Source organism: Glycine soja, chromosome 14, assembly GCF_004193775.1.
Source record: "Glycine soja cultivar W05 chromosome 14, ASM419377v2, whole genome shotgun sequence".
Lineage (NCBI taxonomy): Eukaryota > Viridiplantae > Streptophyta > Magnoliopsida > Fabales > Fabaceae > Glycine > Glycine soja.
Genome location: NC_041015.1, coordinates 49256476 through 49400654, shown reverse-complemented (window position 1 = coordinate 49400654; position 144179 = coordinate 49256476). Strand labels below are relative to the sequence as shown.

At 30.7% G+C, this 144179-nt stretch overlaps 11 protein-coding genes, 4 non-coding genes and 1 pseudogene across 23 annotated transcripts; 13 read left to right on the top strand and 3 right to left on the bottom strand.

Moving 5' to 3' along the window:
* Window positions 1–18345: 18345 nt before the first annotated feature.
* On the top strand, window positions 18346–21228 carry LOC114384694. Its single transcript, XM_028344426.1, has 3 exons — window positions 18346–18895; window positions 19232–19335; window positions 20834–21228. The coding sequence occupies exons 1-3, from the start codon at window positions 18386–18388 to the stop codon at window positions 21090–21092; spliced, it is 873 nt and encodes a 290-aa protein (XP_028200227.1). The 5' UTR covers window positions 18346–18385; the 3' UTR covers window positions 21093–21228.
* A 3535-nt stretch (window positions 21229–24763) lies between these two features.
* On the top strand, window positions 24764–27891 carry LOC114383252 (transcription factor RF2b-like). The gene is made up of 4 exons (XM_028342876.1): window positions 24764–25360; window positions 26018–26150; window positions 26688–26772; window positions 26917–27891. The coding sequence occupies exons 1-4, from the start codon at window positions 24858–24860 to the stop codon at window positions 27282–27284; spliced, it is 1089 nt and encodes a 362-aa protein (XP_028198677.1). The 5' UTR covers window positions 24764–24857; the 3' UTR covers window positions 27285–27891.
* A 27298-nt stretch (window positions 27892–55189) lies between these two features.
* LOC114384276 (expansin-A8-like) lies at window positions 55190–58177 on the top strand. The gene is made up of 3 exons (XM_028343938.1): window positions 55190–55414; window positions 56027–56339; window positions 57284–58177. The coding sequence occupies exons 1-3, from the start codon at window positions 55267–55269 to the stop codon at window positions 57585–57587; spliced, it is 765 nt and encodes a 254-aa protein (XP_028199739.1). The 5' UTR covers window positions 55190–55266; the 3' UTR covers window positions 57588–58177.
* A 3226-nt stretch (window positions 58178–61403) lies between these two features.
* LOC114384792 lies at window positions 61404–72788 on the top strand. 3 transcript variants are annotated; one of them, XM_028344585.1, is made up of 9 exons: window positions 61404–61866; window positions 65928–66113; window positions 66585–66677; window positions 66987–67169; window positions 67297–67399; window positions 67476–67658; window positions 69564–70411; window positions 70521–70954; window positions 72424–72788. In XM_028344585.1, exons 1-9 carry the CDS (start codon window positions 61618–61620, stop codon window positions 72485–72487), a joined length of 2343 nt encoding a protein of 780 aa, XP_028200386.1. In that variant the 5' UTR covers window positions 61404–61617; the 3' UTR covers window positions 72488–72788. The 3 variants fall into 3 exon arrangements, with proteins under 3 accessions (XP_028200386.1, XP_028200385.1, XP_028200387.1); XM_028344584.1 differs by having other exon boundaries at window positions 72421–72788; XM_028344586.1 differs by lacking the exon at window positions 72424–72788 and adding an exon at window positions 71119–71731 and having other exon boundaries at window positions 61405–61866.
* Window positions 72789–74200: 1412 nt separating this feature from the next.
* On the top strand, window positions 74201–74271 carry TRNAG-GCC. Its single transcript has one exon. It is a non-coding gene; the product is annotated as a tRNA-Gly (tRNA).
* Window positions 74272–74277: 6 nt separating this feature from the next.
* On the top strand, window positions 74278–74358 carry LOC114385569. Its single transcript, XR_003660938.1, has one exon. It is a non-coding gene; the product is annotated as a small nucleolar RNA snoR114 (small nucleolar RNA).
* Window positions 74359–80837: 6479 nt separating this feature from the next.
* LOC114384793 lies at window positions 80838–86398 on the top strand (annotated as a pseudogene).
* Window positions 86399–87156: 758 nt separating this feature from the next.
* LOC114384318 (transcription repressor OFP1-like) lies at window positions 87157–88513 on the bottom strand. Its single transcript, XM_028343983.1, has one exon. The coding sequence runs from the start codon at window positions 88326–88328 to the stop codon at window positions 87204–87206; it is 1125 nt and encodes a 374-aa protein (XP_028199784.1). The 5' UTR covers window positions 88329–88513; the 3' UTR covers window positions 87157–87203.
* A 4325-nt stretch (window positions 88514–92838) lies between these two features.
* On the top strand, window positions 92839–93857 carry LOC114384487 (transcription repressor OFP17-like). The gene has a single exon (XM_028344158.1). It carries the CDS (start codon window positions 93134–93136, stop codon window positions 93692–93694), a length of 561 nt encoding a protein of 186 aa, XP_028199959.1. The 5' UTR covers window positions 92839–93133; the 3' UTR covers window positions 93695–93857.
* A 543-nt stretch (window positions 93858–94400) lies between these two features.
* Window positions 94401–96845, bottom strand: LOC114383726 (protein GRAVITROPIC IN THE LIGHT 1-like). Its single transcript, XM_028343459.1, has 2 exons — window positions 96505–96845; window positions 94401–96104 (listed from the first exon to the last, which is right to left on the bottom strand). Exon 2 carries the CDS (start codon window positions 96047–96049, stop codon window positions 94715–94717), a length of 1335 nt encoding a protein of 444 aa, XP_028199260.1. The 5' UTR covers window positions 96050–96104; window positions 96505–96845; the 3' UTR covers window positions 94401–94714.
* A 4418-nt stretch (window positions 96846–101263) lies between these two features.
* On the top strand, window positions 101264–101334 carry TRNAG-GCC. The gene has a single exon. It is a non-coding gene; the product is annotated as a tRNA-Gly (tRNA).
* An 8-nt stretch (window positions 101335–101342) lies between these two features.
* Window positions 101343–101423, top strand: LOC114385568. Its single transcript, XR_003660937.1, has one exon. It is a non-coding gene; the product is annotated as a small nucleolar RNA snoR114 (small nucleolar RNA).
* Window positions 101424–110335: 8912 nt separating this feature from the next.
* LOC114384237 (EPIDERMAL PATTERNING FACTOR-like protein 6) lies at window positions 110336–113438 on the top strand. 2 transcript variants are annotated; one of them, XR_003660628.1, is made up of 4 exons: window positions 110336–111168; window positions 111304–111347; window positions 112263–112448; window positions 112952–113438. XR_003660628.1 is itself a non-coding variant. In XM_028343893.1 (3 exons), the coding sequence occupies exons 1-3, from the start codon at window positions 110898–110900 to the stop codon at window positions 113195–113197; spliced, it is 561 nt and encodes a 186-aa protein (XP_028199694.1). In that variant the 5' UTR covers window positions 110352–110897; the 3' UTR covers window positions 113198–113438. The 2 variants fall into 2 exon arrangements, 1 of the variants encoding a protein (XP_028199694.1); XM_028343893.1 differs by lacking the exon at window positions 112263–112448 and having other exon boundaries at window positions 110352–111168.
* A 13292-nt stretch (window positions 113439–126730) lies between these two features.
* LOC114384923 (CBL-interacting serine/threonine-protein kinase 11-like) lies at window positions 126731–128737 on the top strand. Its single transcript, XM_028344764.1, has one exon. It carries the CDS (start codon window positions 127166–127168, stop codon window positions 128486–128488), a length of 1323 nt encoding a protein of 440 aa, XP_028200565.1. The 5' UTR covers window positions 126731–127165; the 3' UTR covers window positions 128489–128737.
* An 8539-nt stretch (window positions 128738–137276) lies between these two features.
* Window positions 137277–138005, top strand: LOC114385067. Its single transcript, XM_028345026.1, has 2 exons — window positions 137277–137573; window positions 137674–138005. Exons 1-2 carry the CDS (start codon window positions 137385–137387, stop codon window positions 137776–137778), a joined length of 294 nt encoding a protein of 97 aa, XP_028200827.1. The 5' UTR covers window positions 137277–137384; the 3' UTR covers window positions 137779–138005.
* A 772-nt stretch (window positions 138006–138777) lies between these two features.
* Window positions 138778–143190, bottom strand: LOC114385066. 6 transcript variants are annotated; one of them, XM_028345022.1, is made up of 5 exons: window positions 142909–143190; window positions 142739–142779; window positions 141943–142006; window positions 141776–141858; window positions 138778–139367 (listed from the first exon to the last, which is right to left on the bottom strand). In XM_028345022.1, exons 1-5 carry the CDS (start codon window positions 142931–142933, stop codon window positions 139287–139289), a joined length of 294 nt encoding a protein of 97 aa, XP_028200823.1. In that variant the 5' UTR covers window positions 142934–143190; the 3' UTR covers window positions 138778–139286. The 6 variants fall into 6 exon arrangements, with proteins under 6 accessions (XP_028200823.1, XP_028200820.1, XP_028200825.1 ...); XM_028345019.1 differs by lacking the exon at window positions 138778–139367 and adding an exon at window positions 141226–141670; XM_028345024.1 differs by lacking the exon at window positions 138778–139367 and adding an exon at window positions 141226–141570.
* Window positions 143191–144179: the final 989 nt, after the last annotated feature.

Below are 144179 nucleotides of genomic sequence, written 5' to 3'. Positions count from 1 at the left end.
TTATAGTATTGGGTAATGTGAGGAGATGATCATGTGCAGCTACGTAATCAAACTATGATAAATGATATAGATAAGAAATGAATATTTGAAAGGCTTAACAGATGATAATATGACAAAAAGTGAAAAATAGATTAAAATATTAAATAATTTAAGCAGAATGCACTCAACTAACTTCAGATGTAAATCCTTAGTATCTATCAGTATATATATATATATATATATATATAAGTCTACAATGAAACTTACGGTATTGGGTAATGTGAGAAGATGATCCTCTGCAGCTACATAATCAACTTCTTAAATCTCCCCGCAATGCATAGCTACAGTACCATCAGATTTCTCAAATATAATGTTTATAAAGGGGGGGAATAACATGTTTATTCCTTCGTTGGAAGCAGACTTTCACACAGCCGATCTAACTTTGGAGTAGGGTCTAGTTGAAGTTTTGGTTGTAATGCTTTCAGTATCTTCGATTCAAAAAATGATAAATATAGGAATTGGTCATTCATGAATGATAGATCATATTCGCCATTAGATCACCATATGTCTAAGAGTTGTCAGTAATCGATGGGATGTCCTTTACAATATTTTCCAATGACATCTTGAGGCATAATTTGCTAACAGTAGGAGAACTTTCTGCAGACACACTACCCCCTTTTCGAGAAGAGCATCTTCGATAATCATGAACTACAGGATCAATATAAAGCTCAATCTTATAACAGTATGCAAAGTCGATATTAAATAGCAATAAAATTTGAAAAGTGTTAAGAAGAAGCAACTTGCAAAGAGGAAAAAAATTGAAAGAGTGCATATTGGTCCATAAGAAACTCTCTACATTGTCTACAATCAATACAAAGAAAAGTAAAAGAGGAGATATCAATATAATACCAAAGAACTCCTCTGGAACAAGGAATATCAATCACAGGTATTCCTCAATGAACAGTAAATATTTCAAACCAATTAATTAAACTAACTAAAGCACGTAAGAAAATTTGTGTACCCTTTAATAAATTTGTATAATAAATTGAAATCTAAATGTTAACCTCAAAAGTAAAGCATTCCAAAAATAAAAAAGGCTCACCTCACATATAACTGCTCTATCAACATACTTGGCAGGTATATCATTAAGAATATGCCCAGGCAAGTGATGTGATTCAATGGCCTCCAAATACATCATTACAAAAAAAAGCAAGGTAAGTACATGAAATTCTTAACATAAAGAGACAAATTGAATATGATAACAAAATTAAGAAAAAGTAATTGTTGAATAAGCCACAGGACGTGAAGCTACCCAAGGAAAGGAATCAGACAAGCAAAATTGTAGTTCTTTCTATTTCCTATCAGTTATTAATAGCATGTATTAGCAATTCTACAATGTCATCGCATTGCGGAGCAGAAGCAAGCAGCTACAAAGATGCCATCATGTGCTTTTTTTGTTGTTGGGGCTAAATGGTGGCCCAAACTGCAGGTTTCTCACACATGAATATGCATCCCTGGGTGCACGCGAAGTTAGTTGTCATGGATCTATTATATAGCGAGAAGAAATAGCTAGTAAGCGATAATTTGTATCCACCGTGGTACATCCCTAGAATCAATCCAGAATTTGAAAAAAAAAAAAAAAAACCTTCAACCAATATAAGCATACCATAGTAATGCCACATGATTTGAAACCTCTGGGACAGAAATTTAGATCCACAAACATGTTTAAACTTTAAAAACAGAAAAAAGGTGGAGAAAGGATACAGCTCTCACACTTTTGTGTCTATAAATGTTATTTTTGTACAGTATAGAGATGAGTTAATATACAAAGTTTTGTCATCCAACGAAACGAGGTTAGGAAGGAGTGAAGAGTGTAGAAAGAACAAGAGTTTCTTTTTGAGTTTCCGTTGATGGCAGGTTTCATATCACAATTTGGGTTGTGCCCTTCAGATCGTCTCGCGGCAGATCCAACACTAGTCTTGGTGGCTCAGTTTGGTCAACCTCACGTAGCGGACCACCTTATCGAATTTCGTCATAGGATCTTTTGCCTCCTCCGCCCCACAAACCTTCGTCATTGCCGCTGTCATAGTCGCACTAGCATCTCGTCACACGTGAGGCATTGGTTGAAACTGTTGTCATGGTCGCACAACCATCACCTTGCACGTAAGTTCCCTTCTTCCTCTTGGGCTTAGAGTTCACATGCGACCTCCTTGAGGCTGGGAAAGCTTTAGGGCTCGACTTTGAGAAAGAAAGGGAAGGGTAAGAGAATTGTGCCGCAAGACACTAAGAGAGCACGCGAAAAAGTAAAAGTGAGAGATCGAGCAGTTACGCTGCAAGAGACTAAGAGGGAAAGCAAAAGGGAAATGAAATTTAAAACATAAATGGGAAGGATTTTTAAAGATTGCTTTTTGAAAAATGTCCTTGAATCCTCCTTTCAAAGACAGTTTTTGAAAACTTATTTTCAAAGATGTTTTTTTTATAAAAGCATCTTAAAAAATTGAACTTAATTTTAAAAATGTCACCACTTATTTTTTTACATCGGGTTTTCGAAAACCAACTTAAATTCAATGACTTTAAAACGTTTTTTTTAGTAATGTCGTAGTTTTGCTAGTTCTTATTTAAAAATATCAACTTCGCCTAAAGTTTTATTAGTAATTATAGTGACAATATTAGTTGTCATCCTTAAGTGAAGAAGAGTTAGCCTAGCTTATTAATTTTTCAAGTTCAGGATAATACTTAATTACAATACAATTTTGAATAGTGATTGTTATTTTGCATTACCTCATTTAAAGGAATTAAATCCTTTTGTCTAATGAGTAAGTTTTATGTTTGACTTAATTCAAAAAATTTGAAATGAGCAAAATAGTTAAAATAATTATCAAAATTATGATTCATGTTATATTGAACTTGATGATAATTGTAAATGGCATCACATTACGGACACTACTAGAATAATGTTTTTCTAAGTCGATTGATTTGTTCCTTCTAAGTCAGTTTTCAACCGTCTTAGATAAGCACGTCATAAAAGATGGTGGTTTTTACAACGACGGTTGATGAACCATCTTAGAAGATGACTATACAAAGATGATTATTTTATAACCGTCTTAGAATTTGACATTTTTCAAGGCGGTTTTCGGGCTCAACCCACCGTAATATACTCTCCTTTCTAAGACAATTATGAACACAACTGACTTAGAAAGTTACAGATACTAAGACGGTTATATAATAACCATCTTAGATTACTCACATAATATTTTGTAAATCTAAGACATTTATTATATAACCGTCGTAGAATGATTGCCAAAACATTATGGTAGTTATCTAAGATTGTTATTTAAATAACCGTCTTAGATTGGTTTTTTCTGCTTTTTTATTATACTTTTTTAGATAATTTTTTTGGATGGATTTATTTTTTCCTGCTGTCTTGTATCTTTTAAGCAACAAATGGAAACTGCACATTGATGGAAACCAAAACCATATGATTAATTTAAACATTTATACAATCTATTATACATTACAACAATTTACATCGAGACAAATGTCAAGTATATGAAAAAATATTCTATGTTTCATGTTTGAAATACTAGTATTTTACTCCTATAACAGCTTCTCGATCCATTGACATATATATATAAGGAAATATATATGGTCACATGGTAGAATCTAATAATTAGCTTGTCCTCCATTTATTTGGTGACCATTAGAACCAACAAGTCCATAAGAACCAGCAAAAGTTACAATTTCTCCAATGGCTGCAAAATTTAGATCATTAATTAGTGCAACATAGCATGGCCTTAAAAACTAGAGTTTCCATATAAAATACAATTCTTAGGCCTAAATTGAATGCAACACATTATGAACTAGAATAGCAGCTTCTAGACACCTAAGATTATACAGCAACAACAATCCAATGGTTTCCAAACTGCTTTTTATCTGATTGGATCAAATTTAAGTTGTATTCTAACTGAACTAGACCAAACTGCAAATATACCTTTTTAACAACAATTTAGAAACCACCATTTAATATTACATTAGAATTACCCAAGCTCTAGAACTTATTAGAATATCATTATTTTAACAAAAAAAATTAATTTATCAATATATGTTGAAAACAGATCAAGTGATCAAATACGTTATATGTTGTTTAATAATCATTCAAGAAATCTAGAAATCTCAATTCTCTTGATTTTTTTTACTAATGTATATATTTTATAAGTATGTTTGGTTCATATAAACACTGAAGCTAATGGGAGACCCAAGAAACCTTGTTTCTCACAAATAAAGTAAAACACAAAATTCAGGCCAAGCATCTATATCGGTGTCTGTGTCAAAAACTTATAATACAAGAATGTATCATACCTCAGGTTTAATAACCGCCATGTCAATTTCTGACATCTTAAACCAATTTGAAAAGTAAAATCTATTGATATTGAAAGGTTCTTTGTGATGCAAGCAACTAGGTAATACATCCAATAATCAAAGGAATTCTGCAATCAGGATCAAGAAGCTCCAACAACATTTCTCAAATGCATGGTCCATGAAATTATTTACAGAACAGATGTAAACTTGCAAAAGAGAAGAATCAAAATAGTTCAGCACCTTTCAAGTTCAAAGCAACAACTGTAAAGAACAAAACAAGAAGTCACTATGTGCAGAAAGTGCCATTAAATAAATGAAAACTAGGCAAACATATACTGCTAAAAATTAAGGATGACAATATTGTTTGTGTGTCTTTTACACTACATATATTGGCCATGACAAAGTGCCACAAATGATAAATTCTCTAAAATAATTCACACACACAAGGAAAGATGTACTTATTGCCATTCAAGTCTATATATTACATATATTTTCCATTAATTCATATTCTTTTAGTTTAGAAAATAATTCATAAACTTCTTTATTTAAAACAAAATTTCAATTCTCTTTGATTTTCCTTTCAATTAATTCCCCTGTGAAAAGATACCTCAAAATTTTGTTTTTAAACTACTTAAAAGTAAAATTAAGTATCACACTAATTAATGAAATGCAAATATCACTACTAGAAAATGTGTATTCTACATCGGTCAGAATCGCGATTCAACAACGATGCTTGACCGTTTTTTATTATAATGATGTTGAAACTTAAAAATTTCAACAACGGTCCATAAGCAAACGTTGTAGTAAGCTGTTTATTTTCTACATCGGTGCTGACGTAGGCACCGATGTAATAAGATTAGTTTCTACATCGTTTTTTAATTAAGAAACGATGTTGATCCCCTATTTTCTACATCCGTGCTGACGTAGACACTGATGTAGTAAGATTAGTTTCTACATTGTATTTTAATTAAGAAACGATGTTGATCCCCTATTTTCTACATCGGTGCTAATGTACGCACCGATGTAGTAAGTTGCGCTTTCTAATTCGTTTTGCAGAAAGAAACGATGTTGAAATATGATATTTCTACATCGGTGGTGACGTCAGCACCGATGTAAAAACATGTTTAACCTGCAGAGTAATTTGAGGTTATTTAAAATAAATAATTTATAATATGATAAAATTATCTATAAATAAAATTATATAAGATATTAAAAAAAACTTGAGTAGAGAAATAACTAACTACAATCTTATGTCTTATCTATAGGTTTATGAATAAAGAGGGATAGATGATAGAAATTTTATGGTAAAAACACATACATCCTGTGATTGGTGGCAAAAATTTTATGAGTTTGGTGCCTAAAAAGAATAGAGTTGGCAGTGGCGTGGGAGCTATCAAAACTTCTGCTCTGCTTATAGCCACATAATAATATGAAAGCACGTATTTCTTAAGATTTTCAAGACTTATGATATCTATAGATAGGACAAGACAACCACAACTAGCCAAAATAAGATGAAAGCACGTAGCCAAATAAAAGAGAGGGATTTCATTAAAGTCATTAATTTAGTTCAAAATTTGTTAAAGCTAATTATAAATTATAATGAGGCACCATATAAGTATTTTAAATAATAATTCTATGAATAATGTTCAACAATGTTATTAATTTTTAATGTAATAGCCAATAGACTTAAACAGATCATACTTTTGGTTAATGTATCAAAGTTGAAAATATCTTCACAAAGAGTTCCTTAACCATAATTCTCTCAAAAATGATTATGAATATCTGAATATCCCTCTAACCCTCTTATAATAAAATATATATTACAAACAAGCATAATAGCCATGAACATAGCAAAAATAGAACCTCCTGGCAAACATATAAACATAAAACAACTTGTAGCCATGAAAAGAGAAAAAAGAGATGTACCCATCCCGGGAACTTGATAATCATTTACAATTTCAAAGTTCCTGTAAGTGTATCCAACAAAATTCAAATAACAATTTGAAGATTTGAAGATAGAGAATTATAAGACAGCAAGAAAAAATATTAAAAAAACTGTGACAGATCACAGATGTCAGGTAAAGAACAAAATAACTAAGAATTTGAAGTTCGAACTTAAGGAGACACCTATTGGCCACTGCTAATAGCAAGTTAAACACTGGTATGTTTTTTTTTTATCAAGGGTGGATAACCCTTGAGTATAAATTCATATATTCCAAACTCAAGCAGATATAAACAACCCTCAATCATGAAAGTTATTGCTAACCTAAAATGGACATTTTAGCAAAGCTTAACAAATACACACTTCTACCTAAGCCATAACTTGAGCTTCCTAAGAACTCAAGAAAAGTGTGAATTATTTGTTAGGTATCAAAAGCTCAATGCCAAGACATTATTCATATCAAAAGTCTGAAGAAGTTTTAGTTAAGCTTGAAATTAGCCAAGTAATTACTAAAGCCAAAATTTGTCTAAAAGTGAAATGGAGAATAAATAAAACTTTTGATAAGAGAATGCCAATTAAGTTTGATAGCTTACAAGATATTTCCTACTACCACGGTCCTGCCTATGCTTTATACCATCTCAACAACTACTCAAATCATTGGGACTAAAAGGCATACCAACAGCCTACTCACAATCACAGCTATGCAAAGTAATTAAAAGATAAGTAGCTCAAAAGTATAAACAAAACAATGATGACTAACTGATTTTCTTTGCTCTTCCCTGTACTTAAAAAAGGGATTGAACAGGAAAAACATACTTCATCATCATGTGAACCAAAAGGTGACACTAGCAGACTAGCTCTACAGATAACTAGTTAAAAATTTCCAACAAAGAATAAAACACCTAAGATTACCTTCCTCCATGGACCAGATCTTGAAGATGATTGAGTTTGGCTGTCAGACTACAAATGCAAAAGACAAAATGAGAAAATGTGAACAAGGCAAATGGCCGACAACAAGCTACACAAAACAAGAATATAAGGGACTCGAATAACTCATCAAACTTTTCAAAATTCTAAGTATCTAACTCATCATTGACCTCAGGAATAAATGAAGCTTCCATTTGATACAACTTATTCCATTCAACACCTTTGAAGAATGGATAAGCCTGAAGAGGAATGCAGCACAAAGGTAAATCCATACCCAAATATATAATATCACAAATCTAAGAATTTAGAAAATGACCACATCAAGTTTTACAATTGCATGTACTGTCAAAGTAAAAAAAAAAAACAGAACATAATAGCAATTTAGCAGGGAGATTCCTTTCGGCTTTAACATGCTCAACCTGGAAATATTAACAAACAGGAATAAGTATAAAGTATGATGACCTTATTGACCATAGGCATTTAAACTACTAATAGAGAAAAATAACTAGTTCCATGAACAAGTCATTTTATCAAGTCAGATATCTACACAGGGCATCAAATCTAAATTCATAAACCCTAAAATCAAGCATATATGAACTGTAAAGAAACCAGTAATGCCTTACCCGAGATTAAACATGTTATTGATGGGATCCAGAAGCTGTTGTTATGGAGGATGTTGATGTTGTTGCTCTTGTTGTTGCTCCACATGTACCACGAAGCAACAGACTGGTAAGGCCTCCACTTGTCACACAACTGGTCCATCTGCGAGGGTCGGGGCAAGTCCTCGAGGTTGTAGAGTGAGAAAGTCCTCATGTTGGGAACCGGCAGAGTCGCTCCTGCGCTTCCGGTTGCTAGTGGAAACCCTAACGGTGAAATCAGGGATTGCATCGTGGCCGTTGTCGGAGTCAGAATCATCTACTATAATGTTGAAGACATTGACGCATGAGTTCTCCGCTTTGGATTCTGGCGTTACCACATTACCGTCAACTGCCACTGCCATGTCCTCATTCTTTTCTACTGAGTGTTTCGATTTTGTCATTGTTCTCTTGAGAATCTTCTTTCCCGATCTTAGGTTGAGAAAGCCCTCACGCTGATAGCCGGTTGGGTTCCGATTGGCAGTGGAAACCCTAGCGGGGGCGAGGCGGAGGCTGTGGCGGCGGAGGGGGAGAGAGGCGAATAGCTTTGGGTTTCGAAAGCTTAGGGGTTGTTGTTCTGGTTTGGACCATTTTGTGGAGAACATCGGGTCTGTGGAGTGAGAAAATCATGAACATACCAAGGAAAATGAAATACACGCGATAGTGATGGAAATCCACACGACGACCTGGACTGTATAATGAACACCAGTGTTGGAAAGCCTTCACGAGGACAAGCACGACAGTGTTGGAAAGCCTTCATGACGAGAAACAAAGCTTCCAGAGACAAACGACACAAAATGAGTGAGGTAGGGTATAGTGTGACTGGGCGAGAGGCAAAAAGATTTAATCCCCTTCAAGGACGGTGTTTATAGAACCCGTCTTTGAATAATTGAACTCAACAACGGTGTGTTGAGCACCGTTTTTGTAATACGAATACAACGTCGTTTCCCTTATAAATGTTGTTGAAATACATTTGTTATTTACTAAAATGCCACAACGTCTAAAATGACATCGTTTTCAAAGCACCGTTGTTGAAGTCACGTTGTAGAATAAGCTTATCCTAGTAGTGTATATAATAGAGTATAGATGTCATTTAGATAATCTATCATGGGGATAAAACTTATCATGTCTACTTGTCAAATTTTCTTACGAATGGTCTTTTTATTAAATTCTCAAAATCACCACCAACCAACTATATTATGTTTTAGGTTTAAATATTATTTCAATTCCTTCTCTCTATATAATATTATGATATATATTATCAATAAGAAAATTAGTCGTTATCCAAGATTTTGAGATGTATGGAGGAATTAGTATTTAATGGTGTGCTTCAAACTCCCAATACCTTTATTTATTTTCCTAGTTTCATACACTTAATTGCAATATATTTTTAAATAGTGATTTATTGTATTACATTGTCTCACTTAAAGAAATTAAATCCTCTTGTCTAATTTGACTTATTTAAAACTTTCTGAAATGTTGCAAAAAATAATTTTTTTATCAAAATATTAGTCAAAATTTACATTCACGTTACATTGAACCATTGTTAATTGTATATGACATTGCAAATAAAAAAATAACATAACGTTTTAAATGCTAAGAATTACTCTAATTAATTTCATCATGGAAGATTTTAGGTTTAAATAGAGGTAGATACAAGTTGTACTTTGAGTAGTGAACGAAAGATTTTAGTTTAAAAGCATGGTCCACTTTAGGATTTTGTAGTGAAGGTATCATTTTGTTGCTTACACTACAATTGAGCAGGGAGTTAAACTAAGGATGACTAACAACCCGAGTAGTAGTGGGAATGGAAATTTCGATTAACAATCAGAGAGGTAGACTCGAGTTGTTCATTAGGAAATGGAAATTTCGTGTCTTGCATTCATCGAAAGAGTTGAGGAAACTTCAACTTCCATTATTTGAGTTGATCTAGCTTCTTGTCATGGGTATGTATGTCTTCTTCATCATTGTTTTTTTTTTCTATACATATTTTTTTCAATGATACCACAACTTGCAATCAAATCTTGGAGTTAAAAGAAGATTGAGTAATTGCAAGTTGTAATAGCACTCACAAACGGATGTATAGAAGAAAAAAAACAATGATGATGAAGATATACATACCCATGATAGTGAATCTAGATCAACCTATCTAGATAATGAAAGTTGAAGTCGTCTCTTCCAATGAACACAAGATGCGCAATTTCCACTACGTAGTGAACAACTCGAATCTACTACTCGGGTTGTTAGTCATCCTTAGTTTAACTCCCTGCTCAATTGTAGTGTAAGCAACAAAATGATACATTCACTACAAAATCCTAAAGTGGACCATGCTTTAAACTAAAATCTTTCGTCCACTACTCAAAGTACAACTTGTATCTACCTCTATTTAAACCTAAAATCTTCCATGATGAAATTAATTAGAGTAATTCTTAGCATTTAAAACGTTATGTTATTTTTTTATTTGCAATGTCATATACAATTAACAATGGTTCAATGTAACGCGAATGCAAATTTTGACTAATATTTTGATAAAAAAAATATTTTTTGCAACATTTCAGAAAGTTTTAAATAAGTAAAATTAGACAAGAGGATTTAATTTCTTTAAGTGAGACAATGTAATACAATAAATCACTATTTAAAAATATATTGCAATTAAGTGTATGAAACTAGGAAAATAAATAAAGGTATTGGGAGTTTCAAGCACACCATTAAATACTAATTCCTCCATACATCTCAAAATCTTGGATAACCACTAATTTTCTTATTGATAATATATATCATAATATTATATAGAGAGAAGGAATTGAAATAATATTTAAACCTAAAACATAAAATAGTTGGTTGGTGGTGATTTTGAGAATTTAATAAAAAGACCATTCATAAGAAAATTTGACAAGTAGACATGATAAGTTTTATCCCCATGATAGATTATCTAAAAGACATCTATACTCTATTATATATTTGCATTTCATTAATTAGTGTGATACTTAATTTTACTTTTAAGTAGTTTAAAAACAAAATTTTGAGGTATCTTTTCACGGGGGAATTAATTAAAAGGAAAATCAAAGAGAATTGAAATTTTGTTTTAAATAAAGAAGTTTATGAATTATTTTCTAAACTAAAAGAATATGAATTAATGGAAAATATATGTAATATTTTTTATTACACAAAAAAATCCAATAATATGATATTTACTTTAAATGCAAATTTTACCTTCCTCTCTTTTCCAAAATTATCATTGAGGTGGTACTTTTTTACTTTTTATTCTTGAGCTTGTATATATATATAGCAAATATTTAAATTAATGTTTTCAACCAATTAATATTAATATCAAATCAATAATTGTAAGTAGTCTAATAAGTTCATTAACTTTTGGGGAACAGAATACGAACACTTCCCAAATAGCATCTATTATCTCAATATTATTGCATATAATTTTATGTTATTCAATCTAACACCACAAAGTAAAATCAGAGTCCTACTAACAAATTTCATTGATTTATATATAATAATTAGATATGCTCTGGCACTGGATTTACTCCTTAATTAACTAACACCATAAATAAAATCTCAGTTCAATCAAACACTTGTATTTATATTTTATCACCTTCTCTACTTGATTTGTAACTATTGTTATTATGTGTTACAGGCTTCTTACTCCAACGAGGATCATTCACTTACCATCATCAGAAGATGAATTCCAAACCACTCTTCGTGCCTCCAAGAAGCATTTTGGGAAGATCAACGTCAAACACTAACGCCTCAAGGGTATTCTCCTGTATTAAATTTTGTCATCCTTAAGTGAAGAAGAGTTAGCCTTATTAATTTTTCTAGTTTAGGATAATACTTAATTACAATATAATTTTGATTAGTGATTGTTGTGTTTCATTGCCTCATCTAAAAGAATTAAATTCTTTTGTCTAATGAGTAAGTTTTATGTTGTACTTAATTCAAAAAAAAATTGATATGAGAAAAATAGTTAAACTATGTGTCAAATTTACGTTTCACACTACATTCAACTTGATGATAATCGTAAATGGCATCACAGTATAGATAAAAAAAATGACATCACATTTTAAATTTTGAGAATCACTCTAATTATTTTAATCATAGAAGATTTTAGATTTTAATAGAGGCAGATGTGAGTTGTTCTTTGAGCAGTGGGCAAAATATTTTAGCTTAAAAGGGAGGTCCACTTTAGGGTTGTGCAATAGTAAAGATGTCATTCTATTACTCACACTACTATTGAGCATGGATGGGAGTAAGGCTAAAATGATTAACAATCAGAGAGGTAGATTGGAGTTGTTCATTAGGCAATGGAAATTTCGTGTGTCTTGCATTCATCGAAAGAGGAAACTTTAACTTTCATTATTTGGGTAGGTCTAACTTCTTGTCATGGGTATGTATGTCTTCTTCATCATTGTTTTTTTTTCTATACATATTTTTTTTTCAATGATATTGCAACTTGCAATCAAATATTGTAGTTAAAAGAAGATTGAGCAATTGCAAGTTGCAATATCACTCACAAAAAGATGTGTAGAAAAAAAAACAATAATGATGAAGATATACGTACCCATGATAATAAATCTAGATCAACCTACCTAGATAATGAAAGTTGAAGTCATCTCTTTGGATGAACGTAAGACACACAAAATTTCCACTGCTTAATGAACAACTCGAATCTAATGTTCAGGTTGTTAGTCATCCTTACTCTAACTCCCTTCCACAAAATTATAGTGTAAGCAACATAATGATTCCTTCACTACAAAATCCTAAAATGAACCTCACTTTTAAACTAAAATCTTTTGTCCATTACTCAAAGTACAACACACATCTACCTCTTTTTAACCCTAAAAGCTTCCATGATGAAATTAATTTTGAGTGATTCTTAGCATTTAAAACGTGATGTCTTTTTTTTATTTGTAATGTCATATACAACTATCAACCAGTTCAATGTAACATGAAGCATAATTTTTGACTATAATATTTTAACAAATATTATTTTTCTCAACATTTCAGAAAGTTCTAAATTAAGTCAAACATAAAACTTACTAATTAGACAAGAGGATTTAATTGCTTTAAGTGAGACAATGCAATACAACAAATCATTGTTTAAAATTACATTGCAATTAAGTCCATTAAAAATATTAACAGATATCATGGTAAAGACAAAAATTATTGATGACCAATCAATGTTTATTTTATCCTCATATTAAAACACCCTCTCATTAAATATTCTCAAAGTATTTATATACACTACTACAAAACCCCATTATTATGTTTCTTATTTGGTGTTTTCTACATCCATTTTAGAATCAACTGATGTAAAATGCCAATTTTTTTAAAATCAATTTTGTTAGAACCTATGTAATAAATTTTTACATTGATTTTACACAGGTAGTATAGATCCATGTCGCCATTGAGACACCAATTGGCACCCTAAATTGTGGTTCCATCATGTACGATTGCAATGGGCACTAGATTAATGAAAGAAAAACAACACTAAAAAAACCCAATCGAATCAACACAAAAAGGATTTGCTGAAGTGGAAACACAACAAAAATAAACAATCATCTAGTAGCAACATCTTACCAATACAAAAAAGACAAAGACATGGAATAAAATTATAGGAGAAGATTTATATTACATAATTGAGTTACGAAAATGATGTTACCTCCATGGAGAATTATGCAATGAAGTTGCAGAATCAAGATGTGACAAAAGCAAACCTCAGTGAGTTCTGGGGAGAGGGAGCAAAGGAGAGACAGATCCAGATCCACACCGCCATTGAGATACCAAACATTGTCTGCAATTATTGTTCCATCTTGTGTTGCAACAGACACCAGATCAACGCAAAAACAAACATACTCTAAAAAATTTCAAATCTAATAAACATCAATGAATCCATTGAAGCCAAAACTCAACAAAAATTAAACAATCTCTCATAGATTAACCAAATGAAAAAGACAAGACATTGAATGAAATAGGGGAATTAAGATTACATGATGGACTTTTCAAAACAATGTTACCTCAATGGAGAATTGTTGTTGTTCAATCAAGATTTGATGTAAGGAAATTAAACCTTAATGAGAGCGAGGGAGAATGAGTGAAGGAGAGGCAGATCCAGATCAACACTATAACTGAGGCAACCAAGGTTATCAAACTCACAAATGAACTTGCTTACTCATCCAAGTTTGAGTCTACATAAGAGACACAAGTTAAATTGGAGTGAAACTCGTTAATGGGTAGACTCATTTGGTTCATATTTTGTACGTTTGGGGTTGAACCTCTTTCAATCTTTTCATTGTTTTTGAACTTGTGCTCCTTCTCACTGAATCATTTCTCTTCTCTTTGATTGAGGGTTACCTTCTCCTATATGGAAATTGTGATTTTAATCTACCATTTCCACTGCAGTTTATTTTTTTTTCCTCTGATTCATGAATCCATTTGTGATTTGCTTCTTCCTCTAAATTGCAAATCCATTTGATGGGGCACCATCTTTTTAAAGGAGGAGGAAGGTGACGGCTGATGGATGGAAAAAAAGAGAATATATTAGGGTTTTTTAGGTTAGTGGGTATTGGGCCTATAGTTTTAATTGGCCCATTCTCCATATAAGTAAAAATTGTATAATTAAATAGAATTAGTATAATACAAATAAAAAAAACATAGTTATGTATGAGAAGTATTATATAATAGAGATAAAATATATAACATATAATAGTATATAAACATAATAAACAATGCACATGCATAAATAAATAAATAAGTCTAGTAATTAAATAGAATTAATAAAATAATAAAATAATAAATAAAACATAATATATAATATAATTATCTAAACATATGCCGGATAAAATATTGGATTATTATGTTATTTATTGGTAAAAGTTGGGAGAAGAGAGCGATATTGTTAAAAAAGAGATCCAAGTATCTCAACATTGCTCCCTTGATTGAGAGCCCTCAAAAGCAAACCTTAGTAGTAAACAACTGTTGTGGAAAAAGTGATTTTAGAATATAAAAATTAGTGGGCATTCTCATTTAAGGTAAATATTTTCTTATTTGAATTTTTTTTCCAAAAATACATAGCTTTACCTTAATTATTTCATATTTTCTTTTTGAAAAAACTATTTTTTTATTTTTTTAAAACTTATCTTTTATTTTTCCTATTAATTTTTTTCATGAACAAATACCTCGAATACTTGTTTTTAGATTGTTAAAAAATAATTTATTTGTTCACATTAATTAGTGAAAATTAATAATTCAAAAGTTTGCCATAAAAGAATAGGAACAAAAGTTAAATAATAAGATTTTAGTAATAAGTTTGGATAAGAAAGGAAGGTATAATTTAGCTTACAAAAAATATTCTATTGTTTTTTATTTTTTCCAAAAAAATATTATATAACTTTTCCCTTTTTTTCTTTTTTGTAGAAAATAATTTATTTTATTTATAAATAAAAATTTAACATCACTTTATTTTTCTCTTAATTTCATCATGAAAAGACACCTCAACCTTTTGTTTGTAGCTTGTTAGGAAATTATTTATTTATTAACATTAATGGTTAAAAAATAGTTTTAAAAGATGCTATGTATAAAAATCATCAGAATAAAAAGTAAATATTCCACTGAAAATTTTGGATGAAAAGGAATTGTGAAATTTTAAACTAAAGTAAATATTCTATTATTTGATATTTTTAAAAAAAAAAGATATTAGATAACTTTCCTATTAGTCCTAATTCTCTTTCAGAAAAGAATTTATTTTATTTATAAATAAAAATTTAATATCTCATTCCTTTTCTCCTACTTTCTTCATCAAAATAAAGACATGTCGATTTTTTGTTTTTAGAGTGATATAAAATTATTTATTCATTCACATTAATTAGTTAATTTTTTTAAATTTTTTTGCTATGAAAGCAATATAAGAATAAAAATTAAATAATAAAATCCTAGTGATAACATATTGACATTAAATAGTTTAAAGTTTGCCATACAAAATCAGGAATAAAAAGACCCAATGATAATTTTTAGAAATAAAAGATGGTAAATTTTCATTCAAAGTAGATATTAAAATATTGAAGATTTTTTGTTAGAGATAAAAAAAATATTATATATTTTTCTCCTTAATTAACATTATTTTGTAGAAAAAAATTTATAAACTTCTTTATTTAAAAAAAAAATTAACTCTTCCTTCTTGTAGAAGATCATCATCTTTGACAAATTAGGTTGATTGTATATCCCTATCCTCATTCATCTTTTAAGATTGTCATGTTCGCTAGTCATAAGCTATGATATTAAATTGAATGAATGAGACTATTTCTGACTGTGAAACCATTTTGATTTTGAATCGTGAAAGAGCAAACAGTATTATATACAGGAGACAACTCCAATACTATCGGCAAGCTGGTTTTAGAATGTAGAAATCCATGGACATTATGATATGTTAAGTACGACTTTGGTTTCATTAGGTGGTGTTAGTTTGGATATGATCAAATTATACAATAAAATCTTAAGATAATAGATGACTTTTTTTCTTACAGCAAGATAATTAATAGATGATGTTTGGGGGTGGTATCCTATTCTATACCCAAAAGTTAATGAACTTATTAGAATTCCTCCTAAAATAATTGACTTATTTAATTAGTTGAAAAATAATTAATTTAAAATTTGTCTTACAAGCTAAGGAATAAAAAGTAAGATCCTATGATTGTTTTGGGAAAAAAGGATTTTCGTTTAAATTAAATATTAAATTATTGGAGATTTTTTGTTTGAAATAAAAATATTATATTTTTTCCCTTTAATTCACATTATTTTTTAGAAAATATCTTTAAACTTCTTTATTTATAAATAAAAATTAAAGTTCTCTATTATTTTGATCATGTGAATAAAAAAGACTTTTTGAATGATTCAAACTCCTCTTCAATGATCTTCATGCATGATTTAAAAGGTGGTAATCGTTCAGTTGGAGGAAAAATTAGGATGTGTTTGATTTGGATTTTCATTTTTTGTTTTCATTTTTTGAAAATTGTTTTTATTTTCAAAAGATTAGAATTATGAAAATATGTTTGGTTTGACTTCTTGTTTTCTGCTTTCAAGAAATAAAAATACTGCAAATGTGTTTTAAAAAAAAAATAGATTTACTTAAAATTACATTCTTAGCTAGTGCAATTTCATTTTACTCAAAATGAAATTCCTGATTTTAACAAAAAACACTGAAAATGAAATTTTATTGTTTTCAAATTTTGGTTCATTTTAGAAAATATTTTCACTAAAAATGAAAATAAAAATCTAACCAAACGTATTTTTATCACCATTTTCTATTTTTAATGAAAATAAAAAATAAAAACAATTATTCATTCTATGAACAGTACTGTTCCTATGATCACTTCAATCGGACTAAGCCTTTTGTATTGTTTAGTGATTCTCTGGTCTATCCATCACAATAAAGTTCTGATTAACCGAAACAATTAATTTTCAATACAGTGTGTAATTTTGTATATCTATGTCGGCAAAGTCTTCATATTTCAGGATAAACAGTCTACCTAAACAATCTTTGGTTTTAAGCAAATGTGTGTATGTGTTGGGCGGGGGGCTAATTAACACTTTATTTTTAGAATGGTGTATTGTATAACCCAGTGGGGAGTTTTTAATCATGATGTAACCTTTGGTTCTTATATGCTTGATTGGACTGTGTACCGGTTAATTAAGGTATCCCAGAACTCTAATTAATTGGATTTTGCTTACCAAAAAGAAATTGAAAATGTCTATTATTAAACCATAATTATTGTTAGGAACAATATTTTACTTATACTTTATTTTTATTTTTACAACTAGTACACTTGTGTCACCAACAATCTCTGGCCCCTAGAACTCAATATAAGATCTATAAAATTTAAGGATGGTGCCTGATTTACCTCCATCATTGTAATCTAACAAATCACGTTCTCTTGTTGAGAAAAAAAAATTGTTAATTGATATATTCTTTACAACACCCTCTTAAAATTATATATAAAAAAGATATTAAATAACAGAGAAATATATTTAATATTTTAAAAACCTCAAAAAATATATAGTATTCTTTTCATTTAGTAAATATGAATATATAATTATAGGAAAAATTATAATCATTATTCTAATCTTTATTTATGACTATATTCAACTATAGGGTAAGAAGAAAGAAAACAAATGGTTAATTTGGGGTGAAAATCCTCCACATCAACTCCATCTCCAAATTTGAAATATTTTATGGTGCCTAGCCCTACTTTTGAATGGTTCAAACTACCAATTGGATATATCTCTTAGAAAATTGCTACAACGACCAACAGGGAACTTCGAATCTAATGTACTCTTCCTAGACAGCTTCCTTTTCGACCGGCCTCAAAACACGTAACCTTGGCCATATATGGTCGTCTTTATTTCCAATAAGAACGAATTAACAAGATCCTGTGAACTTGTCCCTTTGTTTCACCATTTGTGTAAATATTCCTGTCATACAGGGTTCAAAGCTATATATAGCCTTATCTCATCTTATCCTTACCCTAGAACTCTAATGGATGATCACATGAATAAAGCTTTGCAAGAAAAGCCAATCTTAATAGGTCTTGAGGATTTGTACCAAGGAATCCCTGATGAATCCGTTAACCTCACCTTTCAACACCTGGCTGAAGTGAAAACATCAGATAAGAGAAAACCAACAACAACAACAACAACAACAACACCTTCACGCTCCATAGCCAAACTACCTAGTCTTGATTTCACCAAAGGCTTGCAAGCTTCTAATCACCAACACCATGAACACTATCTACAAGACTTTGGCCATGGTGAACCATCACCATTGGGTCATTCTGGTCATTTTATTAGCCATGCTAGTGGTGGTGCACAAAGACAAAGCCCTCGACTCATGGCTAGTGGAAATGATCATTTGGGGCATGGAATGAGCTTTGATGGTGTGAGTGTTGCTTCAGGAAGAGGTAGCCGACGGCGCCGACCCGGGATTCCTCACTCTAAGATTTGCACAATTTGCAATACCTATGTTTATATCTTCCGGACTAGATGCCTGGTACGTACTTAGATATATTAACAAAGTAACTTCACTGTTATACAAGGAAAATAAATGAAGATTTTGGTTTTCATAGAGAACAGTGAATTGGAAATGTTACCAAGTGTTGTAATTCATACAGTTTTAATCCTTGTACTTGTTGCACGATAAACTCTCATATTTGAGAATTTCTGAGTTTCTAAACAATAAATTAACTCTTAAGTAACATATCTATTCACCTATATGAGTTACAGATAATAAAATGTATAATAGGTGCAAGGATATATATAGTTAATTAGCTGGATATACAGTTAAACCATTCAATCCTTTAGCTCATAATGATTCTGGTGCATGCAGGTGTGCGGCAGGGTTTACTGCAGGCAATGTGTAGAAAGAGGAATGGGGGAGATGATAGAAGGAAGAAAGTGTATTGAGTGCCTTGGATTGAGATTCAGCCAAAGGTAACGATTTTATTCTGTGTTTTACTTGAAAAAAGTTTGTAGTCTTTGAACTAAGTAGCAGATTGATGAGAAGTGTCAAGTTATTCCAATTTAATTAATTAAGTTTCTTTTGATCCAATACTCGCTTTTAAATTTTAGATTGTAACTTTTATCAACTATATAATTTTGGCATAAAAATAATAGTGAAAGGAATTATGTATAAAAGATATTTACTGAAATTTATGTACTGATTAAATGAAATTGAATATTTTTTTATTTTTTAATAGGCAAAAGAATAATATACTAAATTTTGTCTACATGGGAAGAAATAATTACATGCTGATCAAGAGACTTTCAAGTGATCCTGGTCTCACTTACTTTTCAGATAGTCTATAGTCATATTTTTCAGTTTATAAGAAAGAGTTAACAAAAAATTGATTATGTGCCTGACTTAATGTTAATTTGTAAAGATGCAATATTTTCCCTAATTCAATACAAATGCAACAGCTAAATCAGATAACAGCCACAATGAAAGCACATAAGCTTCCCTCCACGTACGTAGTGTATATGCTACCCCATCCAAACATATATATAAATCCATGATGTCATTTTTTCCTTACTAAAATATGATGTTGTTGAATCCTCAGTCTGAGGAGCTATTAAATTAATTTCTATCTCATTTGTTTGCGTTGTATATTAAATTAATAAGTTATAAATATTTATAAGCTCTAGAGCGAGTTGTTTGATTCGTTGTCCCTTGTTCCAAGGTTTGATTAGCTACAAGCCAATTACTTGTTAACTATTTTATTTATATAATTAATCTCTACGTTTTGAGACGGCATTATTTAGGCTTTAGTTTGCCGTCCCGTTAATTTGTCGGTAACAGACAATAAATAAATTATACATCTGCATCAAAGTTGGTCTCAATCAAAATTACATGCATAGTCCTCACTAACCAAAGGACAAGCAAATATATCCTGAACAATATAATGCCAATTAAAAGAGTAATGATACGTACATATACAACAGATTCTTCCATAACTGTTTACAATTATTTTTTCGTTAATCTCATTCATATTCCTCTCTCGTCACTTCTTATCTCTCTTACATGGTAAGGATTATTATAAATTAATAGTTCATTATGAGTTTTATTAGTCAATACTAAACTATTTATCCATCATTTCCTTTTGTTCGCGTCTAGAGAGCCCGGCCGAGAGACTCCAATCTTGAATCCTTAGTGAAACCCTAGCACATGTTTCATTATTCAATGTTAAATCATTGAGTTTAATATTTATTGAATGTGATTGGACCAAAGGTCTAACGATCATTCAACATCCTTTCAATGATAAACCTTTAATTGCATATTATATATATTATTAATTAGTTATCCTACTTCAAATTTTTTATTTATTGCTAAACCAAAATAAAATCGCATCACTGGTGCATGCTGGAAAATATGACAGCTAGCTTCAAATTAATATTAGAACATTTTCTTCACCTATTTTGATTTGTGGCACAGGTACATAGAAAGAGCAGGGAAAGTAGGGTGCTGTAGTTGGAGGTATCCAAATACATTAAAACAGGCTGAGCTCAAGTGTGCTGAGAAAGGACCAAGGAGAAGCGTAAGGCATGGTCACAGTGGGATGGCAAACTCAACAAGATCACGAAGTCCTATTAGCCCTAGAAGGACTCATAATGCTATTGGTAGCAATGAACACTCTTTTGTCATGTCCTCATCCTTTTCTCCCTTCTCACCTCATTACAACCTCCCATTATAAAAGAGTGATGATGATTTAATTGTAAACGATATATATATCCTATAGCTTGATCAGTGCCTCGTGAGGATATCTTCTCACAATTTGTTTTGTTTGACTTTATTTTATGTTTTTAATTTAATTTGTTGATTTAGTTTAATTGAGAGCTTAATATATATATATGTCCTTTTCTGCCTGTCTTCTTTTGCTTATACCGTATAGTTTTTCAAAAATGACAAGGAAATATCTTGATGGCATTGCGTAGATACAAATTTGAAAGAATGAATAATGTACAATATTGAAATTCTAGCTACCTGCTAGCCATTAATTAGCTGCAACCTCCCACCAATCGATAAGTGCCATTAAACCGAGTGTATCAATATTTTAGATAAGTGGGGATAATCCATCTATATTTAGATAGTTACAATGAACATCACCGTTTGAATTTGACAAAACGGTAGAGATCCAAATCCATTATGTAAGGACTTTAATTATTCTATCAAATTATCTCTTGTTATATACTTGAGAACATTGCAAGTTTCTATCACCAGTTAACACGTTTATTGAGAAAACCAACTATTTATTAGTTATGTCAGATTTATAAACAACGTTGGTACGTACGTAAATGTCTTTATGACGGACATGACTTGTCTGTTGTTTTTTTTCAGTTATTTTCATGTTATTTTATGAAAATTACATAATTTTAAATTGAATTATAAAATTAAATATTAATACAAATTAAATATACAACACCTAAATAACTAAAAAAAACAAAAAAAAGCCAATTTTCTTTATCACATTTCTATTTGTGTTGATTTAACACATTCATAATTAATTCTTTCTTCCATGCTATATACAATATGTTTTAACGTAAAATTAATAATTGAGATTAATTTTAGCACACATCTAAATTATATTTAACAATTCAAAATTAATTATATCTAACATTAAAACAAACAAGAGCCTAAAATATAAAGTCTCGGAGTTTATTACAGCAATTAAAAATATAAAAATTAAATGCAAACTATACTAAAGAAAACTAGAATCACACATAAACTAAAAAAGAAAGCGAATATTAAAAAAATATAATTAAACCTTTAAAACTTATTTTCACTTTAAAAAAATACAACATTCACTTGTTTTGCAAACTGGATTTTACTTTTACATTTTAAATTAAATCGTTATTGACGTTCGAATTTTAAAACCAAAAATTAGAAAATAATTTAGTTACTTTATTATTTTTATTGTGATATATATATATATATATATATATATATATATATATATATATATATATATATATATATATATCCATTTTGTAAATACACATCATTAATCAAATTTTTGTAATGAACACAACTTCATCCTTCATGTCCTCATATCACCCAGTATATATCAATCAACTCTTTCAATGTTTTAAATCAATGCGTTAACAATAACAAGTTACAAGTCAGGTTGTGATCCCTCTATGGTGTTATATCTCATACTCTATTATAAATGTTAGTATTTCATAAATAAAAAAATTCATTTTAAAATCACAAAATGCTAATTTTTTATTAAGTCAAATGAAAACGGGTATTAGTAAAGTGAAAAATCAATAAGAAGGGCTAATAACACATCATTAGACATATTTGTTCAAACACATTCTTTCTAATTGATTAAAACGTGTTAAAAATTATAAAATCAGAAAAAATAAATATAATATAACATCACCTATTTTTCTTATTTTCAATATATTTTGATTAATAAAAGAGAGTGAATTAAAAAATATGATAAACAGTGTGTCTTTAACATTTTTCAAAATTAATTTATTAAAATACAATTATATTTCTAATTTTTCAAATATTTAATAACCTTTAAAATTATATATTAAAAAATTTTATTAAAATTTAAAACTATTGATATTTTAAAATGAAATGAAAAATAATCAAAACACGCACTTCATACTTACTTTAGTTTCTTCACCTACACACTTAAATATAGCTAAAAAAACATTTTCTATGGTCAAAACATCAATTCGAACAGTGTATAGTGACATATCACTGGACCTTTTCAACCGTGTCACATGATTGTGCATGTGGTGCTACGTGATGTTTGGAAATGATGTGCATAAATGATAAATCTATATATATAAAATACCATATGATACGAATTAAATATGACTTTTTGGGCACATCGAATTAAATAGCATTTGGGCCTCAACAAGACATACTTTAATATATATATATATATATAATTTAGTTTACATCGCTTTCATTTTCATAAGGCGGGAATCACAAGGAAATTTATAATTATATAGTAAAAAAATATGAAAAAAAGGAGTAAATCATGGTTGATATATCATTTAAGATATATTTATTTTATGAAATCGTGTGTAGTATTTAAAGGTTAATGTATTTTTTTATTCTCATCAAATGTTTTTGAATTTTATTTTTATAAAATTTTTAATATATTTTTTGTTCTCCTAAAATTAAAATATATCAAATTTTGTTTTAAAACTAAGTTTAAATATTCAATATTACATTATCTAATTTTAATTTGTGACATCTTTATAATTTGTGTCAATTGGATTTGATTAAAATCTCAATGAAATATTTATAATTTGTAACCGTTTTTTCTATAATTTGCGATGAAAAAATAAACTAAAAATTTGTTGAGACAAAATCTGAACTTTACTAGTTTAGGAGGATGAAAATTTTATTTTAACATTTTTTTTTAGTTTTAAAAAAGGTCATTTAATCTACTAAAACAATTATGCTTGACAGATGCAATTGTTTAAAATATTTCTCTAATACTATCTTTAATTTTCAAGTATAAAAAAATTTAATGTCAAACTTATCATTTAATAAAAATGCTTTAGTAAAAAAAAAGAAATACCCATTAAGATTGGACTAATGTTAGAGTTAAACCATAAAAAACTTTGTGTCATTTAATTGCATATAATACACATTTTTTTTTACCAAAAGTTTATTTAAGGGTGTTTGATTTGCTTGTTTCTTGAGTTCATTTTCAATTGAAAACAAAATTTCATTTTGAATAAAATAAAAAATCAATATATCATAAAGTTTGAGTATTTTTATTTCTTGAAAACAGAAAATAAGAAATCAAATCAAACATGTTTTTAAAATTTTAATATTTTAAAAATAAAAATAATTTTTTAAAAATAAAAAAAAATAGAAATCAAACACACCCTTCTTTGAATCAAATATATTATGAATCAAAATTTTACCTTTAAATTTAAATATTTAGGTGAAGAATTTTATCATCTATACTAATTTTATTTCACTTAAATAAAATATTTATTATATAAAAACTTGTGATATATATAAAAAAAAAAAATCAAATTTACCCAATATGACACCTTAGATGCAAAAAAATATATATAGTAATACATTCTAATCAAATTCATTAATTCAATGGATGTAAGTTAACTGATCATAAATGCGAAATTTGTGAAAAAATTTAGGTTCAATTGTTAAATTTGCAGGTAGAAATTTGACTTTCATTCTTATATAATACAATCCTTGAAGAGGAATGTGAAGGTGACCAAGGATTGGATTTATCACTAACCTAAAGACAGGAGATTGTGAGACACTTCATGTCTTCCCAAAGTTTTTGAGGTTTTAATTACAATATTTATTAAAAATGGATTAACAAATCATATATAACATTATATATTTCTTATATTCTCATTATATATATTTGTATTATCGGAGTAGTAAGAAGTAGAGAAAGAAGAAGACATTCTCAGTTGTGTTGTCTGACAAAACGAACAGCAATTGGGAGCAGATGCAAGATCCATCTTCAAACCCTAATTCCAATCCAAATCCCAATCCTCACAATGCCAATGCCGCATCCCAGCTACCGCGTCCACCGCCGGCCACCACCGCCGGCGCCGGCGCCTCCTCGTCCTCGCTGTTCGCGCGCTCCGGCGGGCCTCACCACCGGCGAGCCCATTCGGAAGTGAGTTTCCGGCTGCCGGACGACATGATGGACCTCTCGCAGTCGGATCCGTTCGCCGGCGGGTCGTCGACGGCCAGCATGGAGGAGATCGGATCGGAGGACGACCTGTTCTCGACGTACATTGACGTGGACAAGCTCGGCGGCGCAAACGGGTCGGGCGCCGCCGGAAACGGAGCGGATCCGACCGGCGAAACCGAGAAGAGTCCGGCGAGGCCGCGACACCGGCACAGTAGCTCCGTCGATTTCGGGGAAATTATGGATGCGAAGAAAGCTATGCCTCCTGATAAGTTAGCTGAGCTATGGACAATTGATCCCAAGCGTGCTAAGAGGTTCTCAATTTCGATCGCAAAAAAGCGTCTTTTACTTTGATTTTTGGTTTCTAGTGATTTGGCTTTGATGTGATGTGACGTGTGAATTTATAAACCATAGGGGTTTTATGTGTTTGAATTTTATTTTAGTTGCTTTTCGATTTCGAAATTTAGTTGGTCTATGAAATTAAGTTGAGGCTTGTTGTGTATGCTTGTTCATGGCTGAAAATGCTCGACCTCTCTCTGTTGTGGTATTTTAATGATGCTTTTTGTGTGAATTGATTAGTTTTGATTCATGAATAATTAGGGGTCAAGGTTTTTAATTGCGGTTGCAGTTTCATCTCGATCCTTGACATTGCAAGAAATTGAAGGCAAATATGGCCGTAATTGCAGCTGCAGGATGGTTGCAGTGAGTTAAAAAACCTTGATTTGTGGCCAAAATTGTGGTCGCGATGTGGTAAAAACAAATTTGACATAGTGGCCAGAATCGAGGTTTTGGATGCATTTCTAAAACCTTGTTAGGGACTGTTAAGAACCTTCTTGTTGAGTGCAAATCATTAAAATATTGGGAGGGAAGGGCTTATGCGAAAGATACTGGTCTCTTGTTTCATTCAGTATTTGCTGTGGATTTGATTTTGTTTATTGTTATTCTCATGGTGGTGGTGGTGTTACGAATAGAATACTTGCAAATCGGCAATCTGCTGCTCGATCGAAGGAGAGAAAAGCGCGCTACATACAAGAACTTGAGCGCAAGGTTCAGACTCTTCAGACGGAAGCCACAACTCTTTCTGCCCAATTGACCTTATACCAGGTTTGTCTTGACATATGTCTAAATCTGAAGTACGTTTAGAAGTTCCATTTTACAGAGTAGGCCCTGTTTTGTTTGTTGGATTTCCTGTTGCTGCCTAGTGCCTGATGCAATGAATTCAACTGTATCATTACATGTTTAGATTTACCCCAAAAGTATTGTAAATTTTGCTTCAACTTGGTTCTAAACTCTAGTATACCAATCCAGTTTTCTACTATTTGCTGCATATGATTATAGTTTTATTATCCCTGTCTTATTTACCTTCAAATATTTCCTTGAACCATAGATATCTTTTTTTATTTTAATTCAAAAATATTGTATTTTGGATCATTCTGTTTGTATTTCTCTTCCGGAATTCCTCCTTTTATACAGAAATCTAAAAGTTTCTAGAATTTTGCATAATCCAATCGGTGATCTGTGGTAAATATAATTGTGTTTTGGTTTTGAGGCTTCACTATGGTTTCCTTTAGTTTCTATCCATACACAAACTTATTGTGACTGAATAGGAATATGACTCAAATATTTCTTGATTCTCTATAGAGGGACACAACAGGACTGAGTACTGAAAATACAGAGCTAAAGCTCCGTTTGCAAGCCATGGAGCAACAAGCACAACTTCGTGACGGTAACCATCATCACTTTCTTACTATACAATAGAAATACGAAATTTATTGATTTCTTTATTATTTTTTAATGAAACTTTAAATCATGTTAATTGTGATTAAGGTGTTAGCTAATTATACTGAAATTAGTTTTTGATATGTTGTAGCTCTTAATGAAGCATTGAAGAAGGAAGTTGAGAGGCTTAAGGTTGCTACTGGTGAGATGATGAGCCACACTGATTCCTTTAATCTGGGAATGCACCTGATGCCATTTTCCGGATCAAATTTCGTTCCAATCCCGCCACAATCAGGTCCTTCTGGTCACCAAAACATGCAGATGCCACCATTTGGTCTCACCCCATCCACAATGCCAAGCCATCTACTGCATCAAACAAGTTCTCATCCATATTCAGAAATATTGCAAAATGACCAGCTTGGTCGTTTCCAGGGGCTTGACATTAGTAGCAAAGGATCAACTCTCGTGAAGTCTGAAGGCCCCTCACTCTCCGCAAGTGAGAGTAGCACTACATTTTGAATTTGACAGAAAATGCTTGACCTGCTGACTTATCCATGCCATTCATTGTTCATAGGGTTGACATTTAGTCAACTAATGAAGGTACCTTATTTCATGATTCAAATTTGAGGATTAATTTTAACTATTTATTCTAAGGGGGTGCTCACCAAAAAGGGGAAGCACCCATGGGGTTTTGTTGCAAAGTTCACGTAATCATGTTTCAGCATGGCATTTGGTGTTTCTGGGAGCTGGAATATTGGGAATGAAAGGTCATTCCCATTGTATCTTTGTATTTGTATCATCGTTTACGTGATAGCATGTAAACTGTGTGATTTATTGTTGTGTTTCACTACATTCAGAGTCCAAGACGGACTCTTTTTCTTTCTTTCTATAATTACTTAGTTTCAGGTTTATTCATAGTCGTTGTACAATGCAAGAGTTTTGGGTACTCCGTACTTGTTGTATTAAGCTTCTTCCGAGATCAAACCTTTTTGAATAACTGGCATTTCTTAGTTTCTCTGTTCTGATTTCTTTGTAACACATTACTATCTTTGTAGTACAACACTTTTGATTGTACCAACTACCAAGTATGTTTAGCCACCATAAAAGTTAAGTATTGTATCAGTAATTATCCTTGATGTATTAGTATTTAGTATTCGGACACGTTATGACCTGTTTAGTTTATTAGGCTTGAGTCATTTGACACCTATATTGCTGTATATGAGAGAGCAGATTTACACGTCGCGTGAATCACGCCAGATGTAGAGGTTACCTTTTACTTTTTTGGTTTCGTTAGAAGGGAATTGTAGAAGGTTGATCAATGACCACATACTTTTCACACGCATGTGGACTTTAGTAGAATTGAACAAAATGTCGTAATTCATTGTCTCAACCATTTGGCAAAACGAAAATTCCCGAAACGATTCGATGATTTTTCTATGCACAACTGTTGAGTTCTGCCGGCATCTCTGATTCATCTTTAATTTTCGTATGTGAAGTTCATCAGCTGCATGCGATTTTTTTTTTTTTTTTGTAGTCAAGGTATCCTAATTAAAATACACTAATTATCAATTCACTCATGTTTTCGAGTTAGATTGCAAAAAAGTGTTCCATGGTATAAATTCTCCAGCAAATGGCTCACACTTTCATTGTGTTTTGTCTAAATGTAGAGCCATTCTCCCTTTGTTACAAAACTCAGTGATTAGTTTTACTTAGGGATGATAAAGTATATATGGATCCCTAGGATACCTACAAAAATATTCACAAATGAATAAGGTAATTATCTATATATTGGGATTGGATACTAGGGGATATTTATCCGTAAATATTTTACACGGATATGAATGTAAGTAGGAGTACTATAATTTTTTTTGAAAAAATAATTATACATTTCTTTAATTTTATGACTAATACTCTAACAGTAATAGAGACATGGAGTGGTAGAGTGCAATCCTAAATTTAATCCCTTCATTTGTGACTATTTTTTTTATTAATCTTTTATTGGTAGTTATTGTTTTTGATAGCTTAATCCTTAGTCTTATTATTATGTTCTAGTTTCTATTGGTATTAGTGAACAAAACAATATATAGACTTAGGAGATATGCTTTTACAAAAATATGGGAAAATTGGTTCTAGTGGACCAAAGCAATGTATTGACTTTTGTCAATGAACTTGGCCCCTACAATTTTCCTTTTATTTCCTATTATCAAATAATACGGTTAACGGATGACATAATGACGATGTCCGTCCAATGACTCATCATATTATCAAATCCTCAAGACAAAATAAGTGCGTGCAACTTTTTCTAGTAGGTTGTGTTTTCAATTCCTTTTGAATAAAAATGAGATTAAAAGCAAAAATTACAGAAAAAAAGATACCAAAAAGATATTAAACATTTTAATCAATTTACTTATTTTTAAAATTTATTAATCCATTGATAGTATTATTTTTTTATTAATTATGAATATTTTAAATTATACCTATTCTTTACCTATTAATAATACATTAAATGTATTCATGTAACAATTAACTACTTATCATTATATAAATATTTATAAAATTTTACTTATAATATTATGAATATTTTAAATTATACCTATTCTTTACTTATTTTGAAAATTTTTAATCATTTAATAGTATTAACTTTTTACTAAAAATAAAAATTATTAAATTATACCCATTCATTCTTTTACTTATTATTAATACATTAAATGTATTAATATATTAATTTATTACTTATTATTATATTAATAATTATTAAATTTTACTTATATTATTATTACTAATTATTGATTGTACTAATTTATTATTAATTTTTACATGTGTTAATTATTTTTCTCCATAAACATTTTGCAAATTTCACTATTTGTCAATAAACATATTTTTTTAACATTTTTAGTCGCCATGATTTTCCTTCACTAATAGTTTTACTCCCTATATATTATCAAGTATTATTATTAACTAATGATATAATAATGATGTTGGTAGTCCAATAACTTATTATATTATAAAAAGTGTGACAAAATAATCAATATTTAACTTTTTTGATAGGTTGTATTTTTAATTCGTTTCAACTCAAACGTCAGTTAGTCTAAACGAAATTGAGATTAAAAGCAAAAATTCAAAAAATAGAAGGGGGCAAAACATATATTAAACATATTAATCATTTTACTTAAATTTTAAAAATTAATTAATCATTTAATAGTATTAATTTTTTACCAATTATAAAAAGTATTAAATTATATCTATTCATTCTTTTACTTGTTATTAATACATTAAATGTATTCATGCATTTACTAATAATTATTAAATGCACTAATTTTAAAAGTATTAAATTATGCACTAATTTTAAAAATTAATTAATCATTTAATGGTATTAATTTTTTACCAATTATAAAAAGTATTAAATTATATCTATTCATTCTTTTACTTGTTATTAATACATTAAATGTATTCATGCATTTACTAATAATTATTAATGCTAATTATTATATGGGTTAATTATGTTTTTATCTCTATACCATTTGCAAATTTCAATATTCATCAATAAACAATTTTTTAGCATGTTAAGTTTGTTCCTACAATTTTCTTTTGTTAATAATTTTATTTCTTAGTATCAAGTTGTACCAATAGCATTGATAACTCAATGACTTTTCATACCATCAAGAAATCTAATATAATAGTCACGTTCGTAACTCAATTTTTTTGATAAATTGTGTTTTAATTTCTTAGCAACTCAAATGTCATCAATTAGTATGAGCACAAATTAAATGAGATAAAAACACGTTTTACCATAAACAAATCACTGTAGGCTACCAAATGCACTGTAACATTATTAGTTGATAACAAGTATTCAAACGGTTAACAAACAAAAAATGTATAGACAACCAACGTTAAAAAAAATTAGGACTAAAATCATAATTAATCTTATTGTATTTAACATAGTAACTAATGACTATTTATCAAATTTATTAAAAATTATTAATTATTATATTTAATTATTAATTTATCACTACTTATAAAATATATTAATAATTATTGAATTATACTTATTTTATCATTTCTAATTATTAAATATATCAATCTATTATTAATTACTAACTTTCTTAATATTTATTATACTTAACATATGAATTTATTACTAAAATCAAATTCATAAATAATTATTAAAACTCACTTAATTATTTCATTAAATTTATCAATTAAATTTATTAATTTTCTCTAATTTATTAAATAAGTAATTGATAAAATTGTTGTCACCACAAGAGAAAAGGATAGATACAAAAAAGGAGTGTCAAGTAGATGTGGATACTAACTGAGGTGTCAAAGAATCAGCACCCACCCAGGTCTATAAATAAGACCTTCTTTGTATGCAAAAACCACACACAACAAACAAGTACTTTCCCAATCTCTTCATTAGCTCTCTCTTTTCTCACTACAAAAAGCCATGTTTATCAAGAGGAGAGTGAAGCTTGTACTGATCTTGACCAACAAGTCAGTGAGGCAAGAATCATTCTGCAGGAAGAAGAAAAGCATCATGGGGAAGCTGAAAGAGGTCAGAACCGTTAAGTCAGACCAAGAGCAACAGAGAAGAAGGACAAAGAGCAAAGAAGAGATGCACATGGAGAAAATGATCAAGGAGGCCAAGCAGGAGCTGAGGAAGCTGGAGGAAGAGAATAGGACGAAGGAGTTGCTCATTCACATGTTTAATGTACGTGCTGAGACAGGAAGTTTTCCTGTTCTGAAGGGTTTAACCGAGAAGGAGCTTAAAGGGTTGCAGGATCTGATTAACATGAATGTGAACAAAATTAACCAAGAATTGGAGGAACTAAAGAAGGATGAAGCCACTGCGGTCTAAACCCTTCTTATGCGAAAACAATGTTATATTTTCTTACAATAGGTTATGTGGTCAAAAGTCCTTTCAATTAGTTTTCTGAGTTGTTTTTAAGTGTTTTTAACATTTTTAAAATGCTACTTTTCAAGTAGTATTTTTAAAAATGGTAGCTTTAATTTTCAGTTTTTTATATTTTATTTTCTTGTCATCCTTAAAACATTTTCCTTATTATCCTATCTATTAAATTTCCTTATTTCCTTGTTTATTATGATGATTGCACTATTTATTTTAGTTTTAAATATTTTTTTTTCGTTCAAGCAATTAATTTAGCATTTTTTTTTCGTTTTTTAATAGTAGGTTTTTTTTATTGTTTTAGTTATTACAAAATGTGTTATTTTTTTGTTTTTAAAACATTTTAGATGATATTTTTTTACTATTCAAAATATCTTTTTGCTCTTCTAAATTTTATCTAGAATGTTTTAACGACAAAAAAAACATAAACATATTTTTTTTGTAAGGATTAAAATGAAAACAAAATGTGCAAGGACAAAAAATAAATAAAAATCCTAAATTGTGTGAAAAAAATATATTTAATTAAGCAATTATACATCAACATATTGATAATCACAAATGATAGGTGTATTTTATTTTATTTCTGTTATTATATTTTTATTTTACATTATTTATTTTAAGCATCATACTATTTATGATATTTAATTTATTATTTTAACATTATACTTCACAAGATTCACAATGATAGATGTTAGATTTATGTTTATTTTTAATTAATTTTTGAATAATTTTATATTAAATGATTTTATTTAAACTATTGTGCTAATTAGAATAATAAAAATTATAATGCAATAATTTAAACAAATTATCAAGAAATAGTTTATCTATAAATAAAAAATTGTAAGAGTTTAAAATTAATTTCAAAACTAAAATTATAACACCTCAAAATATATTTTTATTCGTAAAAATGAAAGTCATATATAATTTTACCAATAAATATGTTTATTTTTGTTATTTTATATGTTTCATCTATTGCAACATATAATTTTACCAAATACTTATCAGAATAAATAGTCATTTTCATCCCTAAATGAGTAAACCACCGACAAATTCATCCACAAAAGATGAAAATTCAAATTTTAGTCTTCAAAATAATAAAAAATGCGACAAATCCATCAATTTGTTAACTTTCGTCTATTACTGTTAATGAAAGAGCATACGCGACACAAAGGAAACGAAAATGTTACAAAAATGAATGTCAATATGACTGTTGAATGGATTGAATCAAAATGTCAGTAAGCTTTCATTGAACCAAAATATCAATAAGTTTTCAATATTAGACTAATTTTTCAAATCCCAAATTTCGTTTATCATGATGGCACTGTTGATGGATTGACAAGAGCACCAATTCCTCCCAAGTAATAAAGTTAGAATGGAAATTCGAGTGTCAATCTCACAAGAACTTTATTTGTATTTAGGTAAATAAATATTTAATTAAGAAAAAAGATTTGAAAAAGGTTGTACAAAAACTGTAATTTAAATTGGCATACAATTAAATTAAAATAAGGAAAAGACTTAAATATGAATTTAGATTAATTAATTAAAAACACAAAAAGAGAATAAAAGCCAATATATAAAAGTTAAATTCAGAATATGAGAATATTAAAAACTTAACCTATCAGAGTTACTCTTTGATGTAATATAAATGATTTTGTTTATTTATTTATAATTATTCCAATTTATACATGCATATGCTAGTATACTCTAATTAAGATCCCTCGAGTGAAATGACCTAATTTATCTACCTTTTTTTTCCCAAATCACTTTGTAGAGAACAAATAGTTAAATTGCATTATAAATATATAAGTATAACGGGTTAAACAAATATCAATTTATCCCTAATGATGACTTTATTTAGATACACTTTCTCAATTCTATTAAAAATAACGTTTCTCAATGTTACTCCTAAAACTTACCATGCAAATGTGTTATCAAGCCACAAATAATAATATTAAGCACAAAAAAGGATAATCCAAAAGTAAAGTTAAATTACTCATTTGATCCCTATAGTTTCACGATTCTTACCCTTTTAGTCCCTATAGTTTGAAAGTGAGTTTTTAGTCCTTATGATTTACATTTTAATTCTTTTTTAGTCCCTATATTTTGAAAATGGTTTTTTAGTCTTTATAATTTGTATTTTAATTCACTTTTAGTCTTTATAATTTGAAAGATCTTTTTAGTCCTTATACTTTATATTTTAATTCCCTTTGAGTCCTTACCATCAAAATATGAGTAATATTATCAATTAAAATTAAGTACAAAAATATTAGCAAGTAATCCGTAACTAATTTATCACAAGATAATTTGTAATAAAAAATAGTTAATAATTTATAACTAATTTGTAGCTATATATATATATATATATATATATATATATATATATATATATATATATATATATATATTGTAGTAAGGACTAAAAGGTAATTAAAATATAAATTATAAGGACTAAAAAAATCACTTTCAAATTATAGGGATTAAAAAAAATTAAAATACAAACTATAAGGACTAAAAAAAGAATATTTTTAAACTATAGGGATTAAAAAAATACTTTCAAACTATAGGGGTTAAAAAGGTAAGAATCGTGAAACTATAGGAACCAAATGAGTAATTTAACCCCAAAAATAATATTACTTGTTAGAACAAAAGGATGAAAGTTTGAAAAAAAAAAGGCTTCAAGTCCCACATCGCTCAAGATAAACACTTGAATAGTGTTTCACTCCGTATATATAGAGAGCTCATTTCTTCATTTTTCCTTGCCCCAGTTGAGAAGCATTTCCTCAACTTTTCTTTCTCCCTCCCATATTTCAGCCGATGCATTTCCGGCAAACTTCTCTCTCTTTCTTTCTGTCGCTCTAAAATTTTGGTTGGCTATAAGAGTGACTTTTTAAGTCATATTTTTCGGTTGGCTATAATAGTGACTTTTCAAGTCATATTTTTCGGTTGGCTATAAGAGTGACTTTTTAAGGCATATTTTCGGTTGGTTGTTAGAGTGACTTTTCAAGTCATATTTTCGGGTGGCTTTAGAGTGACTTTTCAAGTCATACAAGAGGGTGTAATTCTAGAAAAGGTTCCCTCAGTGCAGTGGGAATCTTATACAGTGATCTGGGCTGTTTTATCCTGGGGACGTCGTGGTTGATAGTCTGCTTGCATAATTTTTTGCAGTGCCACGAAACGTCTTAAAGAAAGCGACATTGTCCGTGACTCAGCCAGTAATTTTTTCGGTTTGCCATAAACTATTGTTACAACAATACTAAATAGATATATAGGAAGAAAAATTATAACAAGAGTAGTTGGCTATCAAGTCCCCATAAGATTTAGTCTCTCATTGTCATAGAAGATTTTACAATTGCAAGAAGAAAATATTTAGTAAAAGGGGATTTTGAGAAAGGGAATGTAGAAAATGAATGACTTTTAATGTTTGTTTCTCCTTCTTTTAACATTTATTTTCCATGAGGAATTGTATTCTCTTAAAATTTGTATGTGTTTTTTTCCTTCTTCTCTCTCCTTATTTTATAGTTGCATATCATCTTAGTTTTCACGCAACAACTTTTACGCTGAGCGCGCTTTCTCCTTCTTTTATAGGTGTAGATTAACTTAGTTTTCATGCAACTTTCGTGTTGAGCACGCTTGTCGCGCTTAGCAAGTATGTCGGTAATTCTCCTGCTTAGCGCGTGACTTGCGCTAAATACGACTCTTTCCTGAATTAGCCTTCTTTCCTCGATTAGTTCTACTTCCCTAAATTATCCTGTTAGCACTAACCATGTTGTTCCTGCTCTAACCCTGTGTCTTGCGCTGAGTGGTTAAGATGTGCTAAGCATCATAAATTCATCAACTTTTTATATTTCTGCACAAAAACTTAAAGAATATTAAAATAATAATTATTTACACAAAAAGAAAGAAATAAGAAATTTTTTAAATAAATTCCTATATAACTTAATTACAAAATATATTTATAATTAGTCAATATTAGGCACAAAAAGCAAAACATACATTCAAGGGTTTTTGGACATTGCAGCGTTGTCGCTGTCAAAATTTATTACCACTTTGAAACGACACGACCATTAAAGCTACAAATTCAATGAAACGTAAACAATTAATATTCAGGACGATGGTCCTAAGTATGGATTTGACTTTTCTATTGTCTTTTTTTATGTTGTCCTTAGTCTCATTAAAATAATAATACAATGGTAATATTTAATTTTAAAAATCATAAAAATTATATAATTTTAAAGGGCAGCACAAACACAACATAGGAAATGATAATAGAGAAGCCAAATTCCCTTGGAGTTACTAAACTATTAATGTTAAAAGTAGTTTTTATAAGATATTACTTAAAAGTCAAATAGGTTATTAAATTAATCAATCGTATTTTCATTATTAAAATTGAAAATAATGTGTGCTATTAGATATAAAATTAGTTAGGTAAAATTATTTGGAAAAAAAAAACTTTAACCACATGCAGACATATAATTTTAAATATTACCAATAACTAAATATAGGAAAAGAAAAAAAAATTGTTTCTTTAGATGTTTGAACAAAATCTAATAATATGTATATTTTGTTGATGCGTTAAAAGACATGAAATTCACATTCTCAAATACTGTTTTTTATTTAAAAAATCAATACTAAATAATTTTGAATTATTTTGAATATAATTAATACTACCCTTTTCTATAATTTTTTAATGTTGTCTACAAATTCGACTTATTTCATCTCATGCATAGCGCGCTTTTCCCCAATAACTTTTGTTGACATTTAGTGACATATTAGAGTTAATTATACATTTAATCCCTTAATTATATTTTAAGATTCAATTTATTTTTTTAATTATTAAAATATTTAATTTAATTATTTAATTGTTCAAAACACAAACGATCATGTCATTTTCGTCCCATTGATAATGTTGACAATTATGGGTTTTCTTTCTCTTCGTGTCTCCTCCTTGGCATAAAATTAAAAAGATGGCATTACTCACTGGCAAATATTACAACATTTCCCAACATACAAAACGCTAGCCTGCTGACACAAGGGTCAATTGCAATAGTCGATATGCTGTTATGTTACAGCCTAGCTATAAAAGTCTTGTTTATAATGTTAATTACACATTATATATAGAGATTAATATATATAATGCAAACTTTATTTTTGAAAAGATAAAATTATATTTCTTAGAAGCCACAAATACATGCCAATCGGTCGAATATCAATTAAAAATTATTGAAAAAAACTTAAGTCTTGTATTAGTTAAAGATAAAGTCAACATAAAAATATATGAATGAGAAATAATCCTTACCATATAAGTTAATTTTTAACATATTTTAAGATGATATCAAAGTTTATTCAAGATTCATTAATAAGATCACCAACCATAATATACAAATAAGGGATAATCCTCACTTTATTAGTTAATTTTTAAAATTAAATTAAATCTAACCTCACATTCTAAAGATGTGAGAAAAACATAACAAAACCAAAACCACTTGTAACCAGCTACTCTAATATTTTTAATGTATTGAATGAAAGTTTACAAGTTGAAGAGAACCTTGTGCACATTAAGTTTTTTATTATCATGCGAATCTTTTCCCAATCTTCTGTCCCAGTGCAAAAGCTGATTGTCATATCATGTAACAGTCTTGCATTATGCATGATATATTTTACAAATTCCTACTCCGTTTCAGTGCCACCATGCATACATCTTAATATGACATGTTTAATTTTAAGGTGCAATGAGACGCAACAAGGAACACATGGTGGATTTTTCCAATCTCTTCTCCTTCCATCGTAAGAGCAGAATTCAGCAGCATATCTCTATTAACAATATGTCCATGAAATATAATTAGTAAACATAAAAATAAAAAATAAAAAATCTTGAACGCTTTAAAGTCAGCAAACCTGATGATCAATGACAAGACTTTAGAGTCTAGGACAATGCTCGAGCAAATTCAACACCTCTAGTGTATCCTTATCAGTAAATTCCTCCACATAGCCCAGTTCAATATGGGATCAATTTTGAAATTCACGACGAAATGTGTTTTCAACGTCTTCCTCGTCACAATCCCAACAACAAATTAAATATCATAAATCGCCATTTTCCTTAAAAATGAAAAGAAACAACAACCAAATGAAGTGTTCAATACCGAATTTATGCGCAGGAACTAGATATTGTAGACAAGTTCCAATGGAAGTTTATCTTTATCTACAACGGCTATGACCAACTTGGGCGTGCAATTGTTTAAACTCTGGTTTGATTTTATGGCTTAAAAAGTAAAAACCGTGGCTCTAGCTGTGACTGTCAAGTCCTCAACGTTAGGACAGACAGAAAGAAGCTCCGCAAAAATTCTATGCTCTGAGAAACAAACACTTTCTAAACTCGAGGATTTTAAGTGAGGGTAGATCAACAGAGGAAAAGGGTTTCACAAGTAAGCCCCTCAATTTCAACTCCACAAGAGTTAGGGTATGCTAAAGCGTAACTCAGCAGTCATGTGACAGATATCAATGTGTTCAAGTTGTGCGTCTTGCCCTTGCCGTGCAACAGTGTTGAGAAATATCAAGTTCTACATCGACTTTCTCACTTCTTAGAGTATAGTTTATATATGTGCTGAACAATTTCATTTAATATAACAAAAACAATAGCAACATCTGATGTGAAATCTTTGGAGAGTCATCATTTTTTTTATTCATAAAAATCGAGATATTATTAAATTTACCATTACAACCAAACCAATGGACATACAGTTGTTTTAGCTTCTTACAACCTATAATAGCAGCTCACCGGCCATCCAACCAAAAACTCATCTTCACCACCAATTAACTGGATATTTGATAAACAAAATCTCTGTTATGTTTAATTTTGTTGTTTTAGATTAAAATCAAACTAAGGGGGAGAAAATATTTTGAACTTTTTTTTGTTTTCATGATGAAAGAGTAACAATTTATTCTAACTAATTAGGAAGAATCAAATTCAAGATACAGTAAAAGGAAAAATGTTTTAGACTTTTTTATATCTAATATTGAAGAAATCGGATTTAAATTAAAAAGAAATTTTTTTGACCGAATTTTGCCTAATTTTCAGAAATAAAATTCAAAATAAAGGAAACATTTTTAAAATTTCATTATTTGAGATGACAATTATAGCTATACTCTATGAGGATCCAAAAGAAATATAAAAACACTCCAACAGATAGGATAGGATAAATACTCGGAATAAGTCCGGAAGCGGGTATTTTTTTCTCACAAAATTTAATGGGTATATTGAAAAGATCATTCTAGTGATTATTACAATATTAAAAAATTTAATTTATTTTAAAATAAAGATATTGCGAGAAGTAAAAATAAAAAGTAAAATTTTATTTTATATACAATGTTAGTGTAATTTTTATTATTATTATTATTATATATATATAAAAGACATTTTTATAAAAATAGTTTTGCATTTATAAATCAAATTTCAGAAATAATTCATACTCTACAAAAAATATTAATTTAAATAAAAAAAATTATATTCTTTTTCAGATACATGAATTGCTTCTAAAATATTATTGACAATTCTTTAAATTATTATTATTGTTGTGGAATGTAGTTCTTTTAGAATTAAAATTATTCAAATTTTATTTGATATAAACTATGTTAAAGAATAGATCGGATATATTTGTCTTTCTATATATTGATATTGAAACGTAAAAAATACATAATTCGAATTTCTGATAAATAATTTTCCGTTGATTAAAAAATAAAATGCATGATTCGATAAGTTATACTAACTTAAATATTGAGTATAAGTTTTACCTAAAATCTTATAATTTTTTTGTGATGGCTATGGTCTTAAGAACGGTGTGTTTAGGTAGATGTACATAGGTACCTAACGACTAACGAATATGGGATGAGGATTATAATTATTACTCTCGCAACAGATATTAGAACAAACACGATCATTTTTTTTAACGTGAATATGAAGACTTAGACGAGTACCCTACCCATTCCATCCTTATTTGTAATCTAATCTTAATAAATCAAATTCAAAACAATAGAAATATTTTTTTATATTCTTAATTTTATCTGTTACCAAATCAAATTAATTTTTACTCAAACTTATCAAATTCAAATTCAAATTTATCTGAGGGATTTGTCTATTTAGTTTATACTCAAACTTAGCCAGGGGAACAAAAAATTTGAGCAAACGAATCATGATCAGTATTATTATGGAATGTAGTTTTTTTAAAATTTAAACTATTCAAATTTTATTTGATATAAACCGTTAAATAATAATTTGGATAAATTTGTCTTTCTATTTATTTGATAGTGAAACGTAATAAATACGCAATTCTAATTTTTTATAAATAATTTCATAGTTGATAAAATAAAATAAAATATGATTTGATAAATTATATTAAAATAAATATTTAATTTATTATCAGTTAGAATTATGAAAGATTAAAAAAGAACTACAACCGAATAAAAGAAATTCCTAAAGCATCCACCAATAGGACAGACATCTCAATATTTAAAATACTCATGAGATGAATAAAGATCAAAATAAAGTTATTAATCATACAGATATGAGACTGAGTATTTTTTTCAAATGTGGATATAAAAATATGTACTTATACCCTACCCATTTCATCCCCATTTGTATTCTAATTCTAATCTTAATAAATCAAATTCAAAACAATAAAAATCTTTTTCATATTTTGAATTTTATTTTTGACCAATTCAAATTATCTTCTCCGTTTGAATTTAAATTTTGTTCTAATCCTAAAGCAATTCAAACAATCAAACACACAATAATAATCTCATAATAAATAAAAAAATAAACACATCAAATATAACTAGAAGTCATCAAATTTCAAAATTATAATATATATATATATATATATATTAATAATATAACGTGTATATGTATAAGAGATGTTTCAAATGAGAAAATTTTAAAATGAAAAATGACAACAATTAATTTCAATCATTGGTCTTAATTAAAAAAATCTAACGGACGAAATTAAAAGCTAATTATTAAAAAGTCACTTTGAAATCATGAAATTTTTTATATGATCACTCTTAAACATAGTTAAATTTAAAACATTAGAAAATTTTTAAAATTAATATTCAAATTTTAGAAATCAAAGTACGCATTATGAATAAAACAAATATAGAAATAAATATAAGCTATTCTGATTTGGGAAGATATCTTTAAAAGTAAAAGTAGTAAAATATAAATGTAATATTAAAAATTTAGAAATAATCAACAAAATCAACAAAAAAGTTTTAAAATATTCAAAAGTTGATAGTTTTTAACATAAATATAAGTAATTCTGATTTGAGAAGATATATTTAAAAGTAAACATAGTAAAATTTAAATGTAATAATAATAAAAATTATAAATAATCAACAAGTTGATAGTTTTTAACAATAAAGATATTTGTTAAATAATTAATATAAAATCATTTTTTAACAGTACTTTAGGAAGATAATTATGTTTCTTCATATAAACATATCGAGGTATGAATTGGAAGGAATCTAATTATTATTTTTCAAAAAAAGAAGGATTGTACAGGAAGAAAATTAATGAATATATCACAAAACTTAAATTAATACCTTATGGTAACAATGTTAAATTAGAATTTATCAATAGATACATCTAATAATAAATTAAAACTTTGTATACAGCTACCAACCAACTAATATTCATCAAATTCCTTACCCAGAAAGCAAAATCCTCAACTTGACTAGATTGTGTTTATCTTTTTATTCCTCCTGCATGGAAAAACATTTAAAAAGACAAAAGATAAATAATATTGATTAGCAAATATTGAACCAAAACATTGTAATGCAACCATATTATTACCATGGAGCATCAATTATACCATTACAATAAGTTGGGTCTATATAAACAAGAAGTCCTTTGTAGTTGAAAACAACACATAACAAATAAGTACTTCTTCCAATCTCCTAGTTATTTCTCTTTTTTTTTAGTTCTCTTTTATACTCAATAAAACAGCCTGTGCTCAAGGAGAGTGAAGTTTCATTCAATAAGAAGAGAAGCATCATGGAGAAGCTCAATGAGTTCAAAAACATTCATAGGAATGAAGGATGTGTCGTCCTAGGGCACAAGCATGATGCATGCCATGAACCAAAAATTTGGGCATCTAGTGATGATGTTAGAATGGTGCTGAGGAAGTTGCTGCTGGCTGCGAAGCTCGGAAGGAAGACGAGGAACCAAGAGAGACACTTGAAGAAAATGATCGAGGAGACGAAGGAGGTGCTGAAGAACACAAGGGAAGAGTATATGAAGAAGGAGATAGCTAATTTTCCGGAGGATATGGAAAAAATGTTGGAAATGGTAGACATGTATACCAAGGAAATTGAGCGAGAGATGATGGAAGCAGACAAGGATGATGAAGACATTCATGACCAAGCCACAGTGGTTGATCATCATGGAGCAGCCAAGTACAAAGGAAAGAAACGTGTTGTTGTCGAAGGTGGAGAGGGATTGAAATTGCTTATGGAAGCCGTTAATGCAATAGAGATCAAAGATATGTTTAATTAATGATTTAATCAATGTATGGATTAGTCATTGCAATTTGGTGATGCCAATCTCCAAAGTGTCTTTGGCTAAATTGTCCATTAGAAAAGTCATGTATGTGCTTTTAGTGTTTGGTTTTTGCGTAGTTACCTTCAATTTCTCGGTGTTTGGTATGATTCCATGTATTTGTAGTGTTTTTGAATCATTAAGTATCTTATAATACCTAGGGCTTTTATTTTGGTTTTATGTATGTACTAGTACTAGACCTTTTCGCTTTGATCATTGGACACTTTCATATGCTTATTGCTAGGTGTTTAAAACTATAAATTTTTGTATGCTTGAAATTTGAAACAATATTTTTCGAATATAATTGCATCTCAGTTTGAGGAAAAGAAAATAATTGTTTCACATTTAAGAAGCACGAACGGCATTCAAGTGTCTATATTGAAAATTGGAGTATTAATTATGTATTTTTGTTCCCTTAATGTGCCTGCAATATTTACTCAAGTTATCGCCTTGTTGGTTAGAACGTACACTAATAATATAAAAATGCCACTTGGCATATGGAATCAGATCGGTCAATACTGAGTTACTGACAACCCTTTATACGCAAATAATGTTATATATTGTCTTATGAATTCTGCTACATTTTATTAATATTTGATGAGGAATAAGTATAAACAAAGTTCTATTTGGAGGAAAAAATAAGGGTAGAAAGGGTGAGTCGCAATTGAAGGTGGGTGTTTCTGATTCAGATGATTTGGGCGGTGCACTTTCTCACGCACACAAAAAAAAAAAGAGGCTGTGCTATTGCAATTATATTTCAGAAAAACTATTATGCTAAAAAGCGCAGTGTTAAAATTTAATTGAGGATAAGTGTGTTTTCTCTCTAATCAGGAAGCATGCATATTATCAGGAAACGTTGAATCTCAAAAATATTTCTGTGTCGGACTCTGATATACAAAGGTGCAATTCAAAAAAAAAAAAAAAATATATATATATATATATATATATATATATATATATATATATATATATATTGTTGGCTCAAAGTTAAGGTAAGGTGGCTGAAAATTATTGGCAACTAGAGATCAAGAGGTCGAGACTGTGAGAGGGATACTCAGAAGAGAGTACTCCACAAAGATATATAACATCTATGAATATAAGAGGAGGGGAAAAGAACAATTCAACTCGTTCAAAAATACTAAAAAGTCAGATTTATGTTTGATTCAAGAAACAAATTAAGATGGTTACTGATTAGAGATTCGATGAAAATATTTGGTGAGGCGTGGAACTCGTCCGTTCCCACGATCATCACAGTCAGTCATATATAAATTAACAATGCAAGGATAAACTTAATTACATGTTTTAGCTTACATAAAATTAAAATATATTTTTCATGCATACATGTCTACAGATATATGTATACATTCACTATATTAGCATAACCAAAGAAATAAACAACAGCAAGGTATATAACATCTCATACCAATCACATGCCCAACAATATTTACATATTTCCAATTGATATGAATACAGACATCCAATGAATGCAATTAAACTCAACTCCATAGAGATTTCTTAACAATCAACGATTAGTATGAACTTGTTCGTTAACATGGTACAATAACAACAAGAACCTCACAAATCCAAAGGTAGCTTGTGTTATAATCATTGTGGAACGCCCTTAACTTTGATCTACGGAAATGATGTAGTGGTTTTCAAAATACATGATTTTCTTGGTTTTTCTTTAACAATCTTAGCTTTTAGAAACGATTTCAAGCTCACTTTTGCACTTCCCATTGTCGGCAACGATGACCTCCACAAGGGAATAGTTCTCCAAAGAATTGCTCACCATTGACACTTTTCTCTTCTTTTCGATGCATTTCTCCAAAAACGGCTAATGAAAAGGGGGTCACGGTCTGAAACCAGGCTTCGAGGTACTTCGTGAATTTTGACCACCACTTCAATCAATAAGGATGCTACCATGCGTGCCGTGTGGGATGTTTGGAGCATGCCCAGATGAATCCTCTTCGAAAAGCGGTCCACCATGACGAGAATGGTGGTGTTTCCCTAGTAAGATGGCAATCCAACGATAAAATCGAGGGAAAGATCCTTCCATGGCCGGTCAGGTACCAGAAGAGGGCATAGTAACCCCGCCACCTTCTGTGTCTCGTACTTGGTCACCTGGCAATCCAAGCACTTAGTCACAAATTGTTTGACATCCTCTCGGAGGCTTGACCAACTAAAATTTTTTGAGATCCTGGCCAGAGTTTTCACGATCCCTGCATGACCACCTGTGGGTGTAGTGTGGTATTCCATGAGCAGAGTGGAAGTGATGGGTAATCCCCGAGGCAACCAAATACGACCATTATTCATCACTAAATCCTGCGAGACCGTGAAGGTGGGAAAATTGGCTGGGTTCTGAGTGATCTCTTGTCGGCGTTGAGTGTAGTCCGGATGAGCATTCAATTGGTGACGAAGCTCTTCCAGGAAGGTTAAGGATGGAATAGAGAGGATCATGAAGAGGGAAGGGTCCTGTTCTGGAAGTCGCGATAATGCGTCCGCGGCTTGGTTATGATTCTCGGTCCGATATTGAATGATGTAGTCATAGCCCATGAGGCGGGCTAAGTACATGTGCTGCTCTGACATTTGGATGACCTGGGTGAGGAGTTCCTTGAGACTGCGATGGTCAGTAAGGATGGTGAAGCATTGACCAAGAAGGTATTGGCGCCATTTCTTGATTACAGCGGTAATGGCGAACAGCTCGCGGATATACGTCGAGGCGCGGAGGAGCTTAGGGTTGAAGGGTTTGCTGAAAAAAGCAATGGGATGGTTGTTCTGTGAGAGGACTGCACCCATGTCGATGCCAGATGCATCGGTCTCCACAGTGAAAGGAAGCTGAAAATTTGGTAAGAGCAAGGGCTGTTGACAGAGCTGTTTTAAGGTGGTCAAATGCTAATTGCGCCTGAGGTGTCCACTTAAAAGGATCCTTCGTGATGAGCTTGACTAAGGGGCCAGCAATGGTGGCGTACCCCTTGATGAAACGCCGATAGAACCCCGCGAGTCCCAAGAAGCTACGCACGACCCATGTAGACTGAGGCACTGGCCATTGAAGTATGGCTTCCACCTTCGAAGCCATAGGCTCCACTCCTTTTTGAGATACCATATGTCCAAGATATTTGACCTGCATTTGCGCAAAGAAGCATTTGGATAATTTTAAAACAAATTGATTATCGAGGAGGACCTGAAATGTTGTTTCCAAGTGTTGAAGATGAGCCTCAAGGGAATTGCTATATATAAGAATGTCGTCAAAGAAGACGATGATGAAATGACGAAGGTATTGTCGAAAGATGTTGTTCGTAGTTGCCTAGAACAAGGATGGTGCATTATAGAGACCAAACGACATTACCTTGAACTCGTAATGACCGTGATGAGTTCTGAAAACTGTTTTGGGAATATCGGGGCCATGCATTCTTATCTGATGGTAACCTTGTAACAGGTCAAGTTTCGAGAAATATTAAGCACCGCCCAGCTCATCCAAGAGCTCGTCTATCGTCGAAATTGGAAACCTGTCTCTGACGATGACTGTGTTGAGGGCTCAATAGTCAATGCAGAACCGCCAGCTGCCATCTTGCTTGCGCATAAGAAGGACTGGCGATGAGAAGGGGCTCGTGCTTGGCTGGATCAATCCCTTTTGAAGCATGGTGTTGACCTAAATTTCAATTTCGTTTTTCTGGTAGTGGGGATAGCGGTAGGGACGCATGTTCACCGGTGTGGATTGAGGGATTAGGTGAATGTGATGATTTGTGTCCCTGACCGGCAGCAGACCCTGAGGCTCCTGAAACAAGGCTGAGAATTTCTGAAGCAAGTCCTGAATAGGCTGAGGGAAAGGTGGAGGAGTTGAGGGAGAAGTATGAGGTTCAGTGAGGACTGTGATATGGAAGTATGAAACAGGTTCCTGTGTGTGGTAAAGACGGCAGAGCTGATGATGATTTAGAAGGCCCAATTTTTCTTCGCTTTCCCCTTTTAACTTCACCAAGCTATTTTGATAAAAGAATTGCATGTACAAGGAGTTGTAATCAGTGAGGATGGGGCCTAATGTTTTAAGCCATTGGACACCTAACACAACATTTGCGCCGACAATGGGTAAAACATAAAGTTCCACAGTGAACTCGATGTCCTGAATGGAAATGGGAACTGCTTCACAAATGGTGGTGCATTCCAGGTGGTGGTCGTTACCCACCATGACTCGTAATGGTAGCGTGGACCGGCAAGGAAGTCCCAGTTTGGTGACAAGCTACTGTTGGACAAAATTATGGGTGCTGCCTCCATCAACGAGGAGCACCAAGTGGAGATCAGTGATGACACCTTCAAAATGCAACGTTTCGGAGGCCAGATGGCCTGCTAACGAGCGAAGGCGTATTTGGGTTGGGTACGGGTTAGGTGCATCAGGTGGGTTGGGTTGTGGGTCATTAGGGTCAATATTAGCTGTTGAGGGTTCCTCTTCTTCAGTGATGAGAAGGAATACGCGAGAGGCGCAGCGGTGGCCTCTGTGATATCGCTCGTCACAGTTGAAGCATAACCCACGCTCACGGCGTAAAGTTATCTCCTCCGATGTCAAGCGCTTCATCACAGGTGGTTGGCGCGGTGGTGCGAGCAACAAAGGTGGAAGAGGGGGTGAGCGAGGGTTGTCACTGGTGTGGCTAGGGTTCGTGCGGATAAGGGATGGTGGTGGGGGCGAAGGACGCGGACGTGGCGGCGGACGGACGTCCGCGAGTTTCTCTTCTTGCAAGCGCGCCAAGCCTGCTGCCTGCACCAAGGTCAAGGGTTGAAGGGCTTGTACCTCACGACGTATCTCCGGGCTAGGAGGTGAATTGAGCGTTGCTGGTCATCCATTAGAACCACGCAAGAGCTCATCCCTCCATATAAAATGAGGCAATGGAGAGCCGATCACGTTCTGGAGTACCATGGTACTCAAAGTATTGATTAATCTTGAAGATCCAGCTGAGAGGTTCGGTTCCATCGAACCGTGGAACCTCTAATTTCATTTTGTGCAGTGTTGCAGGTGCAGGGGTTGGTTGATGTGGGTTTGGGGAAGGCTGAGGGGTGGGGGAGGGGGAGATCAAAGAGACGCAGTGAAGAATCTCATCCAATTTCAAGGTGACGGTGTGCATGGTGTCACCCAGGCGGAGGAGGATATCCTCAAGGTTATGGGATGAGTTGTCATGGGAGTGAGGGTCTGTCATGGTAGCACGGACAATGAGAGCACCAAAAATGTTAGCAACAAAGTATCAGGAGCTAGATTTTGAGGTCTAGCACCTCCAGAGAAAAAGAAAGGAGTAGAACAGGACAGAGGGAGGGAAGCTTTTGTAAAATTCTTATTGCCTTTTGCTTGTTATTACAAGGTTCTTATAGAATTCCTAGTACAGAATGATCCTAGGAATATTACAATAACCAATTCTTGATAAAAGTTGCTCTGCAGGACCAACAATTCCAAGCAAGGCGATCTGGAGAAGATTTGGCAGAAGCTTATGTTTTGGCAGTTTCTCAGGCAAAATCGTGAAGGTAAGTGGGCCTCTTCACCTTTCTCTTGGGCTTCACTTCAGTGTGCACCCCCTCTTTTGTGGTTTCCACCTCCTTAACTGTTGTGTCTTCTTCATCCTCTGTTGGTGTGATGGTGTTTGTATCACTGTGCCAATTGGTTTTTGAAAAGGAATGAAAATTGGTTGGATATGAATCTGAGTTTGATTCTGAAATTGGTTGGATGTTAATCTGGGTTTGATTCTGAAAAGTAATGTTGATAAGTTGTTTATAATTTTTAAAAATTCAATACATACAAAAAATTGTAACCGTTAAAATTAAAATAATTAGTTTTAACATAGTGAAAAATCATTTTTTTGGGTGATATTTTGTGCGAGCTTTTGTGTCACTTTGCATGTATTTTCTTAAAACTTACATTTGAACATTAGTTTTGTACGTATTACAAAAGTACAACATCTCAATTGAGTAAAGGAATTAAAAATTGCACAAATTTATGAATATTTGAAGACTCTGCACTTAATAATAGTCATGGTCCATTCATCAGGATCGTGGTAGTTAGCACGACCATATTCAAATGATAATACTTCTCCTAGAACAACATCAAGGATTTGATAACAACTATGGTAAACTCATGACAGTCGTGGTGATCAATTCATGAGGGTAGTGGTTAACCAAGAGGGTTGTAATCAATCCATAACAGTCAAAGGTTTCAACGCCACTTCCAACAACGACCACGGTGGATTCACCATGGTCGTAATGCACCCTTTCATATAGTTATCTTTAGGAAGCTATATACGTAGGTCTCTATCTTGTAAAATCATTATTCAACTTTATTCTTATCTTTCTACGAATTTGAGAGAACTTTGAAGACTTTTAAGAGTTGAAGAGTGTGGACAATACTACTAAGACTCATTGTGATCATCATTTCTACCTATTGGCATGTCTATATTTACTTTTTATATGATTGCTAGTTATGTTTTGCTCATAAGTGGCTAATTCCTCTAGTCTGAGGTTATTATATGATGTAACTGTCCATTTGTACTCATCTCCTTATCCTTAATGAAATTTCTCATTGTTTTATGTTAATTATTTATCTCCCGGCATTAATGTTTATTTGGAACAAACCATTTTAGTACTCTTGTATAGCGGTGATCATTTGCATGTAATTGGTGGATCTAGGTAGAAAATATTTTTTTTACCAAATTACATGATCAAATTGTTTGAGTAATTTTCGATAAATTAGTTAATATTTAATCAATCATCTCTAGAATTGATTTTATCCTTTAACTTAAATTGATAGATCCATGATCATTAGGGTATTGATTTAAGGCAAAGAACATCTTTTGACCTTGATCATAGGCTTTAGTTAATTTTTGGAATCGGTAATTAACTCGGACAATGAATTTCATTAGGACTAGGATTGAGAAAATTGGTACCAGTGAGTCATAACCCCTGATCATTTTTATCATCGATTTCTTTTATAAAATCGATGTTAACATCACCATGTTAACATCAATTTTTGAAAAATCGATGTTAACATCACCGCGTTAACATCGATTTTTCAAAAACCGATTGTAACAAAATCAATTTATTTACAAAAATATCACCACTCTTTTGTTAAGATCAGTTTTTATCAAAAACCGATGTTAAAGTAACGATGTTGAAAACATTCTTTCTAGTAGTGTATCTTGTTATATAACCACACTTCTAATACAAGAAAAGCTTTATACAAAGTCAAAAGCATAATGTTGGTTTAAACACTAATGCTACTTGTTGGTATATGCACTAGATATTAAATATTGAAGTTCATTATTAAGAGAACTTATAGGGTGACACTTAAAACAAGGCCACTAGAAATAATAAAATTAGGTCTAACCATAATTGCTACTAATGGGTCAATTCATTAGAATGAATTGTGCCCACTAGGGATGTTACTCTTTTAACCCTAATTTCCTCCTATTAGTATGTATGTGCTACATGAGATATGGTTATACATAACACCCTAATAAGGATTAGGGTTAGTTGTATGATAACTGATGTGCATAAGCATATTCTGTAATTAAGACATATAGGAATTATCAATTTTTTCCTCTTTTATTGCTTCTTTTTGTGTGAATCATTGGAATTTTGGCATCCTTTGAGTTTTTGTGTAGTAGATGCCTAAACTATTAGATTTATATTGTTTTGGTGGTTTTTGTTTTATAGAAACACAGATGAGGGATTATAAGAGAAGTTGAAGCCTAATGATTCTCGCTTAACACACCAGGTTCGCTTAGAGAGTTGTAGCCTAATGATTCTCGGTTAGCACGGGAAAATCCTACTTAGCGTGAGGAAGCTGCTTGGCGAGCCTGAAGTCACGTGAAGATGCACTTAGCACCTAGTGACTTACTCGTGAAAATCACGAAAACTCATATCAGGAGGGTGTTTAAGGGAGAAACGAGGAAAAAAAGGAGGGAACTTCTGTTGGGAATAGCATATAAAACCTAGAGCTTGAAGGAGAATAAGAAGACAATCATTGGGAGCCATTAACTTCCTCCACGCTCATCTTTTTTCCATTCCTCCACATAGTATTATCCTTTTGTATAGTTAAGCCTCTCATTGTCATGAGAGGCTAAACCACCCATTGTTGGGGAGCTTTCCACCAAACTCTCTTGATGTAATAACTCTCATTATCTATTTAATGTTATTATAATTTTCATTGTATCTTTCTGTGCTTAATCACAAAAATGCCTCAAATTGCTCTTCATAAATCTATTCATTAATTATACAAAAATTGAATATGCATCATCTTGAGTACAGACAAAATCCCTATAGAAGCGATACTTGGACTTACCGTTTTAAATTACCAGTTGGACGAATTAGTGTACTTGCCAATGAGTTAATGTTGTCACATGCCTCATATTGCAGCTAAAATAACAAATACGAGAAACCCTTGTGCAAGCATGGAGAGACATGCTTGTCTAAGTGCAAGCTCTAAAGATGTTGTTCCTTTGCATTGTTCAATGAGAAAGGGTAATTTGTTTAATGTATTCCCTTATTGTTTTGATTTGTGTCATTCACTTGAATATTAATAAGGGGACAAAAATTATTAGTTTTGTTGTGTTGTCCTATGTGTCAAACCTACCACTACTAGTGTCAGCCTAGCCAATGCACGATGGAAGCAAACCCTTCAAAAAACTATTTAGATATTAAAATAATTTGCGTAAGTTTAAACACAACGTCATCTTATCTCGAACTAAATAACATCAAAACCCTTGTAGGTACCCCAACTCAGTCTCTGTTCATGGATCTTCACCGTATAATCAAGTGAGAAAGAACTATATATTTATGAAAACTCATTTCTAAACTGAGAAAATTTTTTGTGGACTTGACTGATGAAAAGATAGTTATTTATTTTCCAATATATGTTGCAAATGTCCATTGTATTGCATGTTGGAGATCCCACATCGACTAGTGATGGTTCAAAATAGTGTATATAAGTGAAAACAAAATTCACCTTATTAGCTGATTTTGTAAGTTTGAGTTAAATCCATAAGTCATTTTCTAAAATGGTATTGGAGTCTATCATGATAATATATTGTTGGATTTTTCGTGTCACCTACTATTTGAGATGTCCAATCATCAGAATGAAAGGGTGTGTTGGAAATCCCACATCAAAAATTAATGATCAAGTCAAAAAAATATATAAGTGGAGGCAACCTTTATCTTACAAGTCAATTTTGTAAGGTTAAGTTAAACCCTTAACTCATGTTCTAAAATTATGTGAAATATATTTTACATTTTAATTAAGAAAATCCATTCTAAAGTGAGCAATCTGATTCACTTTGAGGTAGTTGAACTTTTCATTATATTGCATGATCTATATTTTACCACTGCAATTTTAGAAGCTCACTAGCTCTACAAACTCCAAAGGTTGAAAATGGCGGAGAATTTTTTCTTTATTTTAAAAAAAATAAATAAAAATCTGCTCATCAACCAGGGGATGAACCTTACTAGGAGATGCATGTAGTAGCGTGTGGGGGAGGCGGGGTGGGGGCGAATTGCTCCCACAATATTTTTTTATTTTATTGGTAAATTTGCAAGTAAAAAAAAGTTTTCCCAATAAAATAATTAGTATTGCTACCATAAAATATTTTAAAAAAATGAATGTAAAAAATATAAGAAATTAAAAAAGGAAAATAAAGTATTCTAATTTTACTATTTTATCCTCTTATTTTTGGAATGTATTAATCATAAAAAAATCAGAGAAATATTTTTAAAATATGAAATTGGATAGAGGATAATTATAATTTGTAAAAAACTTTTAGTATTTTAGAATTTTTTTTGTCATATAACATTATGTATTTTATAAAAACTTATAATATTTTTTGAAAAAATATTATATATTATTTTTTACTCCCACTAAAAATTTATGAGCCATCACTTATGAGCCCTACCCTTCACACTCACACCCGTCCTAGAGAAAAAAAACGTGACAACAAAATGTCTCCCACAACCACAAGATCTCCTTATTTGCTATGACAATGTGACCATATTTGGGACAATCCCTTGTGAAGGGGCACTGACATTGATCCCTAAACCCACAGCAAAAGTCGAACAAAACTGCTTGTACGTCTGTTTTATTATAAGAGGGTGTATGTCTCTGTATGTATATATATATATAGTTGAGATTTATTATTCTCAATCTCTCATCTTTCATATTGATTAACTAGGTACATATACGAGATATATAAGTGTAGTTGTGAAATTCGGATGAATTGTTGATGTCAAGGATATAGTGAGTCAGACATGTTAATAATTCGTTCGATTTGATATGATATTTATTAAAAATTTAAAATTATATATGTAATTATTATTATATCTAGGTTGGCATAATTTCAAATACTATGTTAATATTTATAATTTTCTTATATTTTTTTATTACAACATTATTTATGATACTAATTATTGAACGTGGATTAACTTGAAAAAGATTATTTTATCTTAAAAAGTAATTTTGAGTATAAATTTTGAATATGTAATCATACTAAATATTCAAAATAAGAAATTTATCATCTATTATAATTCTATCTAACTCGGCATAATTATCTTCTTAAAAAATACATATAATTTCTAGGAGAAAAGATATTATTTATTATATTTAAATTTCTTTATCTCTCTTATATTTGTAAAGTAGATCGAGTAGAGATGTCCACCTATTTTTATTCGTGTTATAAGGGACTTTGTCACAGGTTCATCTACAATATTTATTTTAACCGAACAACATTCAAAAAATGAAAGTGTCGTATACGCTCGATTTTGTGATAACAACAGAAAACAATTTTTATCGTGGTTTAGATGATGGATTCATTTCTAAAATCATTTTTAAAAAGAAAATGCCATAGATCCATTGCCAACAAGCCTAAATTTGCATGTGCCTACTAAAATGGTAGGTTGCCAAGTGCCAAGTCCAAACTTGCATGTGCCTCTCAATATTCTAAAATGATATGATGAGTTGAGTTGAGTCGGGTCATACTCTCTCTTCCTTTGGAGTGGGACATTAATATGATTTACCGAAAATGATAAATGCAAATTGAATTGATTAAAAAAATAAAAATCTCTGAGAATTTTTTGAAGTCCTAACTAGGAGGCAATTCAATAAAACAAATCTCTAATTAAGTGGTTTTTTTTGTCTATGTTATCTTAAATGAAAAAAAAAATAGAGATGCGTGAGAGTATTATTAATTATAAATGCCAAATTATGATAGATTCCTTGTTTTTCTCTTTATCACAAAACGAACCGTATATGCCTTCATTTAGGTCGGTTTTAGGCAGTGGCAATGTGGCTTTCAAGCTTCAACCCTAGTGAATTCTTCTTGTTCATTGCATTTGCATGTGACCTATATGCAAGACATGTATGTGACGAAATTATATATCCACAATATCTGCTGCCACATCCCATTGCAAGGCACATATCTGACTTAAAATTTTCGTGAAATGTCTTTGAAAATCAATGAAAACATAGATAAGAAAACAATAGGGATATAAGGTTGGTCAATGACTCGGAAGGATAAAGGAAGAAGAAAGGAAAAGAAGGTCTAGGGAATAGAAAAAAGTCACATGTTTGAATCTCTTAACTAACATTTCTAACAAAAATTAACAAATTAATATTTTTGCATGTACCTACACTTCTACCTCCTTGCCTTTGGATCAAGAAACCTTAGCTAGATCGGATTTTATTAATGATGTAATAAAGAAAAATATCAACAGTAAGAATTAAGGAGTGAAAGAAAAAAAAATCATAGTCACTACAAGTCTTTGCGCATTAGATATTCAAGAGAAAAAAATTGTACGACTCTATGCTAGTATGGTTTATCCGCATGCATTTTTGGTGTCAAATGCATAATCAATGATCGAGTATGATGAGTGCAACAACTAATTTTCATCTCATCTAATAAAAAAATTCTGAGCATGCACATCAACTCAATCATTCTTCGTTGCTTTTTGAACACACACGAGGATACATTAGGCCATGTATCACTGCTACCAGGATTTGCCAATGGCTCTAATCTTAATTGCAACAGATTGGGGGCAAGGCTGTTTCTATTAAATTATCAACCAAGCACTTTAATTGTATTCAAGAAACCGAATAGTTAATGACACATACCCTATGTAATCATGTCTATGTGCCAAACTGTGAAGCACATAGAGGATACTATCCTCTTTTGCGCGTGGAAAAGGGGAGGCATATATCTTGCAAATGGAAAATGCCCTCAGATGCTCCTGCTTTTGGTTGCCCAGATAGACAGATACCCTTTCATGTGCTAAGATAATGTTGAGTTTATGATTTCCTTAATTAAAACCCTACCCTACCCAATTTAATAGGGAATGCAATTATAGCACCTGTCACTCGTACTCTTAAACACCAAGCACCACCTAATGCCACCTATCAATGATACAAATTGATACAAGTGATTAAAGATTCAAAGTTACTCTTTTTTTGTATGGATACCAATTCGATTCTTTCTAGAGTCATTAAATTCTTGCCTTAGGCAAATCTCATGGGGAGATCTCTGATACTCAGATTAGTTGAGTAACTATGACCAAATAAAACTATTTATAATTAGTTTTTGAAGATATCTCTCTCTCCCCATTCTAGGACTCTTGCCAATCAACCTAATGATACATAAGCTCTTAACAATTTCTAAGAAGCAAAAAGAGAGATAAAGAAAATTAGAAGAAAAAAAAGAAGAAGCCTAAAGTAGTAGCTAAAAGAAATATGATAATAGGCCTATAAAGTTTGTTGGGCCGTTGGGGATGCATGTGCTGGGGACTGGCCTACTAGATTAGCGGTTGGGAATCCCAACTAGAACCAAAGCATGTGCACTTGATTTAGCACTTGTTCTGTGCCTTTAAGGAAACAACCCTACCATTGTGCTTGTAAACCAAATGATGCTTATAAATAGAGCCCCCCGTATTGCTTTCAACATCACAGCAGAGCAAATTAACTACACATTCCTCTGTTTTGGCTCCCCTGTTAAACCAAGAAACTTCCAATGGCACCCCATGCATCTTCTTTTGCTCTTGTTCTTGTCATTTTTCTCTTTGTTGAAATGCACTTCCACGGTGCCACTGCTGACTATGGCGGCTGGCAGGGTGGTCATGCTACCTTCTATGGTGGTGGTGATGCTTCTGGCACAATGGGTGAGTTTAGCTTCTTTCTTTGCTGACAATTTTTATTTTTTTGGTTTGTATAGAGGATGGAGCCATATTATGGAATGATGTGGTTATTTCAAAAGTTCTTAAATTTTTGTGTAGCCAAATAATTATGAATAACTATCTCCAAACAAAATTATTGGGTATTCAAGACTATTACAAATATGAAACATTGACAAATTAAGACTTTTATTTAATATTATTTTGTCTTCAATTTCTTAGACATCTATTGATCTTGACTATCTTAGTAAATATCTTTTAGGGAAAAATTTCAGTGATTTTACTATTGCTTTCTGATTTGAATTGGAGTTTTACTACTATAACTTATATAATGAAGGTTTGCATTACAAGTTAGCATAAGCTACCAACATCAAACTCTAATTCTAGTTAGAGAACCAAGGGATTTAACTCATTAGTTGAGCAATATACACGAGTTATTATAAATTTGTTAGTACCTGAGTTTGATTCCTACGAATAAAATAAAATCTAATTAGAAAATAACACAATAAAACATTTAAAGAACGTTATCTAAGTTTTGTTCTATTTTCTTAGTTCACAGATGGTAAGGTTTACTTAACCCTTTCTGTTTGGTACATGCAGGAGGTGCATGTGGCTATGGGAATTTGTACAGTCAGGGATATGGAACCAACACTGCAGCTCTGAGCACTGCTTTGTTCAACAATGGCTTGAGTTGTGGGGCATGTTATGAAATGAGGTGTGATGATGACCCAAGATGGTGCAAACCTGGCACCATTGTTGTCACTGCTACAAACTTCTGTCCTCCAAACTTTGCTTTGGCCAACAATAATGGTGGTTGGTGCAACCCTCCTCTGCAACACTTTGATATGGCAGAACCAGCCTTCCTTCAAATTGCTCAGTATAGAGCTGGAATTGTGCCTGTGGCATTTAGAAGGTACGTGAAGCCATAAACATGATAATGTTCTCAAAGCTTAGAGGTTCTATTGATTCCCTTACAGCTATACAATTATGAATTATACTAACTATAGTAATTCAAGAGTAAATTTTGAAAAACAATTCTACCCTCATTCGAGACCTAATAAAGATCAAGCACTTGATTCTTTGTAAATTGTAACTCCCGGCCTATTCATCACCATTGAAAATTGTAGTTGCTTTTACCTAACCTCAATTTCCAGCTTATATGTCCATGAATTTGAGCTTGCGTGAAGGACTTAATCTTCCCACATTATGTTTGTACCCTTGTTTTTTAAGGGTGTTGATAATTAATCAAAACTTTATATAAATATTAGTTATATTTATTCTTTAAAAAGAATAAAGTGCTGATAAAAAATAATCTTAACAATGTGTTTGGATTATGTTGGCAAACTATGGTTTGATTCAACAGAACTGCAACTCTCTTTTTTTCAACTTATACTCAAATCACAGTATGAAACCCAAAATTATGTTAAGAAAACAACTCAATTATATAATGATATTTTCAAGAGATTAATTTAGTGAGCAAAATTTTAAAAGAATAACAGAATGACACACTTATGAATCTATGATTCATGCTTATCTTTCAAAATCATATTTCTTCATCATGCTCAAGTTTTCAACTCCCTTTCTCTACTCAAATTACCAACTACATAACACAATTAATCTCTTTCCTTTTAATGAATAAAATGTCTCATCCATTATGATTAGTTTTCTATAGACTATCAAATTGGAGCACAGACACTAATTCCTTAAATCATCTATTTTAAACTTTTTTTTTCCTTGTACTTGAAATCCTTAATTATTTGATGATGATAGAATAGGAGATTGCATTTACCTTGTTCTAGTTTCCCACCAACCTACTTACAAAGCTTTTTTTTATCTCTTATTTGGTGATGATGACAGAGTGCCCTGTGTGAAAAAGGGGGGAATAAGGTTCACAATTAATGGCCACTCTTACTTCAACCTGGTTTTGATCACCAACGTCGCGGGTGCAGGGGATGTCCATGCAGTGTCCATCAAAGGGTCCAGAACTAGCTGGCAACCCATGTCAAGAAACTGGGGGCAAAATTGGCAGAGCAACTCCTACCTCAATGGACAAAGCCTCTCTTTTCAAGTCACCGCCAGTGACGGTAGAACTGTCACAAGCTTCAACGTGGCACCATCTGATTGGCAGTTCGGTCAGACCTTCCAAGGGGGTCAGTTTTAGGAGGAAAAGGAAATAGGAATGTTAGCTACACACATTTTATTTTGAAAAAAAAAACTGTGATGGATTAAAATTTGTTAAAGATTATGAATTTGGGAAGTCTCATATTTAAATAAAAAAATTATTAAATAAGATGTAAAATTTATTAAAATTGGTAATTTTTAATCAATTTTAATAAATCATATAAAATGTATAAAAAAAAAGAAAGTGTCAGAGAGTATTATTATTACCATTTTTAAAAATAATTGTTGATTATTAACTTGTTTTAGTAAATTGAAAATGTAATTCATAAATTATAAACTGTGTTTATATATATTAATGTGGAGATTAGTCGGAAATATATAGTTCCAGACTATATAATAATGTCTCCAAATTTAGACTTTGCAATGTGGGGTAGGTTAATTAAAAAGCTTGTAGGTATTGTTGATGGAAGACTAGCCGAAGAATCTTAAGAGAGGCATTGATTCTTGCAGCTGTGTGATTCTGTAAAGTAGCTGAGGTGATTTATAGCATATGTATTATGGCACCCGCTGGGGACTTCACAAATGTACTGTTATATTGAATATTGAATTCCAATTAAAATTAACTTCCAATCCTCTTTCTTTTTCTCTAAAGATAATGTTATCTCTATTATTTTTTTTAGTTTAATTTTTATATAAAAAATAGAATATTTTTACACAGCTATATATATAATAAAACTTAGCTATTTTATCAGTGCATCATAATTTTATCATGTTGTCTATTCATTAATATGATGCACTGATAAAGTAAACTTTTATTTTATATCTATATAAAAATATTTTACATTAATAGTGTATAAAGTTTAAAAAATATTTTTTTATAAGACCCAAGACATAATTAATTCTATGATATGATTATTTTTATATAAAAGTTTATAGCAAAAGGAAAGGAAAAAAAAAACTAACGTCTAGCATGGAAATCAAATGGGAAAAAATTATTCTAACTTAACTAATAACCTCATATTTAAATTTTAATATGTAGTTACATTAAATACTTTAGATAAAAAAAAATTACCTCTCACAATTATCCTTCCTATACAAAATACCTATAAGCTGATACTCATACCAAAAAAAGGGAAAATACAAAGAAAAAAAAGGCCCTTTAAATAAAAAAAAAAGTTAATTAATTGAAACCTACATCAAATTTATCATACAATTTACTATTGATGCTTTGGGCTAAATTTTTCTATCATTTTTTATAATTATTATAATTAGAGTCTTTGATTTCTAATGAGATCCTAAGATATTCATATAAGTTTCGATCTTTTAGGTTAACTATAAAATTAATCATCAATTCAGAACTTAATTATACTTAAAATTCATTGATCTTATCTAATGATATGTCATGTGAAGATTGATCCCAGATCTTCTTCAAAAACTTAATGTTAATAATTGGATTATATTCAATTGAGTGTAAGTTTCCCATCTAACACATTTATATTCTTGCTTTTAATGGAATCTCCTATTTTATTACCTTTCAGTCCATGTTTTATTTTCTAGTAATAGTCAACTAATCTTCATGTGAGGTTGTCACATTGGAAAATTGTTGAATATCAAGCACATTCACATTTTGTTGATTAATTGTGATGGTTTGGATCTCACCCATGGTCTTGCTTCTACACCCTTGACTACCAGTTTTGTTGGGCATTGAAGACTAACATGCCTATAACATTCACAAGACGAACAAAGGATATATATGCAATGCAAACCCTCATATTTGACATTATACCACCTCCCATTAAGCTAGCCCAAACTTGCCAACCACTAAAATTGTTATTAGGTCAATCTCCACACACATACACCCTCGCAAAATGCCCCTGGAACATGTTTTATTTAACGTATTGTAATCAACTTGTAGAGGTTTTATGATGAAAGATGCAATGGATTACAAATCTAACCCAAACCAAGGTCTTCTTAATCTTAACATAATCCACAGAAAATTCATATGTCCAAGGACGTATAATTAAGTAACGATACATAATAGATAGTCAATGGATCCCTATTGAAAGCTTTCTCACAATCCTCCTCCAAATCAAAACTGATGAAAACACCATGGCCAACATCTACCAACTCAATTTGTAAAAAACAAAAAAAATCTACCAACTTAAAACTGCTAGAAAATTTTCAGAGACTTCAACTTATCCTTCACGACAAGAAATCCCACCTTTCTCCTTAGTTGCTTCACGATCAAACACTTCATGGTTTACATAAACTGCTACTATTTAGAGGTTTTAGTTGCAACACATCTCCATTTCAATGAGAGAATTTTCGCTCATCTCCATTAATTTAAGATTATTTTTTTTATAAAAATATTCATGTAATTACTATCGAAATGAGAAATGATTTTGCCACTTTATTTCTAAGATTCTCTTTATGATTAATTAGAATTTATTCAAAATTATTATTGTTGATAGGTTTTGCTCTCATATTTAATAATTCTCTATCCTAATTTATGTTGTCAAAATTGATGATTTATAATAAAATCTAACTAAGAAAGAGTTTTCAAGAAAAAAAAATGTGAGAGAAAGTATCACTAACATCTTTCTTATTTTATATATATATATATATATATATATATATATATATATATATATAATTATATTAATATAACTTTAATAATTATTATATTATTTTATAATTTTCAATTAAATAACGTTTTCTCAAAATTTATGTTAGATTAAAAAATCTCTTTCACATAAATTAAATATGTAAAATTTTATATTATTTTAAAATTATTTGTTATCTTGTTCATATAGATTAAAATTCATATAATATAATCATTTTAAAATATAAATTATAAAAATAATGTAATAATTATCAAAATTATATTAATATAATTTCATCTTCATATATATATATATATATATTTTCTTCTAGATTAACCACGTGATATCATTTGCATTGTGAATAGTTGTATTAATTCTAGATGATATCATTGCCATAATGTATTACCAAGAACTATGTTTCACAATGTTTGACTTTTTGGTAAGTTTTTATTATATATAAAAAATTAGAACAATTTCAACACTATTTTCCGACAACATTAAACTTTATGATTGTTATTTTTAAGCAATTTTAATGTCCAGATATGTGTCTTTATATAGAGATATTTTTCAATCTATATACTTATTGATAAAATTATTTTTCTTCCCAACAAGAGCCAAATTTTAGATTTCAATGCAACAACAGCCAAATTACAAAGTACGGTACATTTTACACAAAAACAATCATACATGATACGTACAAAGGATATATACACAAATCATTAATCCATAGATTACACAAAGCCTATACCTACAAAAGTCAAATTTCTTAGGTATAATTGTTCGTGATAATTCCTACACCTATACTCTACACCAAGGCCAAGGTCAAGGTCCACATTCCCAACATACATTCCGTGTAAGTTAATCACAAACCCTAAAAGAAGAAATAAAAAGAAAAATAGAAAACCTCCCCACACCCATAATAATAAACTCACAAATTGTCCATTAGTTTAGAAATCCTCAAGTTGACTCGTGAATAGGGAGGAATACAAAATGAAAACCATTTTCTTCATTTGTTGATATATACACCAAATTATCTTACCTCACATTTTTTTTTTCTCACAAGACAAGGCCCAAATATTGATTTGATCCATTTATTACTATAATTGCATCAAAATCAGAAATAGAAGCCTGCTGGAGTGGGTTTCTTCAAATCGAGTACTACGAAAACAAAGACAAAAAATCCCTGTTGCCCTATTTTTCTTTCTTTCTCTTTTTTTTCTCTCTCTCTCTCTCTCATTTTTATTTTATTTTTTGTTGAAGATATTCATAAAATCATAATCTTTTTTTTTTTTTTTAATTTCTCTTCTCTTCCTTCGTTCGCTTTTCGTTTTCGCGTCTTCAAAAACCAGCCACGCGCCACTGTTGCTAGATTCACACCACGCCGTTATTTTTTTTGGTTTGTTTTGTTTCTCCGTTGCCCCGGATTGTAAATTCCGGGTCGGGTTGTGACCGTTTTTTACGACAGCGATGGGCGATCTTCTTGTGAACGGCGTCGTTTTCGGGGAGGATCGCCCCTGCGCGTCCTCGCCTCCGTCACCGCCACTTCCGCCTTCGAATCCCGATCCGTCCTCCGTCGCGGCTGACGCCTGGGCGGCGGCCGAGAAAACCACCGCCGAGATTCTTAGCCGCATACGGCCCACGCTCGCCGCCGACCGCAGGCGCAGGGAGGTCGTCGATTACGTCCAGAGACTCATTCGGTACGGCGCGCGCTGCGAGGTGATGCCTCTCTCTCTCTCTCTCTCTTCTATTCTCGTCAATGTTCAATTTGTCGTCGTTTTGGTTTCGTTTCTGTATATTTGTTTTTTAATTGAATAGAATTGATTATGATTGATTGTGGCGTGCTTGTTCGGTGTTTAGGTTTTTGTTTTGTTATGGTTTTGATGACTGTGAAGGTATTGGACACGAATTTGGAGTTGTTTGTGTTGTTTTGATTGTGTTGTTTTTTGGAATTAGGGCTACATTGGTGATAAGTCTGATAAATGATAGCTTCTCCGTTAGGAATGTGTGTGGTAGTTGCAATGGTGAATTGGTAATGGAATGAACTTGTTTCTCTCCGCCTATGGTTACGAGGTAGAGGAAAAATGTGCTAGTTGACAGATTCGCGACCAAGTTCATTTTTGGCTCTGGGGATTAGGGCAGCTAAATGTGAAGGAAAATGTAGTGTGATTGGTTGTCTTTTTTTTTTTTTTTTATTGGCAAATGTTAATTGTTAGTTTCCTTTGTTAGCAGGGGTTTGAACAAGCGACCTTTCCCTTATTTCCTTTTTTCTTAACCATCCAACCAACCTTATATCTCCTAGTGTGGTTGGTTGTGTCCTTGATTCTTTTGCTCTGATGATGTCAAGGTGGAACCATGGGACAAAGTAAGCATGAACAATTCAAAATAGTAGTTATGTTTGTATGTTCGATTCTTTTGGGTGATGTAATTGTATTAATGTCAGTCATTGGACTCTTTGCTGGCACTTTGAATATTTTTAGCTGCATTACAATTTGTTTTTTCAATTATGTACTTATTATTAAACTGTTATATGAATGGGAATGTTGCAACGGTTAGATAAATTGAAGTGTTTTATTATGTCTTAAATGTCTTGTGATTACTTTTGAAATATCCATTTCTCTCTTTTGATTTAAGACACATGTTTTATGCCTTTTCAATTTTGATCCCTGTAAGATATTTTGTTCATATTTAGTCCATGTAACTTTGTGTTTTTCATATTTTGGTCCCTATAAGTGCAAACTTATGGGGACTATAAAATGAAAAAATTAGAATCTTACAAGGAACAAAATTGGAAAACACAAACTTATAGGGGCTAAAACTGAGCAAAATATCTTACAGGGACCAAAATTAGAAAAATACCAACTTACAGGGACTAAAATTAGATAAATGTACTTACAGGGACCAAAAATATATTTAATTCTAATGAGAAAATCAGTGATTTGACGAGGGAGTTAGTTGTTGAAGGGTGTTACTCTATTACTCTTCCTTTTTTGGGTGAATTGTCAAGCATTTTATTAGCCATTAATTGTATTATATTTAATATATTTTTAGATGTTTATTTTGATATCAACAATCGATAAGTGCTTGACAACTTAGCCTGGGGACCGTATCCATAAGGGTACCATAGCAAATCTGGTTCTTAAATGAACAAGTAAACATTTGACATTACATGTGCTTTTCTACCACTGTTTCAAAATATCTGTTGTTTAAGGATTTTGCACAAGGATTAAGATAAACATTACATAGCTCAATTATTTGAAAAATAACTATATTTGTGTAAATTGCACTTTATTATGATACTCAAAATATTATCTATCACTAACCAATTATTCCAAAAGCTTAAGCTGTTGGGTGAAGGTATATGAATGTTTTTTATATTACATATCTACACGGGTACTCACACGAACCCTTTGAGTTTGAAGTGTGGATAATACACTAGCTGACCAACTTGTGTTCAAATTGAACTTTTTATTAGAAAATATGGTGGCAATTAATGCACTCTAGACATAGAGGCTTTGATACCATGTCCTATTATCCCAGAATTATATGCTGTTAAGTAAAGACCCAAGAATGATTTTACTGCATCTTTTACACCCCCCTCACAGGAGCATGTTGATCTTGAAGTGTGGATAATGCATAGGTCCACTTCTGCTAAAATTTAACTTTCGCTAGAAAAATAGAGGCAGAAAGAATTGAACTCTAGATCACTAAGTACTAAAAGTTTTGGTACCATGTCACGAACTAGTTATCCCATGTGAATGGTTTTATATTACATCTCTGAAGTAATCTTTCCATTAACGCTTCTTCATTTCATTTATTGTAGATATCAAGAGACAAGAATTGGAACAAATAATTAATGCCTTCTTGGTCTTCAAAATCTATAGATAAAATAAAGCCGATGTATTCTCTAAACCAATAAATATTTGAAACGAAGGAGGTTTTTGCATATATTTGTTTGATGTTTTTGTATCAGTGACAAAATGCAGTTTTCTGACATTCCCTTTTATGCATTATTGTTTGCAATGTGTAAACTTATAATAAGTGCCAAAAAGCACACACCTCTTTGAAGAAAGGCGTTACATTAGTAAAAGAAGTAAACAGTATGATGTGACTATTTTGCATTAATTTTCAATATAAATAAGAGAAATTACATTGACCTCCTTTTAGGTTGACAATCATTAACACCTTCCTTGTTTTGAAAATAGCACCAACATCCTTTATTTTATGCACTGCTCTTACGCCCCAGTACCCTTATTTGCTTAAGAAATTATGCATCTCTCTCTCTTAGTTTATGTATGAAACTTATACAAGGAAATCCTTAACTATAACCAAGAAAAGGAGGTGAGCATAATTAACCGTGGTTGTTGATTGCTGCCTTAGTGATTGTTATGTGCTTCAGTGTTGTTGCATGGAGTGTTACTATAGTTTTCTGTTGCAGGACTTTTAGGTCCATTGAGACCCACGAACTAATTTAGGGATCAGAAATAACTTCTAAAAAGCATTGCACCCTGCAACTATTTTTGTTCTTGTCTGTATCTTTCTTTTTGTTTTCTTCTATTCCCATTATTGTTTGAGAGCCTCTGGTATGTTTGTGTTTGTAATAGCTACTTTTAGAGTATATTTGAAATCAAATATTTCAAGAATCAAGAGTTGATTTGATCTATTAATGAAAATCCTTTATTTAGAATTTTTTGGGATAAAATTTGTTATGAAGTTATACCATAGCAATTGAATTTCATTTAAAAAATCTGTTTCATTTTTATTGTGTAAAAATTGAAATCCACCTAAATGGGATGGATTTGAGTAGATTTGTTCTGATTTGAGTTTAATTTTTTTAATTTCCATTTTTGCCCTTATTAGTTATTTAACTTATTCTAAATAGTAAAGGTGATAAAGTAAATTAATTATGCAAAATCAATTAAATTAATCTTTAATAATGTGTTCTAAAATGGAATTTGATTTGCAAATCAATTCAAATCTCTTATTTTATGCTGATTTCCTAACATAAGATTTTTTTTCCAAATCCAATAAGATTATCTCTTTTTTTTTAATGATTCCGAGCCCATCATTAGACATATATTTTTATACTTCCATGCTGACAATAATTTAATTAAATTTGATTGGTTGTTTTTTCTTCTAATTTCTATAGTTCCCTTGATTTTGTTTCTTCTATTGCCTGTATAGTTTTTCAGGGGTAACAACTACATGCCATGTTCTTCCATTGACATTTCTGAAATTAACTACTTAAGCATAATGTTCACAGTAATAATAAAAGAAAAAAAGTCCAATTAACAAAGGAAGATTTTTCTACCCTCATCAGCACATGGTTAACTACTCAAATGACTTGGGTTTTTCAGTTATTTTATAATCAGTAAGGTGCTAAAGACATGCCTTATTTGAACTAGAAAAAGTGTGCCTAACGTACCATTGACTCCTTCCTCATTGAAGGCACTGAGTTGACAACCCTAGTACCTAGTGGCACCTTTCAGTGCACTGGCTGTATCGGGTGTATACAATGATTTCTTGTTTTTGTTTTAATTCTTTTGAATTAAACAAAGATATTTCTTTTCTTCCATGTACTAAAAAAATTAAGATATTTCTGTCATACAAATCGAGGCTGGTGGTTCATGCCTTTATTATTTCTTTGAAAGGGTATTCAATTAAGTGCAGCTGATTGGTGTGCAGATTTGATGAACAAATTTTCTTGACTTCAGGCAGTGATGTTTGGACTCTTTCTAATGTGGTATAAAATTACTGATGTTAAATTTTCTCTGTTACAGGTTTTTCCATATGGGTCAGTTCCGTTAAAAACATATCTTCCAGATGGAGATATTGATTTGACTGCACTCAGTTGTCAAAACATTGAGGATGGCCTGGTATCTGATGTCCGTGCTGTTCTCCATGGAGAGGAAATCAATGAAGCTTCTGAATATGAAGTAAAGGATGTTCGTTTCATTGATGCAGAGGTTCTTTCCACTCAATTGATGCCTTATCAGCAATTGAATGCAATTTAGTGTGAAAATATTTTATGCTAATTGCCAAAGTAAATTGGAAATAAAGAACTGTTAACTTTATTATGAGCCTGAAAAATGTTGAATCTGCATTTTGGTAGCTTTGACTAGATCTAGAGCAGCTCCTGGCAATCTTGTTGATTTTAAATCTCTGTATTTTCTCATAACATATGTGGACAGCAAAATTGTTGTATCTGTGACTCTGTGTTGACTGTGGACTTTGCTAACATGCTAGGCTGATTCAGCTGGCTAGTTTAATGTTGACTTAACTTATTTTCTATGTATTATTTTCTCTATATTTAAATCTTTTATTTATTGAAGATGCTTAATTTGTGTCTTTGGTGCAATATTTGTGAATTAATTTTCTTTTTTGATTTTATGTGTTGATATATTTAAGTTTCATATGTTTGGGTTCTTTTTCTGCAGGTTAAGCTTGTTAAATGCATTGTACAGGATATTGTTGTAGACATCTCTTTCAATCAGTTAGGAGGACTCAGTACATTGTGTTTTCTTGAGAAGGTATTATTGAAAGTGGCCTCTTGAGGCCGCAATAATATTTGTATTGCAATGTTTTTACTTTCCCTCATTTTCACGTAACATTTGAGAAACCAGAATGATTTTTTATTTAATTTTCTTTATTTTATTGAGTCTCAAGACTTTAGAAACAAGTATTTTGTGTCGCAGCATCATATGCAACTCATCATAGTTTGGAATATTGTGCACTACTCCAGTTTGACTCTTCCTTTTGTTTTATATATTATTGTTATATATTATATTATGTTCCGTTGTATCTGATATTTAAGTAAGTTCTGCTCTTATAATTTATAGGTTGATCGACTTGTTGCCAAGGATCATCTCTTCAAACGTAGTATTATCCTTATTAAAGCTTGGTGCTACTATGAGAGTCGTGTACTGGGTGCCCATCATGGTCTGATTTCAACATATGCTTTGGAAACACTGGTTCTGTATATTTTCCATCAGTTTCATGTATCCTTAGATGGTCCTCTAGCAGTAAGTTCTCCATCAAATCTCCTGGATCATACTTTTTCTTCAAAAGATGGAAAAGAAAATCTGCATCACATGATGATGGTGATGCATCCTTTCAGTAAGAATTTTGTGCACTCTGCCCTTTTTCCAGGTTCTCTACAGATTTTTGGACTACTTCAGCAAATTTGATTGGGACAATTATTGTGTTAGTTTGAAGGGACCAGTTGGCAAATCTTCTCCGCCTAATATAGTAGGTAGGCAGTTTTTTTCGTATCATTAAGTAGCTTTATGTTCTTTTTTTTATTATTATCTGTTTCTTTCTATGTGAAGCTGAGGTGCCTGAAAATGGAGGGAATACTCTACTGACTGAAGAATTCATTAGAAGCTGTGTGGAGTCATTCTCACTACCATCAAGGGGGGCTGATTTAAATTTGCGTGCATTTCCCCAGAAACATCTTAACATCATCGATCCATTGAAGGAAAACAACAATCTTGGCCGCAGTGTCAATAAAGGCATGTATTGTTTAATTTAGTCTGAATGGCTATTGAATTGTGTTTTAATGTTATGTGGCTAGGTTGTCTAATGATATTTTTTACCTAGATTTAACATGTTATCTTGCTTTTAAAGGTTTTTTTTATTCAATTGATCCTTTTAAGAAGGGGAGAATCTATATAATTGACTTTATGGAGAGATAATTATCCGTCTTTTGAGGAGATTTAAATATTATATAATAGATCGATCTGAATAGTTACATATGAAGCAAGTCCAGCAATTACTTGATGATATAACCTTGTAAAAAGGAGGGAAGGATAGAGTATGGAAGGATTTTGAGCTGCCGCCCTTTCCATTGAAACTTTGCTCCTTGTTCACTTCATAAAGAACTTGTATAACCCTAATATTGCTGCTGTGGACAGATCTCAACATTCTCTTGTATGTATCAATCAAAGTACTCAATATATTTTTAGAAGTTTTAGCCTTTTAGGTCATCAATCAAAGTACTGATTCTTCATTCTTTTGAAATGTCTCTATGATCAAAGGAGACTTCTTTAGGGGTTATAGTTTAATGCTTCACTTTTTAAAACCTAATCTTAATTCCTTTGGTGAGTGAGTCATCATTAACATCCCCCTCATTTTTGGTAAGAAAGGCCATCTGAAAAGCGCCATTAAATCAGCTATTCCCATCTCCCTTCTTATGCCAACATAGATCTCACGCATCCCCTGGAATGGCTTTTTGGAATTTGAAGGTATCCTTTTCCTTGTAGACACCCTCAAGACTAAAATTGCAGTGTAAACAATTCTCTGAAGTTGCACCAGCACAATTCTTATAGAGGTACTTGTTAGAAGAAATGATAATTGGTAAAAGTTTAGTGCATCAATGATCTGTGCTGGCAAATTAGCATCTATTAGCAAGTTGATAAAAGCAGACGCTTAAAAATTGGCTTTTATGCTCTTGATGCACCTACATCATGCTTTTTGTGTATGATATTTTAATGTGCTTATGTTTCCCTTTCATTTTGTATTTTTTTTTATGAAAATTAGGAACAGTTATATATAGATGAAACCAATATTGTAAAAGTATTATATTTTAAAGGCTGACATATTTTTTATCCCTATAGTTTACCTCAATTATGATTTTGATCCTTATACTTTATAAGTTTGGTTTTTGGCCCCTATAGTTTTTTTTAGGCTTTGTCCCTGCTGCCAACAATATGCCACTAGACTTACGATAGAACTTTCAAGACAAATGTTTGGTGAACTATAAGAACCAAAATCTAAATGGTACTAAACTATGAGAACCAAAGCCTAACAACAACAACAACAACAACAACAACGCCTTATCCCACTAGGTGGGGTCGGCTACATGGATCAACTTCCGCCATAATGTTCTATCAAGTACCATACTTCTATCCAAACCATTAATTTCGAGATCCTTTATGAGAACCAAAGCCTAAACAAACAAAAAAAAAAAAATCAAACTATAGAGACCAAAAGCCATACTTTTTAATGTATAGGAATCAAAACCAGAATCAAGGGAACTATACGGACCAAAAATTGTATTTCTATTTTAAAATTATAATGTGCTAACATAATTGCTAAGGCATGCTCAATTACCATGTATATAGTTATCTGCTAGATTGCAGGCTGTAAATCAGTTAACATCCCTCCATTCTTGTTTGAGAGATTGTGCCAGCTTAAAGTAAGCACACAATGTATTCTCTTCTACTGTACTATAAATCAGTGACAGCATTCTACTACCTTTACAAACTTTGCCACTGCAACACTACTGAGATTATGTATTCTTTGTTTATGCTTGTTTATATACTATCCATGGACACAAAGATGCATAAAAAATAGTGTCACAAGAGACCTTGCTTTTGTCTAATGTCTCACTCAGATGGTAATATTTGTTATTTCAGGTAATTTCTATCGAATACGCAGTGCTTTTAAGTATGGTGCCCGTAAACTTGGATGGATTCTTATGTTACCAGAAGATAGAATAACTGAGGAGCTTATTAGGTTCTTTACGAACACACTGGAAAGGCATGGAAGCACTCCGGGGAATGTAAACAAGTCATTTTTGAGCTTATCTACAGCATCCAGAAAGGATAGGAAACCTGAAAATCAACATAATTATGACTGCAGAGATGAAAGAGAAAGATATGTAGTACAAGATGCAGGGGAGTTCTTTGACTCCTCTAGGTATGGAAATGCAGTTGGAAGTCTTAAACTTTGCGAAGATTCTAAGGATGTTGCAACATCTGGGGTCTTGGATAGTGCAAGCACTAATGGTTGGTCTTATTGTTCAAATGGGCAATTTGAAAATAATATTTCTGATAGTGAACCTGCTCTAAATTCTGTTATTGATGATGAGAAAGAGAAGCAAGGTGTGGCTGGCAATTCACCCAGATCGCATACTGATGAAAAGAATATGGCAGTCTCTGAAGCTTCAAAGTCACTGTTGGACCTTACAGGGGATTATGACAGTCACATTGGGAACTTGCAATATGGTCATATGTGTAATGGTTATCCTGTCTCTCCTGTGGTGCCTAGTCCTCCTAGGTCTCCGAAGTTTCCAAATAGGAATCCATGGGAAACTGTTCGTCAATGCGTACAGATTAATCACAGTATTCGTTCTCAGGCAAACTCAAATAGTGTAATGGGACAACAAGTTTACGTCATAAATCATCCTTCTCTGCCAATGACTTCTTTTGGTTCAGAAGAGAAGAGAAAAGTACGAGGAACAGGCGCATACTTCCCTAATATGGTATTTATAAAGTTTATAGTTATTAAATTTGGACACATACTTCACACACACACAGACTAGTTTTCTAGTGTTCCCCAGTCATCTAATTGCTAAGCTCATAATTTTGCAGACTTCTCGTCCTTACAGGGACAATAGGCCAATGCCAGGAAGGGGAAGGGGTCAAGCACCAGGTACTCATGGACATCTGCAGAGACACACCCGTAACAATGGCTTTGCCCTAGCTCCACAAGAGATGAATTTGTCTGCGGAAGGAACCTTTGAACATGCTCTAGAAGGATATCCTGGTCTTGGTAGTACTAAAATCAGATCATCTGAGACCTATTTCCCTCAACCTTCTACATGGGGATCACATTATGCTAATGGTTTCGTTCATTCATCTGAGAAACACGAATCTGTACATGTGAGCCCTCAGCTTCAAGTAGTGCCAAGAAATGAAACTAGCATTTACCCAGAGTCAGTCATTTCTACTCCTAGGGGCACTGTGCCTAACACTGGGGAGGTGATGGAGAAGTCTGATTCATTGTCAGTAGTTGATTCCAAAAGGTAATATAAATTTTCTATTGATGATTATTTGTTGCTACTGAGATTAATTATGATATTAAATCATAGCAAGCAGCAACTTTCTTTAGAGCTTAAAGCACTATAATTGTAGTTTGTACTCCTAGTTTTCCTCTCCTTTAAGGGGGTGTCTATGGTTTGAGATTCAGGATTGAAGAGCAAGCTTATCGTTTGAAGAATGACGTTGACTTTCCTCCACTTTCCCATTGAGTGCCAGTGAAGGATGGTGAATTTGTAATAGCATTAACAGTAATGATCAATACATGGAAACTATTAAGACTTTGCCTACCTTTCAGCAGGTGCTACCAAAGGATGGCGATTTTGTAAGAAGTAAGAAGTAAGAACAATGTGCATTCTTCTCAAAAATGAAGATAGCTTCCCTCAACTCTGGGTCTCTTCTAGAGATTGTTGAACACATAAAAACGAGAGTACCAAATAAGTAGAAAAGTGCTGGGAGTAACCTTAGAAACTAACGAACTAGACTAAACTAGATTGGGTGTTATGTTATCTTTATTCTCTCTTTTCTTACTTAAGTTGGTCCTTTGTACAAAAGTGCATGTATATTCTCGTTACTTTTTTTGGCTCTTACATCCGTGTTTATTTTTCATTATTTAGGGATGTATATATCAGGTGATTTCCTGAGGTTGAGTTTATAGTTCTCTTCTGTTTGTAGCTTTGAAGTATAAAACCGAAAGTTTAGATATCTTACTTGAATGGATACCCAAAAATCTTACTTGAATGGATACCCAAAATTTTCTGTCAGTTGCAGGAAGTATATTTAGTACTTTTTTGGAATTCGGGTGTTTGCCCATGATTTTATTCATGGCCTTGCTTGATTGTCTCAGAATTGAAGAAAGGCTTTAATGTTTGAAATGCTTTGTCTCGTATGATGAGAAGCTACTGGGGAAATATCAGTTATTCACCCAATTCATTACTGGTTGTGTTTTGTTTGCAGCCAGTTGAACACGGATATAATATGATAGATTGGGTGTCGAATTGTCGGTTTATTGTGATACTAGTGTTGAATAAGATAAGATCAAATGGATAAATTAAAGCAGTAGTGTACTGGGGAAAAGGCTGAGTGTCTCTTAAGATGGCTTAGTCATTATGTGAAAAGAAAACCAATACAAGTTGATTGAAAGAAAAATACTCTGAAAACTTTTGTAGAAGCATTACACAAGATCTTTATCTATGTTTTTTTTTTCCTTCGTGAATGTAATTTTTGGTACAGTACAATGACTTGTTTTGAATCATTCTGTGATTTCACTCAATGTATCTGGAATTTAGATGTTTCTAGTGTTAAGTGGAAAACAGATTGATGACCTTTATGCAGTCTTCAAGCCTGGCTAGTATTTTGCCTAGCAATGTGTTGCTTTTCATTTTATATAAAATTGAGACGAAGTAGTTTTGTTCAATTTATGTGATGTTTTACCTATTTTTGTTCATGACAGCAGTGTCTTTGGTGGAGTCCATGGCCATTCAAATTGCCGTGATGATGCCCCCGAGAAACATGCGTAGTAGTTTTCATCATGTTGTGTAGCTCATAATGATAATATTTTCAGTAGACATAGGCTTTGTTGAACCTAATCCTGTCAAAAATACGATTCGAAGTAGAAGAATTAGCTACAGTGAAGATTTTATCGTTGTACATAAGGAACCTGTCACTGTCATGAAGAGGGACCCTGGTAGAATGTTTCATCAGGCTGGCTAGAGTTATAGGCAGAGTTTGATGCGAGGAGAAAACCGAGTAGAACTGCTCAATACTATTTTGTACTCTATATTGCTTTTTTAGTACAATTAAAATTCGTCATTTTCCCAACTTGCTTTTTTAGTACAATTAAAGCTGAGTAGAATTCTTATGTTAATTTCTTTTCGGTCTAATGTCATTGAGTTTTACCATCTTCATTGACCCACCTAAGTAGTAATAATAATAATAATAATAATAATTTTTTAAACCAAAGAATGATGTGACTATTTAATTATGATAGTAAATAATGGGTAGAGTGTAGTGTTTCTCCTGTTACAAAAATGAACAATATTATATAAAGTATACCAAATATCTCAATGCTTTCCTCCGTATCTAATACTTTCTCAAATTGAAGTTTACTAAGTTTTACGCTAGTAAATTTTGAAATAGAATTAAGTATATTTTACATAGATTAAATTTAATTTTAATCCTACCTTTTCTTTGTACTACTTTTGGTTGTTATAAATTGTAATTTTTTTTAAAAGATGTGTGAGAGAGAAATAATGTGATAATTAAACTTATTACTAATTAGAGACTTAAAAAAATTAAAACAATTTGGGAAAAAATTACTAATCTCATTCCTCAAGCGAAAATCTTATGAGGGAAGTCTTTCACAGATGAAGAGGACACTACACGACTTTATCAACCCTGTTCGTGTTGGTAAATAGTAATGCGTATGAACGAAAACAATATTACTATTATATTATTATGTGATGGCGGAATGGAGTTTAAATATAAGATCAAATTAAACACACCTTTCTTTCTAAAGTTTAAGAAAATAATTTTGTAAAGCCATGTTTTCTTATATTTAAGAAAATTACACATGTTTTTTTTTTTTTTGTTTTTAAACTTTATACAAATATCTTAAACATCATCTAAACATTTGACAATAGCAAGTTATGCACTTTAAAAAAAAAATTGTTAAAAAAAATTATCATTTTTTTCTCATAAATATGGAAATATTTAGAATCTATCACTCCAATTTTTTTGTCTATTTTTCATCCTCATAAAATATAAATGTTACTTTTTGGTCTAATAATAAGTTTGTGTGCATCTAAACTTATGTGTATGTTATAAAAAGTATCAGATTTTTTAACTTTATTTCATCAATAAGTAGGCCTGAACCTAGTTATAAGCAAAAAATAATAAATTTAAATTTTGCAAAGACGGAAAGTAGACAAAAAAATTGACAATGATAGACATTTTTATATTTATGAGGATGAAAAATATATTTGTCTTTTTAAATTAAAATTATCAATGTACATGATTAATTATTATCAAATGTTTAGGTAACATTTACGTCTATTGTTTAAGTTTTAAAAATAAAAGAAAAGTGTACATAATTTTCTTAAATCCGGAGAGACATGTATAAGTTAGACATGTATAAGTTTTATGTAATTTTCTTATATTTTTAGGAAAGAATTTATAATGTACTCTAAAAATAGATTATAACTAAAACTTTTCATAACAAAGCAGTAAATAAAGCACCAGTGGTCTAGTGGTAGAATAGTACCCTGCCACGGTACAGACCCGGGTTCGATTCCCGGCTGGTGCAATTTAAGAGCTATGATGATAACTGTGTCAACTGTGATAGATGGGTCTGTCACAACGTTCTTGGACGAAAGGTGGCACACCTGAGCTCTTTCTTTTTATTTCTCAACTTTTCTTTTTACCAAAATTAACAAAATTTGGTTTACAAATTAATCCTCTTATCTGTATTAACCTAAAATAGGAGTACGTACGTTTTTTAAACTATTCAGAGAGAAATTTATTACGTTGGAAAATTATTTTTTTTTATCATTTTTTGGATATGGTTTAAAACTGAATAAAAAAATTGGTTCTATATTAATTTTGATTCATTTTCAATATAGCTTTATATAGTTTTTTTAATCTGTTTTCATACTCAAATTTTAAAAATAACAGTCATTGGTCTCAATTGCAAATTCTATTATAACACTATCAATTTCTCTAAAAAAATAACACTATCAATTAATTGACTGATATACTAAATAATTGCTTGTTTCCAGTATAGTTTCAGTTCTTTAAATTTGAAAAAAAAATGTTTTTAGTCCCTAAACAGTAAATTTGAGGGACTTAATAAACCATTTTTTTTCAAATTTGAGAGATAAATGTTTTTTTTTTATAAAACTATGTACATTTATCTTTTAATATCTTAACATTAAAATATAATTGAATAATTTATATTTATTATTCGTATTTCTTAATTATAATTATAATAACAAAAAAAAACACCTAATACGCTTCCATGAAATCATTACCACACATCTGCTTAAAAATGAACCTTCAACCCAGCAACCGATTCATGTCTCTGCATGAATTTTAGTCCTGGTGGCAATACATAGGAAACACCCACTTGCCTAAATATTTCTCGAATAGCATCATTCGTCCCTTGCTCATAATGAATATGACAGAATTCTATTGAAATACACAACTTTTGGCTTTCAAATTCAAAGTTAGTTTGGTGACAAGTAGGGTGAAATTTTCGGCGTGTGAATCTGCATGTCCTTCAAATTGCTCATCCTTCTGAAAAAGTTATTATTCAATGTATGCATGGCAGTCATAATGAACAGTCAATAGTTTTTGGACATGAAGCAAACGAGCAAGGTTGATAGATAGATAGATAGGATTTGTTAACATAAATCTACTTAAAAATTAAAAGGTGTATGTTAGGATTATTAATCTTTTCATTTTAACAAAAAAAAACTTTTATCATTTATTTACAGCAGCATAAATTAAAGAATGATTATGTAATTTTATTTTATGTTTTATTTTAAAAAGACAAATAATAAAAATTCCCAATTCTCTTCCTCATGTTTATGTTTCAGTGCATTAATTCTTGCAATACTTGTTAGCAATCATTTTAAACAATTACATGTACACCTTTCTCTGTTAGATGCAAACGTCCCGAAACTAGTTCGCAAGAGGATATCGTAAAATGACATCTAACCACAAAGACGAACATGTTTTTCAAAATCAACATGCATGAGTTTTTTTTTTTCCCCAGCCCAAACAAACCATAAAATGAAAACCAATCACATGAAAATAAAACTTGATTTTGTTGCTGCCATCGCTGATCATGGAGAAAACAAAAAGATCTACAACAAGCATAAACCTATGAAGAATCGCCAAAATTGTTGAAGCAGGGCTTAATTCCCATGGGTAGAGCAACGAAGAAGACATGTTGATAGGAAAGAGAAAAGGAGTTCTGTGGAGGATAAAACATGGGAGAGAAAAGGTTTTTTTTCTTTCATTTTTTAATTAGATAAAATACTTGTTTATCCTTTGTTTTGGAATGATGTTAAATAAAAAAAAAGAATGATTTTTTAGTTTAAGTAATATAAACAGATACTTAGAGCTAACATAGATTTTCTAAATTTTAAATGAGTCTATGTTATTGGTCCTCTCTGTATAGAGTTGAGACTTGAGGGTCCAATACATTGAAGACAATTAACGAATATTTTTAGAATTGTATTTCTCTACTTCATTTACCAATTAATATTTTAAAAATTAAAAAAATTTAATTTAATTGATTAAATAGATTGTGTGAATTATATATATTTTAATTAGAAATATATTACGAAAACTAATAGATTCCTTCTGGTACAAAATTAACTGACTATGGTATATTATTGATTACGTGCGTGAATGTGATAAAACTCCATGCGAAGATAACAAAAAGAAATATTATCCCCGAATGTTAACAATTCTATTAAATAATATCAATGACCATTAAATAATATATCCCTAGTAAGTAACAAGAGACAGACTAATTAGCCCTAGGTTCCGTACAGGTTCTAAGATTAAGATATTAGAGTTCAAGATCCTTAAGTTTCTGAAGTTGTCCAAGTTAATTAACTAATTAACTTCATTATTATCCTTCTTGTTGTTGATATGTTTTGACTTAGAAATGGTGGAAACAATTTCTGTTCTTTATATGGGAGAAACAAAGACGAAATCAAGTCACACAATACAAGCCTGTCTGCTAACAAACGGAATGAAGTCACAAAAAAATGATTAAAGAGTTGTATATATTATTTATACTAACGAAAAGACAAACACGTAATATTGTATTTGTATGTCTATCCACATTTTTTTTATCTTTTGGTAAAATAAGGAGAATGAGAGTACTTAATTAAAAAAAATGTGAAATTAGAGAGTGTGAAATTACGATAACGATCAGTTGAAGTATGCAAGAAATGTGTAATTTAAAAGTTGATATCATCTTTATTTATTATGGATAGCAAATGTATACAACATTTTTATCAAATTTTTTTTTTAGAGATTAATTTTCATGTATCTTTAATTTAATTTTTTTATTATTAATGTTAACCATGCAAAAACATCCTAGACATGACTTATAAGATAATTAATATAAAAATTAATAAATTAATTATGCATGATAATTTGTAATTAAATGAAAATATATTTATTTTTACATTATCAAAACATTCTAATTTAATTGTTGTATTTAATCTTTCTCTTTGCATCAACTATTTTATTTAAGATACTCTTATATATCTTTTATTGTATAAATTTTTTTAAAATTGGTATATATATGTACAAATACAATTTCTCTTGATAAAATACTATACACCATGAGAAGTATTAGTAAATATACTCGATCTTATAGCAAAAACTTTGTTTCAAACATTTATATTATTAACTGAATTTTATTAAAAAGGATATAATATACTTTGACTGGATGTTTACACAAGTTGTTTAACTTTAAATAATATTACTTAATTTTTTTCTCACCAAAGAAGATGACACCAAGTTGTTTATATAAACATTGTTCTTTATGTAAATAATCATTGCTTAATAATATTATATTATAAATAATATATTTTTTAAGTATTGTAGGACTTATAAAATTAATTTAAGTATTCACTTTAAGAATCTTAATATTGAAGTGAATTTTTGTAGTGTTTAAATTTATGTAGAATTATAAGACCCAAAAAATTAAAATAAATAATTCATCTAAGTATGCATTGCAAATGCTCTTAAAAAAATATTTTTACATTGATTAATTTCTCTAATCAATCCAAATTTTTACCATGGATATTAAGCATAATGTGATATTTACAAATTATATTTAAAATCATCAATCGAACTAAGTTTTCAAAAGTCTAAACTAATTTTTTTAAATGCATTTATTTTTTTAATTTATATTTTATTTCTAATAAAATAATCTTCTAATAATAAACCATATCTCTTAAAATATTATAAAATTTATATTTTATAAATATCTATATAATATACGGGATATTTATTAGTAAAAAATTAAATTAAACTTTCTGCATATGTATAAGATGTTAAAATGTTAGTTTTCAAAACACTACTTTAAAGTTTAAACACATTCAAACCGAGAACTCGTATATTAAAACTTTTATGATGTTAATCAACCATTTTATTATAAATTTTAAGATAATTATTATAGAATTAAATAAATTTAAGATATATAATAGTTTATGATTAAATATAATAAAGTAAAATTATTTTTATATTATCAATGGATGACCTATTTTGTCTAATTAATATTCCACTCCTTTTCTTTATTTTCTTTCGTTGTATTTTCTTTCTTTTTCCATTTGTTGTTATATGCCATTTGACCTAGTTGCCTAGGTGGTACTTTGGTTACAATTGGTTTTGGGTCATGTGATAGCATAACTAAAATCGAATAAAATTTACGTACGAGTCAATAACAAAATACATTATTATCTTCTTTTATAGAAAAAGTGTCATTATTCTTTATTTCTTTTTGAAGGGGGGAAAAATTTCCCAGATCTTATTCACTTTCGATCTTGCTATTGGAATAGCCTTTTTTAAGTCTTATCTAGGATCACTTAAGGTGGATAATCGGATCTTGACCATCAGTTATCCAACACATGATCAAAGTTGTTATGGCATCTTATGAAATGATATGAATGAAATTACATCTTATATGGTACTTTTTAGAGTAAATTCAATTCCAACTTAATTGTAAATAGATTTGTGATCTCTGAGGGGACCCTTAGTAACAATGGTCCTATCTCTACAAAACCAACCCAATGAAAAGTAAAAGGAACAAAACAATTTGTATCAAACTTTCACTTTTATTATTAACTATTTTATTTTTTTGATCCACTTAGTATTAGCTATTAAGAATCTAAAATATGAAAAGTTCTTATATGTTATGGTAGAGTAAAAAATTAAGTTAAATTAATTATTTGATCCTTATATGTAACGCTTATTTAAAGATTAATCTTTGTATAAAAAAATTGAATTTTAGTTCCTATAAAAATGTATAACGATTATCACTTTAGTTTTTTTAGAGATATTGATTTTTAAATGAATATTACGTATAAAAATCACTTTAGTTCAAAAACACATGGTGGAATATAGGTCATTAAGCTTCAGAATTCAGATAGACATCTGAAATATATCAGAGAAAATTTCATATATTAAATGTTTTTTTTTCTTTTCTTCACAATCTACAGGTATCTTAAAAAAATTAATCATGCTTGAATTGAATAAGACTATTGGTAAAAAAAAAATTATCTCTTCCAATATTCAAATTAACGGATGTTTTATGATAATAAGAACCACAAATATAGATTTTAGACTTTAGAAAAACGAATAAAAGCACTTTTACATAGATCCAAAGAAAATTCACTCATTTTATATAAACAAAAACATATTTAATCATGTATTAAATCATCATAAAAAAAATTATGTATTAAATTAGAATTTTCACGCACTCTCGACGACAATAAAACATGACAAAATGGATAACAGAGTGACACACCTACCATAAAAGTCTGATGGCCATAGGACTAGCAGCGTAGCATAACCGTACCAGAGTTAGTGGTGGGGTAACATTATTCCACATTCCACTCACTAAAATCAACTTTGTCATCCCAAAATTACATTCTTCTAAACTATTATATTATATAATAATAAGTTTGTTAATTTGTCTAATTATTCATTAGACATACTAAAGATATGATTGGTTAGCAAAAGAAAAAAAAATTACATTAATCAGACATACCCTAAAGCCTTTAAAGTTTAAATTAATATGTATTTGATGATAATATTAAGGATAATTTATAATCTTCACTTTTATATTAATACATAGATTGCACTAATTTTCTTTTAAATTATAAAATTTGCATTCTATTTCTCTAAAAGATAAATGAATCTCTTAATAAAAGTGAGTAATTATAAATGAATCTTTTTAAGGACACTCTTTTTATGTTCCCTCTTTTTACAACTTTCAATATCACAAATAGTTAATTTTAAATACCCTATTATCCACTTTAAAAAATTTAAGAAAAAAAATGCTTGTTTTATTCAACAATTTTAGACAATTATCTTTTTAATTTATTCATAGATTATTTTTTAGGAAAAACTATTTTTCAAACAATTTATCTCAAACATAATTGAAATGAAGTCTAAGATATGATAGTTAGGAAGGGTTTTATCATTTATAATGCTATTATCCAATTTAAATATAATATTCTTTTGAAAAAAATATTTGTGGCCTATATTAAAAAACTAAAAGTTCATTCAAACAAAAATAGAATAAAATGTAATGTGTTAGTCTGAGTATAATAATTTGTCAGAATAATAAAAGCGTTTGTATAATTAATTATTTTTCCACCGTCAATTAATTTAAAATAATCTTATATAATTGATTATATAGGATTAATTATTAGAAAATCAACAATTTCCACTTATATAATTGAATGATAATATAAAAAAACATTTATTCCATTAATATATTCAATTAAATTCATATAATTAAACATTAATGAAAAAAAGGTATAATTTTGCACTAACATTGATATTTATAAAACCAAAATTGGAGAATGCATATAATCCAAAATCAAAGCTAGAGAAGTTAAATGCTGACAGAGCACTTTACAAATTGTCTTTCTGCCCTCACTGGCCCCACCCTCAAGCACACATGACATCACAATGCCAAAATGCTGCCAAGTAAGTCAGAAAGGGGTTCCCACCACCAACCAAAGCTGATATCATGCTCTATAGTTTTACTCTCTTTATGAGTATTATTATCATATTCACATCATATCACCAACCATTATTCATTATAAATCTACTTTCAATACCCTGAAAACCACACCAAATCCTCACCTTCACAACTTCATTTCTCCCCTGTAATTGTTACCTCCCCTGCATCACCCCACTCTGTTTTTGCACCTTCTTCCTCTGTTTCTTTGGCCTTCCCCTGTTTCCCACTAATGATTACATCAAAGAGGGTCCACAGATTCTTCAAGTTCCGTGCCTTAGTGCTTTCTCTTATCTATTCCAACCATTCTTTGTGCCTTGTGAATGCCCAAAACTGACCCTTCCCCAAACTCTTATCTGCCACAAATCCCCTGCTAATACCCTGAATCAAAGAGGGGTACTTTGACACGAACCTGTCACTTTCCTTGTTAAATAGTATCTGCTTATTCTCCCATCCAATCACACCGTGCACCACTTTCTCTCCCTCCCCTCTGAAACTTTCGTTTTCAAATAGAACAAGAAACGAGAAAAAAAAAATCAAATGGTTGCTAAGGACTATAACCACTTATCATGTACGGTTGTGAGCATGGGCAAAATGATGCAGAGCATTGACTACTCTAGACTTTTCTGGCTATTTTTTGGGGTCTTCTCTCACGTAAATCATGAAGGAAAGCCTAGGATTTAGGATAATATACCATAAAGAAATTTTGTTCTGCTTTCATTTTATCCCTTTTTTTCTTCTCTGCACAATTAAGTTGCAGTGTGAAAGACATACATAAGAGGTAGTTGTTAAGTTGGTATATATAGATAAGAATCAAATATGGGAGAAAATTGTTATGTGGAAATCGACCCAACTGGTCGATATGGCAGGGTAAGTTCTAATCCCTCTGTTTTCATTCCATTTTTTGTGTGCTATACTTTTTTGCCATTTTTGTGCACATGGTTAGTATTGTAAAATTTAAGCCAAGTACTAATTAGTTTATTAGACTGATTGGTAATCTCCTAAAATTGTATTAAGTTGAGAAGAAATACTGTGTTTCTAAAACTGTATGTGTAATGGATGGATTGTAAATGATTAAGGTGCCCTGCTTGTGATTGATTATTAGTTTGGAGATATTCTTGGAAAAGGGGCAATGAAGACAGTGTACAAAGCCATTGATGAGGTGCTTGGAATTGAGGTAGCATGGAACCAGGTCAGACTCAATGAGGTGCTTCGCACGCCGGACGATTTGCAGCGGCTTTACTCAGAGGTTCATCTCCTCAGTACCCTCAAGCATCAATCCATCTTAAGATTCTACACTTCTTGGATTGATATTGATAGCAGGGCCTTCAACTTTATCACAGAATTTTTCACATCTGGGTCACTGAGAGAGTAACTAACTTCCATTCCAACTATAACTTAGGCAATTACTCCAGTCCCATTATGTAGTTCCTTACAAAAGTTAGGCAACTTAGGTGTAAGTCATCACAAAGATTTTGTTTGATACAAGTGAAGCGATTCCAAATTTTAACAATTTATATTTAATGGACACATATAAGGGATCATAAAAGAAATGAGAATATAATCATGAGCATGAAATGTATATTGCAACTTTATGCTTTTATATGCTCTATGAAATAACTGATAGTTTTCATAAAGCATGTTAACGTAGAAAGTTACAGTAAGCATTGTAAATTAAGAGATTAGTCCTTAGCTTCTGGCTGAGGATATCCTAGGTCGACCTAAAAAAATAACTGATAATTTTCGGGCATGTGCAGATATAGGAAGAACTATAAACGTGTCAGCATACAAGCTATAAAGAATTGGGCTCGCCAAATCTTACAAGGTCTTGTTTATCTACATTGTCATGATCCACCTGTGATCCATAGGGACCTCAAATGTGATAACATATTTGTCAATGGTCATCTTGGACAAGTAAAAATTGGTGACCTGGACTGGCTGCAATTCTTCACGGTTCCCAATTAGCACATAGTGTTATAGGTACTCACTTTGGTTTCAATAAGTGTTGCACACTTAATTACAAGTACTAAGAAACTGCTACTATTTTTATTGTCAATTAAATTTTTCCTCTTTTATGCTAGGCACCCCTGAGTTCATGGCACCAGAATTGTATGAGGAAGAATACAATGAACTTGCTGATGTATACTCATTTGGCATGTGTGTTTTGGAAATGCTCACATCTGAATATCCGTATAGTGAATGTTCTAATCCAGCACAAATCTACAAGAAAGTGACATCGGTAAATTCAGATTCTGGTGTAAGTTTTCAGGATATATGTAAAGCTAGGTTTGTATTTAAAAGTAACAATTCATATTTCAGGGAAAACTACCAATGGCCTTTTTCCGGATTGAAGACATGGAAGCACAAAGGTTTATTGGAAAATGCTTAGTACCTGCAGAAAAGAGACCGTCGGCAAAAGAATTGTTGCTTGACCCATTTCTTGTGTCTGATGATCCATCATCAACAATGAAATTTGCAATTCAGAAACCATTTTTGAACGTCAATGAGATGGAGAAACTGCAATTAAGTGATGATCTTCCTAGGACTGGAATGAAAGTGATTGGGAAGCTGAATCCTGAAAATGACACTATCTTTCTCAAAGTGCAAATTTCTGATAAGGATGGTTTGTAATCTTTTGCTTAACTTACAATATCTAGTTGGTCTATTTTAAGGAAAAATTTCTCTTAAAATTGACCAAGACTCCAAGTACACGCTTCTTGAGATTTGAACACTAAACTATCTATTACTCATGTTTTACATATTATTTGTGCAGGTTCTGTTAGGAATGTATTTTTTCCCTTTGACATATTATCTGACACCCCTATTGATGTTGCAACTGAGATGGTGAAAGAATTGGAGATTGAGGATGGGGAGCCTTATGAGATTGCAAACATGATTGATAGAGAGATATCTGCTCTGCTACCTCACAGAAGGCAAAGTAGCTGTTCAGATGCCTTCCACACATTCAATTATCTAGATGATGATTGTGATGATGATGGACCTCATCATCATTTTCGCTCGTTCTCTTCTAGTTCATCATTCCAAGAATCAATGTCAGATTTAGTCAGTAAAGGTGAGGAAATATCAAGTGGATATTATTGGCTCCATGGTATGTATTCTTGGTCCATTTCTCTAATCATGTTGTGGTTGTCCTATTTAATAGCTCCACAGATTAAATACTACATGGTCTGCGACTAGGAAAGAGCCACTAATCTTCACATGACACATTGTTGAGTGTCATTAATTCCTTCTTATACATTGAAAATTTTTATTAGTTGTCATATAAAAATTGATTTAGGGTCTGTTTGGATACAATGTATAGGTGTTTTTGAGAGTTTCTGTTCTGAAAGTAGAGTTTTTTCAGTACAGATGCTCTCGCAAGGACTTTTAGCCTTGTATCAAAACAGGGTCTAAGATTATGAACACGTGGTGGTTTGAGGCTATCTGATAATTTCTTCAGTGGGAGGTTTTACTGCTTTAGCAATTCACTAGGCACCGTTGGGAGTGCTAGAATTAAAATGGAATAGCAATTTTTTTTAGGACATAACTAGTTAACTACTGCATGTAGGTTTAATTGTGGGCAACGTGGTGTTATGAAATCCTACAAATAATATTTTTAGAAAAGAGTATACTGGTACGGCATGTCTGATAACATGTCTTCCACCCACTTCCCTAATCCCCTCTTATTTCAGTTTTAATATTTGTGAACAATTTGAAATGAAGTCTACTTGAAAATCTAATACAGTTATGAAGCCTAAATACTCTAAAAATGACAGTGTCTGGGGAACCTCTGATTTATTTTATTTATTTATTTTTAAAAAAATTGTCTTGTATATTTCCGATACAGTTCTGAATTTCTGATACTTTGAATCTCTGATTGGGACTAAACTTGTGTATGACTTTCTCTTCTCTGGATTCTTAAAGCTATATTTTTTTTTTCAACTAAAGCTATATTAAATAATAGGCAATTATATAAGTCAAGACTTCTCTTTGAATAGGACTATTGATGCTTTTTTTTGACATTTTGACACGAGTTAGGCAAAAATATGTAATTTTCTTGACTTGTTCATGAGGGAAATAATATATTTAGATAGGGCAAGGAAATATATGTAACTATGGCTTCATGTTATGATTAACAGTGCTGCTTCAAGGTCAAGGAGGCAGCAGCTTAAGGGGCCCTAAATTTAAGGCAACAGATTAAGACTCAAATATTTGCTACTGATATAATTTTTTTTTTATCCGTAGGAACCGTGTACTATATAATTATGTATTTCTAAGAAATCATCAATGTCTTTTTGTAAATATTATGCATTTATGTAAAAAACATTTTTTTAATTTAACGTGTTTAGACCATATCATATCTATGTGCCAAAACAAAAGAACATATCATATCTTGAATTTTGAATTTAAAGAATTTCCCATATCCCCTTATACTTGCTTTAATAAGTATATGGCTTCACTATTTTTGGTCTCTCTCTGTATAACACACTAACATGACAAACTATTGTTGCAGATGATTTGCATGATGATACCAGTTCACGATGCTCTTCACAAGGGACATATTCCAACTTGAATTACTATTCTGTAGATGATCATCAAGAGTACAACGTGCCATCTTTGAGAAAAGATAAACTTCCAATCACAACCAGTCACAACAAGGGCAAAAAGATTTCCACCGGTGAAGACTTAAGCAATTTCAACCAGGGCAAACTCATGGTAGGATCACAGGTTCCTCTCACTAGTAAAAGTAAGATGATGATAAACAATCATCATAGATTAACAAGGAACAGGTCATTGATTGATATAAGGAGCCAACTATTGCACCGTTCACTGGTTGAAGAGGTGAACAAAAGAAGGTTATTCAAGACAGTTGGTGCTGTGGAGAATATTGGATTTCAGGCACCTTGTGATGTTACCACAAAATGGTCACAGCATGCATGTGTTGCTCCAAATGAGAACTCTCCAAGGAGTGGAAGGAACGGAAAAATTAAGAGATGAATGTTTTTTTTTTTTTTTTTGAGAAATGAGTCTCTTGAAGATTGAAAAAATAAATAGAAGTAATGCATGCAAAGCCTTCTGTTTTATAGGGTTGAGAAAATGACCTGGTTGATGAGATATGGAGTTACTTTTTTATTTAACATCTTCTTTATAAAAAGCTAGTTGAATTAAGAAGAGGATCTTCCGTAAGGGTGTAACATTGCTCGAGTAAAGAGTACAAGGGTACCACATAAGTTTAGTTTGCCGAAGATGGTAAACATTTAATGTGTAGAAGGTATATGCTACTTGTCTGGGAGCAACCTAACTTTCCAATATCATTGGAATATTATTGTATTGAGGGAAATATTACTGAAAAGTTGACTAGAAAACATTTATGGTCGCTAACGATCTTAAAATTGTCATAGACTCGTAGCTTTTTGTGAAGACCTACCATATTTTATGTCATTCAGGGCTATTAATTGATAAATAGCTAGGAAAGAGAGCTACATTATGAGGAACTTTCGTATCTCATTCAATTTGCTTTCATATGACCCCAAATGCATAATATTGTCGACATCATTGCGATGTTATCTAGTGCATTTGATTGATGTATCCAATGTTCTGATTGACAGTGTGGATGGCAATTTTTCTTATAGGGAATTCTACCTTTCTGATTCATGACATATCAGCAACCATAATTGTATGATCGCTTGCCACTAATTGCGGTTCATAAAACTTCTAAGTTCTAACTCCATTGTTAAAGGAAATGAGAATCTGCTACAGGGCTTCTGTGTCACAAATTTCCTATATAATTAGAGACTTTCTGTAAAAAATAGTCATTACCTATTTCTCTAGAGTTGTGAATAACCATATCTTTATCTAAAGGAACACTTGGTCAATTTAATTTTCCTGAGTAACTTGTTTATACTTCAGAACTAACTTTGCCACAATTGGAGTAATTTGTCAAACACCAAAACTACAAATAGAGAGCTGTTTTTGTTTGTGTTTGTGGAGTCTGGTATGATAGGTTGCAGAAATGAACTTGAAAAAACTGACGTTCATGCTGTAGATTGTACAAACTTTTTTTGCATGCCAAAAGACATTTAACTGATAGTTGATTTTGACACTACAGAATATCCAAAAAAACTCAAATAGTGACAACATTAATAAGGAAGTAGGAAGGGAATTCAGCAAGTGGTTTTCAGATAACAGGTAATCCAGCTAGAGATTTTGAATCATATAGTGGAAAGTGGGGACAGTTAACACAATCTATAGCAAAATTCTAAAGCAAGTGAGAAAATCAATTGATTCTAAACACATTCAATGTTTCTTGGCATATTTAAGGTTGTCAAAACTTGAGGATATTCTTTATATTAGGATACCAAATATGGCATCCTGATAATTCAGAACAGCAGTTGATCAAAAGAGTGGTGATAGTTACAAGACTATAAATAAATATGCATTGGATAACAATAAGATCTTTACATTCTTAGTTGAGTCATGTCAAACCAAATTTGCTCAAATGCTTTAACAATGAGATCACGATATTCACTTGAATTGAGGGAAAGGTAGCAGGCAAGCAAGTCCTCCAAATCCTTTGATGCGCGGATATTGTTCTCCACAATCATCTCCAGCATTGACTCCCTGAAGTCACTCTGTGGATCAAATGAGGACTTAACAACAGCAAATCCATCTAGGAAGCCTGTACTCCTTGGAGCTTTTCTTGAAATGGGTGACACACTCCTTGCACATGCTTGAATTTTTCTGCTTGCAAGTTTTGGAGAATGGACCCTAAGCCTTATGCCTGCAGAATTAGCAAAGGGCTTTCTATGACTGCTTTTTCTCCTCCTTTGAATTCTATTGCATTCCTCTTTGAGAATCTCAATTGAGAAAGACTGATCATCCTGCAGCTCATCCAAATCCGTTGAACTCCTCAACTCAGCTGCTTCGATGACCTTATCATCAAACTTCATTGGCCTTGTCAATATTGGAGCAAGACCAAGCTGTGAAATTGCATTAAACCCATCTTGCTTTTCAGGATTCCCAATGAAGGACTCACTGTTCATGTCAATGATGATGTCATTAGTGGAAGAGCTAACTCTGCAGCTGCAATTAGTGTCTACTCCATTAAACAAGTCAGGAACAGAAAAGCTGTCACATTCAGACTCAGAATAAGCATATTCATGAAGATCAGACTCAGAAGAGCTTTCAGCTGAAGACACATCATAATCTGGTGACTGAACTTGACATGGCTTGATCCAATGATTTGGGGAGTCATAGCCGGAAGAGGGAACGACAGTGGGAGAAGGCTTGTAGATGGTTTTTCTCCTAGCCCTTCTCTTGGAAGACCTTCTAGGTGAATCAGTGAATGGCAAGTCCAAGTCTTTGGTGTGAATGGGAGTGTTGTATAGCTTACCAGCTCTTATTGGCTCAGTGGAAAAATACTGTGAATATCTTGGCAGAGACCTTTGTGATGTTGTTGGTGAAGACACTTTACTCTTCATAACATGAGAACCATTTCTCTTCCTTGATCTGCTCATATCTTTCAGCTTGTAAAACCAAGCATTTGGTATCATATCTGACAACTTGAACTTGTTGTTACCCATCAGAGATATGACACAAACACAAACACTTACTCTCTAAGTTTTTCTTGTGTTTCCAATTCATACAAGATGAAATGGAAGATGAATAAAGCCAGAAAGATTGGTTTATAACAGGAAAAAATAAAAAAATAAAGTTGGTGGTCCAAATTAAAGTCCCCAGCATGAAAGCAAGGGGACCAAGTTTGTCCACCAAATTACTTTCTCTCAGCATTGCTTACGAGCAAACGTGCACAAAGCTCGTACTGTTTGTATTACTACAATATTATTGGTTTTTCTATATTCACGCTCGTCTAAGCTAATCAATTCCATTATAACAAGTGTAATATAGTTGTACGTTAGAAACATTCCGTAACGCACACTATTCATCATTATGAAAAAGGAGATGCACAAAATATATTTAGGAAATTAATTGATTGGAAACCGACAGTACTGAAAGTTTAATATTTTACATTCACAACTAATTAAATATAATTTTTAAATTAATTATTGTAAAAGTCCATTGGATGGTAGTGTAAAAATTTTGTATGTGCATTATTATTAGTCTGAATTTCACTTATATAGTCATTTTACTATCATCATTCCCTAAATTTTGTCTTTCTATTATTTTAGAGAATTTGACCCTCTTCTTGTTTTAATTGTGCAATTTTGATTAATTTTTTATCTTGAGTTCTTTACATTCAATATTTAAGAAAGTTAAAATATATTTTCAATTGTTAATAAATAATTAAATTTTATGTTTATTTTCTAATGAATTTGTATTTATTGAGTTTCTAATAAAGTAACAATTTTAATTTTTATTGTTGACACTTTTTAGTCCACGATAAATAACAAAATTTATGTTTATTCATTGATAATATTTTTATTTGTTATTAATCTTTTTCAAAGAGAATAATAATAAATAAATAAAAATATTAATGAAAATACACAAAATTCACTAGTTTATTATTACAAACAAAATTTTTGTTTTATCAACAAAAAAAACAAATATTTTTTTATTAAAAAAAATCAGATATTTATTAGAGATAAAAACATATTTAAAACTTTACTAAAATGTAAAATGTCACCTATTGGCTGCATTGGTTGAACTGTCCCACATAGATTTGGCAATCCATGATACACGGTATGACAAAAAGTTGCATGCTAAAAGCGTGTTATGTATCATAGGCTTTTCATTATGGTTGAAGTCTCTACACACTATGTACATAACAAGTCATTATACTACTATGCAACAAGATTGCATGCTTTAATTCCTTGCTTGCTTACGCATTTTTTTTCTTTGTTTTGTCTGGACTGCTCTGAGTGCCTACCAATATTTCTGTTGGCAGTTGAAGGATTGAATCTCATGATCCGGTTCTCCACGCTCTGTCAGGCCGCTTTATATGTATGTATTTGACCTTGAACAAGTAATCATGATGAGAACCATTTTTTGTTATGGGTGCTGATTCATTTATCCCCCAATTCTTGGCTTTAGGAATGATGGCCTTCTTTGCCTTTTTATCCATAGTCCCCCAGTGCTGCCTTAAACATCTCTCAAAGTCTTAGATTCGTTTCCTTTTCTTTATCATTTTGGGATTTTTTTATTATGAAATAAAGGGAATCATATCATGTTCAGATACTATGGTCTGTTTGTCCATGTCTTACAGGCCCAATATGTGCCTGTAGTTTTTGTGTAACCCACCCCAAACTATTTGGAGAACTATATTTGTAATGTCATCAGTATTGATAAATTTTTTTAAACTAAAAATCAATAAATAATTATTGACCAAGTAATACTCTTACAATAAAAATTTATGCTATTACCAACAAAGGTTGATCCAAATGGTAAGGAATGAACTCATCCAAAAAGGACATGAATTTGATTCCCTCAACAACGGATGTAAGGATTATTGTTAGGTAATTTGAAAGTATTTTTGTAAGTGTTCTTTGAGCATTAACTCACCTAAACTTTTCCAATTCCAAAAAAATAGCTATTAAAGAATTTCAGTTTAACAAAAAGTTTATAAATAAAATCTTGGAACATGTGAAAGCAAGATTATTAAACTCGAGAGTTAATGTAAACTCGTAAGAGTTTCATATACTCTCAACTCATAGACTGATAAGAGTTTACTTCATATAAAAATAATAACAAAATGTCTACAAATAATTTATCAATTAAACATTTCAATAATATAATAAAGTAAAATATTAAATCATAAATTTCATAATACTTAAATAACCAAGTCTAGTAATGCATCATATTACTAGATAATAACTTGTAGATATTATAGTACTGGTAGATCATTCTCATCGAGAGTTTGATGTGATTAAAGAACAAGGGTTTGATATTATTAAAGGTGAGATTTTTTTTATTCGAGACCAACATACTAAACGAAAGTATGTTGAACACTAAACAGACAAAAAATAATTGAAAATGACTTGCATTTTAGTCTAATTTTTTTTAACTTGCTAACTTGTTGACTCAGTGGTAAACTCGAAAGTCTACCGAGTTTACTTAGAGTTTATAGAGTCTACCCAAAGTCTACTAAAAAGAAAATTTATACACAAGTCAACTCGCATAGGATAAGTAGACTCGTAAACTCATAAAAATTAATCAGTTAACTCAAGAGTTTGATAATCATGCCTAAAAGTTATATTGTAACCTTTTATTATTGTAAAGTTAACTCCTCTTTCATTATAACTAGGAGTATTTATTAATTATTATAACTAGGAGTATTTATTAATTATTATATTAATATTTTTTTACTTTTCATATTATCATCTTCACTGAGTAAGTAAAAAATCCTCCTAATAAAAATGTTTACTCCATACATATAAATCTTGGATTGAATCCAAAATCACATATACTTTTAAATACATGTAAATATTAAATAAATGTACTGAAAATAGAATTAGGAATATAATAATTGGATTTCGAAATCATATAACGTCTCATCAATGAAAATTGAAATATTTTGAAACAAAAAACTCAATATTTCAAAAGGTACACAATATAAATAGGACAATTTTGAAGGTTTACCAAAAAAAATTCAAAAAAGTAGGTATAAAAATAGGATGTCTTAACCAATAAACATATCTTGAGTTGGTATAGAAATAGGATCTTCAATCCTCACTTCTTTTTCTCATTCAAAATCATGTATGAGACTTTAATCTCGCACGACTCCTAAGTGATAAAAGAAAGATGATGAACTCATTGATTTAATTTATAGAATATCATTCCTCAAGATAAAATATAAAAAAAAATACATGAATTTGAATTTGTTTAGTTTTGAAAAATCTTAATAACAATATAAAGTTTTAGAAATTAGTTTGTGATAAATTTATCAAGCTTGTTTGTACACTTCATTTCAAGCCCAATAAGCTTTTTTGGTTCATTTACATCAACAACAGGTTTCAGCATAATTATCATGTTTTTTTTGTTTTATTATTTTCTGCAATTCTGCTAAAAAGTAGAATTTGTTTAATATAATAATTTCGTTTGTCTCATAACTACCTTTATTCTATATTTTTGGTTCATCGATCAACAAAATGCCAGGGAAATAAAATAAGAAGAGAGACAACACTCAAGACAAAGCCGGAAATCCTTTTACCCAACAACTCCACTAACTCCAATTATATCTCACCTAATATCCTTTGCTATAAAAGCTAAACATATTCTTAGAAGACAAGGGCGTCTGCTTAAGCTTTTTTAGAAAAATTTCTAATTAAACAATGTATTTGTACAGTTAATAAGGAAAATGCTAATAAGTACTAAACATGATCCTTATAACTTCACGAAGCTCTTGTTTTTTTCTTCTAAATCTTGTTTTACATTTTTTAATTAAGAATTAGTTTAAAAAAAGAATACTGGTCCAGGCCATGCATTTCGTGCAGCTTTTGTTCGTAACAAATAGCACCGCTCTAAGTTGTAAAAGGATTATCTACATGTCATTGGTGTGATTAGAATTAGATTCAGATCTTTTAAGTTTTATATTCAAGAAAAAGATTTGATTGAAAGAGAAAATATTATTAAAGGTAATCAATTTTCTGATAAAAATTAATCAGGAACAAAGTTTGTGATACTTCGCATCAATAATATCACCATCCAACAAAAGTTATATATATATATAAATCTGTTTCAATACTTTTCTTTAATTGTTAGAAAGAGTATTTTATGAAGAAAATAAAAACTATATCATAAGCTCACTTGTGGGAAAACAAAACATTCAAATTCGCTCCCATATCTAATGTATAACGTATCATGTAATTTACACAATTTTCTCATACTTTGTGTACATTATCCTAGAAGTCATAGAGCAATAAAGAATTCTACTATATTCATGATTGAACCTCCCCATATACTCATATACATGTGAGAGATCAGAATGGTGATGACAATAAATAAAATGTTTCTTTTTTTCTTTTTCTAAATCAATGGTCATAGTACAGCTAAAGACAGCACTGCTTCATTCCCTTAACGCGTATATTGTGAGGTAACATATTTCATGCTACTGCTATGCCATTTCTATCCAATACCACATCACTCTAAGACGTGAAACCCACACTCACCAACTAACTATACAATAAGCATAACTTATTAAAGACCTCACAACCCTCTCAACACACCAATAGACTTCCCCCCTCTCTCTAACCAACATCACAACCTCATTCTCTCCGAGTTAACAACAACAGCAGCAACAACTAACTTAGGTTCCAACAAACATCCTCATCCACCTAGAATAGTAATCACAAGCAACTAAGCCACCACCCTAAAGTACCACACTAAAGCACTCCACTTTCTTCAACAACACTCCTCTCTTACTTGTGAAGAGATGAAAGGGAAAGCATTGGGTGTCTTTAAATCCAAGCTTCTCAGGCCATGCAAAAAACTATTTTTGTTCTTTAGACTTAGGTCCAAGAAACCTGTGTTTATAAGAGCTCTCAAGTTCCGTGCTCACAAGTCCACTTTCCCTAAGGCCTCTTTCCCAAGAAAACCAACAATGTCCTCTTTGTTGCAATCCATGTTTCGTTCTCCAAAGAAATCTAAGCACGCAGACATGCTGCAAGCACTCAGGAGTCCCTCAAATGTGCATGAAACTCCACTCTTTCCATCGCCGCTTACCCCGGCTTTTGTAACGGCTCGTGAGGTGGAGAAGAGGGAGGAGGCTTTGAGGCAAGAGGTGGAAGATGCATGCAGGAGTTTTGAGAACTATTTGGTGGAGATGATTGTGGAAGAAGGGAAGACCAGGGACCTGATGGATGTGGAAGAACTTCTATACTGTTGGAAGAACCTCAAGTGTCCTGTGTTCATTGATTTAGTTAGTAGATTTTATGGAGAGCTTTGTAAGGACTTGTTTTCTCCGGATAGTGAGGAAGGTGACAGTTCCAAGTGAAGGCCTAAGGAGAGAGTAAATAGATATTAATTTTTTCTCACTATAATTTTCAGTTGAGTGTTCCCATAAAATTGGATTTGTGCAATCTTGAATGCAGTTTATATGAAATATTTAATGAAATGATTTATCTTGATTTATTCATCCTCAGTTTTTGAGGAAATAACTGACTGTCCAAAAGTCTCAACACCACCTTTGGTTATAACTATTGCCTATAGATCCGATTCCTGATTTGGTTAGAAAAACTGAATTCAGATTTTGCTTCTTTTGTCTTTTTGGCAACAATCAAGATTAGCATTGAGGATGAACCCATATTAAGACTCTAGTATGTACTTGGAAATATGAAAACAAGTTAGCAAACTGCAATCGGCATCTTTTAAAATAAAAAATAAAAAATCTCAATTCATCCTATTCCATTGCCCTTTCGAGTCTCCAATATGTCCCTACATATACTAATAACAGCATGCTGTCACATGCATAAGCATAGTAAACAAACATCTTTACAAAAGATTAATACATCAACAACAGTTTAGTAACAAAAGATATTACCCTAATATAGTATGATTGAAAAGAGATAAACTAAGGACAAAACTTAGATACAGTTTCTTAGGTGCTTTGGTTGTTAATCTCCTATCAGAATTAAAGTTTCACCTTGGTAAGGGAGATTACATAAAATCCAAAAGTAATATGTTAGACCACTGATGAGTGATGACCACAGAATAAACTAGAGTGCATTCATGAACGGCAGTTTTAGTTGCACACATATTTACAGTTTGGAGAGAAATTTGAAAGGTTAAAAATAAATACAGTGCAGAAAGAAAGAAATATAAGACCACTGTAACGACTACATATCCCAGGTCTCACATTAATAGGAAAGATTACAAATATAGAGATGGTGGATTGAGGTTCTAGCATAACCTAGTAGCCATGGTTATCTTGACTAGCTAAGGTGCCATTAAAAGAACTCTAGTACAAAAATTATGTGGTTCTGTTAGCTGAATTACCAGTTAAAAGGTCCGCCATTTAGCTTAAAGAATTTTTCGAGACATAAACTCGAGACTTCACCACCATCTTTCCAATTTGAAACCCTGGCATGATCATGAACTGAACTTTATATGTCACTCTTTCTTCATCTGAAAGTATTGCACTCTCCTTTTCTTCCTCAACAGATTCCATGTACAAGCTGGAAAACACACTTCCTCTGCTCACCGAAAACAAGGTTGCTTCAGGATCTATTGACACAGCAGATCCAAGTAAAACCCAAACCCATTTTGCCATTTTAGCAAACAACTGATAGAACTTGGTTCTAGGGTGCTTGCCACTCATTACGAATGTTCTGTGATCCAAATTGCCAAAGAATGACTCTTCAATTTTCGGATGCACAACAAGAAGGTACTTTGCTTGACAAAATTTGGCAAAATCAGAATGTGGATTCTCCATTAGTGCATCAAAAGGGTCATCAAACTTCATAATATCACTCACATCATAAGATGTTAAAGCGATCCCATGAAACATTCTGCGCGCAATGTAGGCCTCAAAAGCATACTTCTTGTCACACCTTTTGGAATAAACAGCACCATTCTCAATGGAGTTTGCAGCCCTATCAAGGTCCCAACCCGAAGCTTTCATCAAGCTAATCAACGGTTTTGCAAAATCATGAATGGACTTTGAAGCAGCCTTGAAGACATCCTGAACCTTAGTAACACTCAAAACACCTGCTCTCCTTTTCTCCAAACTTATCTGCTTGATCTTCTCACTCAGATTTTTATTCCCCATCTCCAAATCTTGCAGCTCCCGCCACAACTGAAGAATATCAGAATCTTTGGCACTGTTCTGAGACTTCAGCTTCCCCAAAAGTGCCTCTTTGGCCACAATTTCAGCCATCAAGGGAGAAGAACGAGCGGCATTGAACCTTGTTTTCTTGCAATGTTTCTGCACATATTCGCGCTTGAACTTGCAAAGCTTCTCAAGCTCAGCAACAACAAGGTCATCAGCTGCAACAATCTTCTGAGGGTCATAAGGGATATGAGCCTGCTGAAGCTGAAGGTATGCCAATTTCAGCGCCGAAACAGCATCAAACAGCTTCCTCATGACCTCCAAACCAGCACAAGCATTATCTTTGGCAGGAACTTCAGTGGGGTGGGGATGCACTTTCTGGTCATAGCATCTGCTCTCTTCACTGCTGTCTTCACTCAGAAGGGTCTCATTGTAAATGGATCTTTGCAAGTGAGGGAGATTGGGGATTTCGGAAGAGAACACCCCAATAGACTTCAATTTACAAACTTTGGCAAACTTGCACACCATTTCCGATATATTATTCGAGTTGGGTTTCACAGGCTTAGTATCTGAGCACTCCATGGTAAAAAAGATCAAACCTTGAACTCATACAGATCGAATCCAACAGTGATCCTTGCTTCAAAAAACAAGAAAGCACTTCACAAAATCTAGATTGAAAAAAATAAGAAAAACACTCACTCAAGATGCATTTGATGAAAAGGGTTTTTCTAGCCACATTGCACACACCCAATAACCCAACCAGAGCCAAGATTCCAGGCACAAAAACCCGGTAGTGGTGGCAAATAGGATCCCAGATTAAAAAATGCAAAAAAAATTTGTTTACTATTAAATTTCATGCAGCAAGTGCAAAGGTCAGATTTTTCCTCTCAGTGCACATTTCAGCACTCAAAAGGACACATTGTTACATTCAAACTAGGCAACACCAGTAGAACACTAAAATCAAAAACACCCCTAAAAAAGAGGCAAAACCCATTTGAGTTTGAAAGGAAAACAGCAATGTGAAGCCAAAGTCTAACCGGAAAGTGGAAGTGTAGTTGGAGGAGCAGAGAGGAACAGTACAAGGTTGCAAGGTGCTCTCGGTTGGAGTTCAGTGCTGGTTGGCACCATCTTCTGTCTCTCTGACATTTGAAAGTTTGAAACTTGAGTGAATGAACACACTTGCACATACCTACATACGTGCGTGTTACTGTTGTTAGCTTTCTGTGAAACGCGAGAAAGTCATTGTTTATTTATTGTTATGATGTTTTTTATTATTATTTTGGGTGTTTGGGAAAGGGGTGAGAACCGAGAACTGGGAAAGGGAATCTTAATCTATACTGTTTCAAAAAACTGAAAGATTTTTCTTCACAGAATGGAGAGAGAGAAAAGGTGTGTGTAGATGTACATGCATTGCAGGATGGGACACGCGCAAAGCCATACAAAAAATGAAGTATCTTCGAACGTGAATTTCAATTTAATTTAATTTTACAAAAATCAATCAGTCTCTTAAAGATATAGTTATGAATTTAATTTCTGATCGATGCATATGCATATGGGAAAAAAAATGTTAAGAGATGTCAACCTCTTAGGAGGTATTATGTAGACCAATTTTTTTTTCTTTTTTAGGAACCTTAAAACGAAAAATTATGATTCTCATAGTTATTATATAATTAAAAAAAGATTATGAGGAAATTATGATTTTAGGAATTCAACTTTCTCAATTAGAAAGAAAGTTTTAGATACTATTTTAATTCAACATATTTTATACATTTTCAATAGTCGACTTTTTAATGAATCATGTTTTGAAGATATGAAAAAAAATTTCCCTACCAAATATCCCAAAATGGATCTTAATATTTTAAGAAAATAGTCTTGGGCTTTCAACTAAGAAACATCATGTTTTACACTAAAATAAATGAAAGTTGTATCTTACTTATATATTAAATTTTTGACACTGATATTAAATGGTGTAATTAATTCTTAGAATTTCAAACAAAACATTAGGTAACTTCAAATATTTTGAAACAATTTTTAAAAAAATATTATATTTTAATTATATCATTAATTGATGGAAGATTTTTAACACATCTTTCTCAAATTAAAACACCATTAGTAACAAATGACCTAATAATAATTGTTAATATAAGCTCCCATAATATCTTAAAATATGAATTCGAATATAACTCAATTATACATGTTTGTAAAATGAGAGTTATTCACACGTTTTAACAAAAAGAATTCCTTATAAATTAATTGTTGTTTGAAAAACTAAAGAAACATTAAATAATATTTTTTTTCATAGAATACCTTCAGTAAAAGTAGTTGTTGTTTTTTTTAAATCAACAATGAATCACCAGAAAGTGCAAATAATTACAAATGCAATATGTATTCCTCTGTTTAGACTTGCCAATCCTAAATTTTTCATAGAATACCTAAATTTTGGTAGATTGGCATGTATTTTAGACTTGCGAATCCTAATAGAATACAACAGCTTCTCTAACTTTCTCGCACATCTTCCACACCCTTAAATTGAACAAAGCCAAATCTATGTCTTCATTTGTTTCTCCTTCTCACAATCACCAAGTCACAAACTTTTTCCCATTTCTGAAACATCATACCCTTCACAAGTCCAATCCACTACAATCTTCTAGAAAATCTAGAGAAGAAGATGTGGATATCTCCAGCTTGATCCCCTCTTTTCGAACACTCACCCTTCTCCATCCTAATCTAGAGGACTTAAGATTTGAATAGGAGATTAGCCTAACTAAAACCACATCATGATTGAATCATTACCCCCTTTAAATTCAAAGTGCCCATAGTAAAAGTTGTTGTTACTTAGTAGTAAATAAGAGATTTCTAGAAATGCAATTAATTAGAGAGATAAAAAAATAATATTAAAAAATTACATAATATATTTGACAAAATTAAAAATATTAATCATATTTTCTTTTATATTTATGTCAAAATCTTAAACGTAAGGTAATTAAGGTGTATTAGGCCATGTCACTGGTCTATAAACCGAACTGAGTAGAACAGTAAAAGCGGGTTAGCAATTTGGAAGAAAACAATGAAATGATAAAGAAATAATAATACTTGTTACTACTTGTTTGATTTCTTTCAAAATCATGGATCCCCATGCAGATGCAATGCAAATCACTGATTCAATTGATACTCAGAGCAAGCGATCATAGCCGTTCAATTATTTGCGCATGAGCCTTCTTCTTCTATTAAACTTCCTTCGTTGATACCAATGCTATGACACGTTTCCCCTATCATTTTCTTTTCAAAGTTATTCTTTTAAACTTTTTTAACTCGCGTGCGTAATGTTACACTTACTTTCAAGTTTGAAGTTTGAAGTAAGAAAATGTTTATGTAATCAAACATAGTTAGTAGACACTGTAGTTTTTATTATTAGTAGTAGTCAGTGGCGGACCTACATTGATATGAGGGTGTGCACTTGCATCTCTTATTTTTAAAAATTTACTAAATTTGTAAATAAAATTTTATATTTTATTTTATTTATATTTATATAATTGAATCCACTGATTTTATTTTTTTATAATTTGTACCTACTATCTTAGGGTCTTAGATCCGTCACGGATAATAGTAGTAGATACTGTAGTTGTAATATATGCATTTTGGCATTGAAAGAAATTATCGATTAAAAATATCCTTGATACATATAAATAAATAAATAAAATGTTTGTATAATGTTGATATGATCGACCTAGAATTTCATTAAGTGTGTTTCTCACTGAGTGTTTGTAAAAATAATTTGAGTTATAATTAATTTTAAAGTGAGATAAAGTTTAGTTCTAAAACAAGTTAGTAATAGTATTCCCTCTAGACTCATATATGACTCATGCATATATAACTAAAAATAAATATTTTTACACTAGTTAAAAAATCTAGTTGGCTTTTTATTAATCTCAAATATAAATAAGGTTATTTTTTAAATATTTTTTATTAGAATTTATTATCATGAATAAAAGAATCATTGAAAATAAAAATAGAATTAAATGAATAATGTTTTATGAATGATAACATTAAATATAATAAAATTATTTAGATTTATTTATATTTAAGTTCAACAAATAAGATTTTTTTTTCTTGCATATGAGTGGAGAAGAAGTATAATTTAGTATACAACTTTTTATCTAAAACAAAATATAGCTCAAGTTATTTAAACTCAAAATTTATTTTAGATCCAAAATCAATTCCTCCAACATGAAAATATATATGTGAATATTTACCTAAAATCACATTAATTGATATTTCAACACGATTTTAGATTATCCAATATAAATCCAACACCCACATAAATCACAAGCTTAATTTTCATACATTGATAGTGTAAACTAATTACAAATTAAAAAAATTATGACTTTTAAATAGTTGTTGTAAAAGTAAATAAGTTTACCATGATAGAAATTTCTAATTAAATGATAGTGTACCTTTTTTTAGATTGTTAGTGCATAAATCAATTTTTTTTTTAAATCAATTGTACACTTACGAATAAAACTAAAAAATTCTACACAGTAATACACTATTGGTTTAATTTCTATTCATTTTCAGTTTAAAATATACATTTTACAATGTTAACCAATAAAAAATTATAATAATAACTTTTAGACAATTATTATAAAAATTAAATTTATTATATATAATAGTTGTAATTAAATATCAATGTAACATTTTTTTTATATTGTTAGTGTGTATATATACCATTTTCTCGTACCCTATATACATATTTTCATAAAAAGGTTAGATGATGAAAATATAGAGACTCTAAATAAACATGTGAATTTAATCCCTTTTAACTTTTGTATATAAAAAAAAGAAGAGTCCTTTTTAACTTAAAACAAAAACATGAAAAATTCTTCGGGAATAAGGACTAAATACATGCATCTTTTTTTATTGAATTATTAATAATAAAAGGCAACAACATTCTTATTGAAATTATTTTAACATTATGTATATTTTAATTCATTATATTATTGACGTTGAGTTATTAAAGAATTGTTAAATACTAGTTTTTTTTCTCTATATTGCACAAAGTAAGCATTCATTTTTATATTATCAAAGTTCATAATAGATACATAATTTTAATGTATAAATTAATAAAATTATATTTTGGATTTAAATAAAAAAATTATATTGTGTTGTAAAATTATTTAAGTTAAAACTAATATAAATAAACAATTAAGAAATTAAGTATATAGGTAAAGATAAAATGACTATAGTTTGAGATGGTTGGGAAAAATATGTTTTTTTAAGGTGGGGTCTATGTGAAAAGATTTTTTACAGAGTGGTATATCTCCCTTTCAAATTCTTAATCAATTACTGAATCACATCTCTGCGTAACTTTTTCATACTAATAAACAGTTTTCTTCTTATTTATATATAAATGATATTTCTTTTATGAGTATATAAATGATTCTTAACATGTCTTTGTGTTATTGTTGGGCTTGACAAGTTGGTAGGCTGAATCAACTAAATAATTCAATCCTCCACTTTAAGCAAAACTAAAAATATTAACTCAACAAATTTAACTCACTTTATATACAATGAAGTTTTAGTTGCTTCATTTAACTTCCTTTGATTTGATTTTGAACATTTATTTCTACTTGGTGAAATCAATTTGAAGACTCTAATTACCATATATGTCAAGTCAAAGGCTCAAGAAACCAAAGTAAATTTGGATGAAGCACACCTGTTCATATTATATCTTGAACAAAAATTAGTTCAAAAAAATATCCTTATAAATAATATATTGTGTAAAAAGTTGGCAAAGAAGCACCAGTGGTCTAGTGGTAGAATAGTACCCTGCCACGGTACAGACCCGGGTTCGATTCCCGGCTGGTGCAAATAAAAAGAGCTATGATGATAACTGTGTCAACTGTGATAGATGGGTCTGTCACTACGTTCTTAGACGAAAGGTGGCACACCTGAGCTCTTTCTTTTTTTTTCTCAACTTTTCTTTTTACCAAAATTAACAAAATTTGGTTTAGAAATTAATCCTCTTATCTGTATTAACCTAAAATAGGAGTACGTTTTTTAAATTATTCAGAGAGAAATTTATTATGTTGGAATTTTTTTTTATAGGGTATTGTCATGTGATAAGAAAAAACAAATAAACAGAAGCAAGAAAGTGTCAATAGGCTAGGGTATTTATATTTTTGAGTGTCTAAAAATCAAGCCAGCCGGTATATTTTATTGTGCAAGTATTTCTTCTTAGAGGCTGCTTTTGTAATTATCAGAAGGCTTTGTATACGTATATGACACATGCAAGTATAAATTCCAAAGCTAATAAATTTGAACTCATGATCTTCCTACTGTAGAACATGTTTGGTGCTGGAACAGATACATCATCAGCAGTTATAAAATGGGCCATGTCAGAGATGATGGAAAACCCTAGAGTAATGACCAAAGCTCAAGACGAAGTTACTATAAACTTTGCAAGTAATTAATAACGAAATACCCTATTAGGAGCGCAAGGACGTCATCAGTTCCAACTACTGTAATCATTTTTATGATCTCATTCATATATCACTATGATTTCAATACTCAAGTATTAAGATATATATGGGTTTGAAATTAATTCAATTCTATAAAATTGATTTTTATATAAAAATTATTTCTCATTTATATATATATATATATATATATATATATATATTATTTTTAATTAATGTAAAACTAAAGTTTTTCCTAATACATTTCTCATGTTAAACAATATATATATATATATAATATAATATAATATAATAGCTAGGTGTGATTCTTTAGAATGAATTTAGGATAGATTTTGATGTAATCTTATAATTTAAATTTGAGTTTATTTCAACTCTAAAAAGACTCTTGAAGCGTGGATTGCCTTTCACTTTTATACATTTAGGACAACTTCTAATACTTTATAAGATTTGAGTTTCAACGTATCACAACTCTTAAGATGGTATAATAGCGTTGGCATCCCGTGAATTGATTTTGGCTACTTTGTTCACATTTTTTCCTCTTATCCATTTTCTATTCTATTTTTTTCAAGAAAATCTATTGTGGGATCCTGTGTTGTTTCGTCTTTCATACTATTTTTTGTTTTTCTGCATCTTTCTCTCAGTGTTTAAATCGTTCACTTTCTTTTTCGTTTACTTAAAAAATCCAATCACACTGACACTTATGTGCGAACAAATTAATGCAAAAGAAAATTAAAAAAATACTTATAAAAAGAGACAAATAATTTATTAAAAAAATATTATATTTAAAAATATAGGTAATATTGTATGATTTATATCGATGTACGCTCATTGTACCATTTTCCATCTTCTTAATTATCCATCTATCCAACGATGTACTATAGGAAAATTGACTAGCCAGCTGTTGTCTAGGGCTCCCTTCAATTTGTAGGTATGAACATATAGCCAGATTTGACATGGAATATTGAATGCAGAATATATCATAGGTTGTTAATTCATCTACAAAATAAACTGTTCACAGATAAGTAAAACACCACTAAAGGTTAATTAAAATGGAGGACAATAAATTATAAAAAAATAATCAAGAATAACTCCGATCTTTTTTTATGAAAAATAAGTTATAGTATAAAATATTTTATCACTTGTTTCTTATAAAAAAATATTAGTATGAGAATTAATCATTCTAGGTAGTTAATTATATTCATCCACAAAAGAAAATTAATTGTTTGATAAAAGTAAAACTGACAAAAAGACTATAGATAGTTTAGATATATATCTAGACGCGTACAAAAACATTAATTATTTGCATACAAATACAAATAATATAAACTTGGTGCGACACCAGTACAAAACATATCTATTTTCCTACACAAGCTGGGGTAAATAAAATCGTGGCACATGATAGAGAAAGAGATCAGAGAAGGATTCTTCTGTCAAAATCAAACAAATTGAGGGAAAAAGAAAGAAGAGAGGAACTGTCAGCTTTATTCAAAGTTGAAATAATTGAGACCTGCACAATATTTCACCCTCACACTTACCATATCACTATCAAAGCCTCTAGGTATGGTGGGACAAGGATCAATTTTGAGCTTGGAAAGTATATACGATTCGATGGAAACCGCTGAGACAATGATATCTCTCTGTTGAGAGAGGGCCTCTAAGTGAAAGAGATCGATTGAGAGAGAAATTTAAACAACAAGGGCATAGCATAGGCATTGATATGATGATGGACCTTGTTTGAGAATGAGAACAAGAGAATGGGAACGTACAACAAAGTTACAAAGGTAATGAAATTAGGATTTTCATCAATTTCTCCACGTATGTTGTTCCTCTACCACGACTCATTCACTCTCACGACGCAACAAAACTTGTTTCATAAATCATAAGCTTGTGGATAAGGGAATATATAATATAAAACCTGCAGTATGTTTGTGTACGTATTATATATTATTATATATTTTACTTCCTCTTTCCTATATATAAAAAAACTCAATTATCTACTTCATTAAAATTAAAAAAATAATAAATTTATTTTAAATCTATAATTTTTTAAAAATTATTATTATTATTAATACTCTTTTTTCTTCTAATTGTTTATTAATATATATTTTTTTAATAAAAATATTTTTAATCCAAAAATAATTAATAAAAAAATATTATAGATTGGATCTTATAAAAATAAATAAACATTTAAATTTTATAAATAGTATCGAATAGAGTATTAAAATTAAAATCTAAAAAGTGATCTATATATTTATGAAATTGATTGTCCTTTTCTCAATTGTTCCTGACTATGTAAATTGTGTTAATATTTAATTTTGTGATCTAATTTTAAAATTGTGTAATTTTCAAGAAACAACACACAAAAAGTTCAAGACAGCAGAAAAGTCAGGTCAATTTTGTCCATTCCTTTCTTCCATGGCATAGGGGCCGGGTCATGTTGTGGATTTACATCCTTTGGATCCTTGTTTTCATTTCGTAGACCTAATTAATTAAAGTGCACGGATACATTGGTACTTTGCAACAAATAATTCTAACGTGTACAACAACCCATGATATGCTTGATCAGTTTCGTAGACAAATGTATTAGGATCTACACAGCACAAAAATCAAATTCATTAATCATACGACTAATTGTGTCCCCATAATTCAGTTCAACTGCTTTACTAAACTATAGGATGTGAATTGTGAGTAAATAGATTTTATCTAAATTCGCAATACATTTCGTCCTTTTTTCTAATTTTTTCATCCCTTTCTCTCCTTCCTCTTTATAAAGTCTACTATATGAACATTTCTTTGAGAAAAAAAAACACTAATTTTTATTTGAGATATTATTCTTTCATATAAGTCTGTTTTTTTTACACAATTCATATAAGTCTTCTTAAGATTGAATCTTTTAACATTATGAAAATTCTTCAACGGTTATGACTTTAAATTTTCTTATCACAGACAATTTTTTATGGGTTAATAATTAGCTGTTAGCTTGTCTAAATTAACGGCGTTGATTTCATTCTCAACCAAAACTTTTGAGGATCACTAATTAGAATTCTATCTTCTTGTGTATGTATGGTTATAAATTATGGTCAACACAAGTACAATTGGTCGCAATAGAAGGAAATCAACATCCACTAGAACTGCTACTTATCGTTATCTTGATCCACAATGGTTGTTTCTAATAATAGCATACATTATGCAATTGTCCTTATAATCATGCACGAATGCGTGTATATAGCTATTAGGCTAACCATAGACCATAACAATTTGAATCATTGACATTTATTCTCACAACAGAAAGAACCTAGCTACATCTCAATTAGGTTAAATTAGAACATTCGTGAGAGGAAAACCTTGTTTATGATCCTGCGTTTAATATAAACTTTCAATTTAGTTCATACCCTTGTACCAAAGTCCTTTTAAAAAAACATCTGTAGCCATCCATCAACATTTTATTTTTCTAAGTCACTTTTACCAACAAACATTATAGTCTATAGAAAACATTTTCATAACAGCGCATTATTCCGCGGAAAAGGATAAATTGTAATTCTAATATATTAGCATGTTTCAAGGCAAATGTTATATTTTGGGTTCTAGCATATCTTATGCTATTGGTTCTAGCATATCTTATAATAAAAATCATTTTGTCTATATAAAAAAAAGTTCAAGACAAAAGTTACTCTCAATATATATATATAACTTCTGATTTTCAAGTTTTTAAAGTTTTGATCTTTTGGATGTCAAATAAACAAATTGTAACTATATCTATGCTTGTAATGATTTTAGAATTATTTTTGGAAATTTAACTATATGTTTTGCACAAACTATATTTCAAAACTCAAATGTAAGTATACATTTACATTTTAAGGTTTAATTAAACTATATTTTTTTTTTTACATTGCACTAATCTCTTTAGCATAATAAATTAGGAAAACTTTCTAATAACGAAAAGCACATATGTATGATAATAATAATAAAAAAAAGCTAAAACGTAATTTTGGTTTTTTTTTGGTCAATCCTCAATTTTGATTTTATTTTATTTTAAAATTAAAATATTTAGTCTTCCTATTATAAAAACTTAATAATTTTGATCCATCCATCCAAATAATGTGTTGTCTAAACATTCGAAATATTAAGTTATATAAATATTAAAATTGAGACATTTAATCCTCAAGTTTTTCTATTTTTCTATTTTGTTTTTTTAATGAATTGGAATGTATTTAATTAAAAATGTTATATTTTAGTGGTGATTAAACATTCATTTTTCTGGTAAGAAAACACTATGGTGACTTTCTTCGTGGTTATTTGGTTCTAGATATGTTGTCCAAGAAATGCTGTAAAATGAAGTTAATCCTCCCCAGTAATAATTAGATGTGCAATGGCAAGAAATACATTAATCCTAAGAATTGAGACACTCAAGATCAGGAAAATGTGCTTTTAGCATTATACAATCACAATATTATAGATAATTAGTTAGTTATTTCATATGCACACAAATTTTTAAATTAATGAAGAAAACGTTTCAACAAAACAATATAGTAGAACATAAACAACGACAAGTAACTAATGATGTTTGAGGTTGCAGGTTTGGGTTTTCCGCTTAAAGCGGAATTAATGGCGGCCGATGCCGAACTCGACGTCGAAAGTGAAGGTCGGGTTTAGATTCACTGCTTATGAGATTCGTTTTCCATAGCTTTTTTTTTTTTAATTAAACACATTTCAATTCATTTTAAAAAAATGAAATTATAACAGTTAAGACTAATTTTTAACGGACAACTCATTAATTTGAATGGAGAGACCAAAATTATTAATTTTATAAGATACGAGGACTAAATGTCTCAATTTAAAAATAGAGAAACTAAACATGATTATTATAGAGAATATCAAGGTTTATTAAATTTATATATAGATATTATAGAGAAATTAAATATTATGAAAATTTCTAACAATGTCGATAGACTAAAAATGATTATTATAGAGAATATCAAGCTTTATTAAGTTTATTAATTTTTTAGAGGGTAGAAAATTCTCATCTATGTATTCATTTTTCTTGTCATTATGTGTTTTCTTCATTTTATAACACATGTTATCATCAGAACTTTTCATATTAAATTAAATTAATTTCTTAATTAGTTATTTAATTAAAAATAATTTTTACATTTTTTAATTTCTTAATCAATTAATATTCATTTTTTTCAAACAACATTAACCATTATAGTTATTTGGGGATTATCATTAAGAAAATGCTCGATCAATTTAATTAACTTTTGATATTTTAAAAATTCAATTTTTAAATTATAGTATTTTTATAATAAATAAAATAATCTTCTATTAACTAAATTAGTTTTTTAAATATTTCCTAATGTTTACTTTCTTTTAATACTTCATCTGTACTACAAACAAGTATTTAATCAATCAAACCACGGAATTCTTTTCATTTTGTTATAAAACATCTTTTTATGCACACATCAAATCCCAGCCTTTGATTATTTGGGATGTTTTGCTTCTCCTAATCTAAAATCTCTAACTTAATTAGGTTGAGTTATTTTGTTATTTTTCCAATCAATAATAGTAGTAAACAAATAAATAATTAAACGGGTAAGGGTGCATTTAAATTACATTTTACCCAATTTCAAAGACGATTGGTTTTGAAACTGTTTGATGGATTGAAGTGCCTGTGAAGCATCTACAAGTCTCATTCGTACAAACACTAGACACATCGTATCTTCTACAGCTTTTGTATGGCATAATCTAAACCGTTTTCATTATATGGATGCTTGTACGTGACATCTTATATAGAACAGTAATACATGTATATTCTTTCATTTCAAATATTCTATCATATTTTTTATTTTTTAATCATATTATAAATTTTATAATAAATACTTAGCAATATTTTTTATTTCTCTCATTAGGTGTCTAATAGTATTTGAAGTGATTATTTATCTTTTTCCTATATAGCCTTCATCATATATAGTAGCATTTGAGTTTGCTGGCGCGGCGAGAGCGATGCGTCGCCGGTGCTGGTGGTGGCGCAAACCACCGTGAGAAGCTGTGCGACGAGGATTGAGGAGGTTGGCACAATCGTCTTTCTCTGTTAAGTTAAACAAAATATTCAAAATTTTAAAAAAGTATAAAAACTGGAACCACTTATCATAACCGGTTGTCTTTCCTTGACCACCAAACACACAGAAATTCACTTCCATCCCCACCATATAGCTTACACCATAGTTATATCTCTCACTTTTTTTGTATGTGTCTTTACATAAGCATGCATATAAAAAATATATTCAAAATCAAATAAAACATTTTTTTAATGTTCCATTTTTGGTGTTTAAGAAATGTTTTCCAACATTAATTACTGTGAAGGCTGTTAGTACTGTAATATATAATGGTCTTTTGGTAGAACTGGTATTAAATGATTGAATTCTCACTTACTTCCGTATCTGCCTTTACATAAGCATATAAAAAATATATTTAAAATATCAAATGAAATTTTTTTTATTGTTACATTTTTGGTGTTTAAATTTTTTTTATAACATGACTACTGTGAGGGTTTTTTGTTATAATGGTCGTTTGGTAGAACTGGTCTTAAATATGGATTGTGATAGATGATAAATATAGTTGGTGGTGCATGTTATTTTTCAAGGAAAGTGAAAACCTAAAGGGCCCTAGGTTTCAAATAGTCTCCACAGCTTTCGGATTCAATATCTCTACCGAATGAATGGAAAGGAATAAAATATTGCTACATGTGATCTCTGAATAGCTGTGTGGTGAATTGTAGTAAATGGTAAGCTGTAACTGACCAAGACCTAATAATCTTAATTTCTTAAAATTGAGAAGTTGAGAACAAAGATATGGTCATGTGAAATTTCATCAAGGGTCAATATGCCTCTTTAGTCTTTTTTCAGGTGTGGACACTACACTAGGTTTGGACACACTGCTAATTCTAAAATTTCAAGCATGTCTTCAGCTACCCTATTTCTCCAAACTCCCCCTACTAGTCATAAAATTAGCAATGGAAATTAGAATAATCCAAACTCTTAAACGTTAAGAAAATCACCACCAGATCAAAAATTCAATCAAGACTCTCACCAAATTATGTTACAAGGAAAAGGAAATGCCTAATTAAGAAGGATAAGGTTTAACCTAGTGTAGAAAATCCAATCCAAAGTGGACATCCCATGAAATCCGCTAGAAACTTAACAAAAGAAAGTTGCAAAATTTTGAGTCCAATTATTGGTACTATGCAGTTGAAATTGAAGACCCTATAGCACCAATGCAGATTTGATTTTGCATTAATGGGAACTGAGGCCATGGAGCTCATAGATGTATCTGTCAAAGAAAACACCATTTTCTTACATAATGTTTGTCTATACCCTTTTGCTTTTGGAATCTGAGCAAATTGATGGACTTTTTAAACAGTCATTTTGACCAAAGCCCATTACATCATTTTCTCTTATGTGTCATATTGGTCAGATATCAATGGCTTGAGTGTTCCTAACAACTACTAGTACCCATCATGTTCACACGTGCATCCCCAGAGGCTATTCTTGTAATTACATGGGTGGTTCCTCCGTGTGAGAGATGGCCCACATTCTAAGGTACCTAGCTGCTAGAGCATATTAATGCAACCGGATGTGCAGTACATTTTCAACATATTGTACTTTTTTCCATTCCCAAAAAGTCCAAGTTAGAAGCATGGTGAACCAAAATATTGTATTTATGTGAATTATTAAGTACATAATGAATCTTTAATGCAAGTACCAAGATATTCCAAAGCTTTTTCATATCTCAAAGGGGGGTTGAAAATTGAAGCAGCAGTTTAAATATAATTTTTTTCAGGCTTTGAACCAATTATTTTAAGTATTAAAAGCACACTTTTTTAAATATATTTTTCATTATTAACTGAAATTAATTAAAAATCACACAATTATATGGCTTTTACTCTTTATTTAAAATAATAATTTCATCCATAATTATGTAATTTTTAATAAGCAAAAACATATTAAAAAGTTTTGTTAAAAAAATATGCTACTAATATTTATCTTATTTAAACACATAAAAAAGGAGAAACTATTATATAACTTGAGACTAAGTAATCTTAATCAATATCACATTTTTGAATTTATAAAAAAACAAGTGTTCGATAGAAATTTATCATAATTACATAGTCTCATACCCTATAATAAATTAATAATTGCTCAAAAACAAGAGAACCATGCAAATGATTGGTTGATACTAAAAAAATTAAAAATAAAGAAAGCATGCTTAAAGATAGTCTGTGTCCTTTTAAGAAAGGGATTAGTGGTTATCATGTATCCAAATAACAAACTGCTGGCACCAATAATTTATAGTATCTTGACATTACATAGAAAGCTAAGAACTATTAATGAAATGACATGGAAGACATAGTTAAAAACCGAAGGTGGTTAAAATTTAAGAAAGAGCCTTGCCCCAAGTTTCTCATAGAGAACAAAAACTATATACAGAAGGAGAAAAAGGCAGAGGAAAAACAGAGTGAGTGGGGTGAGAGCAGAAGCATCAGAGTGAGAAGGGGGTTGGGGTTGCTTTAGTTTTTCTGGGTTTGGGAATCGTTGAAAGACAATGGAGAAAGCCTGCAAGAGAATCCAAGACCTAAACATGGTAAAGCTTAGGAAGTGTTGATCTGCATAGATTGATTCACCTTTGTTTTTCTTGCTTCTCTCTCTTTTTTTTAACCTCTCTGCCACAACACACACACACACACACACACCTCATCAGATAAACCGTACCACTACTAATACTCCATCCAAAATTTCCACTCTCTCTACCTCTATTACTCACTGCACTGCACTGCGACAAAATAATAATAAAAAAGTTGAGAGAGAGAGAGAGAGAGTTGAAAAGCACAAAAGGGGTGTGACTTTGTCTATCTTAGACAAATGGGCTAAGTGTTAGGTATTTGTTTAGCTCTTTTTTGCATGGAACGTGCAAGCCCTGTGTTGCAAACCCTATTATTGACTCAGCTTCAAACACTATTCTTCATAGGGTCAAAGAGTGAGAGTGTGAGTGTGTGTGTTTCTGTCCTATATCTGCAACCTTCCCAGTGTTGTTGTTTTGAAGGAAGTTTCTATTTGTTCATGGAGAGGAAGAGAACCACCCCTACTAGTATCTCCTTCTTTTTCTTGCTCTCAATTTGCACACTCATCTTCTTCAGTAGAACTACTAGTGCCTCTGCCATTCCATGTTTAGGTATGCAATTCTTCCACACACACCCTTGTTAATTTCTCTACATTTCCACAATTTTTCATCTCTCTAATTCCACTTAACCCTATGTTATCATAAATTTATGTTATCTTCATCTAATTGGTCCTTTCAACAATTCAGATACCAGGTGTCCCATGTTTGCCAAAGCTGGCAGAGATTTTCAGGTATAGACTACTGGTTCTATTCTTTGTCCATACACATCATTTAATTTCGTACTATTTTTTCTATGTCCTTGGCTTATGTTCAGTTATTGCATGTAGCATCTAATTAAAAATAACCACATCATGTAATTATAAAATCAACCTACCTAGGTCTAACTCTCACTGTACTGCATGGTGAACAATGAACATTATTTGATTTTGGACACAACTTTTCAATTGATTTAGTGATAATTAAAAAAGGGTTCTCCCTTTTGGAAAAAATAAATTAATTCAGAACATGGTTGTGGTTGTGTGAGAGTGTGATATGCAACTAAGTGAACTAACTGGAACAAGGTTTGGATGGTGACAGTATCCAAAATCAGTCACACACACACACCCTTTGGCCTCAGAGTTACACAGACACACTGCAGGAACAAAACTGATAGTGGCTAACATGCATGCACCAGAATAGGTGCAGGGGTGTGGTGGGACCCACTTCAGTGTGAGCCGTCAGATGCATGGACTCCTCCACTGTGATTAGGAACACACACGTGGTGGTGGTACCATGTGCCTCCCCCATTGCTTCCATCCTTGTTGAGCCGGATTCTCTACGGTCATGGAATTCATCAATTCATCAATCAGAATCGTTGGATGAAAATCATAGGCCTTATAAAAATACACATTTTAATATCAAGTATCTTGTTAACAAGTGTCGTTAGAATCTCTTGAAATATTGGTTAAGAAATTAAAAGAAAAAATTATTAATTGAGAAAATAATATGATAGCATAAAAAAATTATATATTAGATAATTTTACACATTTCAATAAAAATATTTGATCTTTTAATTCCTTAAAAGCACTTGTGAACATTTGACTGATAAATTATCCTGTGTTTCATCCAACGATACATATTCACGATTGTTGAATTGGTGAACGCAGGAAATCTTTTTACCATTATTCAATCATGTTCAGCCGGGTGCCTTGACATCACCGGCGCACGTTAGAATGAGGCAGGAAACCTAGCTGTCGTGTTTGTTTTGTTTTCTCACAGCCACACGAGTCTCGGTAACGTGCGCGTACAGTAGTACAATGCTCTCAGCGCAGCGCTTTCACCGCAAAAACACAGTTACAGTTTCTATTATCATGGTCATGATGGTGCATGTTAGCCTAGTCTTGTACAATACATATATTGCTGACTTGGATGTTGCCCCACATTATCACAACCAAAACCATACTAGAAAACATTCTTCAACTTCAATAATATATATTAACATAGTATGGGATAGTTGACAGATAAGTATGTTTTTTAATTGGGCGATCAAGAGATTCAATTTCAGTTGTGTATTAGAAAAAGAGTAATGATATATCCACATTTCATTCAAAACACTCCACCAACATGTGTTAGATAGTATTGTGGGTGGTGTCCATCAAATATTTTTCTAAAAAAAAAAAGTTAACTTGTTAAATAGAGTGCATGTCATGCTTAAAAAGTTTACCAAAAGTTCATCTAGATTATTATTTTTAATTATTGTTATTTTATGAATAGTTGAATATTTATTATTAATTTGCATTGTTTCTTAATTTAACACTAATTATCGGTTAATTACTTGATTATGATTGATGGGCAGGAACTCAAGGAGGAAAATGGACAAGGGTTGGTGTTTGGAGGTAAAATAGAGGTCTCATCAATGGGGTGGGATAGGAGGCTTCTAGGTGGGCCTGGGTCATCGCCACCTCGGTGCACCTCCAAGTGTGGCAGATGTACACCCTGCAGACCGGTTCATGTGCCGGTGCCGCCGGGGATGCGGGTTACGGCTGAGTACTACCCGGAGGCATGGAGATGCAAGTGTGGCAACAAGTTGTACATGCCATAATGAACATAATTTTCTCTAAGTATGATGATGTATTTTTGTTGGGTCTAATATATAGTTCATTTTATTGACTATAAAGACTCTCTCATCTCTTTGATGTGTTACGTTAGCTTTAGCTTGTGGTGGATATTGGATATGGAAAAAAGAGGGTACAGAACTTGATTTGATGTGAAATATATAATATCTTCACACTGATAATGGATTAATGTTAGTAACAGTAAAGTTATGTTACTGAATTTGGCTATATGTTGCTTGGATTTTCTTTTTACTCTCGGTTGTTTGATGTTCAATTTTATTGAATTGTTTAATTAATGCATTAATTGAGGGAATCTGTGAGGACTAGTTCATTCAATATAGGCCCATTTTGCAGTGTCAGTTCGTTTTAGGTTGCCAGAATGTGGTGTGGTCTGAATCTGAAAGTAGTACTGTTGTCTGCTCTTTTAGTTTCTTCTAGTTTTATTCCTCTTGGCTTGATTTGTATATATATAATTCTTTTTCAATTTCATATTGGAGATATTAATTTGGTGCATCAACATATTGAAATTGTACTGAGCAAAATTTAAAATAGATTGATGTAGCAACAAATCACACAAATGGGAAGGAAGGACAATATCATACTAAAGGTTTCTGGATGGAATATATAGAATGCAAAACTTCACGTGCAACCTGAAAGACATGATAGGTGACATGATATTATTAACAGAATTTTGGTTGTTACAATGATGGTGTTTGATAGTTGTCAGATGCTTCAGTATTAAGTAAAAACTAGTTATTTGTGATATAATGGTATACATATTACTTAATTAATTAAGACACTATAAAATAATCATGCTTAAGATATAACTGTATTATCCTTTACAAAACCTTGTCTCTGCAGGTAACAACAACAGCCACTTCTTGTAATCCGTGACAAAATTCTATATCGAAGATGTACGGTGACAGATTCAGTAAATTTAATTAGTGAAGATAATATTTATATAAAAAAATTTGTAGCATTAAAAAACATAATTATTATTTTTGAAAACATTAATATTATTTAAGTTTTCATATTCTAAAAAATATTGAGTAATTTTCTTATTTCTAATATTATAAAAATCTCTCCCCCTCTCTCTAAGTAACTAAATGATCATTTAATTATTAATCTCCCAATATGTACGGTGAGAAAGATAAAAAAAAAAAAAAAGTGAAAGATTACAAGTAGAGTGAAATATATAAAATGGTACAAAATATTTCGGCTTTCAATTGCATGTTATTCCTTAATACAGAACAAGATATATTTAAACATTTTGCTACTGATTTCACGTGAAAGAAGAAGAAAAATTAAAATGGCAGTTTCTATGCTAAAACCCGTCTTCACTCTAATCAATATAGTAAAAGGATCATATTTAGTTATTTATAGTTTTATTTTAAAATTTAAATGTCCTCAATTTCACACTCTTGGTATTTATGTTAACCAGTCCTCTTTGTTCTCTTAAAAATGACATTAAAAATTTTAGATGTATTTTTTAAAAGAATATAATAGTAAAAGTGAAGAGTTAAGAAAGAAACATGATTAGATATTCATATAGGATGGCATGATTTATCATTTATGAGGGCATTCCTAGATCACGTCCTAAGCTTTATGGGTGCAAAGATAATGGATTATATTTTTGGTTAAAGGGCTATTGGATTATATATATGATATTTCAAACTGAGTGAAATCCTAGTGAGGGCAAATGCCCCCACAATTGTGCAGTGCAATCCTATTGTCAACATTTTATGAAAGTAATCAGAGTTAAATATATTTTTGTCCCTATAAAATAAACGGATTGTGGCTCTAGTTTTCGTAAATAAAAAATAATTTTCATCTTTCAAAAATCTAATTTTTTTTTTGTCTCTAATGTCATGTGATATTCATTATATACTTATGTGTTTAACAGAAAGTTAAATTATCAATTTATCATCACAAGTACGTAGCACCTACTTGAGTACTTGTATATGTGGTATCATGTATATAAGATATTCCTAAAAAAAATTTGTTAGGTCAATGTTATTTATTTACTTTAAAATAATTGATAAAAATCAAAATTAAAACAGCTATATCAGATTTTAAAGGAATGAAAATCAATTTTTTTTACAACCACTAAAATTAGTAGTTTCATGTTAAAACAAATAATAATTTCAAATTTTGAAAGAGTGTAAACCAAAATAAAAGTTACAAATTAAAAGTCTCATTTTATTATAGTGATTAAAAATTAATTTATCATTATACAAATCTACACACAAGGTTGGCGCAACAGAAAGTGAAGTTAAAGCAAAAATTGATAATAAAAAATTACTTTAGAGAAAAGAGTGATATGTGAAACCTTTTAATCAATATGTGTAATGTTTTTTACTTTAAAAAAAACTAATTATAATTGTTGATAGACCTACAGTTCAAAATTTAATTATTTTACTCTTGGATCGATCTGGCTATATATATGAATCTCTTGAACACAATTTGTTTTCTGCAATACTAGATAAGTTTATAGAAATGATGAGTTAAAATGACTAATTTTCAATAAATAAGATGCACCGTAGTTAATAACTCATTATTAAAAAATTTATAAAAAAAAATAAAAGTATGTGACCGAAAAGAAAGGTATATATGACATGAAGGAGAATCATATATTTAATCTATTTTTTCTCTTCTATTCGCGTATGTTGATTATGTGTAATACCTTACCACCTGCAAGATATATATATGCTCAAAATAAGCTTTTACTTTCATTTTACTTCACTTTTTAGACAACATTTCATCATAAATAAAGGTTATAAAACTCTACAAATTTGAAAGTGAAAGTTCAAGAAAAAAAAAAAAGGTATGTTTGGTCAAAAAATAAAAGAAAAATCGATATGTTTGTATATGAGTTGTTGTTGTTTTTTAATTATTTGGATACAATAAATCAACAAACAAATTATAATAGGTTTTTCATCTGAAATGGACTCTACATACTTTAAGTGAAGCAAATCAATTTTCGAAAGAAATGACCAATAAATGGTTCTAAAAGTAACTCAAGTGAAAATGTCAAGATCACAAGCCATGAACAGGCCAAGATTGGGCAAAATAGGACCCACACTCAACCTTAGGAAGGTGATGCTTCAATTATGGGACAAAGGAGTTCACTCGAAATAATACATAAATAAACAAACATGGAGTTTGTTTGAAAGTTCAAAGCAGAATTTGGACAACACATCACTTCCTTCTACATCATAGATTTGGTTGTGGTGTTTTGTTGAATTTATTTTAGGCTTCTATGTATGTTTTTTAAAAGATAAAATTGTGTCAAATGCAAGTCATGTATTTAAGAATTGATTTATATAGGTAATTAAATTACTCATAAATCAAAATTTTAATAATCGCATATAGAATTTAGTTGATGGAATTAATTTAAAACTTACTTTATTAATATTGTCTGATCTAATAAACTGTATAATTGTAATTTAACGATACAAAAATAAAAAGACAAGTTCACATGTAAGTATATAATTAAATTAAAATAAAACCCTCTAGAACTATAATTTTAATATTAAAATTAAGAGTGTTCATCAAATGTGATTGATTCGCCAAATTTGATAATTCAAAAAAAGTATTTAAATTTATTTTTCCCAATTTAAATCCATCCAATCATTCAAGCATCTTTTGGATTTTTTTTAAATTATATATTTTGCATTTTTTGTCAAAAAAAAATAGTTTTTTTTTACTTATTTATCCTCACAATTGTTAAGGATTTTTTTGTTTCTGATTAAACACAAAGTAAATTTATTGTTGTGATATTACTATTAAAAATAATTATTTTTTTCAATTTAAAGATACATATATATATATATATATATATATATATATATATATATATACATACGTATATTAATAATTTACATCCCCTCTCTTGGAATTATTTTTTCGTTATTGCATTAATATATGTAATAATACCAATATATATTGCTCAAAATAATTGAAATTTTAGAAACTTAAGATAAAAAATAATAGTACTGAGTTAAAAAAATGACACAATAAATTGTACTCCGTAGCCCGTAGTGAAGAATAAATCTATTTCCATGTGATTTAAATTTTAAAATTAATTTAATTTAGGAGAATAATTTTATTATATTTTTTTTACTTGCAGTTTTTAAATTCTTAATTATTCAAAAATCTGTTCCAATAACTAATTAGCCCAATAAGCCCATTCCTCTCCTTTCCTTTTTCTTTTAGGCCGAAACACACACTTAAGCTCATCTATTGTGTATATTAAGGAAGTTGTTATTAGAATGGGGTGAAAAAAGAAAATCGCAACAGAAATACGTTTATGTTATACAACTATACAAGATGCAATGGAATCGTGTTTCCGTTAAATATGATTCTATTATACACACTGTACAATAGAATTACATTTCCATTATTATTTTTTTACCCCCTTATGTGTAACAAATATGATTTTGTTGTTTATATTGTACAACTGAATTGTATTTCTATTTTTTTTACATCCCATGTGTGTAACATAAATATGATTTAATTTTACAGTGTACAACAATAAAATCATATTTCTATTGTTGGCTCACCATTCTCAGACATTCCAAAGTCACCATCCCAAATCCATTGACAACAACAACACAAATTCAACATCATCCCCAAACTTAGAAACCCCTGAACAAGACCTATAACAAAATAAACTAGGGGTAAAGGGCCATCGTTACCAATTGAGTGGACAAAGGAGGAATTTTGCATGTGTTGGTAGTGCCAACAACAAAATTGATAGTGTGAATAGCAGCCCCATGTTTTAATTAGTTCTAACTTTTAATGGGGTTGTCCCTAGCTTCCCAAAAGGTAAGAAATTATGTTGTTGTTTTATTCCTTCACGCGACCATATAGTGTGCTCCGTACCGATGGAAGGTCTTCAAAGTTTCTCAAATGCCAGCCATAGGATTAGGATCAAACTTCACCTCACAACCTCCATATTGAAATTCTTTTTATATAAATCACATGTATTTTCATATTTAAGCCAAATAAAATTATTATAAATGATAAAGTTTTCCTTCTAAATGTTTAATACAGCTACACATCAGAGACTTGATCATGATACTTCTAGTTAAATTAAAACAATTTATCCACGTCTACGGTGGTCCTTGGTATTGAATTTAATTAATTGTTGTTGAGTGGAAGAAATGTGAAGTTGCATTGCAATTGGAAAGGGGTGATGCGTGTTCATCATATGGAGTGTAGGTTGAGGTTATCAGGTCCAGATGTTGGAATTCTGATGGAGTTCCTAGGACCTGTGGATTGATCTGCAAAACAAAATTAACAAGAATATTTTTTAGTCATACTCTTTTATTTTTATTTTTTTGGTTCTTTAGTCATACTCTTTTGAGTACAGGTTGACTAAGTTTTTATTAGTTAAACTTTTTAAAAATTTAATTTTTATTTCTTCACCAATTATGGTTCTAAAATTATTTTTAAATTTCACTTTTTAGTCTTTTAATTTTTTTTAAAATTTAATTTTTAATCCTTGAAATCTCATTAATTCAAGGACTAAAAATTATTTTTTTAAAAATTTTAGAGAATAAAAATATAATTTTTAAAAAGTTCAAAGGTTTTAACAGGTTAAACTTTTGTTCTAAAACTAAAATCTAAATTTTGAAAAAACTTAGGAACCTCTCAAAATTTTATTTTAAGAACTAAAAAAATTAAAAATTAAAATCTTAATTAATCCTCGAATATATTATGAGAAAATCATAAAATAACTGATAAACTTAGTTAAATAAGTTGTGAGAGTCACGTAAAAGTTCATTAAATAAAACACACCCAAAGAGAGGGCCACACAAAAAGTAAGTTTTTACATGTGTCAATCCCTCACCAATGCACCATTTTAAGCCCTTTTTGAAAATTCACTTTGTAAGGAATAAACGAATCAAATTAAGTCATTATTTATAATTTAAAATAAATTTACACTACTCAACAATTAACTTCTCATCCAAAATCTATTAAGTTTTAAAAATTATTTTCAAAATTAATCTGCTAATGTCTATCACTTTCAACAACTGATTATATTTTCTTCAAATTATTGAGTTGGAGAGTGGGCACTGTTCAGTTAGCACACGTCTTTGACTAAAGAGTGGCGTTCGTAAATGATACACCCATCAAATTTCAGTAATTGTGTGGTTTATAGGTGCTCTTACTCTCTTCATTAAAGCAATTATAAAAATAAGCTTAAAGAAATTTAATTCTTCTAGAACGAAAATTAAAAAGTACCCCAATGAAGTAAGAATGTATTTATATTAATTTTATTTTTTAAAAAAAAAACCATGTGTAAGATTAAAAAAAAGTATGTTCATTATTAATATAAGGAAATTTAAGTACAATAAATATTTTAATTCAAATTAACAATTGATATATTTGTATCCATGTATACTTCTCCTTAATTACTTCAAAGCAAGAATAAACTAATGTATAGTTTTAACTACTGATTAGAAAATTAATGATTAAAATTGTGATAAAATAAATGTATATTGATAACAATTATAAAGTTAAAGTTTTTAATTTTCAATCATTAATTTTTTAGACAATGATTACAGTTATATTTTTTTTTATAATATTTCTTCCTAATTTAGAAGCGCTAGCTAAATCTACAAAAGTGATTATTAACGGATAAAATTAATTAAGTCAGAGAACTAAATTACTGTTAAAAAATAAAAAATCAACTAAATAACTCTGGATATTTAGAAGAATCAAATGAAAATTTTTGATATTAAATAATTAACTAAAAAGTAATAATTAACATATAAAACAAACGAATATAAATAAAAAATATATAAATGAAATTTAATATAATTAAATTACATTTTCAACAAAAAACTCGTGATATTTAATTTGTCCTTTTGAATTTCAGCAACACGAAACATAGTACATACTTTATACCAAAATCTAAAACTAACGACAGAATGAGATATTTTTGGTGGCGAATTCAAGAACCTAAGTTAATTTAGTACGAACAAATTATAAAAAAATAAAATTAGCGAATTCAATTATATAAATATAGATAAAATAAAATATAAAAATATAAAATTTTATTTATAAATTTTGTAAATTTAAAAAAATGAAGAGATGCAAATACAGCCTCTAAAACCAAGGTAGGTCCGCCACAGGATATTTCTATTGATAAAAGAAATGATAAAAACGAGTTTGAATCCATTTTAGTCCTACTTATTACTCTATACCAAAATCTAAAACTAACGACATAATGGAATAACATAATGGACAATGGAGTCTATTAAAAAAAAGGTGATGAAATGGACGCGTGTTTGTTACAATGTAGCACCTTCACGTGGCATGAAGACCATCTTAAATGATTTTGGGTCCACGTGTTTGGCATAACGTGCCTTGCATGGCTCACATGATTAAGGCAGTGTTTGGTACGTTCCAGCGTGTTCATCACTATTCACACACGTGAATTTCCGCTGCCAGATTGCAACGTTTTGTTTCCAATTTAACCACAGTGTCCTGTTTGCACTGCAGTCATTCCCCGCACCATGCAGCTCCTGATAAGTTTGGTTTTGTCATCTCATGACTAAGATATCATGTGGTTTATGGTGTTTGATTATATAATAACACCTTGATTATTATTAGAATATTAAAACATGTATATGAGTTAATTGCAACTTTTTATACCAATTATACTGATCGAGCTTATTAGTAGATAATATAACGAATCAATTGCTTATATGTCCACTAACTAAGTAATTATATATGTCATACAACTCCAGTACATTCCTCTAGCTTCAGTCAATCTAAAGGTAGCCAACAAGGAATGTTAATTACATGACTTATAGAAGATATCTAAAAAAAGAAATGACCTATAGAAGATATTGAAAATCCACTACAGAAAAAAATTTTGGAAAGTAAGGAAAACATTATTTCAACAATCTTTTAGAAAAGAAAGAATCCATTAGATTTTACGGGAAGGAACAATACTTAAGAAGAAAGACTTAATAATTAGGTAGGATCTAGTTTGAACGTAATGGAATATCAATTCTCACCTAAGATTTTAAATTGCGATTATGGTGAGTAAAAAAACATTTACTTTGCATATAATTACAGGAAAATGTGATTGAAGCGATCACAATTACTAGGTTAAGTTGAAATACCTAGTTGAAATAATTTCATGCAAATTAATTATGGCGCTTGGTGATTTTTATTAATTATATATGTTTAGTTAAATGTAGGGATATAGAATTATAAAAGGAAAAAAAAGTAAAAAAAAAAAAAAATCGAGATCAAATAATGTCTTATGGTTATAAGTTATAACAAGCTATATCTAGCACTTAAAAAAAACATGTAGGTAAAATAATTTGTAAGATAATTAATAGGAGGATATAGTACATTAGTACTTTCATATAGTATTAATATTAATTACATTTAGGTACACGTAGAATAAGCTGAAGGCAACCTAGATGATTTTGAAGATTATTGTGCCCTACTACTCCTAGGTTATCCTATTCTGCACGCAACAAAAGCAAGTAGCTTATATCAAAGGATAGATACGGTCATCAAACTCTAAAATATTGGCACAATGATAATTGTGTTTAATATCTAATTTATATTTGTCTTCAATATATATGTTAATTTTTGGCACACTGATATTTTGACTTTATTCTGTTAATAATAATTAACATATATAGCATACATCCTTTTATATTTATTTAATTGTTTTTTAAAATAAAAAATACAAAAAATTGATATTGTTGACGATATATATTATATAAATTTATTTATTCATTAATAAACATATAAATATGTTTGTATTATTCAACTTTTTTTTAAACTTGTATAAAAAACATTGTATGAACTTTTACTCAAAGCAGTTAAAGCAAACACATTTTCAACAGTTTCATTTTTAGAAAATAGGAAATGAGAAGTTAAACTAAATATGCTTATTAAATATTAAAAAATTAAATATAAAATATATTTTATAAAGAAAATAGAATTAGAGTTAGAAGTTATTTTTCAAGCCCATAACTTTGTCAACTCTTAAATTAAATTATATATCCAAATCCACTTTTTGTTTTTGTTAGTTTAAGTTTTAATATTCCTTAAAATTTACAAGAGGTGATTGTGCATATATAGTTATTCAATATATAACCACATTTTTACAATATATAACCACACTTCTTTAATATATGTGTGTGTGTGAAGTTATATAAATGAGAATATATTTATGAAAACAATCTTTTTTAAACACAATTTATAAATTATAGTGATAAGATGTGTAAATGTAAAATTATTTGAATTGACATTAATTAATATCCATATATATATACATATACTAATAGATATTTTATAAATTAAAAAATATAACAAATTTAACATTCGTACATTACAAGGATTCTTACACTAGTATGATTAAGAAAATTATTTGTTATACTCTTATGTGAATAACTTTCTTACTGAATAAAATTTCATCATTGATAAATATTATTTTTTGTTATAAAAAGATTAAACTGAAATAAAATTATAAAAACATTTAAACTAAAAACTTACCGTCATAAATATTAAACTTAATTTCAATACATTGTTAGCCTAAAAATTTCTACATTATTAGTCAATTAAAAATTATTATATATGACTTTTAAATATTTTAATAAAAAAATAAAAATTTAACTACAGTATTAATCTACGATGTAAGGACAAATTGAGAATATAAAAAATCTCTATATTGCAACTACATTCTAATTAAGTTTATAAATATTTATGAGTATAGAATGTTTAAATTAAGGGAGGATAATGGTCCCCAGAGCTTGCCACCTACTGTTTCTATCCTCGAGAAAATAATAACGTACTTTCTTTTGAGGAATATATTCTTAAACACAAAGGAAGCATTTGGGAAACTAATTGCAACACGTAATGTAATGCTTAAAAGATCGAGCCTTTCATTATTTACCTCATGCATGTTATTCCATTGTACTCTTTGCAGTTCCGTATACTCAATTTGATCCTTAAAACTCTTTGATAGTATAACGTTTTACATAATTAAATGATCAAAACTCAAATACATAATCACTAATTTATTTTAGATGATCATGTGTTTCTCAATAAATTTTAATCTTATTAGTAAATAATTTTATGACTGAATGCAATCCCATCAATGATTAACATTAATTTTTTGTGATAAATTTTTTATATTAAAACAAATAATTTTATGACTAAATGCAATCCCATCAATGATTAACATTAATTTTTTGTAATAAAATTTTTATATTAAAAATAAATTAATAATTATATACTATGTTAGAAAAGACTCTAGGACTTAATAAATAATATTGTTTATAAATTTAATTTTTGTTTTGTGAAGAGACTTATAGTTATATGGAATTTTAATTTTAATTTTTTAACTTAATAATTATGTATCCTTAATATATAGTGTACTTTCTTTGGAGGAAAAAGTATGTAAAATATAGTCTTAAACGCGAAGGTTTGGATTGAAAGGTATAGAAACCATTCGGAAAATTAACTACAGTCGTAAAATGTAATGATTGAAGGGCCGCGTCTTTCATTATTTTAATATTTTAAAATAAATTTTTTATAATTAAAAATAATCTTATATAATTTTTTATCATAAATAAAAAATATAATATATATCTTAAAAATTATTTATATATTATAAATTTTAGTTATAATATAATTTATATATTCAAGAGTATTTATTCATGATAAATTTGACTCATACAAAATTAATATTTATCCCTTGCATTACAATTTACATAGACTAAAATACTACTTAAATTTTATTTAATGAATTTTCAGCTAAAAAAGATGGAAGAAAAAAAATAAAAATTGATGAGTTGTTAAGTAGGATTCAAATATAAAATTTGTCCAAATTCTTAAAATTTCTGAACACAGTCTTAATTTTAATAAGTAATGAAACATTATTCAGGGTTTAATTAGATTTGTGAAATCCAAATTTTAACTACAAAGGACGCTTTTTTTTTTTGTTTTTTGTTTTGAAAAGAACTACAAAGGACGTTGATGCGTTTAAGATGTTGCTTACTTTAAAAGTAAGGAAAGGATTAGATTAGGAAAGAAATAGATTAAATTTCTCAATGAAACTTTGTGATTCAGCTTACATCAAACCTAAGATAAGTTGGGCTTATTTGTTATATAAATTTGGCCAAAACTTTTTTTTTTATATATATATATAAATAAAACATAGTTAAAAAAAGTTAAGTTTTAGATGATTTTAAAAAGCTTTAAACCTGGAATTTACTAACAAACACTAGTAAATTTGACAAATATTTTAAGATACAATTTTTTTCCTTAAGCTTCTCTTCTCTCTTCTTTCTCTTTCCCTTCTTCACAAAAACAATCAAACACACTGGTAAAGCTAAACTCATTATACCCCATGGACAATTTTCCACACTGTCCATAAAATCTCAAAGCCTGAGCAAGCAAATCTGTCATTATGTGCATATCCATAAAAACAGATAATATTTAATTCATAAAATAATATCATGTGTTTTTAATCTTTATTTGCTAAAAGATAAATTATATTTTTTAATTGATAAAAAAATATCATATTCCTTGGAGATAGATCACATTCATTTATTCAACAACAAAAAGTGATCAGCTCTTTATTTGCTAAAAGATTATGTTCTTTAAAAGATATTTAAATAAAATTTTAATTTTTGTGATGTTTTATGATTATAATTATGATTTGTAAAATCTTACAATGAGATTTTAATTTAATTACTATCCTATTTGTAAAGTGTAAAGCATAATTATTTATTTGGTCTTACTATTTATTATTTATTTTATCCTATTATTAATAAACAGTTTAATTTAGTTCATTAATTTTCAAAACAATTCAATCTGGACCCTTAATTTCTTTAAAAACAATGTAGTTATCATCCTTTCTATCAAATTGTAACATCCGGCAACGACAGGTTAATTTGTGTGATGTTTTATGACTATGATTATGTTTTATAAACGATACTAGTTTAATATCCTGTGTGCTTAAGTTTATAATTTATTATTTTTTATAATATATTTATGAATTAATTTTAAGAACTTATATATGTTAGTATATATGTAAAAATATATAACCTAATGCACGTGAGATTGTTCACATGGATGACAATGATAGTTATTATTTGTCATGCGCTTGCACGATACACATTAAGTGGATATTTGTGGACTTGGATATCCGCGAATACTCATGTGATATTTTTGTAAAAATAAAAATTAGTTTAAAAATATTTTAATAAATTTTTTATTTTAATATTTTTTGAAGAAATAATTATAATTGTTAAATTAAAGTTATTTAAATATTCTATAATTTACATGATTAAAAATGTTCATGAATAATTGTAAATGAATAAATATTGTGAACTCTAAATAAAATTATTTAAAAATTATTCTCTAAAATATACTGAAAATATAATTCCAAATAAAATCATAATCCAAAACATGATTACAGATAATATATATATATATATATATATATATATATATATAATATTTACGTATTTAAATTTGGTAAATAAATAAAGAATATGTAAGTATTTTGATATTAACAGATAAAACTACTTTGTATCTATTACGAATTTTATTCATAAATATTTATGGGTATGAGTTTATTTGTTATTCTTAGTTTGCATAATATTTTTAATTAAATAATTAAATATATTTTCTAAATTTTTAATTAAATGGTTGAACGTACATAAAATATTAACAAATACTATATATTAAATTGATAGTTATATTACTCGTTTGATAATTTAATTTATTATAATAATAATTTTTAAATGTTATGACAATTGAGAATTTAAGCTACATATTTCATTAGTATAAATATCGATTATATATTTTTATCAATTTTTTTATGCATAATTTTTGTTAGAATGCAAATAAAACTAAAAAAATAGAGGAGAAAAAGAAATCCCATGTAGAATAATATAATGATAAAAATATCTATTTGATCGAATTAAGTTTAAAAATTAATTTGCTTGTAAATATTTTTTTAAAAATTATGAAAATCACACATCTTTCCATTTTATGCAATGCTAAAAAAGTAAAAAAAAATATTTTTTATTAAAGAGATACATTTAAAATAAATAAAATATTTGTGAAGATTAAAAAGTATTATTATATTTTTATGGAAAAAGTCCATAAACATAGGTAAACCGTTTTTTTATTCCTTACAAGTAATCTCAATTCTCAACTAAGTATAATAACCAAAAAAAAAGAAAAGTCTCAACTAAGTATAGGTCAATCTCAACGAGGACAACTGTACAAGAGAAAAATCATATTTTTTTTTTTTGAGCCAAGAAAAATCAACTCTTCTGTAATTTTTTTCAATAAAACGGCACCGTCCCGTGGCATATCCTATTGCAATAATCAATAATGAATCTCATATCGCAATCACCTTCCACCACGTGTATGGCCACAATCAACACCAGCAAAAAAAGGGGAATCACGTTCCCACCAAGCACTCTTCAAAGTTCAACCCCCTCGCCGTCATCACGCGTAAGATGCAGCAACCTTCATCTTTTCTTTTCAGTTTTCATTCTCTCGTCATTTTTCGTCATTTTTTTTAGTTTTTTTTTTCAATATTTCTCTATCCAAACCCATTATATGATTAAATAATCACCAAATAAATAGCCTACCCCGAAACTTACTAGACCAAGTTCAACAAATTATCAGCACCAACTTATAAACCATAACGCGATTCTCCAACGCCGTTGTTGTTTCCTGAAACTTCTCAAACAGAAGCAACTTAAGCCAGCAAAGAACAACCTTTAAACCAATTCATTCAAAATTACGTTTCTTGCTTCGCTTCCCCCAACCCACAATTTCCTCTCAATTTCCCTGATCCTATTTAAACCAACTCACATTAACCCTCAATTTCCCAAACCGATCGTGTTCTCTCTCACGAGAGCACGGTCGCCGAAGAAGTAAGAAAACCAATGCCAGAAACCGAAAACGCGGCGGCGACGGCGGCGGCGGAGGAGGAGAACAACACCGCCCTGTTTGGAAAATACGAGGTTGGAAGGCTCCTAGGATGCGGCGCGTTCGCGAAGGTGTACCACGCGCGCAACACCGAGACTGGGCAGAGCGTGGCGGTTAAAGTCATAAGCAAAAAGAAACTAAACTCGTCAGGGTTAGCTTCCAACGTGAAACGCGAGATTTCCATCATGAGCCGCCTCCACCACCCAAACATCGTGAAACTCCACGAAGTGCTCGCTACAAAAACGAAGATCTACTTTATCTTGGAATTCGCGAAGGGCGGCGAGCTCTTCGCGAGAATCGCGAAGAGCCGATTCAGCGAAGATCTCGCGAGACGGTATTTTCAGCAGCTCATCTCCGCCGTCGGGTACTGCCACGCGCGCGGCGTTTTCCACCGCGACCTGAAGCCGGAGAATCTCCTGCTGGACGAGCAGGGCAACCTTAAAGTCTCCGACTTTGGACTCAGCGCGGTGAAGGACCAGATAGGGGTGGACGGGTTGCTTCACACGCTGTGTGGGACCCCTGCTTACGTGGCACCCGAGATTCTCGCGAAGAAGGGTTACGATGGGGCGAAGGTTGATGTTTGGTCATGTGGGATTATCCTCTTTGTTCTTGTCGCTGGGTATCTTCCGTTTAATGATCCTAATTTGATGGTTATGTATAAGAAGATTTACAAAGGGGAGTTTCGGTGTCCGAGGTGGTTTTCGATGGAGTTAAGGAGGATTCTGACGAGGTTGTTGGATACGAATCCTGATACGAGAATAACCGTTGATGAGATCATGAAGGACACGTGGTTTAAGAAGGGGTATAAAGAGGTAAAGTTTGGGGATTTGGGTTTGGAGTGGAAGAGTGAGGGTGAGGGTGTCAAGGATTTGAATGCTTTTGATATAATTTCGTTTTCTACGGGGTTGAATCTTTCTGGGTTGTTTGATTCGTCGTGTGGGGTGGAGGAGGGGGAGAGGTTTTTGCTCAGGGAGTCGCCGGAGAAGGTGGTGGAGATGCTGGTGGCGGCGGCGGAGAAGGAGGGGGTTGTGGTGAGGATGAGGAAGGAGTGTGGGGTGGAGTTGGAGGGGTGTGGGGGTAATTTCGCTGCTTTGGTGGAGGTGTACCGGTTACCGGGAGAGCTGGTTGTGGTGGAGGTTAGAAGAAGGGATGGGGATGGTGGGGTTTTTAGGGATGTGTGGAGGAATAAGCTGAGGCCGTGTTTGTGTGCTGCGAGTAGCAGTACGACGTCGGATCGGGATGGAACAACTTTGGCGCAGCCGGTTGCCGGTGATTCATGATTAGGGGTTATTATTTTTTTCTCTCTCTCTTCTTTTTAATTCCTAATTTTAAATAAAATTGAAAAAAAATAGGCAGGTGGAGGTTTGAAAATTGAAATGTGTTATGGCCGAAATGTAATATTGGCTGGCCATTGTGAAGTGGGGGCACAAATGGATTTGGAACACTTGTGTGACCAAGGGTGCATTGCAAGTTAATGATGTATATTTTTATGATGCTTATGTGTAAAGTATACTTTTTGCTTCGCTTTATTTTTCTAAAAGTAATGGTTTTATTGGTTCTTGTAAAAAATTATGAAAACAATGATTTTTTTTTAAACAAGTTAATTCGCCCTAATGTTTCTCGTGGTGCAAAGCGACAATTAGTAAAATGATTATGAATTCTGCACAAAAATGCATTTGTAGATTATTTGTGGTTTATGTACCTATTATTATAATTGTTTTCTTTGGATTCTTTTGAACCCCAAATAAAACAAGAAACTTGCATTTGAACATTTTAAGCGGAAGGGATCTTATTTTATCTTAAGAAAATTACTTATGATATTTGTTACTCCTTTTTAACTATTTTCAACAAGTTTCTGGATGTAACTTATTAATGTAAATTCTTATTTTTATAAATTTTGTGATCAAATTTATTATATAAAATACTTGTGTGACAAAAATTTACTGAATAAGCATTGCTCAAGTTATTTTTCTAAACATTTATAAATTATTCATTTATTGATCACTTTCAAAGCTCACAAAACAAAATTTTAGAGAATAACTAGAATGGGATCGACATACACATACCAGTTCGTGATTTATAGTTGGAAACATTACCATTGGTATATAGCCTGTAAGAAACAAAATCAAAATCATGGAAAACTATTGAATATTACAATTCGGCTCATATATGATTATCATTTGTAAAAAAATCTAAACCATATAAAATGACAGATTTAAGATACCCATGTATTATAGTTTTTGGCTAGTCTATGGTCATTGAAATATACTTACAATTTTTTATTTTATTTTTTGGTTAAACAATATATTCACAGTTTTAAACATTAAGAAATTTGGATGGATCCCAGCACCAAGTTACATTCACAAATTATACCAAAAAAACATTACAATTATAGGAGTACTAATTAAAACAAAGTGTTATTTTAAGATATTTTGATGTAGAATCAATGTTTTTATCAGAAAATCTAATATGCCATGTGAATTGAAAGGACGATTCTTCAGCTCCATGAAATTATCAGGTTCAGTCACATTCAAAAGTTGGTGATTGGTGAGATAGTGTTGTTTTTAATTAATGGCAAATGGACACGCTGCAGTACTTTCATTGTCTCTGCTGTTGGACTTTTCTATTCATTTCTATGTACAAACTCAAGCGGTCCAAAATTGAAAGAGTACAGTATACTTTTGAAACCATCTGTTGCCACCATGGTTCTGTCAAGGTTGATAAATTATTAATCGGTTAGGAATTATTATGGTTTTAATCAATGTTTACTTGACACAACATTAACTGTTATTAATATATATATATATATATATATATATATATATATATATATATTTTACAGAAGAGAATCATCACTTTTCCATTGCAATAATATGATCAATACAAAGAGGGATACTATGGAAAACATTATTTTCATGATTCTGTACAGCAAATCTAGCTAGTAAGTGAGCCACACTATTAGCATTATGGCACACAAATCTTACTTGGAAGCCACTATGCTGGTGCAAAAAAATTCTTATTTGTTGAATGATGATTCCGCTCTCTGTAAGTGATCCACAAATTGCTTGCTGTTGGTCTCGAATATCACCATGTAATAGGGTAGTTGAGCCAACATCTTCATCGCTTGCAACAAAGCAAATGCTTCACTTCCTGCACCAAAACTTGATAATTCCAATAACTTGTTTTAGCTATCAGAAAGTTCCCAAATTCATCACGCAAACATAACTCGAAGGCCATTATATTTGGCTCTTCAAATATTGTAGCATCCGAATTGCATTTGACAAAGCCTGAGGAAGGTTTTTGCCAAACCAAAACATTATCAGTTGGAGAGCAATAAAACTGCTGGAATTGTCAAGAATCTTGAGCTAGCCTCCAATTGCTCTACAGAAGACTGCTATAACATTGGGAAGTATCTAGCTTTGAAGAGCACTTAATCTTTTAGCACATAAGAAGAAAAGGTAAGGACACAATGGATCTCTTTACCTTAACCCTAGTCTTGGGTTAATGGGTCCTATCAGATCATGATTAACTTTGACCTTATACTGCACACACACAACATAATCCATTTTTACCCAATCGTGATTGAAACCCATTTTGATCATAATAGCTCTAAGGTAGCCCCCAATAAACTCTATCGTAGGCTTTACTAATATCAACCTTTAGAACCAATTCACCACGACCTCCATTGCATTTACTTCTAAGGTAGTGGATAACCTCCGAAGCCATAAGAACGTACATTATCCATAATGGTCCTGCCCTCAACAAAGGTTGACTGCTCTTCACCAATTTGGTCTATTAGCAAGAGACTTAGACAATTTTTTTAAAATAACATTACACTATGCAATCGGTCTGAAGTCCTCCATTTTTCTTCGGATTATCACATTTTGGAATAAGAACAATTGAAGTATCATTGATTCTTTCCGATAAGGTACCTAAAACTAACCCAGAACATCAAGCTTTGAAAATCTCATCACCACATAAATTCCAGAATCTTCTATAAAACGCTGCATTAAGACCATCAAGCCCTGAAGTGTTTTCAGGGTTCATATGAAATAAAGCTTCCTTGAATTCATCTTTTTCAAACGAAGCAGTGAGCATATGATTTAATTCATCAGAAACAACAGCTTGAGTAACGTTTAAAACCTGATGATTAGCTCATTGGGAAGGGCTAAAGAGATCATTAAAATAATCATGGGCCACCGCTTCCATCCCTTGTTGATCACCAACGACCATCTCCCCCTATGCATTTTGCAGCTCGTTGATACAATTGATTTTTTTTTCTTGTTGAAGCCATTGCATGAAAGTATTTCGAGTTGGTATTTCCCTCTTGGAGCCAGTGCATTTTCTCCCATTGTTTCCGATAAGAATCTTCCTTCAGAATGCAGTGACTTAGTTATTCTTTTAGCAAAATAACTTTTGCGACTAAACCTTCTTCATCCCTTCCAAGATACCATTAGATTTCTTTCTTTATGTTGGAGATTTACCTATTAAAAATATAGATTAGTTTAGTTAGTTACAAGTTAGTTATTAATTTAGTTAGTTACATGTTAGTTACTTTTGTAACTCATTATGTAACAAATTATTAACATTAGTTATATAAGGTTCAATCTATTCATGTAAAAACTGATTTTGCTCATTAGTTATATAAGGTTTAATGCATTCATGTACATGGTGATTAAGCATTGTTTGAACTTTTGCCATGGATGGTTAAACATTGAATTATTGATTTTGACTTGCTCTTAATGGTTAAGCCTTGCTATTTTTGTCAAGTGGTTAAACTTTGAGATATAGTTTATACTTCGTGGTTAAATTTTGATAGTTTCATGGATTGATGATTTGAGCTTCTGTCAAATGATCTTGTTGTTGATTTTGCTTTATGATTAAGTATTGATGTTTGCTTTGGACTCTTGAAAGAAGATTGAGAAAACCAATGTTGATCGAAGATTTTTAGGAGTTATGTACCATGATCGCACCCACATTTTGATTTGTTTCTATATATATTTCTATTTTAGTCGATGTATTTGTTACATATTTAGCTATATTTTAATTTTTTAAACTTTATTCTCATTTCCTTTGATGGTAATGAATTATCTTCTCCAAGCTAGAAGTATTTTTAACAACTTCCTAGGGGTATTAGAGATATAGATTAGTTTAGTTGGTTATTGATTTAGTTAGTTACAAGTTAATTACTCTAGTAACTAACTATGTAATAAATTACTAGCATTATATACTCAATGTGTTTATGTAAAAATTAATTTATTCATTTTGAACATTATCCAAAATAATATTAGACTTTTCATCTAGTAAACTCACATTTCTTTTACTTAGAATTCTTCTTCCTTCACATGACTCCCTCTTTCACTTAGGGTGACATTTTCTCTCATTAATTACAAAGTCGAATTCTTATAATAATGATGAACAACTATCTAATCATGAATGTGATTTAGAGGACTTTATATGTTTCATCCCTCCACCTAACCTCTCATTATATATAATACTAGTAGAATTCTTTAAAATTCAAGAAATACATTCCATTATTTTTTGGAATGCACCTCTTAAAATTTTGCTTACTTACATTTATTTGAAAAATTGAATTGTTTTTTTAACATTTTAATATTTTCAGAACTAAACATTTTAAAGGACTGGATTTATATTTGATTTATATTTTAATAATTAATAAAATAACCTTATATTAACTTTTTTTAAAATATTTCTTATTTTATACTTTTTTGTATTTATATTTAAACAAGTATTTAATGGTTGATTGACCATATTAGCACATTTTTAGTAACTATTTAGTAAAATAGGATTGTTTTCAAACATATTACTAAAATGAGACTATTTAGATTGTTGACCGGGTTAGCATAAAGTCAAAATTGTCTCACTTTGGTATCATATTTAAAACAATTCAATTTTAATAAATACTCATTAAAATGTTCTAATATAGTCAATCAGATACTTTTGTCTCATCTTGTTTCTTTAGGTTATTTTTGTGAACGAATTCTCTTTTTGATCATGGAGAGCAAGAGAAATACCATTACCCTTGTGAACAAAACACATCTTTTGTGCAATGTCTCCTTTTTCTTGTTCTTAATTTGCACACTGGCTTTTTGCAGTATTACTATTGCCTCCTCCATTCCATGTCTAGGTATCCAATTCTTCAACACACTACTAATTTCTCACACTTTCTCCTATATAAAGTATTCACTTCTCTAATTCTATTTAATACCACAATATGGTAAGTTTATAACGTCATCATCTATTTTTTTTTTTGTTCATTGCAGATACTAGGTGTCCCATGCTTGCCAATGCTGATATTGATTTTGAGGTATAATTTGGTTGTATATTCTCTGCCTATACACATGCTTTAATTTCTTATTATATTTACATGACCTTGGTGCTTATTATTTCATGTAGCATTTATTTTTTTTTTTAAAAATACTGCATCACATAACTAATTAAAATTAACCTACCTAAGTCTAACTCCAATGGTAGCTTGATGAACATAATTATTAGATTTTAGTCAGTGTGCAATGCCCAACGTTTTTGCCGCAAACACAATATTATGGTCGAATGATTTTCTTAAGAGTGAACTTTAGCCTCGTTTTGTACACACACAAACACAAACCCTATGTTACCACAACCAAACCATACTAGAAAACATATGGATTCAACTTCAAGATTATTATTTTTAATTAATGGTTATTTTATGAATAGTTAAATATTTATTATTATTTTGAGTTGTTTTTTAAAAAAAAAATTGATAATATGTTAATTTGATTGATGCTGGATGAAAAGAAAGGATATTACTACTATAGTTATCTTAATTTAGCACTTATTATTGGTTAATTATTACTTAATTATGATTGTTGGTCAGGAACTTAAGGGAAACATTGGACAAAGCTTGGTGTCTAAAGGTAAAATAGAGGTCTCCTCAATGAACTTGGGCTTGTCCAGGGGAATTCTAAGTGGGCCTGGGTCAGTGCCACCGACTTGTCACTCCAAGTGTTGTAAGTGTACACCATGCAAACCAATTCTGTGCTCAGTGCATAATGAGGGTGGTACGTACTACCCACTGAGGTGGTTGTGCAAGTGTGGCAACATGTTTTACAACCCATGAATGTGTTTTCTACAAGTGTGAAGCGTTTTTGTTGGGTCTAATAGATAGTCATTTTCTTTTTTTACTACTTCTACCACTATCAACTACTATGTAATAAAAGAAGATCCTATTAGAAACGTTTCAAAAATAAATATTCCAGTTTTTACTGAAATATTAATACTGTAATAAAAGAAGATCCTATCAGAAATGTTTCAAAAATATAATGTATATTAAAAAGGTATATATACATTATATTTTGTGAATTTTTTTAGTGGACTCAAAACAAAGGATATAATTTTTATCGTTATCAAATTTTGAATGTTATTCTTTTTTTTTTTTTTTTCTATTTGCTGTTTTGATTTGTGTGGTTAGGATAAAGACTTCGAGTCATGATGTTAAAAAGTAGTTAACTGACCGCACTTAAAATGTATTTATATATATACACTATGTATGTATTAATATTGTGAATCAATTTTTATCTTTCTCAAATTAATTACGATTGCCACTGCCACAACCTCATATATGTGACTAGTTTGCCACTTTGAGCAACACATTTTCCTTCTTCGTCTAATTTGTGTTCTACATTCTATGCACTGACTCAGTCCGTGCGAAGAAGACAACACAATGTATCATCATTTACCATTTCGACATGATGAGCACATAATGACCAGTCAATTGTGAAAGTGAATGAAAGCTAATAACACACCTATACCCTGGAATAAATAAGGCATTAGAAGCAGGAAAATCCGGTTTGTAACTTTTTATTCTACCCACAAATGTTAATATATTATTAGTTTGTTAGGAGTGAGGATTAAACTTGTAATCTTTCTTTTTTTTTCTTCTTTCTTAATCATCCAAAGAATCTTATATCTTTTCATATTGTGCAACTTAACTCAGGGTATGGGATATCCAATGCATCCAGCACATGGTACATGATTAATATATTTAGAGTAGTGTGAGATGAAATCTCACATCGTCGGATAGAAATGAAAAAATTGAATATCATATAAATAAATAGAAGATTCATAGATCTTAGTCTTAAAATTTTGGATTAGAGTCTGATATGAAATTTTCTGTACATCAATATAAATCTATAATAATCTCTAAATAACTAATTACTTGCCAGAAAAGGAGTCACAACACTAGAGAATACATATCCCATCTCTACGAGAATCTCTCTCTCTCTCTCTTTTTGACAACATATTTCTGTAACTTTGAGGCGAATATAGCCAAATACATTATATAACGTACATTATTCAAGAAATAATCCAACCAAAACTTGCAGCGTAGATCGATCAATAATATTAAGTTGCAGTCATATTTTAAAATAAACAAAACAAAAGCCTCAAATAAAGAAGCATGCAATTATGCATCTGTCAAGACCTTCTAACTACATTCCCTTTCAAAATTGAATAGGACACCCCCAGCATTATTATAACCACATCGCCAGCACAGCAACATTATCCCAAATTTTCTTTTTGCACCCACACTAGGCAAATTTTATGAATATATTCGTGTCTCTCCTAGTTACTTCTTATCTTATATCTTCTTCTAACTTCATCTAACATTCAAAATATCCACATTTAAGAGATAAAATATCTCACATGTCCAACTTATAAAATATGCAACGAAATAAAATGGCAAATTCGAAATAAAATAAAAAATTGCCAATTCTAGCTTCTCATAGGCATTGTTCAGGCATGCAATATATGGAAAATTTTACTATTTATTATAATGCATTTATTTTTATACGATTCATTTTCTATATATAATTTATATCATATGTAGAATCGATGCTGAAACTTTTAACTTTCAACGACATCTTATTCTACATCCATCAATCACCAATGTAAAATGTCGTTTTTCACTGATGTAGAAATTGCATTTTATAGTAGTGCATTCTTTTTAGAATTATAGTTCTTATTATTTTTATTTTTATATCTCTCTTCTTACATACATTTTTTCTTTTTAATATGCTTATTAACATTATTATTTATAAAATCATATAAATTAGATATAATATTTTTAAAATAGATCTATTTATAATTCATTCCAATATTTTTCATTAAATATCAAAGTTATTAAATATAGTAAAAATCATATATATTGGTAAGTATTTCCGATCCTATCACACAGACGGCCCCGGCCGGGTTCAATCACGCTTTTTCTCATCTTTACCTTTTATAATATGCATTTTTTGTTTTTCAGTCTAGATCCTTGTAGCATTAAAAATCAATTCCAAATTATTGGAGAGAAAAAAATTCAAAAACCTATACTTGTCTTTTACCAATAATTTTAGATTTTAGAAGCTATGAAGATCTTTTATTTGAACTGGGAGAAGCAATTAAGTTGTATATATCCTTAATTGGTGATCGGTAGGTCATCCAATCAAAGCCATTTTTCAGAGGAGAAAAGCCATATTCCATTTACAAACTTTTTTTAACAAAACATTTTTAGTAAAAAATTAAAGGTTAATCCTTAAAATACTAATTTATTTAAGGATATGATCTCACCTAATATGGATTCCCCGAATAAGCAATTTTTTTTATCGCACAGATAAAAAATATAGTTATTTGTCAATTATACTATACTACTTTGGTATTTCATTTACAACTTAACATAAAGCAAGCTAGATACAATTAGCTAGTAGCAAAGAATAACTAAGGGAGAAGTTGGTAGCTAGTAATATTATTGCAGCTAGTTATGTTATGATTATAGCCATTTATTCGATTCAATAAAAATTGATTTTTTAAATTTTTGATCCGTTTGAATTATTTGTTTTATTTTATTTTTTTATAATCTTGACTCTCAAGTCAGTGACACTTTTTAACATACCAAAAGAGTATTTGATTGTTTCAAAATAAGAACAATTAATATTACATTAAAAAATAAACATCACACTTATTATGAGAAAAAAAAATACACGGAAAAGATATTTGACTGTCCAAATCCAATTCCCAATGTCAACGTATTTCGTGTCTTTCTAAATCAGTAAAAAACCCTTAAATCACACCACAAAAGAAGTCATACGCTGATATTCCTCTGACAGACACACACACGTTTCTGAATCATAGGAAATGTGTCCACTCAGGTTCATTCTCATATTCCTGTCGGCAACTCTTGCTGGCTTCTTGGTCCTCAGAAACCTGGGATGGCAACCTGACCACATCACTGACACTGAGTTGGAGGACGCAAACAATGAAGATGATCACACCACCCTAACCTCAGATGCTGCTTCTCCTTCCTTAAACAATGCAACTTCCATGGTAGAAACAACCCTTTTCCACCTCTTCCTATTTGTGCTTCAGATTTCACAAAAATAATGTCTTTTTGAAAAACCCTAATGATTGGTGATTCATGCATCAGGTTCAGGGTGCATTGCTATCTGGGTTCTGGAACCTCCTTGACATGGCTAGCGGTCGCTATCTTTGGAAGCAATTGGTCTCATCCTCTTCCCCAAAGCCTGAATGAACGGTCACTTGACATGGAATATATATAGTTTTAATGGTAATAATTAATCATAACATAGATGCAATAATCATGATTCATGACATGTGGTTTAGACTTCTCTTCTAGTAATTGCTTTTTGCTTTTCTTTATGTAAAGTTGTAAATGGAATACCAACGTTGTGCAGTATATCAGCAGTTGGTTGGTAGTTAACCATGTCTCTTATATAAATCACCATGGATATGCTGAAATTGGTCAAATTTTTAAATAAATCAGTATTTCATTCATGGAATTAGTATTTGGCTTTCTGAAAATACCGAAAATCTGGAAACTGGCCTTCTTAATAAATGCTTTTTTAATAAATTAGAGACTAAAATAAATGCTTACAAGACTAGAACGGGTTTTACTCGGATACGCTACCAATCACTAATAAAGGATGCAACTTGCTTCACCTATATAGTCCAAAAAAAAGAAGATCTTTATAGCTTCTAAAATTCTTCACGAAAGACAAGTGTAGGTTTTTGAAATGTTTTTAACCAATTATTTAGAATTGATTTTTCAATACTACAAGGATCTAGGCTTTTTGCTGTGCGGAGTATTGTCTTTATTAGATTTGGTTTTGGAAGAATATAATCCAGGTGTAGACAATTGCTTCATTTCTGAAAGTAAGGATTAGTCTGATGAAATCAGAAAAATAAAACTTGTTCTAATATAAAATCTGTAATTAAATTAAAATTAATTTTAATACACATCTCAATTCTGTTAAAATCAATTGTACTTGGCTTCAAAACAATTCTACTTAGCCTCAAAGTGTGAAGATTTGCTTGGATATTGTTTGTGAGAATCATTATTCTAGACAGAGAAGAATAATATGAAGTGTGTTTTGAACTTCAAAATATTAGGGTTAATATGTTGAGATCAATTATGTTACATTAGTGACACAATTACCTTCAGAAGAAGGTAATTTTATAAATGGGCAAGCTGTACGCCAGAGAAAATCAATAAAGAAACTAAACCATTTATAGTTTTTCTTCATAGGCCACTACATTCTCATTATTCAGTCATGTCCTTAAAAACACGAGGAGCCACTAGAAACGGCTGTTAACTTGTTAACCATTAAACATTCAAACTAAACAAACATCTGCCAACAGAATTTGAGACACAAGACGTATTAGTGTATTACAATATGGTCATGGCAATGCAAAGAAAGCATTATTATTCAAAATAAAATTTCATATTATGTGATGCACAAATAATAAGGCATGAGACATTGAAAACCAAGAAAATGTTGTACTTAAGACTGTGATTGTTGTTGCTGCTGCTGCTGTTGCTCCTACTGTTGTGATTGTTCTTGATGATTAACTAGCCAAACCCAAACAATATCCTTAAGAGCCCGCCTTATCTCCTCTTTCAATATTTTCTCATATTCCAATGTATCCCCGTTTGATTTAATTTATTCTATCTCCACCAAATGCAAAAGTGGAGTAACCTCAAAGATCTCTGCATCAATGGATAAAATCCCCTTCCTACCTTCATGAATGCCCTCTAATTTCAACAATCCTGCAGCCCTTTTCTTTATTTTCAGCTTCATCTGCTTCACGATTTCTTCCAGCCTGGAGAATGGAGATGATGATATCGAAGGCATTTATAAAATAGTAAGTTTCTAATAATTTAAACGGTAATATAAAGCTAAAAAAAAAGGCAATCAATTTTAAACTTAGAAATAATATAGAGATAGGTTGAGAGGGACGGACAGATAAGAATTATAATGTATACGGACGAAAATCAAAGATAGTCGAGAGAGAGTATGAAAAATAAGACTCTCATATTTCTTAATTCTAAATTACAATACAAAGTGAAGTTTTGTAAACCAATTTTAAAATGATTTTGCAATTCACAAATTACTTTAAAATTGTATGTTATACGCTGAATATTAACTTAATACTTTCTAAGCTTGAAAAAAGAGATGATTAGGCAGGGCGTTGTTTTGTGAAATATATATAATAGTAGTGTTATATATATACAGATACAACAAGCACAAGAGTTGTAATACAATCTTCCATAGTTCCATAGTTCTATTCACTTCAAAGATTTGGATCTTTCAACTCCAAAAGAATGGCTGGAAATCGTGAGAACGCAGCTGCAGGAGCGAATCCCATTCGTGTAAGGAGGACACACATCCGTTGGACTGAAGAGGAACACAGGTATGTCTGTGAAAGAAACACATTTCTTTTTAAGGCTTTATTATATGTTTGTTTCTGAAATGGGTTCTTCTTGGATTTTTACTTCACCCATTTACTTCTTTTTTTTTGTTTTAATCATTGTTTCTTTCCATTTTTCAAACATTTAATTGTTTTGGGTCAAAGAAAAGTGACCAATGACAAAAATAAACGTAGCAAGTGAATTTATCTTCTTTTGTTCTTCTTCCTGGTTTCGATAAATCAAATTGTTTTCTTGACTAATGAACAAGAAATGCTGCTTTTGGTGAAGTTGTTTACTGTAATTCAATGCAAAAAAAGAATGATTTCTTTTTAATCATTAATTAGGAATCGTGGCAGAATTTGCTAATCGGTTTTTCTTGAATTTTTTTACTTCATCTGATTGTTTCTTTCTTGTTGGAATTATTATTTTCAAAGATTCAGTATCTTTTTTGCCTTTTTTATGATAGGAGGTTTCTTCGCGGGATCGAACTATATGGCGCGTCAAACGTGAGAGATATTGCCAAGAATGTTGTATTGACCAAAACTCCAGCCCAAGTTAGTAGCCATGCACAGAAGTATTTCCAACGCCAAAAGAGTGGCAAGAAGGCAAGACCTAGCATATTTGACATTGAACCAGTAGTGGCACAGCCACAGAACATACATGACAGTGAGCCAGTAGTGGAACAGCCACAGAACATACATCACAGGGAACCAGTAGTGGAACAGCCACACAACGCAGAGCTGCCGGAGCAACCAATCCAACAAGGGCTAAACCAACCAAACAATATAATAACCAATGATTTTCTAGCAAATTTTAAATGAAAATCTAGAGGAAACTGCACTAGTTTCATGGTATAATGATCCAGATAGGCCTCCTTTAATATCAGACAAGTTTATGTAAGAAGGAAGCCTTAGGAAAAAGGAGTTAGTTTTGCAATTTTGTAATTGGTTTGTGAGGTACCAGGTTCCTTAAACTACCTGGCTTGTACCATTTTGTCTCTCTTCAGAATAACACAGATTGTTACATTCCTTTTTCTTCTATCAGTTACTTGCATGCTTTCTTTCTCCTTAATCCTCTATGGTTCAGTTCTATCATATAACCAACATTGAAAATTCTTTCAATTATGTTCAAATCCCAATAGTTTTTGGCTTTTTTGGTACAGAAATCCCAATATCTTGGCATGCTAATATGATTCATTTTATACAACTATCTATTAATAGAAATAAGAGTTTTGGCGACTTCACTATAATAGTAGATGAGGATGACAAATTGACAATCAAGAGCATCTAATATGAGCTCGTAAAGAAATAATATTGGAATAACATAACAGTATGAGAAAAATTGATTTGTCCAGAAAATTAACTTTCTCCCAGCTTATCAACAGGGAGTTCCCATTTGGAAAATTCAATCAAGTTTCTGCTTACAATATATAGATAGATCCATTGTGCAACCAAAATGTTTCAGCTGAGGAATGTGTTCCACGCGTTGCAAGCAAGTTTCTGAATCTGAAGCATACTCCCACAAGCACCTAACTTGTCAACCACGAGCTATTTATTTTTTATATGTAAGGGGGTATTCGTGATATAGATTCCTGGTACTGCAATGTTTCAAGACCTATTCGAGTAAATGGCCATTTTATTGATATCTGACTATGATAAAAGACATTCTGGTATGGAAATTCTGTTTGATATGATAATATAACTGGAACATATTCCTGGCAAATGGAATATGGTTATTGCTTCTCAACTCTCAAGTAAACTCATCTGGTCTAGTGATATACATATAAAGATATATATAGGGAGTTGAAAGAGAAACATACCACAAGAATATACCACCTCTTTCCCATATCTTTATAATATACACATGTTGCCCATGATTTGAAAAAGGGGAGCACCAGCTCCTCTGAAAACAAACAAGACAATAGACACATCACATATTAGTTATTATTCGTATTATTTTCAGAATACAAGGATAACTCAATGTTACCTGGAAAAACAAAGATGTGGTTGATGGCCTCCAGATATGCCAACATATGGCATTGGCTTATGACCTGAGTAGAGAGAATTTCATTTTAACCAAAAGCAAAAGCAATTTCAAGTGAGGGAATGAAATTTAGAATTAATCAATTACTTTGACAAAGGTGTGGTAAATTTCTTTGTCGTCAAGGCCACTCAACGCATGCACATTTAACATAGGATGGAGAACAGATCCACTTCCTCTGTTTTAATTCCAGATGTAACTAAAACATACATATATCAGACATTAGAAAGATTACAGCTACAATATTGCTTCAAAGGATAGAAGCCCATTAATTTAGACAAAAACACACCAGAAAAATGTAAGCAAACCAAAACAATTGGTACTAACATCAAAAGAACAAAATTGAGAAAGAGGAAAAGAAACCATGCGTGCAGTTGTTCACAATTTCCAACAGAAGCTGAGTTCTAGTTCTCAGGGCTTTAACATCATGCAGATCATATGCATTGGTCAGAAATCTAACAAGTACAGGTTCAATGAAATTCTCTGCTAATGCAGAAACAAAAGCTAGGCAATTGCTTTTGTTTGTGGGAATTGTCAAAGGTCTTGATCAACATCAATTTTGAGCCAGGAATGATCTTACCATAGAGGCATCTGAACTATAATTAGAATCCAATGACCCAATTGAGGTGTTACTAAGATCCACTAGCAAGTTGGAATCAATGAAATAACTTCCTAAACTATTGATGTATGTGTTTGAAGATTCCCTTGAGTGAATATCTTCTGCTTCCCTGAAGATGCAAACCATTCTGACTACATCGGAACTGCGTATCACACAGGAAAGTGCTGAAAAGACAAAGGTGTGTTACATATGATATACTAAAAGCACAAAACAATTGTCCAAAATTGTGGTCACCACTCACAATCATGAAATGACAAATTTAAAAATTGAAATAATAAAATTCATAACTCAACTACAATGAATATAGCTGTAAAGCATCTTGTTGCGGTGAAGATGATAACACAACGGAAATAAGCTATTTCTCGCAACATCGAAGGAACCAGGGAACCCAAATACCCATAACGAAGAACAAATTTCTTAATCGAAAAATTACAAAGTGTAGGCTCATCAAACTTCGTTGTATTTGCCGATAATCAAATCCAAACAGGACCCCAAGGATGAGACAATGTTTATGTTTCTTCACTTTTCGTAGGAGTCCTAAAATCTAAAGTATACAACGTACATGTCCATGTAGAGTTTCGAAGATATAAAAACATTTTGCAATTGGTTATTAAAATAAATTTTTATGATTTGATAATAAAAAAAATTGTGATTTTAATTATTTTTTTTGAAATTTTAAAAATAAAATTTATAATCTCTGAATTTTAATATTTTTATGATTAAAATAGTTATATATATATATATATATATATATATTATTTGATAATATACTTTCCTCAGGAATCTTTTAAGGTAAATAAAAATATTAATAAACAAACAATTTCTATTTTTTTAAGATCTTATTTTCAATTGACTTTTTAGCTTGTTCTCTCTTAAGGTGGGTGGGTACTTTCTTCCTTACCATGTCTTTCTTATGGTATTCTATCTTAATATTCAGCCAAACAATCCTCTAAAGGAATAGAGGCTGCAAAAGGTACTTGGACAATTAAGTAAGATTTCGACCCAAAAGGATAAATGAAAGTAATAAATAAGTATGCAAGTTGACCACATTGTCACCACATTGACCCTCTTGATTTGGATCCTCTCCCTGGTCTATCTATTAGAATGATCACCTGACCAAGTTGACCGAAAGATGTTACCAGATCTTCAAATTCAGCAATGGGATCGATCCTCCACTAGATCTTCAAAATCAGCAATTCCTTGACTTCATTGACCATTATAGGTTGGCTCCCACTCCAGATGGAGCTACCCCAATACCACCCCTTGATCACATAGTTACAAGAACTACTATAGTTAAACACACCCAATAATCAGTGAACGACTGAGTATTTCTTAGAGACTTCAAAATGCAAAGCCTTGGAGAAGCCGCATTACTTCCATCCTATGTTATGCTCTTCTTCTTTTTTTTTCTTTTTTGCAGTAAAATATACTATTAAGTTTATAACTAATATAGCAAGAATAGGGTCTACTGCGGTGGAGAAGTTTCAAGTGGTCCACCGGTGGACCTTTTTGCTGCAAAAATGATGCATGTCGTTAGCTAAAGCGGCTTCTTCAGTAGTGTCGA

What these genes read in the sequence shown, in the direction of transcription:
- LOC114385066 (XM_028345019.1), bottom strand. Translation starts at nt 142,933, where the DNA reads ATGCTTTACAGCTATATTCATTGTA. An exon ending in TTACAGCTATATTCATTGTA is followed by an intron (nt 142,780 to 142,908) that starts GTTGAGTTATGA and finishes TTGTCTTTTCAG; the next exon opens with CACTTTCCTGTGTGATACGC. An exon ending in CCACATCTTTGTTTTTCCAG is followed by an intron (nt 141,859 to 141,942) that starts GTAACATTGAGT and finishes GTTTGTTTTCAG; the next exon opens with AGGAGCTGGTGCTCCCCTTT.
- LOC114384276 (XM_028343938.1), top strand. Translation starts at nt 55,267, where the DNA reads ATGGCACCCCATGCATCTTCTTTTGCTCTTGTTCTTGTCATTTTTCTC. An exon ending in TGATGCTTCTGGCACAATGG is followed by an intron (nt 55,415 to 56,026) that starts GTGAGTTTAGCT and finishes TGGTACATGCAG; the next exon opens with GAGGTGCATGTGGCTATGGG. An exon ending in GTGCCTGTGGCATTTAGAAG is followed by an intron (nt 56,340 to 57,283) that starts GTACGTGAAGCC and finishes TGATGATGACAG; the next exon opens with AGTGCCCTGTGTGAAAAAGG.
- LOC114384318 (XM_028343983.1), bottom strand. Translation starts at nt 88,328, where the DNA reads ATGGGTAACAACAAGTTCAAGTTGTCAGATATGATACCAAATGCTTGG.
- LOC114384792 (XM_028344584.1), top strand. Translation starts at nt 61,618, where the DNA reads ATGGGCGATCTTCTTGTGAACGGCGTCGTTTTCGGGGAGGATCGCCCC. An exon ending in CCTTAGATGGTCCTCTAGCA is followed by an intron (nt 67,170 to 67,296) that starts GTAAGTTCTCCA and finishes CCCTTTTTCCAG; the next exon opens with GTTCTCTACAGATTTTTGGA. An exon ending in TGGCCGCAGTGTCAATAAAG is followed by an intron (nt 67,659 to 69,563) that starts GCATGTATTGTT and finishes TTGTTATTTCAG; the next exon opens with GTAATTTCTATCGAATACGC.
- LOC114384694 (XM_028344426.1), top strand. Translation starts at nt 18,386, where the DNA reads ATGGATGATCACATGAATAAAGCTTTGCAAGAAAAGCCAATCTTAATA. An exon ending in TCTTCCGGACTAGATGCCTG is followed by an intron (nt 18,896 to 19,231) that starts GTACGTACTTAG and finishes TGGTGCATGCAG; the next exon opens with GTGTGCGGCAGGGTTTACTG. An exon ending in GGATTGAGATTCAGCCAAAG is followed by an intron (nt 19,336 to 20,833) that starts GTAACGATTTTA and finishes TTTGTGGCACAG; the next exon opens with GTACATAGAAAGAGCAGGGA.
- LOC114384487 (XM_028344158.1), top strand. Translation starts at nt 93,134, where the DNA reads ATGAAAGGGAAAGCATTGGGTGTCTTTAAATCCAAGCTTCTCAGGCCA.
- LOC114384923 (XM_028344764.1), top strand. Translation starts at nt 127,166, where the DNA reads ATGCCAGAAACCGAAAACGCGGCGGCGACGGCGGCGGCGGAGGAGGAG.
- LOC114383252 (XM_028342876.1), top strand. Translation starts at nt 24,858, where the DNA reads ATGCAAGATCCATCTTCAAACCCTAATTCCAATCCAAATCCCAATCCT. An exon ending in CCCAATTGACCTTATACCAG is followed by an intron (nt 26,151 to 26,687) that starts GTTTGTCTTGAC and finishes GATTCTCTATAG; the next exon opens with AGGGACACAACAGGACTGAG. An exon ending in ACAAGCACAACTTCGTGACG is followed by an intron (nt 26,773 to 26,916) that starts GTAACCATCATC and finishes GATATGTTGTAG; the next exon opens with CTCTTAATGAAGCATTGAAG.
- LOC114385067 (XM_028345026.1), top strand. Translation starts at nt 137,385, where the DNA reads ATGTGTCCACTCAGGTTCATTCTCATATTCCTGTCGGCAACTCTTGCT. An exon ending in TAAACAATGCAACTTCCATG is followed by an intron (nt 137,574 to 137,673) that starts GTAGAAACAACC and finishes TTCATGCATCAG; the next exon opens with GTTCAGGGTGCATTGCTATC.
- LOC114384237 (XM_028343893.1), top strand. Translation starts at nt 110,898, where the DNA reads ATGGAACGTGCAAGCCCTGTGTTGCAAACCCTATTATTGACTCAGCTT. An exon ending in CTCTGCCATTCCATGTTTAG is followed by an intron (nt 111,169 to 111,303) that starts GTATGCAATTCT and finishes TCAACAATTCAG; the next exon opens with ATACCAGGTGTCCCATGTTT. An exon ending in AAGCTGGCAGAGATTTTCAG is followed by an intron (nt 111,348 to 112,951) that starts GTATAGACTACT and finishes ATTGATGGGCAG; the next exon opens with GAACTCAAGGAGGAAAATGG.
- LOC114383726 (XM_028343459.1), bottom strand. Translation starts at nt 96,049, where the DNA reads ATGGAGTGCTCAGATACTAAGCCTGTGAAACCCAACTCGAATAATATA.